General features: G+C 38.4%; 7 protein-coding genes and 3 pseudogenes across 10 annotated transcripts; 8 read left to right on the top strand and 2 right to left on the bottom strand.

Annotated features, from left to right (window-relative positions):
- Nucleotides 1-14,719: 14,719 nt before the first annotated feature.
- LOC126588953 (ADP,ATP carrier protein 1, mitochondrial-like) lies at nucleotides 14,720-18,099 on the top strand. 2 transcript variants are annotated; one of them, XM_050254117.1, is made up of 4 exons: nucleotides 14,720-14,838; nucleotides 15,849-16,353; nucleotides 16,469-16,840; nucleotides 16,950-18,099. In XM_050254117.1, exons 2-4 carry the CDS (start codon nucleotides 15,871-15,873, stop codon nucleotides 17,244-17,246), a joined length of 1,152 nt encoding a protein of 383 aa, XP_050110074.1. In that variant the 5' UTR covers nucleotides 14,720-14,838; nucleotides 15,849-15,870; the 3' UTR covers nucleotides 17,247-18,099. The 2 variants fall into 2 exon arrangements, with proteins under 2 accessions (XP_050110074.1, XP_050110075.1); XM_050254118.1 differs by lacking the exon at nucleotides 14,720-14,838 and adding an exon at nucleotides 14,893-15,018.
- Nucleotides 18,100-19,900: 1,801 nt separating this feature from the next.
- LOC126588954 (E3 ubiquitin-protein ligase BIG BROTHER-like) lies at nucleotides 19,901-25,358 on the top strand. Its single transcript, XM_050254119.1, has 9 exons — nucleotides 19,901-20,207; nucleotides 21,042-21,096; nucleotides 21,192-21,361; nucleotides 21,647-21,890; nucleotides 22,452-22,486; nucleotides 22,807-22,851; nucleotides 23,716-23,843; nucleotides 24,743-24,851; nucleotides 24,955-25,358. The coding sequence occupies exons 3-9, from the start codon at nucleotides 21,221-21,223 to the stop codon at nucleotides 25,009-25,011; spliced, it is 759 nt and encodes a 252-aa protein (XP_050110076.1). The 5' UTR covers nucleotides 19,901-20,207; nucleotides 21,042-21,096; nucleotides 21,192-21,220; the 3' UTR covers nucleotides 25,012-25,358.
- A 20,338-nt stretch (nucleotides 25,359-45,696) lies between these two features.
- LOC126590333 (protein ENDOSPERM DEFECTIVE 1-like) lies at nucleotides 45,697-47,488 on the top strand (annotated as a pseudogene).
- A 4,128-nt stretch (nucleotides 47,489-51,616) lies between these two features.
- On the top strand, nucleotides 51,617-54,383 carry LOC126590332 (uncharacterized). Its single transcript, XM_050255813.1, has 6 exons — nucleotides 51,617-53,261; nucleotides 53,334-53,690; nucleotides 53,764-53,873; nucleotides 53,946-54,038; nucleotides 54,109-54,252; nucleotides 54,324-54,383. Exons 1-6 carry the CDS (start codon nucleotides 51,617-51,619, stop codon nucleotides 54,345-54,347), a joined length of 2,373 nt encoding a protein of 790 aa, XP_050111770.1. The 3' UTR covers nucleotides 54,348-54,383.
- Nucleotides 54,384-54,451: 68 nt separating this feature from the next.
- LOC126588955 (uncharacterized) lies at nucleotides 54,452-56,321 on the top strand. The gene is made up of 3 exons (XM_050254120.1): nucleotides 54,452-54,479; nucleotides 54,558-54,668; nucleotides 54,749-56,321. The coding sequence occupies exon 3, from the start codon at nucleotides 54,883-54,885 to the stop codon at nucleotides 55,588-55,590; it is 708 nt and encodes a 235-aa protein (XP_050110077.1). The 5' UTR covers nucleotides 54,452-54,479; nucleotides 54,558-54,668; nucleotides 54,749-54,882; the 3' UTR covers nucleotides 55,591-56,321.
- Nucleotides 56,322-60,434: 4,113 nt separating this feature from the next.
- On the bottom strand, nucleotides 60,435-72,059 carry LOC126588952 (xanthine dehydrogenase 1-like). 3 transcript variants are annotated; one of them, XM_050254114.1, is made up of 14 exons: nucleotides 71,696-72,058; nucleotides 70,634-70,733; nucleotides 70,428-70,536; nucleotides 67,640-69,142; nucleotides 67,124-67,366; nucleotides 66,643-66,957; nucleotides 65,256-65,495; nucleotides 64,478-64,762; nucleotides 64,147-64,368; nucleotides 63,697-63,858; nucleotides 62,908-63,042; nucleotides 62,175-62,411; nucleotides 61,319-61,492; nucleotides 60,435-60,877 (listed from the first exon to the last, which is right to left on the bottom strand). In XM_050254114.1, the coding sequence occupies exons 1-14, from the start codon at nucleotides 71,832-71,834 to the stop codon at nucleotides 60,635-60,637; spliced, it is 4,107 nt and encodes a 1,368-aa protein (XP_050110071.1). In that variant the 5' UTR covers nucleotides 71,835-72,058; the 3' UTR covers nucleotides 60,435-60,634. The 3 variants fall into 3 exon arrangements, with proteins under 3 accessions (XP_050110071.1, XP_050110072.1, XP_050110073.1); XM_050254115.1 differs by lacking the exon at nucleotides 62,908-63,042 and having other exon boundaries at nucleotides 71,696-72,059; XM_050254116.1 differs by lacking the exons at nucleotides 70,428-70,536; nucleotides 70,634-70,733; nucleotides 71,696-72,058 and adding an exon at nucleotides 69,699-69,803.
- A 20,717-nt stretch (nucleotides 72,060-92,776) lies between these two features.
- On the top strand, nucleotides 92,777-97,079 carry LOC126590331 (receptor-like protein 7; annotated as a pseudogene).
- A 7,203-nt stretch (nucleotides 97,080-104,282) lies between these two features.
- On the top strand, nucleotides 104,283-105,626 carry LOC126590330 (receptor-like protein 34; annotated as a pseudogene).
- A 3,225-nt stretch (nucleotides 105,627-108,851) lies between these two features.
- On the top strand, nucleotides 108,852-111,045 carry LOC126588314 (uncharacterized). Its single transcript, XM_050253386.1, has 5 exons — nucleotides 108,852-108,975; nucleotides 109,167-109,276; nucleotides 109,382-109,442; nucleotides 109,562-109,600; nucleotides 110,945-111,045. The coding sequence occupies exons 2-5, from the start codon at nucleotides 109,169-109,171 to the stop codon at nucleotides 111,043-111,045; spliced, it is 309 nt and encodes a 102-aa protein (XP_050109343.1). The 5' UTR covers nucleotides 108,852-108,975; nucleotides 109,167-109,168.
- A 5,351-nt stretch (nucleotides 111,046-116,396) lies between these two features.
- On the bottom strand, nucleotides 116,397-130,062 carry LOC126590779 (1-acyl-sn-glycerol-3-phosphate acyltransferase 3-like). Its single transcript, XM_050256287.1, has 11 exons — nucleotides 129,847-130,062; nucleotides 128,701-128,823; nucleotides 128,369-128,408; nucleotides 128,205-128,278; nucleotides 127,666-127,725; nucleotides 127,245-127,322; nucleotides 127,003-127,161; nucleotides 126,688-126,813; nucleotides 117,294-117,386; nucleotides 116,980-117,066; nucleotides 116,397-116,787 (listed from the first exon to the last, which is right to left on the bottom strand). The coding sequence occupies exons 1-11, from the start codon at nucleotides 129,925-129,927 to the stop codon at nucleotides 116,587-116,589; spliced, it is 1,122 nt and encodes a 373-aa protein (XP_050112244.1). The 5' UTR covers nucleotides 129,928-130,062; the 3' UTR covers nucleotides 116,397-116,586.
- Nucleotides 130,063-144,179: the final 14,117 nt, after the last annotated feature.

Here is a 144,179-nt window from a genome sequence, read left to right as displayed (position 1 = left end):
ATTGTAGTCACCTTAAGCTACCAATTAGCTATTTAAGGTTTCATTATTTCGGGTCAAATGGTACTTTTCCATTTCCTTGAGTATATATCGTATATACACTCAATGTAGTCATAAGGATTTTCATTCTTATTTCTTTCGAATTAAGAGGTGTAACTCTATGACATAGTCATAAAGTTCAAACCATTCAACTGAAACGGTTTATAAATCATTCTCGACTACCTTGGAGCTTGTGGTATAGGAACTAGGTTGTTATATTTGTTGATCACTATCTTGTTTCTTAAAGAACCATTCTTTGAGTTCTATCCCTCGTTCATTTGCTCTATCTTGGGCAAATCCTAGTGTAGGATTACAATGAACTACCCAACAAACAACATTTGTTAGTTGGTTTATAGAAGTGATATCCAAATGTTAATTTAAGGATACCCACAAGATAATTCTCAAACAAATATTGCTTATTAGCACACAACCCCAAATCTTAACATGATTAAGATTTGTCTTTCTTTCCAACTACATCTTATGGAGTCATGAAAATTTTGGAAGATCTTCTAATTGACAATCATATTGTCTTAGAAGCATATATCCTATATATGGGTAATTGATAACATCCAACGAACTAAATCTTATTCAAGTTCGTTCTTCTCCTAATGGAGAAATCCATTATCTTTTTATGCTTCTTTCCTTGATATTTTTCAAGGAAACTGTTCTAAAGTGTTATCTTTCCTTGGATCAAATCTAAGGACGCAAATACTTTAGACGTCTTACTCATCAACTTACATTTCTTGAATTCTTTGAAACCTTTTGCAAAGTATTCAGACTTGTGTTTATTCAAAATAAACTATAGTCCAACCGAGAGTGATCTTCGGTGAATGTCATACAACATGAGTAGTATTATGTTGTGGACAAGTGCCACTAACATCTAAGTGAATTAACCTCAACAACTTTGTGATTCTTTCTTCTTTCCAAAAGAATAAAGATTCGAACATTTAGCCTCTATACAATTTTAATAAGAAGGTATTGGATCTGGATCTAACGATCCAAAGCATCCATCTATGACCAACTCGTATTTTATGTTTTTGAGGTATCACAACTCAGTTGGGATTAGTCACTACCTTGCAACCTTTTGGGTTTTAAGCATCGTTATATTCTAAACAGTTAACACTACCATATCATCTCTACTATAGAGACAATCAATTAGATTACTATAATCCAATCATTGACTAATAAAGAACAATGTTTTGTCAAACAAAACATTCATCCATCTCTACTATAGTGACGGAATTAAGTTCCTTAAAATTGGAATGTAAAGACAATCTTTGGTTTTTCCAATTTCTTTGGTAGTTCATATGAGGAAGTAAGTACTATCTGCTTTCGCAGAGATCTTTATTTTATTCACGTTCCGAATGTGAAGCACCTTTTTCTTCTCTCATATATCTTCTACTTCTTATTAGTCACACTTTTACAACGATTGTAAAACATAGTTACTACTACGGAATCAAGCATTCAAGTAGAAGAACCAACTGTTTTGAACTATTCAAGAACAATTTACAACACCTTCGAAAGGTGTGTTCTTGACACTTGCAAGACTTTTCTTGCAAATACCCCTTCCAATGTCCATCCTTTCATAAAGAAAGTTTGTTCCCTTGGAGTTATTTCGCTTTCTTCATTTGACTTCTCCTTTGACTACAATAGTCATGGTCCCTAAACTCCCACTATCTCTCTTGAAACTTATTTCAATTGTGTTATACACATCAAACATTTTGGAGAGTATGTGTTTATTGTTCACTACATAGTTTACAATAAACTTAGTGAACCATTAGGATAGGGACATAAAGGTGAAGTCCTAGCCTAGTTTCCATCTCGTTAAGTGGTTTATCACTTCAACACTCAATGATTCAAAATCATCATAAGTCCATGTTGATGGACTATTTATGTCAAACAACCATTATGTTCTAAACATAATAACAAACTTTCAAGAGTTGTTCAAGGCAACTCTCATTTTTTCATACAACAATTTGTAAGTGAAGAATCATGGCACATAAAGTGTCCATGCCTTTGTGCTTACTTCTAAAGTTCCTTGTTCATGTAACAAAGAAACAAGCACTAATGTTTGCATTCAACTAAGAGTTGTTCAAAGCAACTCTTATTTCTTCATACAACAAATTGTAATTGAAGAATTATGACATTAAAAGTGTTGTCCTCTTTATGATAGACTTTTTCTAATATATTCTTCTAATGATACATTATCAATAGGAAGATTGTGAGGATGGGACTACTTAGGTACATTTACAAGCCATTAAAGATAATCTATGGTTTTGTAGTACTAAGTCCATAAACTAAAGCTTTCAGCTTTTATTTGTCAAGTGTTGGATAGCGTTTGCAAATATATTGATAAATAAATACATAACGAATATAAATCGATTGATTTTAAGCCATTTGATCCGGGTCTTTAAATCAAATAGCACCACCCACTATTTTTGGAAAATTCCATATCCCTCATTGGAATTCGAGAGTTTTGGAGGAAACTCTTAGTACGGTATGGGAGACTCACTACTACCAAGCCCACCTCACAATGATATGATGTTGGCTAGCATTAATAATAATGAGAGAGTACGCTTACTCATTTGCGTCTCTTGCAAGTACCCATCTTATTTGGCCTCTAGAGAATGTAACCTCACAATGATATGATATTGGCTCCATTGCACTTAGTTAAGTCATTCCCACCATGCAAGTTTGGGTAGGGGTTCAAGAACAACCTCACAATGATATGATATTGATCATTCTCGTTGCCTACCTTTCACAACATCAAGTATGCATATAGACTCCTACTGAGTGTAAGCACGCACTTTGTACTCCCCCATGATAGGGTGAAGCCAGTGTACGAGTCACAAACGATCGGAGCCTACCACGGTGGAAGGCCACGAAAGAGTGTTCAAAGCACTCTTACGCTTCTCAACTTAATAATGGTTTGGTTGAGGGTTTTTAGGTCTCATCACATATAAATATTCATTTTAATCTTTATTAAAACAATTTTGATCCTATTACAACTATTGGTCCATTTGATTGAATTTAGTTGTATATAATACTCCCACTATGCTTATAAAATGGTTTTTAAAGCAAGAGTATATGATACTACTAACATAAACTTTGCTTTCATTTGATGTACTATATAGTTGCCTTAGGGCCTTAGGATGACTATGAACCTTTGTTTAGATTCAACACAAGCCTAGTGTTGAATCTCGGTCTAGGGATGGTGATTGATTTTAGTTACGCGTTTAATCACATTAAGGCGTGTTGTCTTAGGGGCGTTGGACCCTCTACTCAATTTTCATGCATATCAAATAATACAAGAAAGGAGTACTTCAAAGTAAAGATGAGTTTATGCTCTTTACAACATTTGAATAAAACAAATTACTTTAAAGTAAAGAAGAGCTTATGCTCTTTTACAACATTTGATCAAATCAAATTACAACCAAAATCTAATCTACACATTCCCATGGTTCAAACAAATTTGAAACGGCCTTTCACATAGCTCAATTATCGTAGGCTTAGGTTCATAATCACCTTTTAATTAATTAACACTTTAACTAATTAAATTGAATGCAACATTTTCATTTGGTTTTTGTATCCATAAAATTGATTTAAATGGAGCTAAATGAAATGACAATCCAATTCTCATTTAAAGAGACAAAACCATTTTGTTCTCATCCTAATTTGGGCCAAAATGCAATAACCTCAACTTTTTGGGCTATGTTGCAAAACTTAAACTTTTGAGCTCATTTTGTAAAAACACAAAAGTCCACTACTTCATGTAATCACAACTAGAACCCAAAAATTTCAACAAATTGAAAAACATCATTAAAGGAACAAAACAATTTGTCCTTTAATGATTTTGGGCCTTTACGTAAATACGTAAACTTTTGGGCCAAAGTTGCAAATACACAAAAGTATCAAAACTTTATGTAATTGCATAAAAGCCCCAAAAGCACCCCACTTGTAGGGTAGCCGGTTTTAGATAGAGTGAGGAATGCAAAATTTTGAAATTTTTCAACAAAGTCATAAAGCCATGCAAGTGGTGTGTGTGACATAAATTCATGCAAGTGGTGTGTGTGTAAGAGAAGTACTTCTTACACACCCATCACCATTTCTATCACCTTTCAAAATTTCAATCACATTAAAACATTTGATAAAGCACAAAACAAAGACTTTATGAAATAAATCAAAACTTTGAATCAAAACACCAAACCTTTTGTTCTTGGCTAAAATGTCAAGAACAATGAAGAACATTCATGAAAAACCCATAAAAGCTTCATGAACATTTTTCATCCAAAGACATCCAAAAAACACTCAAACTTAAGGGAAATAACATATAACCAAACTAGGGTACATAGGGGTTCCAAAAGTTACTTGAAAACACTTTTAACAAGTCAAACATGAACCCAAAAATCCACCCTTTGGATTTGGCCGAAAATCCTCAAAAACATGGCACCAAATTTTAGCTCCAATATTCATGCTCATATGAACTACATCTACAACATTTGAGATGGCAAATTTTCTAACAAAATTTACATTCAAAGAAGCAAGAATAAAGCTTGTAACATATTACAACATTTAAATCAAAGACTATGAACTACAAAACCCAAAAGGATTCACCAACTACTAGACCTAGGCTCTGATACCACTTGAAGGAAATTTTGTGAAAAACATGTTCATTTGAGCAACATCTATAGCATGCAATTAACAATTAAAAGGCGGAATCATGCTTGCATGCACTCAAAAACAAAACATTAACCATGAAATTCAAAGCCTAGTAGATTGGTGAACCTTGACTCAACTTAAAACAACATTTGTTAGGTGAGAAATTATACCTTTGTAGATTCCTCTTTGCATAAGCAAAGGCTAATCACCCAAAGAAAGGGCATTCATTCCTTGCATCTTAGATCTATTGATTTGGATGGATGAAATGGTTCTCCAAGTTCCCAAAATTAAGAACCTCTAAGTCTCTTCACCAAGGTTAGATTGGAGAAGAAATGAGTGACCTTGGAGTAGTAGGATTGCTAGATAAACCCTCCAAGGAGGCCGGCCACTTTAGAGAGAAAGGAGAGCTTATGTTCTCATCCTTTCCCCAAAAGAAAACCCTAAATGAATTTGAGCTATAAAGTCATATTTATACCTTAATTCATTGGAGTGGCAAACTTGTAAATAAGTCCAAAACTCACTCCATCTCTAAATGGCCGGCCTTAGGGTATTATTGGGCTAATTGGGCCTTTGTGAATCATCATTCATTAAGTTGTCATACAACTTAAGTCAATGGGCTTGACGTTCGAAGCCCATTGGGCCTTAAGGTCCAAAACTATCCCGAGGTCTTTAACGAACTTATTCGTTTGATTAATTAACATATTAATTAATCCTTGCCATAAATAATTAAACCATTTAATTATTCTTACTCATCTCCATTGTTTCTTCAATCTCCACCTTACACAGTGTACGATCCATTAGGTTCCTTTTAGCGAGACAGTGGGCGATTAAAACCATTTCAAATCGATTGTGAATTGAAACTTACTTTCAATTCTCCCTTTAGTAATTATACACGTTTAGGGTTTCCACAAACCATGAGTGACACCTAGCAGCATATCATGGTTACCCAAGCTAATCAGAAGAGGTGGAGAACCTATTCAGTTTAGGATTACAAATGCAATACGGTATTTCTCTAATACAATACTCTTGACCACATTGTTTGGTTTGATAGTTTATTCATGTCTACTATCCAATGTGATTCGTGTGCTTATATGATTACCTTGAATGTGATTTGGAACGACTTCCTAAATCTCATTCATACTCTAGCCATAGATTCTTAATCATATCGTAGAGTATTCTCCCCCAAACGGTTTAAAGATTAGAGATCCCTTGTTGCGCATTCACTTGCCTTCATGGCTAAATGGCTTAACCCCGACGATGCCGTGGACACCCTCCTGATGGAGTGACTTTGACATAATCAAAGATCAAGGACTTAACCACAAGACAACTATGATGCCTCAGGTCAAAGGACTACTTTGCATTATCCCAACCATGAGTTCTCATGTGACATGAGTATGAGAACTCATCGTTGATCGTGTTCAGTTGACTTATTCATTATTGAGCACCTACATGTTTGTCTTGATGTCACACACACCAATGACTCGAGACTAGTCACTCTCCCTGAGAGAAGACACAGAACGTACTGATCTTAACGGACTGTCAATGCCCAATTGGCAATCCTATGATCAGGAACGTTTAGGATGTGTCTACGAAAGAATGGTCTCATGAATCTAACTTCTTTAGATCGCATTCTCCCAATCACATATTCCTTGGACTTATCGTTTAAGTGTATAACATTTATATGAGACGGCTCAAACAATAATCTTTGCCCTTGATATTAAACTAGATTAGTTTAACATGTGAAATGTCCGTAAAGTATCATCATATGATTGGTTTTAGGGCACATTTCCAACAATATTGAGTTTCCTTACACAACTAATATGGTTGGCCAACAAGTTAAGGTGTAAGATTCAATCGATCAACTTCCAAACGGGTAGCATTAGTGGAAGGTCTTCTTAGCGGTCGAATGGGCCAACTTCTGGCATGGCTCAACAAATGCCATGGATGCAGACTCAATCAAGGCTCCAAACCTCCTAGGTAGATGAGATTTCCATGACGTCAACCATGCAAACCGACGGGCCATCATTGGAACTCCAACTATCTACCACCGAGGCCACTCCTACTGTTAAGTTGGCTGAACAACCCCCAGCCACATGCCCAACAATATGCCACAAAATATCTCTGTTTTTTACTTTCTCTAGAGAAACTTTCTCATCCATAATTCTATGACTTATTTCTTTTGTCTTAATGGACCCACCCCCAATTAACCTTTACAAAAGTCTTCCCCTAACCCAATCCTGTTGACCACTAGCAATCACTTATAAAATATCCTTCCCCACCATATCACCTCTTTCATTAACTTCCCTCATCCTCCAACCTAAAAGGTGGAAACAAACCTTCTGTGTCAACAACTTACTTCTCCAATGGGGCACTTGCAACCATCACAAACATTTTAGGCATGCCAAAAAAGAGTTTTTCCACCCAAGTTAACTCATCCACTATTTCTCAAATTGCCCCAAACAACATTATGTCTTCTCCATCTCGAGTACTTCCAGTAACAACTTCTACCCCAAACCTACAATATAGTACGGAAGAGATTCTTCTTGCTTCCCCCTGCAAAAATCATTCTAAAAAAGGCATTTGGACTTTACTAACCCCAACATCATTGCAAAAAAAAGCCTAAGCTCCCTCTGCCTTGGCAAAGTTGGTCATGTTAGAGTCTAATGAGACAGCTACAGCAATGGTAAATCCCTCGAAAATGAAGCTTCTAGTTGGGGTAGAGGTTCAGGCCGCAAACTATACATCAGCGTTGTATCGGTCTCTCGCCTATAGCAGAAACTTGGGATACTCAGTAGAAGAATAAGGTGGAGGACTTGGGGAGTCTACTTCCCTCCAGAGTGATGGTAGCTAGCTCGATGCAGCCACAAGGCCTAAACGATCTACCTTGCTTGGAATTGTCAAGGGATTAGGCAATACTTGGCAGTTGATGCTCTAAGCAAGTAAGACTAAATAAACCCTCAGTTGTGTTTTTATCTAGAGCAAATTGTATCAATGGTCCCTCAACTTTAATCAAATTGGAGCAATGGTCCCTCAACTAAAAATCCATTACAATTGGTCCCTCAACTCATCAAAAAAATGTGTAGCTATGGTCTTTTTCGCCAACTTCGTCAGAGTTTTGTCAAAATGAATTATGTTGGAATGATCATTGTTATAATTGGGGTCCCTCAACTCATCAAAGCGTGTAACTATGATCATTTTCGTCAACTTCGTCAGAATTTGGTCAAACTGAGTTATGTTAGAATGACCATTGCTACAACTGGGTTAAGGTTGATGGACCATTTATCCAGTTGTATTAAAGTTGAGGGACTAAGGGTAATGGAATTTTGGTTGAGGGACCATAGCTGCATGTTTTGATAAGTTGAGAGACCATGGTAATAGATTTTTAGTTGATGAACCATTGCTACAATTTACTCTTTTATCTTAAACTAAGTGTACAGATGCAGGTATTGCTCGTACTGCCTATTCCTTGGGTTTCAACAACATCTGCTTTGTGCCAGCTTTGGGAAGATTTGATTTAGGAAACTTACTGTTTATCTTTTTTTTTCTTTTTTTCTTTTTTTATTTATTTTTTTTTTTTTTTTTGCGGGGGGTTGGCCTTTAATCTGCATGGGAGATTTTAATGAACTTTTGTGACCACATGAAAAATCCGGCGGTAAGGAGTGGGAGCTGAATCAACATCGTTATCTTAGGGAGTTCATTCAAGCAAAGACCCTAGTAGATATCGGCTTTTCGGGTCCAAAGTTCACTTGGGAATGAGACTGGGATGATTTGGGCAGAATCGAAGAGCGGCTGGACAGAGTGCTCGCAAATGACTCATGGTTGGAGAATTGACCTTCAGCGGCCCTCACCCACCACCCTTTTGTTGGGTTTAATCATCGCCCTATTATTCTACATTTTTCTCCTACTTTATGTATTGGCCCTAAGCCTTTCTGTTTGGAACTATCATGGATCATGATCCCGAATTCCCATATGTTGTAAAAGAAGCTTAGAATGATAATATTGATGGAACTTTCTTTTCGTCTTGGTTATTAAATATTAACAGTTGTAAGGACAAAATTGTGGCTTGGAGCAAAAAATTGTCTAACAATCGGCCTACAATAAATAAACTTCTCAATTAGCTCAAGTTAAATAAGCTCCAGGTTATTCCGTCTATGAGATTGGAACTGGCCCGTACCACCATAAAGATGTTGGTCGAGGCTTGGAGAAGGGAAGAATTATACTGGCTTCAAAATTCATGAATTTCCTGGCTAAGGGATGAGGACATAAGTACTTCTTTCTTTCATAAAACTATAATTCAAATATGGCAACGAAATAGGATTATGAGCCTTAAGTCTAGGGAGAACTCGTGGATTGCAGGTGATATTGAGATCCGTGGTCATATTGACTATTTCAAGAATATGTTCAAGTCCGAGTGCCCTCATCATCTTGAGGGTGCTTTGGTGGGTCTTTATCTGGTGGTCTTAGATGCCGTCAATAGTGAAATGTTGCAACCTTTCACTTTGGAAGATATTAAAGTGGTTGTCCATGAGTTAGGGGACTAAAAGCAGCTGGTCATGACGGTTTCCATTGCATGTTCTATTAGCGTTGTTGGGATTCTATCAACAGTATTTTGGCAAGTGTGGTTTTTGAATTCTCTGATTAAGGTAGCCTTACCCCTATTTTGAATTCTACTAATCTGGTGTTAATCCTAAAGGTTCCCAATTCAGAACAAATCTCCCAATTTCGTTCGATTAGTTTGTACAATTTCTCTTATAAAGTTCCATCCAAGCTCCTAGCAAATAGATGTAAAAATCCACCTTCATGGACTTATTTCTCATCATTAACGTGTTTTTGTTCTGGGTTTCTAAATTCAAGATAACATCTTTGTGGCACATGAAGTCTTCCACTACCTCAAAAATAAGAAAACTAAGTATGGGTTTGAGTTGGGCATGAAAGTTGATATGAATAAAGCCTATGATTAGGCAGAGTGGGAATTTCTTGAAGCCGTGCTCTCTCACCTGGGCTTTTCTGATCGTTAGATCTCCTTAGTTATGATTTGTGTCAAGTCGGTGTTGTTCTCCATTTCCTTTAATGGGAAATTTGGTGATTCTTTCAACCCATCCTGACAGTTATTGTAAAGTTTCGGGACATGCCATCAACCAACAAAAGTTTTCAATTGTCTACTCAACAAATGCCCTTCCTCACATCATTGACGAGGCTTGCAATATCTTTAATATACCTTTCTCGTTGAATCCTGGAAAATACCTCGGTTTTCTAACTATCTAGGGTTGGTCAAAGAAGGAAGTGCTGGGGTTTGTCAAGGATAGGTTTGTTCAGAAAGTTCAAAGTTGGAAGCATGCCTCTCTTTCTCTCTCTTTGCTGATGAGGATGCCCATAATGCTTCCAAGGGTTCACATGCTTCGTGGGCTTTGAGCAGCTTGCTTCATGGTAGGGATTTAATTGTTTATGGAGCCTGCTGACAAGTTGGTAATGGGAAAGTGGTAAATATATGGCAAGATAAGTGGCTTGCTTCCCTTAGGGATGGGCTGCTTCATCCTACTCAACCGATTTTTCCCATTACCCTGTCTTTGGCTCGGGAGCTTATCAACATCAATTGTGGAGCTTGGAATCTCGATCCTGTTAGATCCCTCATTTAGGTTGAGGAAAGAGTGCATCCCTTTGGGGGATCTATCTTCTTGTGATCGCCTTATTTGGCATTGGACGGAGATTGGGGAGCACTCAGTCAAATCAGGCTATGCCTTGAGACATTCTATCCAAAAGGATCCTCTTTCCTCTCAAGGTAAGGCTCATCAATCACACTATACTCACCCTAATTTTTGGAAGACCATTTAGGGCCTCAATGTCTTGCTAAAGATCAAGTTTTTCTTATGGAGAATTGCAAACAATTACCTTCCAACAATGTCGGGGCTCTTTCAACGCCGAGCTTAAGATAGTCCAATGTCTCATTTCTGCTTGGATTTCTCTGAAACTCTGGTCATTATATCTGTTTCTGCCTTTGGATCGCAGCGGTTTGGTTTGTGCCCCATTTCAGCTATAAAATTGATGTTCAAGCTATCTCCTCATTCGACCGTTGGTTCCTGGCCTTGTCTACTTTCTTTAATAGTGTTACTACGGATCGTGACCGCTTCTACTCCTTGGTTACTTTCATATGTTAGGAAATTTGGAAGACAAGACGTCATGCCAGCTTTAACGGCTATTTCCCGTCTCCTGCTTTTACTGTTCATATGGCACTTTTAACGATGAAGGATTTTTAGTCTGCTATCCATTTTTTGGTGCCCTCGGATCTTCCAGGTTTATCTTCGCCCTTTTCTGCCTGGATTCCTCATTTTAGTCCCATGCTAAAATTTAATCGTGATACCTCCAGGTCGAAAAAGTCAGGCTCTATCGGTTTTGGTTCGTGAACTGTGATGCCTCTGGCTCTTTAGTGGTTGGTAGTGGTTATGGGTCATCTTCATCTGCGCTTCAGGTAGAAGCCAAGGTCGTGGTTCTAGTTGTGCAAACTACCATCCAAGATAACATGACGAATGTCATCTTCGAAACTGATTCAGCCTCTATGGTGAATAGTATTAATGGTGATAAACGGAAGGCCAATTGGTCTATTTTTCCTTTCCTCCGTCAAATCTGGAACCTTCGTCACCGCTTTACTTCTTTAAGTGGTACTGGATTCCTCATCAAGCAAACTCGGCAACTGATTGGGTTGTCTCGCATTGCAAAATAGGGATGTGTCCGGAAGGCTAGGTTCCTAGACCCCTATCCGCTCTAGTTTATATCGTTTCCATTAACGGCCTACCATGCCTCCACTAACGTTTTCTGGGGGTTTCGGTCCTTTGGGTGGTGACTTGAGCTTCGCTATTAGTCTTCTATAACCAACCTGAGGTTCTCTTTCCCTTTTTTTTGGGGGGGGGGGGGGTTATCTTACTGTTGGGGTTCTCAAGCTTTTTTTGGGACCCTTTCCTTATTGTAGCTACTGCTTCTTAATAGAATGATTTCTGTTCAGAAAAAGAAAAAAAAATGACAAAGGAGGATTGTACTTCCTTGACATACAATAAATGATATCCCAACACACCATGAAGCCCCCAAGCTTTTTGGATTCACCATTTCGTGGATGTTTGAAACCTATGCAACATAATTGGCATTCTCATGAGTCATGATTGTACTTGCCAAATAAGAAGGAAATTTCGTACTCATTCTTGAATCAATAATCCATCAAGAGACGTAAATATGAATTTACACTAATGAAAAAGATGTAAATTTGCGAACTATTTTTTTTTTTAACTGGTAGGATTCATCTCCTAAAAGATGTAAATTTAAATTCTTATTTGCATTTTACATTTTCTTAAAACTTGTCTAATGAAGAATGTTTCGACCAACAAAAAATATAAAATGCTCATTTCAAAGCGTGAAAATACAACCAAGATATTTCCTATTTCGTAAAAACATTGTAGTTGTTGAATCAAATCTTGGAGAAACACCTCAGCTTGATAGGTTGTGTTTCGGAACAATAAAAATAAGCCTCGTGGTTTCTACTTTTTTTAATTAGAAATTAAAAACAGGAGCATCTCCAAATAAGATGTCAAAATCCTAGGTGGAATGTCATTGTGCATATTTAACATAAAAAAGCTTTCCAACCGAAGTGTTATTTGCTGACTGGATTTAAAGACTTTGTGATTAGGAGTCAAATTTGATATCAATGTCAAATTTATTTTTAATTAATCTTAATGGTGGATCCTTTATGCCACTAACATTTAAAGCTTTATTTTAATAAAAAAAGAACATTTGACAATTCAGTTGGAGAAGTACAAAATTTAACATAAGAATGTTGCCACATGAGCCACCAATTATAATTTAACTGTTATAATTTGATATTTCCCTTAGGGATGTTCTTAACACCAAAAAAACCTTTCCTTTAAACTTTACCATTGCCTTTCTTAATTCGTTCTCATTGGTCGTAATTTTTTATTTCTGATTTTTTTTTTTTTTTTTTTTTTTTGTTTGTTTGTTGTTGTTGTTGTTGTCGTCAAAAGATCAAGAGAAAGCTCAAGATTGTAATCTTTCAATTCGTCCCTTGTCGTTTGAAAGAGTAAAACTTTGCCCTGCTTAGATTTCGAAGGAATCGTCCACGTTGCCTGAGATGTGCGGTGGCTGCCTCCTCCTCCCACGAAAAATTTTCAATTTCCGATTGAACTGATTCTAGGTTTCTTATTTTTAGCTTATACTTTGTTGGTGTTTAAGATAGTAACATCTTGGGAATGAAATTAAAGGTCTTGTTAACCGATTGGATTTAGGAAGTAATTTGTTCAAACAAAGAACCATGAATCAAATTTGTTTCTTATAATTGATAGTAGCATAATTGAATTTCAGTAAACAGAATAATTTTGCACAGATTTACAAATTTACAGAGATGAGGGAGAGAGAGAAAGTTTAACGCCATTGTTGGGATGAAGTTAAAGTTCTTAGCTTATTATTTAATCATAAAATAGAAAGCCATGGCTTATTTTAATATTTTAATAGGAAAACTAATGAAAAAAAGTTTTAAACCTTTACATTTTAATCAAAAACCATACACTAAATTTTATTTAATGATAAGGACAAAAAATAAAAATAAATAAAAAACTTTAAAAATCCAAGTGCGTTGAGCGCATGTCCTTCCCCCCCCCCCCCCCCAAAAAAAAAAAAGAAAAAAACTCTGTAACTCCAACTCGCCCTCCTTTGTAAACCCCATCCTAATCCCCTCTCCCACAATACCTATAGTCTATCCCTCCTTCACTAATACCACTAATTCCGCTACAAGATCACCTCCATCCTCCACTCCCTTTGCTCTTTACTCCTCGCCATCGTCAATTTTCGATCCCCCAACCTTTACAGAAAGCTTCGCCTACAACCCATCCACCCAACACTTCATCGTTAGCTCCATCCACAAACGCATCATCCTCTCTGTCTCTGTGCCTCCTTCCACGACAAAGCCTAGCAAACCTATACCCTAATTGCCTAACCTTCAAATCAAACCCAGTTTCCTCAGTGCCTCATTTTCTAGAAAGCCATAGCTTGATGGAACAAGGTTGCATAAGGGAAGGTTTGCCAATAATAGAAGGGAACAATATCAAATCAAATCAAGTCCATTAACTGCCTTTTTTCAATACAAAGTGAATTGTTTGAGAAAATTGCAAGTTCTGATTGGTACGGAAGGTTCTAGATGGTTGTTAACTCTGACTGTATTTTTATAAACAGTGTATTAAATTTCATAAAAAGTGTAGTAAGTTTCATAAACAGTGTCGTAAGTTTAATAAACAGTGTAGAAAGTTTCATAAACAGTTTGTGCACTTGTCAGAATTTTTTTTAATATTAAAATTATGTCTTTTTCATTAAAATTTAAGTTCTTTTGTCATTTTTATTAAAATTTAAGGGTTTTTCATTAAATTTTAAGTCTTTTTAATTAAATAAAGTTATAGCATGATTTTTTTTATTAAAATAAACTTTGCCCAAGCCCTTTTCACTAAAGTTCCCTATTTTAATTGGTTTAAAACACCATGTCTTGCTGAAGTGTGTGCTCCTGATACATTGAAATTTTCTCCAAACCTTGCTTGAACCAACCAAACCAAATACGAAGAATCATTTTAATCACATACCAGTTTGGATGGAAAAATAATAATTTCATGCCAAATGCAGAACTTTGCCCAATTCCGCTCACCAATCTTCCCAAAAAGACTAAGTTCTCCCGTATCAACGGCTATGATTACCTTCCAAATCACTGGGCCATTGGTGAAATATTATAAAAACAACGTAAGAGGGGAGTATTCATTTCGGTTTCAAACCCTCGTGAGTGGCATTGACCTTCCCACCATATCTCTCCTCCTTAACCTCTCCTCCTTTCACATTCCGCTTCCCAAGCCCAAAGGGTAACCCCCTCTCTCTCTCTCTGACTTGATCGATCACATCTCTCTTATTTTTTACATTTTATGTGGTGTTTGGACCTTGTATTTTGCGCTTAAGTTTCGGATTTCACATATGTAATTTATTGTATTTCTATTTTTGTTATAAACCATCAAAAGGGTGTTCAGATCTCTCTTTTTCTTTTGGGTCACTTGGATCTATCACTCTTCCCCCTTCCTCTCTCTGCATCGCATGTATCAACTGCTGTAAAAGGTATATATATTTGTTGAATGTATCTTGGGAACTTGTTTAGGGTTAGAGTCACGATTTTACACTTCCATTTCGTCTGTTCGCGCTCCTTTCATGTTTTCATGCATTCTCATTATGTTCACCCAATTACTGAAGCACAAAAAATAGCTGGATCAGGAGTGCCAACCTATAAAAAATAGTAGTGTAAATATTTTGCACCCTTTTTTATTCACGTTGTTGTTGGTATATGATTTGTCAATTGCTTTCGTTGGTTTTGAATTTTTTTTCTTTATAATGTAAATGCTTTCAAATAATTATTTTTTGGTTTTAACCTAGATGTGTTTGATACATTGTTTACTCCTATCATTTTATGTGAAGTTTGGGATTTGATTATTTTTTTCCCTTTTTTTCTTAATGATATAGTTTTCCTTTCACTTGCTTCTACTAATTCCTTTTATCTTATAATCAATCTTGTCATCGTGTTTGGAAATTCAGATTCAGTCAGTGTTATCAATGATTGTTTTGTTGGGAAATTGACTAAAATGATCATACAACTCCGGGTTATCGATCTGATCAATATCAAATGAACAGTGATCATTTCAACAATTGAGAATCTAAGATTTGTAAAATGATTATTTATTTATTTTGGAGTTGAAATGGTTGTAAAACTTTTAAGCAACGAATTCCCAATATGATCATGTTAATTTCAAGCTGGAAATGTTGAGTTTACGTTGTTTTTATAACTTTTGATACAACAGATTGATTGTGATAGCTGAGAGTTAACAATGTTCCTTTTATTTTTATATGATTAACATTGTTCATCAGTTGAAAATTGTTTCGGTCTTGTATATTTTTCAGAAAATTTTAATTTAGGGTTCATTGTTGTTGCGGATCTGTTAATCCTTTTAGAGTTTCAGTTATGATTTGTTCGATCTTTTGTAAATTTTTTTTTTTGTGGAAACATTGTAATCTATATTTTGCATGATATTTTCCCTTGTCCTCCTTTCTGACTACAAGATTGAATGAGTTTGCAGGTGTTTCATTCATTTCTAAGTAATGGCTGATAGGCGCCAGCACCCAACTATCACGGAAAAGTTTTCGGGTCAGCTTCATCTGAGTTCCAGCCACTATGGGGCCATCCAGCGGCCTTCCGTCAATCAAAGCCGTTTTTCATATGGAAGTTATTCAAATGCAGCATTGCAATATCCCATGAACCAAGCATGTCGAGCTAATGATCCGTTGGTGGCTTCAGGTGCCTTGCCTGTGTTTGTCCAAGCCCCAAAGGAGAAAGGATTTTCGGGCTTTGCTATTGATTTTCTAATGGGTGGCGTTTCTGCTGCTGTGTCCAAGACTGCTGCTGCTCCAATTGAGCGTGTAAAGCTCTTGATTCAAAATCAGGATGAGATGATCAAAGCCGGTAGGCTCTCTGAACCCTACAAGGGAATTGGAGATTGTTTTAGCCGAACAATGAAAGATGAGGGGATGGTATCATTGTGGCGAGGAAACACGGCAAATGTCATCCGTTACTTCCCAACTCAGGTCTGTCTTTCGACATATTCCGAGTTCTATAACTACGTCATCTTTTTCTCGCTCTCAGTCTCTTGTATCTTTGAGTCTTACTGCAGTGTACTTACATTGGTTTGTCTTTGTTCAGGCCTTAAACTTTGCATTTAAAGATTACTTCAAGAGGTTGTTCAATTTCAGAAAGGACAAGGATGGCTACTGGAAATGGTTTGCAGGTAACTTGGCATCCGGTGGTGCTGCTGGTGCCTCTTCTTTATTCTTTGTCTACTCTTTGGATTATGCTCGTACCCGTCTTGCAAACGATTCCAAGGCCGCAAAGAAGGGAGGAGAGAGGCAATTCAATGGCCTGGTTGATGTCTACAAAAAGACTCTCAAGTCAGATGGTGTTGCCGGCCTTTACCGCGGCTTCAACATATCTTGTGTTGGAATCATTGTGTACCGTGGTCTGTACTTTGGAATGTATGATTCTTTGAAGCCTGTGATCCTCACTGGAAAGTTGCAGGTAAGTGGATTGCTTGTGTACCAAGTCATATTTCCACTGTCCATATACACAAACTTATGGGGATTATCTCACATTTTTTTCGTTTTTTTTTTTTTTTGGGAAATTTCAGGATAGTTTCTTTGCTAGCTTTGGTCTTGGTTGGGTTATAACCAACGGCGCCGGACTTGCATCTTACCCAATTGACACTGTCCGTAGAAGGATGATGATGACATCCGGTGAAGCCGTCAAGTACAAGAGCTCGCTTGACGCTTTCTCTCAAATCCTTAAGAATGAGGGTGCGAAGTCTCTCTTCAAGGGTGCCGGTGCCAACATTCTTCGTGCAGTTGCTGGTGCCGGGGTGCTTGCAGGTTACGACAAGCTTCAGGAGATCGTGTTGGGAAAGAAGTATGGTTCTGGTGGAGCTTAAGTTCATATGAACCTACAACTCCACCCCCATATAGCTACAGATATTGATTTGGAACTAATGGGATTCTCACTCAATAACCTAGTTTAGAGGATTTCGTCTCCTAAACACTATTTAATCATATTCCGGGAGTTTTGTTCGTATTATCCTGGCTGTAAGAGTTGTTGCAAGCTTCTACTGGTAAATGTTTAAGCTCTATTTTGGCGATATTAGGGTTAATAAAGGAAAGAAGCAAATATTTGGAAAGCCAATCCAGAGATTTCATTATGTTTGGAACAAAAGACGGTACGCCATATATTATTATACAAATAGAGAAATTATTATTTTTTTTTCAAATATCCCTCTACATGTGTAATGATATATGAAATGTGGCGTATATGCTTGTATTCCGGGCACACTGATAAATCTCTCCGCAGCCCAATTGGGACACAAGTGGAAGAGCCAACTTTTGCTTTGGTTGCCAAACGTAGGCAGACAAAAAGAATAAAGAATATATGTGATTACTTGTCCTTGACTTGTCTTGCACGCCAGGTTTGATTCTGTCCCTCTATCACTCATTCATGTCACATGCCTGCCAGCCCCCAGCCTTTGTCTCTCATGGCAGACCAAAAGCTGAAAACGATTAATTGGACAGAGAGACCACAACTACAGTGGAACAGTAATCCTTTCTCTCCCATTTGGTTGAAGCAACACAAATCCTGCGATCTAGCTACAGTACTTACAACTACTTAATATTATTATGTGGCGATTTAATTTATTGGGTCAAGCGCATGTATCAAAAGATCTTGTTTTTGACCATAATGCCTTGATGTTCAACCCCTTATTCCACCCAATAAATACATATGTTCGACCCTTATTCTATTATTCTAACACGAATATATTATGTTTGACCCTTTCCTCGACGTAGTATTTGAGTTTGTAAGATGCCCAAAGGATTATACTAGAGTTTGAAAAACTTGAACCAAAATGGTATATGGGTGGTGAAATTGAAGTAATTTCATACATATTTCAACCAAAAAATGAAAAAAAAAAAAGGTTGAAAATTGCATCGCAGCCGCAGCCGAGAAAAGTCAAGTACAAGTTCCTTTGTGGCAACAAACAATCATCACAAACTTTTGCATGCTCCATTTATAGTATAGTTTATTTGTTGAATCAGGTGTCAAAAGGGTACCAACCACCCCACCAATAATAACATCAAAACTTGTAGTGGGCCCCCACACTCCTTTCACATCATCCAGGAGTTTTTACTCACAAGAAAGCCAGAAGAATCTTCGCTGCTGGATCTCTTCGTGAGAATTTTGAAGATCTTTCAATCACATTTGTTTATTATATATTGTGCAATTATAAATCATCAAAGATGAATTTGATGTTCGATTATGTTCGATTATCGTCAAAGACGAATTTAAACCACATTATTATTAACTCATCGTCAGATTAAACTCACATTAATATAAATAAATCGTTCCTACTAAAAATAAATTTTTTTGAATCAAGCTACACAAATAGTTAATCAAGACAAACTCACACCGAACTCGTAATTTGTAAAAGTCGACTTAGGAATACAACAAGTTGAGTCATAACGAACCTCGACTGAGACCAACTTCCTTTCGGGGGGTTGGGAGTCAGATGGTTTTGGTGATCTATCTTCAACCAAATTAAAGGTCCCATTTTTGTAATGGCAAATTTGGCAAGCCAACCACTCATTGCAATCCCAACCAGAATCTTGGATTTGGATCATTTGGTTCGACTTCTGTGGAGCCCATGCTTCAAACTTCACCGAGTTCGGTGATCAAATGTTTCGCCTCTCGTTTTTTAATTCTTATTTATTTACTTCAAGTACAACGCATTCACATCACATAATAAGAAACTAAGAATAGAGTTAATTTGTAAATTTGTATTCATGTGATTTGAAGGTGGCATTTTTAGACATGATACAATAAATCGATTCGGAAAATACAACGGGTTCATGTCAATAATAATCACGTCGATCCATTTGCTATAAATTAAACAGTTCGTGTTTTGGATAAATCCACCTAGCTTGAAATTACATGCTTTATCACGTTTATGTAATTGTGTAAGTTGTTAATGCATATGCGAACCATATATAAAATGATAAGTTTAGCCTAGGGCTGTAAATTAGTATGAAAGAGCTCGAACTTATAATGGATTTGGCTCGTTAAAGAAACAAGGAAAGCTTAGTTTGACTCGATTAAAAAACAAGTCAAGCTTCTCATGAGTAGTTTGTATTTTTTTTCATGAGATAAATTCAACTAGAGTGTAGACTTAAAATTGCTTGGAAAGAAGGACCATGTGTGAGATTTTTTATTTTTTTTTATTTTCATTTTATTGATAGAGATGGGAGAGAAAAAAGAGTTGGAGTATTGATTGTTAAACTTTGATCATATTATCTCAAACGGAGGAATACAATTAAAATTCAAATTATTATCGAGAGAGAAAATGCAAACCCAAATTTATAAAAACCACTAATCCAAATTATTAGCGGGAGAGAAAATTCGAACCCAAATTCATAATATAAACTAGTCCACTCGAGTAAATGTGAAACGTCTACCGATTAATTTTAAAAGAAAATAATTACAAAGAAAACGAAGGAAAAAGGGCGGATAATTTCCATGGGTGGGTGGGGCCGGAGCCGAGCAGTGGATAAAGAGTAAAAGCAACGGTTAGAGCAGCAGCAGAGAGAGACGATTGTGTTGGCATATGCCGCGCGACAGCAGATCCCAATCTCCTCTCGTCAAACGGACATCGCGTGTCACTGAAACCACTGCATAAAGCCACGGCAGTCACTCGGGATTCTCTCTCCTCCTCGCCCTTACTAAATACAGCACCATCGTCCTCCCTGAACCTAGAGAGAGAGAGGGGCACAGAGCAAAGCAGGAAAGCCATTTTCTTCAAGCAGAAGCAGAAGCTGGAGACCAAGCGCTTCTGAGGAGAAAAGCCAGCAATGTCGGTTATTTGATCCCTTGAGAATCTCAATCTCTTTCAGTGTTTTTATTCATTTCGTTTTGGTTAGCTTGCTCTGATCCGTTGATGCATTCTAATCTCATTTTCCGTCGCGTTTTCTCGGATTTTCTCTGCTGTCCGGCGTTTGGTTTTTTCTTGATTTGGTGATTAGGTAGATTTGGCGGGATTCCTTTTGCGTTTGGTTGCCGAGAAAGTTGATAGGAAAAGTAGAGGAAATGCTATGATATTATTATTTCTAATTTTTGGTGTTTGGATCAAATTATTAGTGATTTCGTATCTAAATTTGTTACTGTTTCGGAATAATGAATTTCTTTCTAGCTAATCTGTAAATTAAAACAGTCTGGTTGGAATCGGCAGTTTACATTTAGTTGTGGTCATAATGCTGCCTGGGTTTCGAAAGCGATTCGTTTCCTTTTAATCCATTTGTTTTGTTTCTGTCTGAACGAAAAACTTTCCATTAGAGAGTTACCAGAAGGAAAATTTCGGCGCAAATGACCGCGGAAGCTTCCCAATTAAGTACAAGTAAACGGTTATCTCTATTCATTTTTAGTAATAAATTTCTGGTAATTAATCGAGTTTAATCCTTCCCAGAGATAGATGAAATGGAGATTAATAATTTCACAAATCTGCTTAGATCTACCAATGCCGGTTGAAATATGAAGATACCGGAAACTATATGGATTTGGAACAGCTTCGATTTCATTGTTTCAACCATCTTGCATTCTTAAACTCTGGATTTATGTTCTCTGGCTGTTGATTTGTAACTCTTGATTTTTCATCTGGGATGAGTTTTTGATTGTTCGTTTTGATTTGCAGGTATTTCTGTAAGTGTGAAACTGATATTGGGTGCTAGAATTTGTCGAAAGATCAGGTTTACATCTCTCCTGATTCGTTTTATTTATGAACCTTATGGTCTATTCATCATTGTAAAATATTCATTTCTTGTATTCTCTTTGTGCCCTTTAGATTGCTCGTCTGTCTTGCGGTTTTTAAAAATGAGTTGGGACCCGAACATGGAAGTTCATTACACCTACACCAGCTGTCCTTATAGCTCAGCGGGTAGCTTTATGGAGTATTTTGAGGGTCTTACCTATGAACATGTGAACTTTATTTTTTCAGGCGATTCGCATGCTCAGGTACTTTACCTTAAATATCTGCACAAATGTGTTCTTTTTCAACCACCAACTTGGTGATTTGTTTAGTTAGTCATTATGTTTCCAAATTTTAGATCTGTAGGATTGCTGACTTCATTGAAAAGGAGTTTATATGGGTTCCCATGATAGGATTGCTTTAAGACATAAGTAGCGAGTTGTTGTTTGATGTTCCACCATTATTAATCCGAATTTTGAACCTTGGAATGTTTATCTGTATTTCATCTATTTCAATTTCTTTCAATTTCAATTTCCTTCTCACATGTGTAGGAGAGTGCTTACCCAACAATGAATACAAATTATTACAAGTTTGGGTTATCGGAACCTGGGAATACTTCATCCTATGATCTTGGGTTTAGTCATGCTTATGAGATCAATGATCCTGACCCAAGAAGTGGTGAACAAAGAAGGCATTTGCAGAGCGCTTCAACAATGACTAATGAACAGAATGTGGCAGTGAACTCAGAATGGGAAGGAAATGCAAATACTTCTACAGGCGACAACCCCATAGAATGTAAGTTCTTAGTGCTGCTTTTCTTCTGTCTTTTCTTGGGGTGGGCAAGGAGGCTGCAGTTCTTCATGATTATGCTCTGCAGTTTTCTCTTTTCTGGTCCTATGTGAGAGGCCCTGAAGACTGGTAAAATAATTCGCATTCTCTAATGTTATTATTTTTTCCTAAGTTGTGGATTAGAACATTACAGGGCCTGGAGGGCCTGGTGACATAGAGAATAAGTAATCTTAGTGAAGACTTATAGAGTTGGATGAAATACATTATACCTCTAGGGAAGAAGAAGATAAGAATTAGGTGTTTTATTGTTATAAAGTTTGTCATTTTTCATATTGTTGCCTAAAGGTAGCAGTCCGGTAGCACCCCCGTGACTGTTTATTATAAACTTATGTTTAAGGACTGCATATTATAAACATGTTTCTGATTGAAGTTGATGGTGTGGCTGCTATTTGCTCCTCCATTTCTATACTCTTTGCTTCCAATGTATTTAGTCTGTTCTGAATCACTTCTTTACACTTGACACTTGAATATTTCCTATCAATCTAAGTATCATCATTTACATTTCAGGCCCACGGAGACATCAAAATTCCCATGATCATCAGGTATTTAGTTTCTTCATATTCTGGGTCTTTCTCTAAATGTATGTATACATATAACTATGAATGCATTCATATATGCATATGTGCAACACATGTGCACACGGGCACCTATATTGGGGCTGAGTAAATTGGCTTAACATGAATGGAAGTATATGAGTATACCATCACAGCCTTGGCAGGCTTATTCCTGGTTCCAGTGATTTCAAAAACCACAGATTACTGGGAAATTTTTACTCTACATCATTATCATATTCAAACTTTTATGTGAAACAAAATGAGCTCAATAGATTACTAAGTTGGAGCATTTTCTGTGAAATATGCAGGTTATTTGGCAAGACAACATTGATCCTGACAGCATGAGTTACGAGGTTAGAGCTAACTGCACTTTGTCCTCCTGAGAATTTGGATAATACAATTATATTATAATTTCAAGTAATATGTCTTATCTGTTGATTTTCTGTTTAACATTTATCTGGATTATGTATTGTTAAGATTTTATAGTAACAAATGGATACACTAGCCATGTTTTATACTGGAATAAATTCCATCTGTGCCTTGGAAATTTAAATTGTGTTTTTCTGTACGTTTTCTTGATGTACATGTTTACTTCATTGTTTGGAGGAGTGCTTGTGTGCTAAACAATCATTGCATGACTCCTTCTGTAATTTCTGTTCTTAATGAGGAGATTCTTGCAAATTTCTTAGTCTCTGATTCTTTGCTTTTCTATCTCTCAACTGCACAAATTTCTGTGTGGCACTGCGCATATTGTAGAATTCGAATTTTGTTGTCATTGATTTAAGTGCGTTGTTGTAATTATAGGACGATTGGCCTCATATTATTTGGTAAGTGTTGCCCTTCTACTCTGGTGGAATTTACTTTTAAAGCACTCACGTGTATAGACTGATTTTGAATTCAATTCTTTTAAGTTGGATTGCTCAATTATTTGAGCCCACTGGAATAGAAGTTTGTTGAGCATATCATATTCCTGGTTAAGTGTCATCAGCTTTAACTTGTGGATGTGATGTTGGATCTGGCAGAATTGTCTTCATGGTGGGGACCTTACTGTATAATCGTTAGTGAGTGAATCTCTAAAGCAGAACAGGGTTCTTGAGTTGTGAGGGTAGTTTTATAGTTGTATGCCTGTAATGTCTTGTGTTGTATGGGAACATCTGCTACTTACTAAAAATCTTTTATTTGGAATACATGTTACTGACAATGTTCTTTATGTTCAGGAATTACTTGAGTTAGGTGAGGCAGTTGGAACTCAAAGTCGAGGTCTCTCCCAAGATCAGATCTCCTTGCTTCCAATCTCAAAGTACAAATGCAGCTTTTTCTCGAGAAAGAAATCACGAGACGAGAGGTATAGATTGCCTTTATTTATTGTTCTTTTGAAAAACTGTGATTACTCTCTCTCTAAAGAAATCACGAGACGAGAGGTATAGATTGCCCTTATTTATTGTTCTTTTGAAAAAATGTGGTTACTCTCTCTCTCTCTCTCTCTCTCTCTCTAAATTCCGGTTTAATGGAATCTCTCTTGGTTAAATATAGAAATGGGAAGTTTAACATCTACTAATTTTTGCAAGAACAACTTTTTCCCTTGCTGAAATCTCAAGAATAGAAAAGGAACTTGTTTTTGCTGTTTTCATTAGTATGGTGGTCTGTAGAGAAGATATAGAACGCTGATTTCTTGGGGAGTGAAGGTAGGTATCATAGGTTGTATGATTAATATGAGTCTCGAATGGTTCTTTCTGCACAAGGCTATAAAATGTTGGGATCATTTTTACGTTAGGATATTGAATTAAAGTGGACATGACTTTAGATTTTTCATATATTGGCGCTGTGGAGCGTAAAAGTAAGGACTTGATCTTCAGCTGCATACTTCAGTGACCTACTTGGGTCTTAAGAAACTTGTGGTTTTCTTCAGAAAATATACAGAGAAGCAATATTGGATAAGAATCATAGGATTGAATCTGGTAAAGTTAATGGTTTCAAATCGGTGAATATGCATACTGGTGAGTATACTTTTCAATTTAATTCCCATTCCCTATTAAAAGTGCTCGGGATCTTTCTGTGCTTACTGCCGACAGGCCTTTCATCCCATATGCACTTTAGTTGCACCGGAAAATAATTTAATTTGGTGTGGACTTGTAGCTCCTCTGAAACAACAGTTTTATATTGTAATATCCATATCTCCTATAAGCAGCTTTCTGTGTATACTTTTTGCAGTCATATTAACTTGTAGTCCCTTGTTGCACGTAGATGTGTGATTTGCCAGATGGAATATAAACGAGGGGACCGGCGGATTGCTCTACCGTGCAAACACCTCTATCATGCTGGTTGTGGGACCAGATGGCTTAGCATCAACAAGGCAAGCAATTTTTTCTTTCTTAAGATGAATATATTGGTTTTTAGAATCTATTGGATTTGTTTTAGCAGTGACTCAAGTTAGCTGACACTATTTCTATTATCAGGCTTGCCCAATCTGTTACACCAAGGTGTTTGGTGACGCGTCAAAGTGCGCAAAATAGGCCTGATGAGCTTAAAGAACGGAGCCTTGAGAGTTTTTCTTCAAATTTGGATAACAGAGGTGCATGTTTGCTTCATTTTCCCACCTTGTTTGTAGAAGCATTGTGTTAGCTTTTCTAATAAATGAAAATATTACGAAGCGAAGAATTCTGATAATTAGATCGTGTCGTGGCTTTTCGAGGAGTTTCATCCTTTTGTTATATATATAGTTTTACAGAACTCTCGTAAACTCCAGGATCGGCTCATAACATGTGGTGATTTCCTAATGTTAGACGATTGCAGTGGAGCACAAAAATGGTCTTGTAAATATGGAAGGTAGTTGCAGTACGTATAGTTTCCCTTCCTCTTATTTCTGCATGCTGCACTTTTCCTTTGTATTGTGTTGGGTAGTAACAATCTTTGAGTTTTGCTCCATAGAATTGAATGTTATGAAAGGTATTATTCCTATTCTCACATTAAAACCCACCTCGGAGTCGCAGGCACTCGTATTGTGCTTGTTTTACAACACGTTATCAACACGAAATATGTAGAAATTTTGGACAAGAGTATATAAATGTATAAACGAGTGGCTTAGAGAAAAACCGTGCTCAGATAAGACCACATGAGAAACTGCAGTGAAGGAAAAAGAGCCATACACGCCCACGTAAAAGCTCAAGCAACAAGGAATGAGAGTGTACAAGGAATTTCTACCTTTCGTAAAGAGGGCGATGTGCTTTAAGATATGATTTAGGAATCGTCGTTCAAAGTGTTTGAATATGATTAAGAGTTTCGATCATATTCATGAGAATCATATGTACTTGAGAATTCACATTAAGGGATCAACACGGATTTAGTGCACTAGTAATGCGATTAAGCATAACGAATTAGTGAGAGATTGTATTGCATTGCTGTTCCAACTAAATATGTTCTCTACCATTCTTCCTAGCTTAGATAACAACGATATACTACAAGGAGTCACTCTTAGTTTGTGGGAGCCGTGAAAATTAACCATAACAAGTTCTCATAGAATGGAGAATTTGAAATGATTTTAAATTTATCATCGATTAGTCAGAGTTCTAATTGCTTAAAACCTAACTAAATTAGAACCTACTGGATCACAGGCTCATAAGCTTAAGTTTGAAAAAATCAACGTAGATGGCAAGTTAATTAATTTGGGTTGATTAGATCCTTAGCTTAGTTAAAGATGTTAATTAACACTAATTAAGTTATTCAAAAAATTACAAGAGCATATGATAAATGGGCCTTAAAGTTAGTTTTGAGTTTCTAGGCTCATTGGGCTTTTGGTGTAAGGTGTGCATGATAACTTATAACAAAAGGCCCAAATAGGCCCATGACAAGGAAAAATTGCACATTAGACCATCTCCAAAGGATGTGTCAAATCCTAAGTGGAATGCCATAAAATCAAATTGAAGGTAGAAAGAAACTTCAACTGATATGTCAATCCTACATGGATTGACATATGAGCCTTTCGCTTTTCACAATACCACATCAAATTACAATTTTACCCATGCATTTAAAGGACATTTAATGAAAAATCATTTTTGGGCTAAATTTCCTGACGGATTTTACTAGTGTTTAAATCTGAATTATTTTACCATAAATGCTATCTTTTGAATCTCTTATCACCATATAGACTATTTATCTGATTTGGCCATTTAAAATTAATAAAGAAAGAAAAGGTGGGTGGGGAATGGGGATTGGTGAAGGAAGGGAAGTGGAGATGAGAATGAATGGAATGGGAAGATGCGAAGGAGCTTTCTGTGTTTAAGTATAAACAGACACTTATTTACACAAAATATAACAGATTTACTTAAATCCGCCTAGGTGCCCGACTAGTTGCCTAGGCGCTAGGCCCCAGCTTGCTGCCCTACTAGCGTCTAACGTCTTTTAGAACCTTGATTTTGCCTATACATTTAACAGACATTTAATTAAAAAATTACTTTTGGACTAAATTTGTAAACGGATTATACAACAAGGGTTTGAATTCAAAATTTTTTTTATCACAGAATCTATCTTCCGATTACCTTATAACAACATGAAACATTAGTTCAATTTGACCATATTAATCTAAATTGATCGTTTTTGGAAGCTCATTTTCTGATGTTCAAAGTACAACAAAACATTAATAAAAGGGAACTTTAACGAAAAGCACCCGGTACTGTTCACTTTAACGAAAAACCACATTTTTACATTAAAAAGTCAATCATGGTACTATTCACTTTACCCTTTATTTTGTCCTTATCATTAAAACTCAAAGTTTTCAAGCCATTTTCATTAGTTTTCTTTTAATAAAAATCAGAGAAGTGGTCTTTTAGTAAATCTCCTTCAATATACTTATATAGTCAATTTATTAAGTTTCTTTGTTGCCCGTGGCACTTTTAGCAGTCAGATTATTTTACTAATACTGGATTAAGGAAATATTACTGAAAATTAGTAATGTGGAATAATGCTGTCCCGACCATACGATTACAAACAACAAGAAAAAGGCACCGACAGGTTTTAAGTCTCAGACTTTCGACCCTTCGTCGCGTTGATCACCACCTTACACTACAAGTTGATAATATGGATTGCATATTTTTTTTTTAATAAAAGATATTATCTATATTAAGAGGGATAAAGTTAAGCTTAATCTTACAATAGGCTATCAATAATGTGGTTCAAATTTGCATTTGGCGAAAATCGAACCTAAAACCTTGCACTTACAAATGAAGAGGAATACTACCATACAAATAAAGAGGAATACTACTTGACCGTACTACTAAGTAGCATATGGATTGCATCTTATCTTGTTGAATATAATTCGAACTTAAAAAAAGTGCATTTATATTTAAAAATTGTATTTATCAACTTTTAAGTGCGTCATTTAGTATTACAGTTTAAACATATTTTTCTTCTTTTGTAAATGAAAAAATGTCAGATATGACTTAGGTTGAGGACAAATTAGAATTAAAATATTATGGTTAGTTGACTTAGCACATCTCCACTCTTTGATTAGTATAAATGGAATGAGGATCCTCTTCGGATCCTCTCTGTAAGGATCCTGAATATCCTCAAATCGTGTCCGTTCATCGTACATTGTATAGTAAAAAATCATTTTAAATATTTTTATTTTAAATTAAATATGAATAATACCTGATGAAAGCTGACCTACGATTTGAGAATTTCCACAATCCACATAAAGATGGTTTGTATTGAAGGGACAAAATGAAACCTTGTATTTGTGCAATTGCGTTACAGCTCATTTACCTGCTTAGAATCATATAAAATTTTGCCGTTTGCACGTTCTTCATCTAACGGTATTCGCAGCCAAAATATCTTTACTTTTTGTCAAATCATTTTGGCCTATTGTTTATTAAATTGAGGGTATATTTGTCATTTTGGTCCTTATTTAACATAATTTTGCACAGAAAGACTAAAATGATTGATAGTAGACAATCTCAGTGACTACTTCTATTGATTTCAAATTTCAAGAAGCAAAGTGATGTGTTATGCAAATCTTATGAACCATTTTGGCTAAAAAACTGAAATAAAACACATGCGATATTCAATTTTAACCATCCTAAAAGAAGGTAATCGAGCAGCACACTCCGTGATGTCTCTTATTTTTAAGGATGGTGGCACTTATTCTTGGCATTGCATTGGTCCTTGTTTTAGAGAGGATATAAGTGTCTCAATTTGTATTTAATAAAATATGATGCCTTTTGGGAAAACAAAAATTTATTTTATTTTCCATCGTGTACTCAGCTAGCTTTCCAACCTGAAACGCGGATTCTCTTTAGTCCCATTCTTTTACTTACTAATTTTGCCTTAGAGTTGCTGTCTAATATGTTAGATATTTAAAGAGATGGGTCATTGGTCTACTTATAACCTCATTAATATTGTTTTAACTTAATCACTTAATTGTCAGGTGTTGATTTTTATCACAAAAGGTTCCGATGTTAATAAAAATGAAACTATACACTTTATATATTGAACTTTTCTCATTTATCCGATGTGAGACTTATATTCAACATAAATTCATTGACTATGATAGGATTTGGTATCACTTGTAAAATATAGTGGACTAGGGTTTTGTGAGATCATTGGATTGCAGTGAGGTAATGGATTATTTGTTGATGAGCTGCAGAAAATGTGTATGGATAATGGATTTAAGGTCAATAGTAAATGAGGAATAATTTAGAAAGGAGCCCCCATGTAATTTGGTATATTATGCGCCTATATTACAAAATAAACACTTGGCTATAATGATAAATGGGAAAGGTTTACTTCTCATGGTGAATTATGGCGTTCGGTTAGAAAAAAAGTGTAGGAGTTTTGCAACATGTGAGTTAACCAAACTAGGGGTGGGTAAACGAGTACAGGAACCGCGGGTCGGGGCGGGTATAGGCCGGTTCCTAATTTTTAAAAAGAGAAACGGGCCAGGCTGGGCCGAGGCTTTAGAATTTTAGGGGTGGGCCGGGTCTAGAAGAATAAAAAAAGGGGTACCGGGGACCCATTTGGGTAACATCCCAATTTAAAAACATTACTGTCTCACTCTCCGAGGCTTCCTGTGAGTTCTCACTCTCGAGAACTGAGAACATTGTCAGACACCCACCCCCACTCTTCGCACCTGCTTGTACTTATCAACTACAAAAGTCCTACAAGTTCATAATTGCATCAACATATTAAAAAAATAAAAAATTGATCTCTCTCTCTCTCTTTAAGTTCACCTACTGGCTACTGGGTGTGCCAGAGCTAGGGATTCTCAATCTCGATGTTTTTTCTCCCTCTCGGAGAATACACACACACACACACACACACACACACACACCCAATCTCTCTATCCTTCTCCCTCATTCCTCTCCTTGTTTCTTTTTCCCCATCTCTGCAATTCTATTTTTGGTTTGGATTTGTAGGTGTCGGAAGATCTTGCAATTCACGGATAAGAGGTTCCAGCATGTGCATGATTTTACCATCGATGTTGAGTTCGGAGCTCGAATGGTCACCATCGATGGTCGTCCCTTCTTATTTTCTGTTCGGCTACTAAGAAAATAGAATTTTCGTGGTGAATCAATTGGGTTTATGGTTTTGTGCCAGATTTGGAAACGGCGCAGCAAGCAGATGTGGGTCTTGATGTCAGAGTCCAAGTCGAAGATCTGGAGGATGGCGAGTCTCGGAGGCGATCAAAACCGAAAAAAAAAAGACCCGTGGATCCGTCCCGACCCGGCCCGTAACGGGCCGGGTTAGGTCCAGTTCCAGTAATCAGATTTGCAATATCCGGCCCGATCCGGCCCTTTTTCTTTTTAAGTGGGTCTGGTCCAGTCCTTCCAAATTTGGGCCCGGCCCGGCTCGTGCCCACCCCTAAACCAAACCATTGGTTTTGGTATATGTTAGGCAGCAAGATTAAAAATCATTTACACGTGTGTAGTCTATTTTCAGTAAAAAACAATATGTGGTATTCTTACTTTCTTCATGCACACGCGACTTACACGTTTTAAATGTACTTATATGCATAAATTGACAAAAGGAAAGTTAAATATTTGAAGTAAATGAATAATCTTATATCATGCTAGAAGAAACCCCTCAAAACCAATCAAAGCAGCTGAATTCACATAATAAAATCAGCCTCTATTAAATTTACATTAAGAATAGAAAAAATAATATTTAATAAACGATTGATTAAATCACATAGGCTAAGCTCACCCCCTCCTCCTTATTGTAGATAATATCGTTTGTTAAAAAAAAAAAAAATCATTTCACAACTAATTTAATCACATTATTATGCGAGTGTGAAATACCATTTTTATAACTGGCATTACACGCCGCTTAAGATGTTTTGAACGTATTCAAAAATAAAGAAAATAATATTTAATAAACAACTGATTGAATCACATTATTGCTAGCCTATTGTGAGGTACTAATTATAAAAAAATAAAAAAAATAAAAATTGTACAAAAAAATTAATTATTAAAAAAACACTATCAAAATAACGAAAATATCCTTGCCACATTTGATGCATTATTTTGGACTACTTTTGAAGTTTTTTGTTTGAGGGGCATTTTTGTCCACTTATTTTTTGGTGAAGCTTGTGAACCCAAAAATCACTATTCAAAATCCATTCCGACTTTATATATAAGATTTTTTTTTACGGTATACACATCTATATTTAAGTTCAATAAAACATCATTTACTGAATTGTTTTAAACTTTTAAACTTGGAATTGAAACACAATTGAATAAACAAATTAAGATTGTGAGATCAAATCATGGAAGATAATATTTTAGTAAATACATTGAAATTGGACGACAAAAGGATCCATTTGCATTGTTTTTACAACAAGAAGGCATTGTTGGATAATACACTACCCCTGCAACTTGCAGAATTTAGTTTTGTTTTGAAGGAAGAAATCATTGGTTATGCACTTGTCTGTGCCCTACCAATGTTGTTGAGAAGTACCATTCTTGTAGTCAATCTATAAAACAATTTTGCTCCACCTAAACACATTTGGAAGAGCAAAAGTCTGACTTGGAAGGGCCATGTTGGCCAAACCCCTAGTTAATTTTGGTTTACTTAGTGAACGATTTCTTATGCTCCCAGATTCAATTTTGGTGCTTGTTTTAGTTTTGGATAACGTTATGGATTTTGTTCTTAAATATGAGTTAATTTAATCATATTTCTTGTATGCATGTGACCGAATTCTATTAAACACATGATTAGGTGTAAATATGGTGAAGTTAGTTGTTTGGATGAATGTGCTACTACACACACTAACTTCATACCTAAATAACAATGAATTTAGGTGTATCCAACCTGATTAAGGACCTTGGCACCGCTCCTTAATGTATGAATGGTATTGAATTACCATTAAACAGGTGTTATATTTTCCATGTTTTGGAAGAACGTCGTTGATTTAAAAGATATTTGAGAGAATAATGATCATGACTGAAACCACTGAAGAAAATAGAGTAAAATATCTTTGCACCAACTCCTATGAATATAGTCTGAAGCGTATTTAGGAGCCAATGCCCCCCTTGGCCGGATGATTCGAGCAATTTACTTGCTTTGGCACAATCGTTTAGGATTGTGGGTTTTGCGGCTTAAAATGAGGATGATGCAGAAGCTAGGTTTGTGTTACTGATTTCTTTTAGTGTCTTATTTGGGCTTGGATTTGACTTCATGATTGGATTCATTTCTTGGTGGAGAGATTTTGTTAATTACCTATTTGATTAGGATTTGGATTTACTTCCAATTAGGATTTGGATTCTTTTATTGTAACCTCAGTCCTATGCACTGTAAACAGGACCTTAGGGTTAATTTCTTTGTGTGCCAACACCATTAGTTTAGAGAGTTTACTCTCCTTTGCTTTTGGATGGAGGTCACCGTTTGGAGTCAGAGCTTGTGGCAAATTCATGGTTCATTCGTTTGGCAATTTGGTAAATGTAACAACCCGTCCTGATAATTTTTTACGGATTTTAGTGTGAAGGGGCATTTTGGTAATTGTTCCTTGTTTGGGCCAGATATTTTTTATTTGGGTTACTATTTGGGCCTTAAATGGTGTGCCATGTGGGGCCCCCTTTTGATTTTATTCCTCTGCCCACTTCCCATTTCCTTTCTCTTTTCTCCCTCCCATGCATAACTCTCGAACCTCTCTCTTCACTTTCTCACTCCCTCGGAGCTCTCTTTCCTTCGTCTCTCTCTGTCACTTCCCTTCTCTCACTCACCTTTTCTAGGAACCACATGCCACCACCACCATCACACGTTGTTGCTCCAGTGAGCATGACTGCACCACCGTATGACCTTACATCGTGAAATCCAAGCCCCGGGAACATGACATATGTCTTTCTCTCTCTCTCTAGCCGTTCCCTGTGCAAAAGTAACCAGGGGAAAACTTCCCAGATTTTTTAGCTGATTCGAAGCTTTTACAGGTGTTTTCCGGCCACATTTGTGAGCTAAAAGGGTATTAATCAAATCTCCATCCTCTTAATTTAATTTTGACACCTAAATGGTGAAGTCTAGCTGTGAATGAAGCTCGATCGGAGCTCTGGAGAACAAGCCAGCTCCGGCTTTCTCCTTCGTGGAATCCGGTAAATTGTGACTGAAAACCGGCCCAACTCAGTTGTTGGGCCAATGATCTGCAACCTAAAACCTACCCAACCTAGTTGTTGGGCCTGATCCAATAACCTTTGGCCTATTAACCTAATCCAAGCCCATTGAACCTTTTGGGCCCAGTGATCAGCCCAAACCCATTAAACCTAGCCCAAAAAACCTTAGGCCAGCCCAGAACTAAACCCAAGCCCAACTGAAAACTAGGCCTGGGTTCAGTTGCCATGCCCAACCTTGGGGCCCAAATCCTAGGCCCAGACTCGGATCCGGCCCAAACCCAATTGGATCACAGAAACCTAGCCAGCACGTGGACGTCTGTCCTAGCCGATGGGTGGAGCACACGTGCTTCCATTGGAGGTACTGTGCTGTTCCGTCGTCCACGACGGCGTCAGCGACTTTTCCAGTGAACTTTTTAGAGATCCAAAATGGCGCGTGGCCGTTGGGGCCGCCACCTTACAACAGTGCGTAGGGGTACCCGAGGTCCCTCTTTATGTTTTTCGATGTCCTGAACCCGTTTATGACTTCTGTTTTTTGAAATTCAATCATTTTGGTAGAGTTTTATTAATTGGACCCTTTATGTGCTTAGGTGCAAATATTCGTGGTGTTACGTCTTCGCTAGTTTACATGGCTCTTCGTCGGCGGAGTATTTGTGAGTGGACCCCTTCTAAAATGCATGATTTTACTATTAGAAATGCATACATGAAAAACATGATTTAATGGTTACCTTTTATGAAACGTTTATGAGTAAACACTTTATGAGATATCATGCTTTACTAAGAATATTTTGGAATACCATACTTTATCAATTTTCATGTTCTTTGTAGTATATATGATGAATGACTATATACTACGAAAATGTTATGAGACATGGTGTTTAAGCTACTGAGCTCTGATGAGATATATATATATAATGTTTGGAAATATTATGTTCAATGATTTTTGTGCTTATCTAGTGGTCACTGTTCTGCCTACGGGCGATGATACTTATATTGGCTTTGGCCGGGCTTAGGTTGGTGGCTTCGACCGGAGATACTTATATTGGCTTCGGTAGGGCTTAGGTTGGTGGCTTCGGTCGTAAGATATTGATATACGATACCACTATTAAGCACATTATATGATATATGTTTTATGAAAGGTTTTATGGCATGCTAGGGTTTCGGAAAACCTATTACATATTATACTACTGAATTTTCATAAACTTTGGGGGTTAGTACGTTGATGAATAACTATTTCAGTATTACTTATATATCCACTTGGTCCACTCATGTTTTGTTTTGAGCCCCCTTAGGACTTAGATTCGAGGCATACAATCTCGGCATCAAGGCATTCCCGTATCAGCATATTCGAGTCCTCTTGGTGTAGGACCCATCCCTTTGTTCATTCAATTTTATATTATTCTTTTTAGTGTTCTAGATTAGATTGACCCTCTTTCGTCCACTTTTGGACTTCATGGTAGGTATAAAACTTGTTCCTCTTGTTGAACTCTATCTTCTTGTAAATTTTGGTAGAATTTGTAGTTAGACAAAAAAGTGGGTTTCTGGTCGCTGAAAATCACCACGTGCTGCGGCAAGTGTGGCGGCGCGTGGGGGATAATTTGTTTACATGGATTTTGGACAGCGGGACATCCTTGATGTCCTAAGCCTATATCCAAAGTCCGTTTGTTGAAATTTGATGCAATGATTCGAATATTCAAAATTTTCAGATAATTGTACCATTGTAAGATTTTTCGGAATTAACGACCATTCAACCGTTGGATCGTCACCAAACTTTGAGATGTTATAGTACATAATATTTGAGGATCTTAGGAACTTACAGATTGAGAATCCGACGTAGGGATCTTCCGGAATTGGATTTGCAAGTTATTAAATTAAAACGTCAACCCCCACTCGAATGTTGTGATTGGCGGAGATCCGATCGTTGGATCAAAATGAAATTTTAGTATGTTGTTCTAGAAGTATAATGTGACCTATGAATGGCTTGATCCCTTAGTAGGGTACGTATGCAGTCTAACGAGAAGGCTAGATGCAACCATAATAAAATACTTGAGATTAATCTTTTAGTGAAATTTGCTAAGAAAATGAATTTGGGGCCTATCTTAGTAATTAGCTTCCGAACTAGAAGTTTCGGGTCGTTACATCTAATCTTTTTCGCCTAAGCAATAGATAGACACAATGACACAAAACAGATTTAGATGTTTAACGTTTGTCAACCTTAAAGGATGGTATATACTCTTTAAGTTATTGATTTCCCGAAACAACGAATTAGACACGGGTGTCTACACTAACTCTTTTTATTCTTGAAGTATGTTTAGCATGGTATCCACTAAGTTGCACACCGAGAAAGCATAATACAATGAAAGTTGACAAGCACACGGATCCTAGAATATGGTATCTATTCCGGTTATTCATGATAATTAATTCCAAGAACCGTAACTAGTTCTCTTGTTACTCAGCGTAGGTACAAGACTCAATCATCCAAATTTACGTATGTAACAAACTCAATTACAAGCTATTCTATGGTGATCAATCATAAAACAACTTAATCAGTTTGAAATTAAAATAGGAATTAACCATTAAAGCATCAACAAATTGTCTTGTAACAAAAGTTTATAAAATACTCAAGGAAACATGATTAGGACTTCAACCAAGTCCAAACTAAAGTACTTAGTTACTCATAATGAAGTTTGCTAGCAAAAACATTAACAAGAAATAAAAAGAGGAAGAAAGAACTCTCTGATGATGGGATGATACGACTGCCACTTTTCCTTCTTATTTCTCCATTGCCATTTGCTACCTCTTTCCTTTTATATTTTTTTCTTGTCCTTCTTCTCTTGTTGCCGTCCTGTTGCCCTGCTTCTCATTTGATTAGGGATATACATCCCTTTTATTGTAACTGACAAGGCTAATAACTTTCTTTTTTCATTCTATTAGTCTTCTTATTTATTTTCTTCCAGTCTATTTGGCTTCTTCTAACAAGATAAAATTCCTAATAAATAGGAATTTTAACTTTCCTTTAATTTGCCACATTGATACACATTTGTAGAAAACCTTTTTAGTTTAATCCACGAATTGGACTGATCTACAGAGGCTGGATTGACAACATGGAATTGCAAAACCTTTTTAGTCTCAATACTTTCTTTTTAGCTCATTTTCCACGCTTTACTTGTGACAACTACAAAACATAAATAGAATGTAAAACCTATATAAACGAGTACAAAAATGAGTACAACAAAGGTGTAAAGAAGGAGAATTATTATGTATATAATAGCGAATTTACGAGCATAACAGTTTGTAAGTTAGAGAGCTATTTGGGAAAGTCTCATCCTATTTGTTCGATTTCGCTATTCGTTTGGTTTAGGGTTTGTAATTTGTGGGATTCAGGTTGTCAGAGTTAAACACTCTTTTGTAATCTCCATTTGTTTAGTGAAATTCCTTGCCAGGTTCACCCATGGATGTAGGCTTTTACGCTGAACCACGTTAAGGGCTGGTTTGGTATTGATGTGCTTTGAAAAAAAGCTGCTGTGAGAATAAGCGGTTGTGCTGTGAGAATAAGTGGCTGTGAAATAAATCAGCAGAGTGTTTGGTAAACGTTTTTGTAAAAGTGCTTTTGGAAAAAAAAAAGCAGTCTGATAGTGGGTCTTTTCATTAAAGGAGCACTGTAGCTCCGTGTGCTTTGAAAAAAAGCTAGTTTTCCAAAGCTGCAAATAACAGCTTTAGCTTTTTCCTTTGATTTCATCTTATTCTCACAGTAGCTTCCAAAATAAGCCCTTTTTTTTTTAGTTTACTAAACACCTAAAACCCTCACAACTCTTTTTCACGGGTGCTTTTTTTTTTAAGCACATCACTCCCAAACCACCCCTAAATCTTGTGTTCTTATTTTGAGATTGTTTATTTTTTCGCTTTTGTCTACGACATTGACACTTGGTGCGTTTGTTAGAATTCACTTCCGCTTGCGCATAGAAGTACAACAAGTGGTATCAGAGCTTTAAGTTTTGGCTTGGGCTTTGCATTCCAGTCATGATCAAGTTTTTGTCGATATTTGAAGAATTCGACAGGAGGAATGACTTGGGAGTTTGTATACCAAATTATTTTGGTTGTCTTTGAGGCAACGTTTGTTCACTCTGCATTGTCAAAAGGTAGATTTTGATGTTCGAGCTTTGCACAATTTTTTTTCATCGTATTTGTTAGTTTTCGTAATGGAATTTGTTGAAGATTTCAAGTTTTGAAGCCCTTTGAATTTTTTTGTCATGGTGGAGATCAATTTCGAAATAATTTGGGTGCACGTTTGCATTTGTAGTTTTGGTATTCTAGTTTGAAGTTTATATTTGATTTGGAAGTTTACTAATTTCTCTCCGAGGTGGAGATTGTTGGGATTTTTGGTTGTTCTATTAGGGTTTGGATTTGACTTCTTGATTGGTTCATTTCTCGGAGGAGAGATTTTGTTAATTACCTATTTGATTAGGATTTAGATTTACTTCCAAATAGGATTTGGATTCTTTCATTGTAACCTAAGCCCCATGCATTATAAGTAGGACCTTAGGGTTAGTTTAGTTTGTGTTCCAACACCATTAGTTTAGAGAGTTTAGTCTCCAACCATATTCTTCTTTCTTCACACCACAACTGAATTTATTTATTTTTTTACTACAATCCTATTAACGGAATTAATGGACTTGCACAAAGGCAGTTACTGTTTAGAGTGAATAGTAAGGGCAATTGTATTACCCTTGCCCTCTAATTGCCATTGCCCTCTACCAACTTGTGGAGATGCTTTTAGTGAAGTTCCTCGTTGTGCTTCAGGCTTTTATGCCGAACCACGTTAAATCTCGTGTTCTTATTTTGGGAGTGTTTGTTTCTTTGCTTTCGCCTATGATGTTGATACTTTGTACTTTTGTATGAATTCGCTTTCATTTGCGCATAAAAGTACAACATAGGACACTTGGGCTGAGATATGATGCCTCGTACTACACGACGCTTCACCTTACCTGCATAAGGATTTTGTGCCTATAAGCACACTTTGCCAAGCCTTCTTGTTGGGGAAATTGGATCTCTATATCATCCATAGCAAAGATACTACATGACCCTATTTTCATAGCGGATTCAAAGGAACAGTTATGGACAAATCCAACAAAAATACGGGCCCTGTAAATACTTATGGGTTTGGTTAATGTATCGACACTCTGGTTACATGTTTGTCCTTACACATTGCTGCTAACCTTTTGACATATTTCACCTTAGGGCTCATCAACCTGATTATCCCATAAAGTCTGCAAGACTATACAATGTCAGAGAGTTTATATCATAAATATTTTGATAAGCATTTCATGTCTTTTGACATTAAATTGAACGTCGAATTCCCCATGTTCGCACCCAAAACGGCCACGTATAAGTGACCATAAAGTGTAATTAAAGTGATCACTTGGACCTTGGTGAATGCACCAAGCTTTCAGTTTCTGCCTAAGTCTATGCAATATTGCAAAAGGTGGAGGTGGGGACAGAGAAGGAGGGGGTGATGGTGATGGGGGTGGTGGTGACTTGTAGTGTGGGAAGGGGAGGTGATGGAGATGGAGGAGGTGGTGACTTGTAAACATAAGGAGGGGGAGGTGACGGAGATGGAAGTGGTGGTGACTTATAGACATAAAGTGGAGGTGGGGACAGAGAAAGAGGAGGTGGTGACTTGTAGACATAAGGAGAGGGAGGTGATGGAGGTGGTGGAGGTGGTGGAGGTGGTGACTTGTATATATAAGGAGGATGAGGAGATGGTGAGGGTGGTGGTGGTGATTTATAAATGTAAGGAAGAGGAAGGGATGGAGAAGGAGGTGGTGGTGACTTGTAGATATAAAGATGGGGATGTGAGGGAGATGGTGGTGGTGGGGACTTGTAAACATAGAGAGGTGGGGGTGATGGAGGAAGAGGCGGTGGTGACTTGTAGACATAAGAAGGGGGAGGTGAGGGAGGTGGTGGTGGTGGAGATTTTGTAAATATAGGGAAGTGGAGATGATCGTTATGGAGGAGGTGGTGATTTGTAGTAGTAAGATAGTGTGTCTTGAGGATAATGTGGCAGTGCGGATGACTTGTAGAAATAGGGTGGTAGGTATGAAGATGCAGGTACTGGTGGAGATGAAGAAACAAAAGGCTTGTCATAACTAGCTGCTACATTGGTGGCTATCAAGCATATAGCTAAGGCATAAGCCAGGCTTGGCCAATGATATGCCATTTTTGAGCAAAACCCTAAACCCTTTTGGGACTTGTATCTCTTCGACTTCAAGACCAAAGGGTTGTTTGTGAGTGACAACCAGTGTACAAAATATCGATATTATCGGCGATATTTCGCTGATAATATCGTTTTTTTAAAAGAGCGATATTTTTACACTTATCCATTTAATTATCGTTAATGTATCGCGATATTATCAATAATATCGCGATATATTAAATCTCTCTCTCGCCTTTCTCTCTTCTCTGCATCCCCAGAACCCCTTCCCATCTCTCCCCCTTCCCCTTCCCTGCAACCCCCCACCCCTTCCCCACCCACGCCAACATCTCCCTCTCTCTCAGCTCACTCCCTCTTTCTCCCCCTCTCTCTCGCACAGAGTCTCCCTCTCACCCCGATCTACACTCACGCACCCATTGACACACCCACACCCATCGATGACGGTACCAAAATCATTACTGGCGTCAACCCTCTCTCCCTTCGTCTCTGTGAAGCTCCGGGGCACCCAACCTAGGTCCAGCGAGCCATGGGTGTGCAAGCCTAAGTCTCGGGTGGACCGTACCCGTCTAGGCGATTGCAAATCCCAAACGCGCAGCAACTCTGAATCTGCAATTTTCGATCTTTGCGAGCTTCTGCAGCTTTGCCGTCTGTGAGCAAATGAAGGAAGAGAAAGTACGCGTATAGAGAGAGAGAGAGAGAGAGAGAGAGAGAGAGAGAGAGGGTATTTGACATTTCAGTGTGGCGGTGCGACTGTGCGAGCTGCATTTTCTGTTTCACTTTGTGGTTCTGATTCTTCTAAAAGAGATAAGGAAGATGAGAACCGAACTTATTTAATGGGAAATTGGGAAGGTGTTTTACTTTATTTGGGATGTGAGAGGTGGAGTGCATGCTCACCTTGGGTTCAATGGATTTTAATTTCACAACAACCCACTACGTGGGCTTTTCTCTTTCAAAAGTTATATATATATAGATATATTAATGTTTTATTTAAATGCCATATGAGTTATTTAATCTATACTCAATCTAACGCAATGATCATAATAAGAATAATTTAGTCTATCATCCAAGAATACTTCTCATTATGATTATATGCTTACCATTTTCTAAATATTGAACTTGTTGGATAGATGTACTTTGTGTATTAGATTTGTATTTTATAATTCTTTTATTATCTATACAAGTATATTTTTTTAGTGTAAATAAGCATTTATTTAGAAGATATATAATAAATTTATATAAATCCGTCTAGGCTGCCTAGGCGCTAGGCCTTTACCCGCAGCCCGCCACCCGACAAGCGCCTAACGTTTTTTAGAACCTTGGTTTGTGATTACATATTTAGTCTATAATATTTATATGATCGTTAAGATGTCTGCAAGGCTTGAAAGCTAATATTTATTATCTAGGATAAATTCTATATTTAAAAAAACACCAAGGGGATTCGAACCCCTCCCATTTTACTAAGCCACTCATAGGAACTATATGTGGTACTAAATCATCCATTTTACCATGAAGATAGTGAAAATTTTGAACCTCATAGGAACTCTATGTGGTACTAAGTCACTCATGTATCTTACTATGCAATGTATAAAGTGTAAAATATTGTACTAATTCATTATATATAAATGATTATGGTGTGTTTAAACTTCTTTAATTAATTACTACATATTTCCTACACTCATAATGTTTGCCAGCTCACTATATAATCAACTTAAATTAGTTAAATCCATCATGCAATGCATTTCCTTCCAATTTTTTGTGATAAACTAATAGATAATTGATTAAATAAACATCATACAAAATTTTAATAAAAATTTTTAAGTTTTTCTTATAATTTCTGTGGTTTTTATTCGATTTTTATCGATATCGATAATATCTCGATATTTCCATCAAAATTTCCGTGTTTTTGGACTACCGATATTTCCGATATCATCGATATTTTATACCTTGATGACAACGGAAAGATTCACAGCTTATATAGTGAATCAGTGATCCCTTCAATCACAAAAGCATTTGTTTAATGTTAAATGAAGTTTCCAACCTGTAGGGTAGCAAATCACTGGAGACAAATTAAATCGCGCAAATCATTTCATGTCTTTGTTCAAATATTAAACAATTGGGTAATGGGTTCCCATTACGCATTAGGCTTTCACAATAAGGGTCTTCATGCAAATGTACTTGAAAATAGTCTTAGAATAATCATGCAGAACAGCCTATTGTGAAGAAAAATAATTGGGCACATATTATTAAAAAACGATTACAACTTCTTCTTTTTTTTTTATTTTTATTTTTTTTTGAACAAACAATATTATTTACACTAAGGGAAGGAGATGAGCTAAGCCTCATAATGAGATAACAATAATGTGGTTCATATTCGTCTTTGGCGAGAATTGAACTTAAGACCTCTCACTTACATGTGAAGATAAATACTACTAGACTGTAGTACTAGGTCGCAGGATTATAACTATTTGACATTGAAATTCTTGTGTAATATTTCTGAATTTGTAAGAGGAAGTAAGAGGAAGCAGTTGAGATTCGGTTTTCTTAATTAACAAATTTTCCTAAAACTTGGAATGTATCAACAACCGTGGTTGGTGTTAAATTCATATAAATCAATTTCATCAACAACCGTGGTTGATACCCCCATATCTTCTAGTAATTCATTGTCGTTTCATTGCCCAAAACTACCAAATGCCTTGCATATATTTTATAACCATAAAGTTTTTTTATGTCAATTTTGTAAAAGTACAGCTAGCAGAAATATGATGATAGCAAAGCATGAAATAAACTCACAAGACCAGTTCAAGGTTCCCCAAAAATTACCTCCCCAAGCATTCAAATAAATTTTAAATTTGGCGTTTACATGTTTGTTTAATTATAGCACAAGATCATATAATACTAGTATTTTATAACTGATTAGGTTTGAAATTGAAGGCATTGTGCGTCGCACAAAATTAAATTTTTTGACACTGCGATGATTTGAACTATTTTAATCTATTAAAGGAAGAATTTGAACTTGAGTATAAAGTAACGGATAGTACGAACATATATTCTAGAAAAGGCCTAGTTAAAGTAGTTGTCACATCTCGGCCCGAGTCCACCACATCCCGGGCCCGCTTCACGACGGTAGCACGATATTGTCCGCTTTGGGCTTACCATTCCCTCACGGTTTTGTTTTTGGGAAGTCACGAGCAACTTCCTAGTGGGTCACCCATCTTGGGAGTGCTCTGGGCTCCTTCTCGCTTAACTTCGGAGTTCCTACAAAACCCGAAGCCAGTGAGCTCCTAAAAGGCCTCGTGCTAGGTAGGGATGAGAATATACATTTAAGGATCACTCCCCTGGGCGATGTGGGATGTTACAATCCACCCCCCTTAGGGGCCCGACGTCCTCGTCGGCACACTTTCGGCCAGGGATTGGCTCTGATACCATTTGTCACATCTCGGCCTGGGTCCACCACATCCCGAGCCCGCTTCACCACGGTAGCACGATATTGTCCGCTTTGGGCTTACCATTCCCTCACGGTTTTGTTTTTGGGAACTCACGAGCAACTTCCCAGTGGGTCATCCATCCTGGGAGTGCTCTGGCCTGTCTGTAGCACCATTTAACGTATATATGCAACAATTACTAATTCATATATTTCATATATATGTATGCATGACATTTTAAAACATACTTTCATTTAAATTCAATTTTTGGGAAAAATCAATAGTATATAGGTAAATATAGAAAATACTGCCCACTCACTGGTAAGTCGAAGGGTCCTAACCCCCGTGACGCCCTTGAACGTGCTCGTCCTCGGGATAGGTCTCACCTATATGTGAAACAACTATAAAAACGTTATTTAAAGCACATAACCAATAATATGTAATAACTTCTCATATGATGCTCAAATTGGGTATATGAATATACCATAATGACCTACTTGACATCACGGACGTCGAGGTATTTTTAGAAAAAAATTTCGATGCTGCATGCACCCCTACGCGCTGGGAGGGGCACAGACCCACATGAACAGTACTCCAAACTAGGGGTCCGGGTTTCAGGAGTTTTCGAAGGTTCTACGTTCCAAAAATTATACCAATGAACTCACAAGCTTGCAAGGATAAAAGAACTCACCTTTTTGGTGTCGATCTGTGAAGATTTGAGGGTTTTTGGGTCTTGTCCGTACGAGTTTGAGAGGGAGAGAGGAAGAGTGAAACTGAGAGTGAGGAAGGGTACGAGAGAGTGAGAGAGAGAAATGACAGTTTGTGTGAGGGTGTACATGTCTCGTGTGTGTGATCCATCCAAACCAAACCACAACCCAACTTTCTTTAAGTCTCTAGATCACTTTAGGTCCAAACTTAATAAAATCACCCAAAAAACCAACTTAATTAAGTCACACACACACAACCCCACTTGACGACCAAGGGTAATTTTGTAACTTCACGTCCTCGGAAATGAAATTCCAGAACGGGCTGTGACTACATCCCACATCACCCAGGGGAGTGATCCTTAAATGTATATTCTCATCCCTACCTAGCACGAGGCCTTTTGGGAGCTCACTGGCTTCGGGTTCCGTAAGAACTCTGAAGTTAAGCGAGAAGAAGGTCAGAACACTCCCAGGATGGGTGACTTACTGGGAAGTTGCTCGTGAGTTCCCAAAAACAAAACCGTGAGGGAATGGTAAGCCCAAAGCGGACAATATCGTGCTACCGTGGTGAAGCAGGCCCGTGATGTGGTGGACCCAGGCCGGGATGTGACAGTAGTCATCTATTATATATAAAGAGAGAAGAAAAGGTGAATAGTGCTTTGGTGTCACCAAGCTTCAACAAAATAGTTGGACAAAAATGCCCCCAAAACAAAAAACTTCAAAGGCATCCTAAAATAATGCATCAAATAAGGTAAGGGCATTTTCATAATTTTAATAATATTGTTTTAATAATTAATTTTTTTTTGTGGTTTTTTAATTAGTAATTTACAATGGGCTAGCAATAATGTGATTCAATTTCTCTATTTTTAAACACGTTCAAAATATCTTAAGAGACGTGTAATGGCGGTTATAAAAAAGACCATTCGCACGCGGATAATAATGTGATTAACTTAGTTGTCAAATGATTTTTTTTAACAAACGATATTATTGTGATTAAATAAGTTGTCAAATGATTTTTTTTTTTTAACAAACGATATTTTCTACACTAAGGGACAGGGGGATGAGCTTAGCCTCACAATGGATTAGTAATAATGTGATTCAATCAATTGTTTATTAAATATTATTTTCTCTATTTTTAAACACGTTCAAAACATATTAAGAGGCATATAATGCTGGTTATAAAAAAGGGTCTTTCGCACGCAGATAATAATGTAATTAAATTAATTGTCAAATGACTGTCTTTTTTTTTTCTTCAAACAAACGATATTATATACACTAAGGGATAGGGGTGAGCTTAGTCTCACAATAGGCTAGCAATAATGTGATTCATTCAATTGTTTATTAAATATTATTTTCTCTATTCTTAATGTAAATTCTATAGAAACTGATTTTATTATGTGAACTCAACTACTTTAATTGGTTTATGAGAGGTTTCTTCTAGCATGATCTAAAATTATTCATTTACTTCAAATATTTGACTTTCCTTTTGTAAATTTACGCATATAAATACTGTTTATACCATATTTAGGGCCTCGTATTTAGATCTCGTACAAATACTCGGGGGACTTAAATGTAATTATGTGATAAAGGAAGGGGCAAATATGTAATAAGTGAGGAGTCCTTATTCTATAAAAAGACCCCTCACCCTCACAATTAGGGGATGCCATTTAGAAGGCCAGTTCCTAAGGCTCCTCTTCCCTTTCAAAGCTCTCACTCTCAGAGCTCTCTCTCCCTCAAATAAATACATATTCAGTGTGGACGTAGCCCAAACCTTGGGGTGAACCACGATACATCTTGTGTCATTTACATTTCTTGCAGATTCACGGTCGGATTTACGTTGTTCCAAGACCTCCGGTTTTGTGCATCAACATTTGGCGCCATCTATGGGAATCGACACGAAAAGTTGTGTCGGTTCTCTTTCATTTTTTCACTTCCACCGTGAATCCGTAGAAACCCAAGAACCAGAAAACCTTCGCAGACTCTGCAGTGTTAAGAAACCATCCAAAAACCCATTTTCCATCTCTCTCTCTCAACAACACGGCTACCACCGCGTATTTTCATGTCTCGAAGAGTGGGACATAGAGAGACAGAGAGACAGAGATCTGAAGTGGGGGACTGAGTCAGGGATCGAGTCGGGTCACATCCTCTCGGTACCGAGTTGAACTTTCAAAGCTAATCATTAAATCAAATTCCTACCCCCCAAATCTAACCTCTCGCCCCCGGGTTTCAAATTCAGCGATTTGGGTTTTTGATCTCCTGTCCAGATCAAAAAATGGGTGCCTTGTCGACCATGCTCAAACACCCCGATGACATTTACCTGCTTTTGAAGCTCAAAATTGCATCGAGGAAAATCGAAAAGCAGATCCTGGCAGAGCCCCATTGGGCTTTTTGCTACACCATGCTCCAGAAGGAATCTGACGACGAACCTGTAGCTCACTCCTTTGAGATCGATAAACCCAAAACTAGGAGTGTTGAAAGCATCGGAGGAGGGGAAATCAAAGAGGAAGACTCGGTGGACAAGCCCGACGACCCCATGGACGAAGACGCCGCCAGCCCCGTTGTCATCTTCTGTATCAGGCTCAAGCAGCCCAGGTCTAATGTGCAACCTGAGATTCTCACTTGGACTTAGAGCCCTTGCATTGCTCCGACGAGAACAGGCCCACAGGCCCCTCCATTCACACTCAGAATCAGATCTGGAAAACCCTTCTCCCATCGGACTAGATGCTTAATTATAGAAAACAACGTCCTGCCAAGCCTTTGAAAGAGAACGGAGAAGGAGGAGGCAGAACCCAACAGCAACAGCAGAGCCAGCATCTTCCAAAAACCACACCCTCAAGATCTGGCACACCAGTGGCGATTGCTAATCTATATAAGATGTCGAGGTTCAGACTCATTCAGCAGCGGTCTACCAATGTAACTGCCACAGCTGCTGCTAAGCTCTTGCAGTCTAACGGGATGTCTTTACCTATTGAGGCCACTTGTCCGGATGTCAGTAATCATAGTCAAGCGCCAAACAGCACAACACGATGTCTTTCGGATATTCGTTCTTCCATGCCTGAGGCCGATTTGTTGCCAACCGTTTCTAGCAGGCAGCTCGTTGAGAAAAGTAGCAGCAGGGACAAAGGCAGTGAGAAATTGGCATTGGCTATCTCCAAGCCATATACAAACGGAGGGAAGACGAGTGGTCTATGTCTTCACCCAGTCTCACCATGTGCTAGTGTAAAGCCGGGCCCAGATATGAAGAAAGGAAAGAAAATTTCTAGCCATCTGGAAGATGTACATTCCTTAAGAGTGCTCCACGACCGCTATCTACAGTGGAGATACGCCAATGCAAGAGCAGAGGCTTCCATGCAAGCTCAGCAGAGAGAGACCCTGAGAACACTTTATTCTCTTGCGGTAAAGATTGCTGAACTATATGATTTTGCGAAGAGGAAACAGATAGAACTTGGCATTTTGCAAAGAACAAAGACTTTATCAACAATTCTTGAAGCTCAACCTGCCTTCAAGGTGTGGTCAAGAACATAGTGGAGTCCAAATCTTTCATGATTCTATTGAAACCAATACAAATCACATGGGGGACAAAACAAAAGGAAAAGAGAAAGAAAAGGGAAAGTAAAAGCAAAAGCAAGGGAGTGTGTCTGGAGGTGGAGAGATTAAAGAAAGGAACAGAAAAGAAAAAAAGATCATGTCGTTGGGAGTTGGGAGAATATTTCAGAAAGCAGAAAAGAGGAAAGCAAAAGGGATGCACATGGGGACACTGCAAAAGCAAGGAATAAACATCCCACCAGAATGATGTAATTTATTTTCTTTATCTTTCGGAAACATCTGTATGAACCCCATCAGATGATAATATGTATAAACCCCCATCAGAGGGTAAAAAAAAAAAAAAAAAAAAAAGGGCAAAGCTCAAAACAAATAGGCTGGCATGTTGTGGAGGGCGAAAACCCATAAGCCCGAAATAGCACCAATCAGGTCATCAAAAGTACGCCCAGTACACCACAATTATTCGGCAACCCGCCGCTATTATCACCAACCAGGTGATCAAAAGTACGCCCAGTACTCCACAATTATTCGGCAACTTGCCGCTATTATCGCCAACCAGGTGATCAAATGTACAACCCGTACTCTAATATTATTTGGCAACTAGCCATTCATACCACCAACCAGGGGATGAAATGTACAACCTGTACTCTCCTTCATGCCACTAACCAGGTGATCAAAAGTACGCACAGTACTCCAAATTATACATGAGCATTACTCATGTCATTCATACATAAACATTCATGAGCATCACTCATGACAATCATACATAAACATTCATGACCATCATTCATGTCAACATTCATGAGCATCACTCATGTTAACATTCGTGAGCCTCACTTATGACAACATCCATGAGCATCACTCATGGCAATCAACATAAACATTCATGAGCATCACTCATGGCAATCAGCTTCAAAAGCTTCATTTACAGAGCTCTAGCTTTAAAAGCTTTATTTACAAAAGCTCCAGCTTCGAAAGCTTCATTTACAGAGCTCTAGCTCCAAAGCTTCACTTGCAAAGCTTCACCTACAAAGCTCCAATGCAGGGTATACAAATACCGCCTCCGAACAACCGCCACTTCGGCCTATACATGGATTCAATTTAAAGTCTCCAGCCAACATACTCTATTGACCGAAGACTTAGGGGACTACATTATGTACCATATATTGGGCCTCAACTGGGTCTCATGAAAAATACTTGGGGGACTTAGCCCATTATCTATGTACTGAGGAGCGAGCCCCTATTTTATAAAAGGGACTCCCTCACCTTCATTAGAGAGCATCGCCGCCAGCTGAGCAACCGCCTCTCCACGAGCATCACTCCTAACCCGTCATTTATGTATTGAAGAGCGAGCCCTTATTCTACAAAAGGGACTCCCTCACCATCATTAGAGAGCATCAACTCTAGCCCATCATTCATGTATTGAGGAGCAAGCCCTTATTCTATAAAAGGGACTCCCTCACCATCAAGCGCCACAAGCTGAGCCAACCAAGGCAACATAAGCCACAAGCCTCGCAGCCCCGCAGCGTGTGCTACTTCTAGTTGAGCATTATTTCAGATTGAGCACCGCCTCATATTGAGCATCAGTTCAAGACAACATCTAGTTACTTCGGCCCACACATGGACTGAATTTCAAGTTTCCAGCCAAAAGACTCTCTTGACTGAAGACTTGGGGGACTACTGTTTATACCATATTTAGAGCCTCATATTTAGATCTCGTACAAATACCCAGGGGACTTAAATGTAATTATGTGATAAAGGAAGGGGCAAATATGTAATAAGTGAGGAGTCCTTATTCTATAAAAGGACCCCTCACCCTCACAATTAGGGGAGACTCATTCTCACCCTTAGAGGCCAATTCCTAGGCCCTCTCACCCCCTCTCAAAGCTCTCACTCTCAAAGCTCTCTCCCCCTCAGATAAATACATAATCAGTGTGGACGTAGCCCAAACCTTGGGGTGAACCACGATACATCTTGTGTTATTTACATTTCTTGCAGATTCACGGTCGGATTTACGTTGTTCCAAGGCCTCTGATTTTGTGCACCAACAAATACATTTAAAACATGTAGGTCGTGCATAGCACATCGTGATTTAAAAAATGTTTTCTGCACGTGCGTGAGGCTAGTCAATATGCCCTATAACCTACATTAGGCTTTTCCAAATTGTCCTTTGAAATGTCACGTGTGTGCATGAAGACTAGTTACTTATTAGTCAATATGCCCGTCATTACTTATTAGTCAATATGCCCTATAACCTACATTAGGCTTTTGCAAATTGTCCCTTAAAATGTTTTCGCATATCAATATTCCAACCGAATTACTATTTGATATTAACAATTTTATATTTAGGAATTCTGACTTTTGCAATTCCACATGCATGTATGTACTGAAAAGATGAAGTCAATCCGAGTATAATTTTTTTCTCTCCCTGCCCTCCAATTAAATATCTGAAAAGAAGTTAGTTTGCTCCAAAAATATCTTGTATGTGATAGTTAATTATCTCTATTATTTTATAACAAACGATATCAGCAGATAAGAGAATCGAGCTCAAAACTGGTCAATAAATTCTATTTAACTTATTGATTGTTTCACATGGCGAGCCTTCTAAGGCTTCTTCTGAGGCAGGGGCAATCTTGTTAAGGACAAGAGGGGGCACGCACACCCTACCACCCCCTTTCCTCCTGTTCAAGTGTTTGGGTGGGAGAAAAGTCGTCTGAGGGTCTATTTAAATCGCAATAGGCTTCTGTTGCTCTATATATCGAATCAAACTATGACGAATAATAATCAACTTGTTCGCGTCAGGAATTTCCGTCGGGGATGTTTCCTGGCCGACGAGCACACAGCTCCCTTGGAGGTTGGCGCCGGTTGAGGGCTGTTGTCGGGCTTCTGCTTCACTGTCGGGCGTTGTCAGGCAAGTCTCGTCGGGCAAGTCTTGTCGGGCAAGACTCTTCGGGCAAGGCTCGTCGGACAAGGCTGAAAGAGAAGAACAGTGTTAACTTTGAGAGGTGCCTTTGTGGGGCCTTAGGTGTAGGCCTTGAGGCTCACAATCAAGGTTAACATTTAGGTGCTCAGGCGTGCCATTGTCATCTTTAGCATGGCAGATGTAAAATGGATGTCGCATTTTAGTTGTATATATGTATGTATCCAAGAAATCGTGTTAGTTATAACAGGTGCCTTTGTGGGGCCTTAGGTGTAGGCCTTGAGGCTTCCCGTCAATAACTAAACCAGTGTTTGAACACATCACATTTGTTCTCGTGATTGCCGGAGTTTTCTAACTATTATACTTCTGATTACCTGAGTCCAAGAAGTAGAATGAACCTAAATAGGTGCCTTTGTGGGGCCTTAGGTGTAGGCCTTGAGGCTTCCCATCAGAGTTCATTCTTATACTTAGACTCTTTAGATCGCAGAACGGAATGAATCCAAATGGATGCCTTTGTGGGGCCTTAGGTGTAGGCCTTGAAGCTTTCCATCAGAATCCATTCCATGCTCAAGCATTCTATGGTAATCATAATATAATAGAAATAAAACTAGAGGGTAGGTCGATTACTTGCGCCCCAAGTAACTTTGGACTTCTCGTTTATCAAGGACTGTCGTGGATGGGTTAAGTCCACATAAGGTTCTTTTTTATGCCTTGAGGCCAAGGACTTTTAACTGATCAGATTTACATGCCCGAGGGCTTAGGACTTGGATCTGGTTTGAACACTGACGATATATTCAAATCGGATTCAAGTACTGAGAAAGCCTTTTAATAGTCATATTGCTAGAAATAACTTGCATATAACTGGAAGTATACAACATATTGAAAAGATAAAAACAAGACAAAGAAGGTCGGGCAAGGTTAAACCTTATCAGGTAAGGTTGCTCGTCTTGTAGGTTCCTATCTTTGTAGTTTTGTCAAAGGTCTGAAAGCTTAGAGGGATAGAGAGAGAGAGAGATTACAAAAGATGAATCGATACTACAGCAAGGTTGAACAAGGTAGCAGAGCTATTACAAAGGTTTGAAGGAAGGGTTATCCCGCGAGGGATGAAGGCTTGTCCTGAGAGGGATGAAGGCTGACTACAGCTTTGTTTTGAAGGCAAATCTGGCTTTGAGCAGAGTTTGTGCTTACATTTATTTGTTTGATTGAGTGTCTTTATTCCTGGTTTTTCTTTCTTCTTATATAGACAACTCGGCTTGGTCTTCTGTAGCAGCAGCCTTGCCCGAATGTGGTGTGAGGGTGATGACTCATCAGCTATTTTACATGTAATGCCACCGTAAAGTGCTTTATGGGCTGTGTAGCTGATCAGTCCACACCACTTGGCCTTTGGGTAGGTAAGCAAGTGGTCTTCATGAGCTGCACCAAGTCAGAAAAGGCCATTTTCTGCCTTGTGGGCTTTGACTGGGTTCTGGCTATCTTTCCCTTTGGGCCTCCTTTCGGGCCATCTCCTTCCTTGAGCCCAAAGTTCAAGTTTTGATCAAAACAGTGCCCCCTTCAATTAATATGTAGCCTGGAATTCCAGGCGCCAATATTGATTGAAAAAGGCTCTTTATAAAACCCACGAACCCCTTGCGGTTGAACTCCTCAATCCCCTGTATTCACAGCAAGAAATCCTTCTCTAAGGTTTGGCCCTCGCCATCTTCCTTGGTATTCCCTTCTCGAACTTCCTCAAATGACTACGAAATCTAGCCAAACTCAACCCTTTTACGAATCTGGTGAAGGAATCGCCACTCTGCGTCGTCTACTCAATGGGTTGCATCGCCCTTGGGCAGGTCTGCATTCCGAGCTTTTCTTTGAGGTGCATGGGGTACAATCATTGGGTCCCGCCTGGATTTCTCGGGTCCCTTCAGTGGTGGAAAGCAACATGCCTAGAGATAACTGGTTTTCCCCAAATCCCTACTCGGCTAGGTCGGGCATCTCTTCCTCCAAATGGTCATCATATCGTCGAGGCTTTCCTCTGATGAACGATCATGCCTGGGCTCAATGGATTGATGATTTAGAGCCTACTTTTAAGAGGAAATGGATGAGTAATGGTATTTATGAGTTAATCATGCTTTCGAAGACCTCTATTATTCCCAAGCCCGAACTGCTTGTTTCTGCCCTCCTTTTCTGGAATTCGGGCACGAATACTTTTGACTTCCGTCTGGGCCCCATGTCTCCCACCATTCTTAACATGGCTCAGGTTTTCGGCTTAAGGCCCTCGGGCAGGGTAGTGGACGTTACTCAAGACTGGGTTCCGTCCTCTACCACTGGAAGCTCAAGTTTATCTGCTGCCTTCCTCTCTTTGAACTATAACTCTGCAACTTTCAAGAGTTATGAGACCTCCTTCAAAGGATTCATCCCCTTCGTAAAGGAGAATTTTGGGGTGGGCTCACCTCAGGTTGATAAAGATCAGGAGCACATGTATTTCCTCTTATACTGGCTCAACAAGCACATCTTTCCCAACAAATCTAAAGGGGTGAGGGTTGAATGGATCCCCTTAGTAGAAGCTCTTCACAACTTTGATGACGTAGCTACAGGTCCATTCCTCCTTTCCCATCTTTATCATTTTCTTTTCGAAATAACTCAAGACGAGCCATTTGAGACTAACTTGAATGGACCTATATGGATGATACAAACTTGGCTTCAATGGTACTTTCCGGAATTTCGGGCTGCTAATCTGGAGTTCCCGGAGGGTGTGGCCTCTGCCCGAATCCTGGCTGAAGCTGCCCCTATAGATCATTCCACCTTTGCCTGCTTCTATTTCTTCAGAGTTTGTAGGACTCGATCAGATTTAGAATGGGGTGCGTCGGTCTTGAGAAGATATCCTTGGTTTTCTGACCAAGTCTTTCAAGATGCCCCTGGCAAAGATGCTACCCCCTTTTGCAGGGAGAAATTTATTAGTTGCATTCAACCGAGAGACTTGGCCTGGGGAGTTCGGGGCAATAGATATGACCGAGGCTTGGAAGTGTACCATCTTAACTTTTGCAGCAGGCAGTTAGGATTTAGACAGGCCATTCCTGTCCCGTTCTTCGACTCTGTCCATTGTGGCACTTCATTCCGGATACCAACTCCATCTGAAGTGACATTCCGAGCTGCCCGACGCAGTCTTGACGTAATGAGTCAAGCGGCCCGAAAGTCCATAATTCTCAATTTTGAGTGCATCTCGCTCTTCTCTTCTTGGTGGGAAGACAAATGGACTAAGAAGTATGGAGGAGATTTGAAAGAGACTCACGATCGCCTTTTCAACCAACTTTCACTTAAGTCATACCCTGGCTCGGGCGAACTTGAAAATTGGAAGGAGATGATCCAAGAGAAGAATCGGTCACTTCTGATAGGTACTTCTCTTTCAATCTGATTTTGCTTCCTTTCTGGAGTCCTTCTATCCTTACTTTTGCTGAATTTTGTAGCTCTAGTGGATGTTGAATCGGAAGTCATTGAATCCGAGGATGACTCTGCTGATGCTGCAATTCTTCATGGGGCTGCCGCAGAGGCTGGAAGACAAGAAGCTGGGGAGGGTGCAGATGTTTCAGAATCCTTTGGGGATTCAGGAGCTGAAGAAACACCCGAGGCACTTATTAAAGCACCTAAGCGAAAGAAAGCGGCTGTGATTAAGACTTCAGATCCTGATCCAGTACCTCTACCCAAAACCACACGACCAACTCTTACTAGAAAAAGTAAGAGAGCAAGAACTACCGATCCTCCTAAGTCATCAGCCCCATCTGCTCCAGTTCCTGAGGCAGGCAGAAAGAAGCAACAATCCTCAAGTGAGTTTCTGTTTTTCTTCATCAAACTGTTACCTTTCTCCTTTATCTAATTGTCTCCTTTACCGGCGAACAGGACCCCAAGCATCTAAAAGACCAATCCTTGCTTCTAAGGAGGAACCACTGAGAGCTGCAATGCTCAAAAAGGCCGAAGAACTGCAAAATACTGCCCTCAGAGAACTTGAGGTATGATTTATATATTTTTCTTTAGGCCTCTTCTTGCTCTCATATAACTCCAAATCTGATTATTTGACTTAGGCCGCAAGAAAGGAAAAGCTCTCTCCGCCCGAAGCCTCTCCACAATTTGCCCGAGAGACAAGCCTACCTCCCTCCCAGGTCGACCCTTCAGAGGTGCTTTTTCTTCTCTTCTAATTCTTGGATAACCTTCCAACTTCTGGACCTAATGTCTGAATATTTTTAGGCTGGAGCATCTGCTTCCTTGCCTTGTCATGGCCCTCCTCTGAGGTCTATGACTTCTTCTACTGCTCTGGACGCAACCCCTTCTTCTCAATTCGATCCATCCACAGGAGTTATGTTGCACTTCGTGGATGAGGACATTAACTTGGTGAGTCACATATTCCATATTGAACTTCTGTACATTGCTTCCCAACTAACTTTTACTCACGTTCTCTACAGCCTTCTCCGGTATATGAGCCATAACCTACAATAATGGTTTCAGATAATGAACCCATAGTCCCTGATATCCCTGTAGCTTCAGAGGTAGCAATTTCGCGGGTATTTGCTTGCCCGACAGTTGATAAACCTCTTTCTCCTCTTCAAGACCAAACTCAGGTATGGGAGTATTTTCTTCTTGTTCTTTCTCTTATGCTCTATTTACTGACAAATACTGTTATCTCTGGGTACCTCTAGGGCACTGGTACAGGTTCAGGTGCAGCTCATCATTCTACTGCTGGTGGTGAGGAATCTTCCCGCCAACCAGGAATTAGTCCTCTTCCTAGTGAAACCCCAGGGCTAAATCAGGTACATTTCATCTCTCCAAATCCTCATTTGCCTCAAACTGTATTCAAATTGTCTTGACCTGGTCTTTTGGCTTTCTGCAGCAAGCTCCAAGAGAAACTTCCCCCCCCATCTGGTCCGCAAATCAAAGCGCTCTCATCCTCACTCATCTTCTGGAGGTACTGCGTTTCCCCCTTCTGGAATTGAGCAGATCGGGCAGGCAGAAATTGCCCCCTCAATGGGCATTCCTTCATTAGAGGAAGCTGTAGTGCAGAATCCTCCTCCTTTCGCATCTCCAAACCCTGCTAAGTTGCCCAGACTTTTCGAAGCACTTGGACGGCTTGAGACACGGTTGAAATCTTCAAAACAATCTTCAGCTACCCCCATTTCTTCAGAGCAACAGCGAGTCCTTCAGGAATGGGCAAAGAAGGATTTCACCGCTTCATTCAGCCTCAAGGCTCTTTGTGATTTTGAGAAGATCATAACTGAGTCTTTCAAAGCTGGTCGGCTATCAAAACCTCAACATGATTCTTTTCTATCTTTCTTTGAGAACCTGAGAGCCCTTAGGGAACAATACCAGAGAGCGGACATACAGGCTAATCGGGCAAAATGCTTCATGGAGAAAGAATCAAGCACCTCTGCCCAAGTTGATCGGTTGATGGAAGAAAGCTTGCAGACAAAAGAAAGGGTCAGAGTTGTTACTTCTAAAATCCAAAAGCTGGAGGAACAATTGGTTGCTCTTAAAGCAGAACAAGCAACTCTTCTAGATACCCTTGAAAACCAAATTGAGGGAGTGGAGAAGTCAAACTCGGAGTTAGAGCGTGCCCGGTCTCAACTTGTAAATAACCATACTGTTTTGGCCGAACCCAGTAGGATTTTTGCCATTATGCAAACATATCATTCTCGAATAATCACCCTATGTGAAGATGTAAATTTTTTAGAATAGGATGATTTGTAACTCTTTTCTTACTGGAATGAACATGTGATTTGCTTCTTGCTCTGCTCTTTGGTACTGTTTTGAATTGACTTTGGGCAACTCTTTGCCCCCCTCATTTACTTTCTTCTTCTTCCCCTGATAACACCAATCTTAGGACCTGATCTTGGTCCCTTGATCCCCTTCATGGCACTTTATTCATGCAGAGGTGTTGGGACAACCTGGGCCCTTTTCTTTCCCTGCAGTACCAAATGGTGACCCTGGCTCTTGTGGCTCTTGTAAAATGAGGTTGATCATATTGATAGGAGCCTCAGGGAAAGGGTTAGTATCTACCATCATACTGGCTTGGGGCGAGTCAAGTAACAGCTTCCCCTTCACTATAAGATCTTGTATCCAATCTCTAAACTGGACACAATTAACTATGGAATGGTTGAAGGTATAGTGCACCTTACAATACTTTTTCCCCCTGAGTTCTTCCGGCTTCGGCATTTTTTTGGCATTGTCGGGCAAGATTACTCTTGCCCGTACCAGTTCTTCATAGATCTCAGGGGCCTTGGATAGATCGAATGAATAATTCTGGTACTTGGGTGGTTTTATGGGGACAAAACCACCATCGTTCATTACAACCTTCTGATCCTTGACAGGTTGGACTAGCCCCTTTACCGTCAATGGCTTGAAAGGTGTGGTCATCTCAGCGGCACACACGTCCATGTCTTCTTCATCACGGCCACCCTCATGCTCTGGCCTGGTTTCTCCCACTTCTACACGATGAATTGTAGCCTTATTTTTGTAGAAATGAGGAACTTTGGAAGTGTGCTTCACTTGTTGCTCTTCTTGCAATAGCCTCTCATACTTCGTGGCAGCAATTACCAATTCTTGCAGCTCATTAAACTGTGCATCATAAAATCTTTTCCTCAAAGGTAATTTCAAAGCCCTTTGAGCAATCGATATGAGCTGCGCTTGGTTGACGGGAAATTGGCATCTCATCCTTGTTCTCCTGAACCTCATCATGAAGTCCTCAGTAGATTCATGATCGTATTGTTTGACTTCAACAAGGTTATTGATAGTCAATTCTGGCTCTATTCTGTAGAATTGTTCATGGAAAACCATCTCCATTTGCCCCTAGTTGGCGATAGAGTTAGGGGGCAATAGAGAGTACCACTGAGATGCTAACCCTGCCAATGAATTCCCAAACAACCTCAATTTGTAATTTGGATTGTCCTCATATGCCACACAATGATTGGAGAATTTGAAAATGTGGTCCCTGGAGGACACGCTGCTGTCTTCACCTGTGAATGTTGGGAATGCGGGCATCTTGAAGTTGAGAGGGAATGGATTTAGCTCGTCAATATATTCAGGATAAGGTTTTTGGTAAGTGATCCTGAACACTGGGCGAGCTCGCGGTTGAGCATTTTGAGCAACCGTCCTTCTTAACTCAGCTAATTTCTCCTTCAGCTGCTGAGTAGCTAGAATATCATTATGCCCGAGGAGAGCAGATTCGATTTTTGGGCTCCAGTTGTTGCCCGCACTTGCTTCCCTCCTTGGTTCGGGCTTCCTCCAACTAGTTCCTCCACCTTTATTCACCAACGGGGGTGGCCTATAAGGTGGGGGTTTATTTGAAGTAGTGGAGCCCTCCTTTCCGCTAGTCTCTCCCATCACAGCTGGCATTCCGTACCTCGTTCTCTCTTGCTCGCTTGGCTTCCTATTATTGAATGATAATAATGGGAAGCTGGGAAGCTCCTTCTCCAGAACTGGCTCCATCACCGGTTGACTCCCTTCAAGAACTACCTTTTTCTTTCCCCTATCTTTTTCTTCTTCTAATAGTGGGAATAAGGGAATGATTGGTTCATTTCTCATAACAACTTGGCTCATCCCACTTCCCTGAGCCCCTTTTGGAGTAGAGAACTCCAAATCAAGTCTTCTCTGTAGATTCCCTATTAGTGTACAGAGCCTACTCACTTCTCCCTTGGTTTCCAAGGAGATTCTCTCCATACTTTTTAGCACTTGGATCATCGTAGCCTGTAGTTCTTCATTAGTTCCATTTCCTTCCGATCTCTCAGATGCGGTTGGGCTTTCTAGGACCACCTGTCCTGATGGGGAGGAAGGGTTTTCTGATTGATCTGCCATTTGTAGAAGACCTTCCTTCGGATCCTTTTTGCCAAGTTGATGGCTTTTCTTTTTGGACATGCAAGATTAAGAAGTTTATAGTCCCACTGGGCGTGCCAAAACTATGTTCGCGTCAGGAATTTCCGTTGGGGATGTTTCCTCGCCGACGAGCACACAGCTCCCCTAGAGGTTGGCGCCGGTTGAGGGCTGCTGTCGGGCTTCTGCTTCACTGTCGGGCGTTGTCGGGCAAGTCTCGTCGGGCAAGTCTTGTCGGGCAAGACTCTTCGGGCAAGGCTCGTCGGGCAAGGCTGAAAGAGAAGAACAGTGTTAACTTTGAGAGGTGCCTTTGTGGGGCCTTAGGTGTAGGCCTTGAGGCTCACAATCAAGGTTAACATTTAGGTGCTCAGGCATGCCACTGCCATCTTTAGCATGGCAGATGTAAAATGGATGTCGCGTTTTAGTTGTATATATGTATGTATCCAAGAAACCGTGTTAGTTATAACAGGTGCCTTTGTGGGGCCTTAGGTGTAGGCCTTGAGGCTTCCCGTCAATAACTAAACCAGTGTTTGAACACATCACATTTGTTCTTGTGATTGCCGGAGTTTTCTAACTATTATACTTCTGATTACCCGAGTCCAAGAAGTAGAATGAACCCAAATAGGTGCCTTTGTGGGGCCTTAGGTGTAGGCCTTGAGGCTTCCCATCAGAGTTCATTCTTATACTTAGACTCTTTAGATCGCAGAACGGAATGAATCCAAATGAATGCCTTTGTGGGGCCTTAGGTGTAGGCCTTGATGCTTTCCATCAGAATCCATTCCATGCTCAAGCATTCTATGGTAATCATAATATAATAGAAATAAAACTAGAGGGTAGGTCGATTACTTGCGCCCCAAGTAACTTCGGACTTCTCGTTTATCAAGGACTGTCGTGGATGGGTTAAGTCCACATAAGGTTCTTTTTTATGCCTTGAGGCCAAGGACTTTTAACTGATCAGATTTACATGCCCGAGGGCTTAGGACTTGGATCTGGTTTGAACACTGACGATATATTCAAATCGGATTCAAGTACTGAGAAAACCTTTTAATAGTCATATTGCTAGAAATAACTTGCATATAACTGGAAGTATACAACATATTGAAAAGATAAAAACAAGACAAAGAAGGTCGGGCAAGGTTAAACCTTATCAGGTAAGGTTGCTCGTCTTGTAGGTTCCTATCTTTGTAGTTTTGTCAAAGGTCTGAAAGCTTAGAGGGATAGAGAGAGAGAGATTACACAAGATGAATCGATACTACAGCAAGGTTGAACAAGGTAGCAGAGCTATTACAAAGGTTTGAAGGGAGGATTATCCCGCGAGGGATGAAGGCTGACTACAACTTTGTTTTGAAGGCAAATCTGGCTTTGAGCAGAGTTTGTGCTTGCATTTGTTTGTTTGATTGAGTGTCTTTATTCCTGGTTTTTCTTTCTTCTTATATAGACAACTCGGCTTGGTCTTCTGTAGCAGCAGCCTTGCCCGAATGTTGTGTGAGGGTGATGACTCATCAGCTATTTTACATGTAATGCCACCGTAAAGTGCTTTATGGGCTGTGTAGCTGATCAGTCCACACCACTTGGCCTTTGGGTAGGTAAGCAAGTGGTCTTCATGAGCTGCACCAAGTCAGAAAAGACCCTTTTCTGCCTTGTGGGCTTTGACTGGGTTCTGGCTATCTTTCCCTTTGGGCCTCCTTTCGGGCCAGCTCCTTCCTTGAGCCCAAAGTTCAAGTTTTGATCCAAACACAACTAACTATCACCATCAACATTATCAGTCACTCCTCATTCAAAACCATCAAAAGGTAGATATAACACAAAAACCTTTCATTGCAGAGTTCGTTCGGGCAGCTCACGAAGAAGAAGCAGATGAAATAGGGGAAACATCTATGTTTTAAGAGAAACGGCACCATATTTGAAAATGTTTATACTGGTTTTTTCGTAAAGTATTAAAAGTATTGTTAACCCTCTCTCCCTTCATACATCTAATAAAAGGCCTTATACGTATATGATTTATCACTTTGTTTACTATAACAATATTGACCTAAAAACAATTAAATAGCACAAGGGGTGGGAGACGTACGGTAAGCACACAATGGGGTATGAGTTGACCAAGTGCTCAACAAAATAGCTCACTTAAAAAAATCGAATTTTTTGGCACTTACGTTGTGCATGGAATTCCACACGACCTGGATCTGCTAATGCTTAGTTATGTGTCCAGCGAACTAACTTTCTAGCTTAGCCCCTGCTGACAAAGGGTACCAATGTTCTACATCTTTTAGTACACCACTGCAGTTATATTCTCTAAACTTTTTAACTTTTTACATTTACTATTTTGAATTCAAGTTTATGGGTTAATTAAAATGGTTTTACACTTGCATCATAACAACTGCTATATGCAAAATTTGGACCACAAGAACTTTGTCCTAGGTAGAAGTACAGAAAATCAACAAAATAAAAGTGGGTCCCAAGTAATGAACCAAGATGAGCTAGTTTTTGTTTTTGTTGGGAAGAAGATAAGGTAGCTGTCTATAATATCACATTGTTCGTTTATATATTAATAAATAAAACATGTAAGTCCAATGCCTACATGTTCATTGGAAAATGTCATGCATGATAAATGATATGAGTAGATTAGAAAGGAAGCTGCTATAGCACAAACAAAACGGTTAACTGTAATTTCAGTAAGCTAATCAAAGGAGAATCAACGGGCATAAACAACGGAATGAGTGCAGAAGTGGAAATCATTACCCATTTGAATATCGTCTCCTTAAAAATTCTGTATGAGTATACATCTCATGTAAACCAAAAATAATTACAATTTACATGCATCTTTTGTAATTGGCTAAATACAGGAGACTGAACAGTCTAGCACAAGTCCGATACCAGTCGTATAGACGAAATACAGGAAAGCAGAAATTAGCAATCAAACGCTAAGCTTGGCGCGGAAATCTGTGCTTACAAATGGTTCAATAATTTCGTCTAAGCAGCCCATCCGTATCCGTTCAGGTGTCGCGGGATTATCAAGTGGAAACCACTCATTAGATCCTACTTCTGCTCTTGCAGCTATTATGGCGTCTTTGATGGCGAAGAAGACGGCTGATGCCAAGAAAAATGGTGGCTCACCAACAGCTTTAGATGAGTGGATGGCCTTCACATTTGGATGACCCTGTCAATTAGTAAAGGAAACAACAAACAAGTCAGCAGAGAGAATCATTAACGTAAGCTGGGTGGCCAAATAAATTCGATCTCAATAAATACAACTGTTAAGCAAAGGATTAAAGCTTTTTCCAAACAGAAGCTAACTATCCTATCCAATTAACTGACTCAAAAGGAAACCTTTCCTCTACCCAACTAACCATTTTCATATTTTTCTGTCACTCACTGCATCCCAAAAACACAAAGCACACGAGTTACCACCCAATGGAAGCCTCAAGTAGTTCAAAGGACATTCACCAACCACAAAACCCAAGCTACTTGCTAATGATAGACAAATTAACCCAAGGAGATTCATTGACATCTGGAACCGCACCCGTAATACTCGTAGACAAATTACCTTCCAGAGTAACCTTTAATTGGATAACATGTTCTTCTAAAGTAATCAGCATACCTTCAGAAGTGAAATGCTGAATTTGAAGGGGACATCATTAATGGAAGGAATCTTGTAACTTCCCGGCCCAGATGTGTAGAGGCAACCGGGTGAGATCCATTTATGAGCAGGATCGCCCCACTTTAGTTCTTCTAGAGCTACCCATCCCAAACCTTGTACAAATGCTCCTTCAATCTGCATAAGAAACATAATATTTATTGCGGTCGAATTGAAATAAATCACCAAGTTTCAACCACCCCCTCCCCCATTTCGTAAACAAGACTGAAAAAACAGCAAGTTGGAAGTCTGAAACTAGAATGGGATCCAGGAGTTTGTTAGCGTCTGCGTTAATTTAGATGACTGAAGTAACAGGAGATCACAAATACACTGAATAGTTTACCACATAAAATGGAAACGTTCACTTTCTAGGCAAGTGCTTATATTGTATGAAACGTAGGCCAGAGATCAGACTGATTATTTCCTCATCTCTTGCCAGATAAATGGTTATGTTGTCATACTGTGAATCTGGACTACACATTCTGACAAGAATCAATCTCTCTTTCACTCTAACGTATTCGTATTTATGTGTCTATGTATATCTATATTTATGCAACGTTTAGCATCAGTTCTAGCCCAATTTATTCCTATTGAAACAAAGCATACCCCACTACGGGATTACTAAACATAACTTAAGAATACCAGATGCAGTTCTGTTTATGAAATATTGCCCGTTGCAAGTTTGCCACATAGAGATCCCTACAAAATGTGCTTCAGTAAGCATTGTTTGAGATACTGCTAAACTTTCCATATCTTGAGGATCTTTACTGATAAATTAAATAATGATACTAAAAAAGAAAAATGGAGAAAGAAAAAACACCTGCCCAACATCAATTGCGGGGTTGAGAGAGTAACCAAGATCCAAGAATACGTTAGCCGCTCTGGTGTGAAAATCTCCAGTCAATGTATCAATTTCAACCTCAGCAAAAGCAGCCCCATATGTGAAGTAGTTGAATGGGTTCCCTTTACCAGTTGTCCAATCAAAGTCAATTTCCGGTGTAATGTAAAACCCATGAGCAGAAAGATCTATCCGTTCCACATAGCATGCACTTGCCAGCTGACAATAATTATGACAATAATTATGAAACATAAGTTTCGTACCATTAGAAATTCTCAGTGCAAAATGCTCACATAAGAGTCCATGTATGGTTTAGGGTTCAGGATTCAGGGGAGGAAAATATTTGCAGAAGTTTTGATAAAATATTATAGATCACCCTAAGGTATTAGCAATTAATAACCCATGCAACAAAAACTTTATCTTGGAACATTTAAATCTTACTGACCGTCATTTTCAGTTTATTTTTTTATATATAATTGATGGCCTAACAATTTTATTGATTTACTTCTAATCATGCACAATGTTTTTCTCCTCTTTTTTGCGCTGGGATTATAATTAACTTCTTTGTTTTGGAACGCTCCTGGTGAGTAAATGCCAAAGCATCCTAAATGCTACAGTCATTTGCTCCTCAAGAGAACGAAGGAAATATACTTGTATGAAAGACACGATTACCAAATTATGGAACAGTATTTAGAAACTATGACCGAAAGAGTACCTCGGCAAAAGAGCTGAAATTTTGCTGTGAAGCAATAGGCTTCATACGTGCCTTAATTTTCTCACATGCATCTAGAACTGCAGCTCCATACATGTCAGAACTCGCAGAAGCTGCTGTTGGTGATGCATTAGGAACCTAATTTATTAATCCAACAAAATACGAGCATGGGGATCATCAGCTTTGTAGGGCATATAGAAAAAATAAAACAGCAGAAACCGAAGGGAATCTAAACCAGTTATTCACACCTATTAATTTGTTAAAATATTTATTTCAAAAGCTATCCAATCTTAAGTGCTACAGAGAATTACAGGCTCTAATTCGTACACACATTCTCGTAAATTTTACTATTATCAAACACATTTCAACATCAACTGCAGAAACAGCACTCTAGCAACTTCCTTGATATAATAATGCAATAAACTTGTGGAGAACGTGGAATCCTACGTAGGGAGTTATGAGCCTTACTACATATTAATCTATAAAGTCCTGACACTCTCCATCTGTTGCAATTGGTTGAATTGGATGGTCTAATTCTAACAAAGCTTACGAATCCCCTTAGGACAATCACAGGTATCCTAAAGAACCATAAAACAGCAGAAACGGGAACAGCCCCTTGCCCTTTAGGCAGCAATAAGAGATCCAAAGTGTGCACAAGGTTTCCATCCCATATGACATATATAATAAATTGATACATCTATTACATTATCTTTAGCTTGATGAATAAACGAGGTGCAAAATCTAACCGCCAAACCAAAGTTCCCCATAAGGAAATGGAACACTGTCAATTACCTTGTCAGTACTTGTCTCCGAAATAAAGACAGAACTGAGAGGGATATTGAAGGCGGAAGCAGCGACCTGAGCAACTTTTGTATGTAAACCTTGCCCCATCTCTACACCTCCATGTGTGACTAAAACAGTTCCGTCTGTGTAGACATGAACAAGAGCACCTGCCTAAGAGTCATTTAAGAACGCCTAATCAGGATTCTAATAGCATGATTGCACAGCATATAGAGATGAAAATCAATTATAGACAAAAGATTGGATAGGGTGTTGGGTTTTTGCCCATGTGTCCCGGGTTCGAAACTCCTCCCTTCCCTTAATTATTGTAATATTTTCAAACCCTCCCCACTCCCCTTATAAAATTGTTCTAAAAAAAAAAGGTAGTAAAAAATCCTTTTGTCCAACCTCTATTTTTCTAACAGTTTTATAGCGAAAAAAACATGGTTTATGAAAACTTACCTGGTTCATAAGCTTTAACGTAAAGGCTATGCCAAATTTTGTTGGAACCATGGCAATACCACGCTTCCGCCACCGATTTTGAATATTAAATTGGTCAACTTCATAGCGAGCCTTTGAAAATTCACAAGATGACTTCAGTTGATTCCAGAGCGGACCCAATGTGCAGTGTTTAAGTTGTTGACCATAATGCAATATTGATCCTTCACCTTGAAAATTAATTTCCTGAAACAAATTTATATAACAAGCTCAGATTAAGAGGAATGTGGTGCTTATGAACTGAAGGTGCAAGTGCAACATAAGGAATACAACATAATAAAATTTCTTAACGTACTTTTATCTCTTCTGGGCTTTTTTTGAGTTCTGCAGCAACCCTCTGAATCCAATTTTCCGCAATAATCATACCTTGAGGACCACCAAATCCTCGAAAAGCAGTGTTACTTGGAATGTTAGTGAAGCAAACCCTTCCTACAATCCTCACATTTGGAATCTCATAGACGTTATCTGAGTGAAACATAGCACGTTCAAGTACGGGAAGAGACAAATCTAGCGAATTTCCAGCATTATTGTAGATTTCAAGATCCAGTGCCAACACCTTGCCCTCATTTGTAAATCCAACCTGTGTAAAAGCATAATGAAATCAATACTTTTCTTTCATTCCATCACATGTGATGTAACTTCAACAAGGAAAAAAATGAAATCCAACTAAACAATAATAGCATAATTGACCTAAACCCTAAACCTAAACCTTCTCCCTCTTCTTCTCCATTTTTTTCCCTTGAATTAAAGGAGTCTTTCATATTTCTCTTCGCCTAATCGAAGTTAAATCAGGTAATAGAATTTTGTACATGGTAAATGAACCATAGAAGGGGCCAAATTGTTACTGCTTGATACTAAAGTCCCACTGTGTATTTTGTGGCATGAATAGTCTTTTCTTAATTTCTTTTATATAGCAGTACTTGTCCGTTGTCACTTATTTGACAAAAGAAAAAGGAACCAACGATTTGAACAAACGAAAAAGAGGTACTGCTAACATCAGATTGTAAAACCTATGAGCAGGACATAAATGTGGTGATCCAACAGAAAATACAATTACAGTAACAGAAGTAAACCTTGTACTTTCCGAGAAAGCTATGGCGTTGTCCAGTTATCATCATATCTGTATCACGGTCTAATGTAATTTTAACTGGACGATTTAACAGATATGCTGGAACAGCGGCTGCAGCAGCAATAAAAGCTGACCTAGTCTCCTTGCCGCCAAAACCACCACCAATGCGCTTAGTTTTACAAACGACTTTCGACATTGGAAGACCAAGAACATGAGAAATGTATTTCTGGTGCTTCTGAGGGGCCTGCAGATTGATGATTTCATTTTACATTGCATTAAAAAAATTAAGTACTAAAATAAAGTCATAGACATTCAATTGACACTGGTCCCTAACAAACTTTTTCCAATCATCACATAAATACTTGTAATACATACAACCAGTACTTAGGAACAATAGTAATTGAAGAAAGGGGGGAGGGAGAGAGAGGTAATGTGTCTATGCACCAATATTAAAAGAAGCGACTAGAAAGCTAAGTATGGAGAATTAAAACGCTACCAAAGAAACTGGGAAAATAGAAAGGTCCAGCAAATCTTTCAAGAGTTTTGGGAGGTAGTTAAGGTGGCTAAGTGTAAGGTTATTCCACCAGGGTATTCAACTTAAAAACTGAATCACACTAGCATTGGTCTTAGACCCGAAGAACATGATACAATCTGGCTAATTAGTCTATGCAATGTGGCAACTCAAATCATCTCCAAGGTATCATCCAAAAGGTTGAATGGGATCAGCGGTACTATAACTTCAATGCACATGTCTGCTAGTTTAGAAAATAAATATGGTTGTATCAAGAAGAGGTCAATTTCCACTAGTCAACTATGTTCTTGAGCACCTCCTCATGAAGAAAGGGACGCTCTAGCTGCTTGGCTAGAGATGGGAAGGGTGGATCGATTTGGGAAAGAATTGGGCTTGCAGGTTAACTTTGGAACCCAAAAGTGGCTGCATCAACGATATCAAGGATAGAGTGGAAGATTTGCGAAGATATAGGCAAGGTGATGGCACCATAGGCCAACCAGCAGGCGTGAGGGTAAGGTGACAGCAGATAGGGCACTGGGTTTTAGGGAGCTATTCTGCTGTAATTCTGAATTAATAGCCCAGCCGGGAGCATCACATACTTACCCAAGTGGGGCAAGGATGTCAAACATGTGGCTAATGTAATTGACCCATTCACTTGACGCTTTGTAGTATTCAATGGAAGATGAGAAATGTTGAGCTATGCTTTGTCAATATGAGGATCAAGCGCTTTTAAAAGCGCCTTTGAGTAAAACAGGATGTCCTCTTTTTCATAAGAAATAAAACTTTATCAAAAGAGGAAAAAGGTACAACTCAAGACTCCCACTTCCGTCATATCTAAATTGGTTGAAGAAGCAATTCTTTCAGGGGGTTTCTAAAATACCTGAGTGGATGAGATCATATGAACTTCATTGCCACCATCCACTGTCCATACCACACTGCTATTTGGCTCCAAATAGAAGTGTTCCTGTCCACCGACTCGAACTTCCCCCTCTATTACATGGTCACATTGACTTGATCGAAAGCAAATATCCACATCCCCTTTCCTAAAACACCTCTCCGTATTAGGATGGAAACTTTTGGCATTGATGGCATCCTGTATTGATAAGATGGTTGGTAGCTCTTCATACTCAACATGAACCTTCCTCACTGCTAGTTTTGCATTCTCATGTGTATCAGCAACAACCACTCCTATAACCTGCATAAAATGTTGAATAACACCAAGGATAAATTCCTAAAGGAGGATAGCAGGGTAGCATAACACCAAATGTACCACGCAAGGAAAAATCCTACATAGCCTTGGATTCATGCAGAGGAGAGAGAGAGAGAGAGAGAGAGAGAGAGAGAGATTTTAACCATCATACCTGACCTACACAAGTGACAAATTCTGAAGCAAATAGTTCCTCGTCTTCAACAACTGGCCCAATGTTATTATCAGCTGGAACGTTCTTTGCTAAATATATGCCTGCAAACCCAGGTGATAACTTTACTCCAGAATCATCGATTGAACGTATACGAGCGTGAGGCTTTCTGCTGAGTATTAAAGCAGCGTGTAAACAATTAGGAGGCAATGGTGTGTCATCGGCATATTCCGCCTCTCCTGTAACCTGGTAGAAATTATCGTATCAATACCAACACCCTACTGCTACTCTCTACGAGAAAAATTTCATGTACCGTCCACAAATTTACACCGATTTCCAAATAAAAAGGACCTTCATGCCATTTAATTTCACATTAGCAATACATAAAATAATTGCACCGTCCAACTCTCAAATGTTAATTACAAACTTTGGTAGTATAGGCCCAAAACAATACAAATTTGAATAATTGGTATATCAAAAAAAATAAAAAACAGTTTGCCAGTATATCCAAGAATATACCTGAAGTCTTGCTGATAAATGAACCTCGGGAGACCCAACAGCTGTCCCACGTTTTATGACTTCATAATCTTGAGATCCTATAACAGGTGGCCGGTGAAATGATTGTACAGCAGAAAGATGAGATAATGGTACACTCTCTTTAATGCATTGCTTCCCTTCCATTTGATGAGAAACCCAAAGAAAAAATTTGAAGAAAAAGCTAACACTCAATGATCTACGAAACTCCACCATTCCACCAGGAGCATCATCCTTGAGCAATACATCTTCTTGCAGGACTTTCAAGGCACCCTGCAACATCTCCTGGTTCCAACTCTTCCCAATGAGAAAAAATTTCGTTCTTTTTGCAGAAAGAGAGAGTGGAGCAACTCCACCATAAGCAATGGATGCATCAGACACAACCCAGCCACCTCTGTCCTCAAGATGAACACGAATCCCAGCATTCACAATTGCAATATCATCGTCCCTTCTGTGAGCTTGCTTATACTCTTTCACATACTCGAAGGACCTAGTCCAAGGTAAAAATACAGAGAGTAAAATTTCACCACTGGCCAGATCCACCTTTCGGTAACCCAAGAAAAAGTTTTCTGCCAGTGTCGTTCTAATATTCCCTTTGCAATCAATAATCTGAAATTTTGCTCTAGAGGCCATCCAAAGAGGGTTCAAGTCTGATATTGGACTGGCTGTACAGATATTTCCACCCACAGATGCAACATTTCTTATTTGCACCCCAGCAAACCATTTTAATTGTTCAACGAAGGCCTTACAAGCAGAAGTTTCATGAGCTGCGCGTTCTGTTATGACCGTTCTTAGAACTTTAAGTAGTTCAGAAAGTCTTACTGCTGAACCTATCTCTATGCCATCATCCTTCACAGTCAATTTACTTAGTTCAGGTACATTCGTGACGAAAATCAAAACCTTATATTGAATATTTTTCAACCTCATTTCAATTCCCACCTCAGTATTGCCTACCAATAATTTTGCATCAGGGTATTTTTCCTTCAATCCTAGCACTTGTTTAAGCCTCAACGGTCGGAACCACTTTAATCCACCAAAACCAGTCAAACTCAAATAAGTCGATTTTCTCAACAATAGCTCAGGAGGAAAAATAAACTCCTTGTCTGTGTATGTGCTTCCATCAATTTCACTGTACGAGACAGGTGCATACCTCTCACCATGAGTACCACTTTCATGAGTGGTGCATGAACTTTCACTTTTCAATCCACACGAACAGGGCTTTCCAGTCGAAGGGCACACAAACTCACCTCCTTCGGAGCTTAGTGAAGATGTATTAATGTATGGTGTATCATTTGTTTTGGCAAAGACACGAAAAGCATCAACAATTGGCCTGTAACCTGTGCATCTACACAAATTTCCTGCAAGACATTCTTCAATCTGCTCCTCATTAGGTGGTTTCTGACTTGACCTTAACAAGGCATAGATGGACATAATAAAACCGGGGGTGCAAAATCCACATTGTGAACCATGAGATCGTGCCAATGATTCCTAAATAACATGAAAGAAAATAGGCATAGGTTAGAATCTCAATTAGGCAGGTTACGTACTTTAATGGAGGTTCCATTCTCCAGACTCCTCCGCCCAGGATCCTCGAAATGCAATTCAGTATAACACAGTTGTCGGGTAAAACATATCATGTTTCCACGATTGAGATATCATCTCTTTCGCCCGAGAAAGAGTGACTAAATCAGAAAAAAATCTGGAGCATGAAATGGCCAATCAACTTATCGATCTAGTGGTATATATTAGTATACAGGATGAATTCCTATCTTATGCAACAAAATTGCAGCTAGGAATTCTTAAAGCACATTTTGATACTGCTTACGCTGAGTGTTTGTATTTTTTCTGTTCTACTTCTATCAAAGTTTCAAAACTGTATGGGACTCCAACTTTACAACTTTTGTGAGACTGTACACGATCGTGAGTGCGACCTAAGTGATTTTTAAGCCTACAAACACCTTCCATGAATTGTTGATTACAGAATATGCTAAGTGATGTAAGCCTACAAATGCCCTCACCCAATTGGGGATTACAAAATATGTACCTTAAGTTTCCTTTTTCTCCCTCCAATTTCTTTTGCATGCTTCCAACTTCCTATTCATGGCTGATTACTGAAATAATCCCCAGCAAGAGTACTTCGGAGTCGTTCACCAAAACAAAGTCCACCATGCAGGGGAATGGATGAAGAAATAAATGGCAGAACTTAGTTCACCAAAACAAAGTCCACCATGCAGGGGAATGGAAGAAGAAATAAATGGCAGAACTTACAAATGCAGGCCAACAGGGGAATGTATCCTTACAGCAACTCGGTTGCGGGATGCACCTTCGAGCTACTGAGCATCCCATCTATGGGGGTTGAGTGTTAAGGGCTGGGCGTTTATTAGGTTTTAGAGTGACCTGGAGGGATCTAGACTTAGCAGCAGCTAGGAATTTGATTTTCTACAAAATAATAAAGAATCGAAATCAAAACCCCAGCTCAAATGTTGTTGTTTGACCTTGGTGAAACAAATCATGTGCCCACGAGGCTTAATCCTCTTCGCAATTTAACTAAACAGAGGAATGCCTCAGGTGTTCCTCAAGGGTCCCCTTGATTTCACATTGCAGATCCATGGTACACAGTAAGAGATAGCCTCTCTCTACTTAAACAACTCATGCCTCATGTATGAAACAAGAGATCCTACCGGCTAAACTAGGTAATGTATGCAGTATCATTCCGATTAACTTAAAAGTAATAACGGATACAGGGAGCAAAAAGAAAGGAAGCATATATTACTTGAATTGGGTGCAAGCCCTGCTTGTGGCTCCCTAGTCCTTCCACAGTAATTACATGCATCCCTTCTACAGAATACAAAGGAGCCAAGCATGCGTTGACAGCATAGTGGCTGCAAAATGATTTTACAAAAGAAAATAAACAAAATATTTTCAGTTTGATCCGAATGTATGTGAGCGAATGTATATTTAAGAGAAAGGGAGACTCACAAACTTTTCTTCAGTTCTTTGTCGTAACGCGAAACCATAACAGTGCAAGCACCACAACCACCTTCACCACAGCCAAGCTTTGTCCCCGTCAAACCTATATCTGTATTGCCGAAAAGGCCATCGAACCTAATTAGGTGTTTTTTGACATAAAGAACCAAAGTGGACAACAAAATCTGAAAGAAATCAGCAATTAAGAATGTAAAAGATGCAGCGCAAAAAATATTGACCATTATGACATTTATTAACAGCAATCAGCTCTGGAGTTCAAGAATACTCTTCTTTCTTGTATAAAAGAAACTACAACACAAGGGACAAGGCAATCCCTAAACCACGGCCGAGTTCCAAACTAAAGAACGACAAAGCAGAAGACACCAAATGAAAACAAAACAAAACAAAAGAACAAACTAATACGCAACCTTAAAACATGATTAAATGAAGTCCATAAGAATGTCCAGAAACAAAGTATGTACTACATATGGTCTGCATGCATCATCCCGCCTGGCGGCCTAAAAATTTCCTATTACTCTCCATCCAAACAACCCAAAATATCTCCAAGATAGTCCATCTTCAATGCATCATTCCCCCTTCCTCCCTTGGATAAAACTTAGGCCTCTCACAAAAGTAATGCATTAAAAGATTCCGGGGTTGCCCAAACTCAGGATCAACAAAGCATTAAGCAATCTAAATATTCGGCATCCATTGACCTTCCAAACTGCGCGAGAGGGGCGAAAACAGAACTGGACTAGTCTACCAGAAGAACCATCCATTGATTTCCACGAATACTCATCCATCAGTGAACTCTCCAATTCCAAAGTGATTGAAGTTTCTTAAGAAAAACCAAAATCTCAACACAAAGGACCAAAGACAACCAAAGACAACCAAAGGCACAAACACACAAACACAACTAGGAATACAAGAACCATGGCATCTTGTAACAACAATAACAGATTACAAGACCAAACTAATCTGAGCTTTTTTTCCTGGCAATCAAACAAACAAAACCGGGAAAACCAAGTTGCAATTACAATTAAAAAGATAAAAAGAAATGATCAAGAATCATACCTCTGAGATACTCGAGAAGGGTCAAATGGGCCAACCCGTCAGGCAAAACTCTACGAACTCCATTGACATACAGTATGGCCTCTTTTGAGTCCTCCCCCGATTGTTCCAGGTCCTCCTCTTCCTTCTTCAACGATCCCATAATTTTGTATTCTATGTTTTTTCAATTCCTCAGAACCCAATTAACTTCAATCTATGTAGTTTCTTTGTATGTGAGAGACAGAGACAGAGAGAGAACTGGGGGAGAAAAAGATGAGATGAAACAGTAGAGACAGAGGAATTACAGTTCCGTGTTCGGATTCTTATAGAAAAATATATTATAAGCACGCAAGCAGTATGCCGGTGTGTGCTTCAATTTCTGCAATTTTTCTTTTTTATCAAATCATAATTTTATTAGATTAATGTTAAATTAGTTATTTATGAAGTTGAAATTCAAGCGAACTTAACACTTTTTCACTACTATAATTCATAACCACTTATTTCTGCAATTTTCTTCTAACTCCCCCTTTTCTTTTTCTTTTTTATTGGGATAAAAATAGAATAACATTTAGTCAAAAAGCACGATTTTGACAAAAAAACAAAAGAAAAGAAAAATGATTAATGCACAAGTACACACGACAATAAGTAACTCAATCTTCAAAGAAAAGTACAAAAAAACAGAAGTACTCAAACACGATCTATCATGTTTCTAAAAAAAATATTTTTTTAAAGTATAGTAATTAGTGCTTATTTAATTTATTTAATAAAATTTTCAAATAACAAGTATATTCTTACATATTTTACAAAATTACAATCATTGTCCCAACATTATTCTATTTGACAATTATTATATCTCATTAAATACCATATCATTTTTAATCATTTAATATATTCACAGCAATTTATATAAAAGTTTATCAAACATTTAAACACTATTACCAAACTCTCAACAACTTTATTTCACAGCACAGCAAAATTATTTTTAAAAAAAAAAAAAAAGCATAGCAGTACCCAACTAGGTCGTACTCAATTTGGATTTCAGATAATTTTAGCAGATTTTTTAAGTGACAAATTTCAAAAGATTTTAATAGATTTTACAATTTTATATGAATTTTGGCAGATTTATATAGATTTCTATGAATTTGTATAAACTTCTCTCATGAATTTCTTAGGATTTAATTGACTTCTAAACTATAAAATAAATTTCTTTCCAAATACACAATTTGAAAGGAACATATCAACATATATATATAAGAAAATACAAATTCAAATATATTTGTCGCGCAAAAATGGCAAGATAGGGAAAAAAAATTTGCGCGACAAAAATATTCGTTGCGTAAGAATACCTTGCGCGACAAACACTTGTGGTCGTTGTGCAAGAAAAAATTGGAAAAAAATTTTGCCGCCAAATGTTTGCGCGACAAAAATTTCCACATATTCATCGCCCAAAGTGTCACTAAAACGGTTAGATACACTTCAACCGCTCCCATTTAGTGCGCATTTATAATGCATTTTGCGTGACGAAACACACATTTTACATGACGAAGTGGTTCGTCACGCAAAGTGTTATAGGTTCTGTATAAACACAATTTCAGAACCCTAGTTTTCAAAGGTTTTGTTTCAAAGGTAATGGCCGATTCGGGAGAAGGCTCGTGCGAAAGGAAAGGTGTATTGCGAATAGAGAGGTATTGTCGTAAGCAAGTGCCTTACTTTGAAGACAAAAGTAGGGCTGACGCATATGCTGAACTTATGTTTGATGTTGGGGGTTTGGTGCAGAGCCAATGTTCTGCCAAGTTTGAGTCTTGGAAAATGGTGTTTGAAGAGTTGAAGAAGTCCATGGTGGGGGAGTTGCCGGTAAGTTTGTATTAAGGAATGTATAATTATTTTTGTTAAAAAGTAGTATTTTTTAAATTACTAATTTATTGTTATTGGCATTAATATAAGTTCATTGGGATGTTGATGCAACCGATGAGAAGCAGCGGAAGTATCTGGATGACCTTTTCAAGATGCATTTCCGGCAGTGGAAATTCAATGTGCTACGGGATGCGAAGCATGGGGGAGTTCCTGATGCCCTGGAGGAGAAGGATTGAAGTTTATTTATTTATTTTTTTCATCAAATAAGATTTATTTGGACGTTATATTTGACTTTAGTTAATAAATTGATGCTATATGAATGACTATTAATATTTACATTAGTTATAATATGTATTTGGGATAATAAATTTGTTTTATTAATTATTTTGGTAATGTTTAATTAGGTTTGAGTTTTTTATTTAGATTAAAATAAAATTTTACATTAGTTAAAAAGAAAACAAAAAAACGAAAAAAAAAGAAGAATTTTTTTTAAAAAAAAATATGCATGTTGTTATACCAAAATTGTCACAGCCCGTCCCGATATTCTATTTATCGAGGCTATGAAATGATGAAAGTACCCTTGACGGTTACTAAGGTATGTGTGTGGTATGTTTTGAATAATGCATATTTTCTTAAGTTTTGGAAAATTTAAGTTGGATTAAAGGATGTGTGTATATTTGTGTGGTTAGGGAATTAAAGAGTGAATTGTTTTAGATGGACCACCCACACACAAAACAATCACTCTCTTCTTCCTCCCGTGTCTCACTATTCCGTACCCTCTCTCACTCTTGGTTTCTCTATCTTCCTCTCAAAACCGTACGGACACATTCACCCACGATTATCCAAGCACGGATCGAAGGTTCCAAGGGCACCATTGTACTCGTGAGGACCCTACGAACTCATCCATACCCATTTTAGGTAAGAAATCTTACGATTTTGATGCGAGAATTACTTGACACACAAATTAAACCCTCTTTTTGACAATTGTAGTATAGATGTAAGTAGGGTATCGTTCTAAACCGGGGATTAGGAGGGCTTGCTAAAACCTCTAAACTGACTAAAAAAACAAAAAGAAACAAAGTTAAAAATGTAAACAAAAGATTTTAAAACAAGAAAGTAAAAGGGGGATTTGAGTTTGGTGAAGTTGAAAGTAAAAACGAATAAACTAAAAACTTAAATAGATTTTAAACAATTTTGGGTTGAATGGATAATGGAAGGCTAGCTAAGGGTTTCATCTCCACACATGTTATACTTGCATACAAAACGATTTCCAATTGCATTTCAATAAACCATGAATTCTCAACGCCCCAAGTTAATTAGGTCCGCTTAAATTAACCTTCAGATTTTCCTAACGTTATTGAATTGGATGATTGCATACGACAACCCAAAACATTCCCCACAAGTCCCCTACATGATTGCATAATAGAGATACAAGCAAGAATCATTAAATTCTATGAAAACCATAAGCATTAACGAAGCACTTGTTACTATGATTGCATGAAACTTATGCCAAGAATTTACTTAACGCGATTGAGATCATCAACCTTTACTACTTGTGAATATAATTCCATAACGATTAGGTGAAATTTCCTTATATCCTAGCATTCAATTTATGCATGATAATTAAGCGTGCACTCTCAACCAACACACACAAATCAATGTAATTCACATAGATAAGTAAATTGAATTCACAACTTATGAAACGCAATTAGAAGTAATCAAATCATAACGCAAGCATAAACATGTATTTCGAATCCCCCCCTAGCCAAGGGGGGTTTAGTTCCTCATTATTACAAAACAAAGATAAACAAATTTAAACATTGAAAAACAAAGGGAAGAAAGCACCTAAACGTTCCAACGATCCATGTTGGATAGCAAGTGCGTCCAAGGACTTTTCTCCTACTCCTTGCCGCAACAACAAGGTTGGAATGATGTTGAAGGGTTGGTTATTTGGAGGAATGGATGGGAAGGGGTTTAGATATGTAGGAGAGGCAAGGAAAGGCTTGGAGAATGGTTAATTTCTGGATGAATTCAATGAGGTTGCTGCATGGTATTTATAGGGAGATGATGGACTTGTTTAAGCACAAATTTCTGGTGGAATGGGTAGGTGAGTCACGGCAAGAGTGGGAATTGTTGTTGGGGTAGGTTTTGAGTCATCCACTCACATGTCATGGTTAGCTAAGCATTGCATCATCCACTCACATGTGAGTGGTTAGCTAAGCATTGCATCATCCACTCACATGTCATGGTGATTTAAGCATTGCATCATTACTCAAATTTCTGGTGGAGGTGGAAGTAAAAGTCACGGCATTGATGTGTTTTGAGTGAAGTTTTGGCCAATCCTTTTAGAAATTTATCCCTTCTTGCAACTTGTATTTGTTTCACCAGATTTTTAGCATGTTCTTAGCCTCTTTTGTCTTCAAATTCGTCCATCCATCTTGCTCATATCATATGTAATCCATTCCAAGCTCAAAACTGCTCCAAAATGCACCAAAATGCACTTTCTTGCTACCTTAGCCCTTTGGACCTACAAACACACGAAAATGGCTTAAAGTACTAAAATAACTAAGAACTAATAACGTAAATGCAAGAAAACTAGTTAACTAAGTCGCATACATATGCGTCTATCAGATTTCACGTTGAAAACTCGAGGTCCGATTTGGGTACTATTCATGAACTTTGTAATGGTTGATTTTTAGGACAATCAAGTTCATAGTGAGCTTTAGGAGGTTCTCACGAAGCTCGGGGACGTTCGTTTGAAGGTTTTGGACGTCGGGATCACAAGGTTCGAAGGTGGCCGGTTTTAGGTGAAATTTCCCGACGTGATTTCGAAGGATTTGGAAGTTTTTAAAGGTATAGCCTTCTTCCTCTCGTAATTTGTGAAGTTTTGGTGAAAATTTCATGGAAAATGGTTGAGAATCGAGCGAGAAATAGGCGATTACAAGTCTGCCCAGTTTCCGGCGCCGACGAGTTTTTCCGGCGACTGGAGGTAGGGGATGATGCGCGTGGGGGGCGCGTGGACCCGTGCCTATCCTGGCGCGTGAGGGCGCGTGGCAAGTCCAAAAATTATTTTAAAAATACCTCGACGTTTGTGACGTCGAGTAGGTCACTGTGGTATATTCATATATCCAAATTGAGCATCGTATGAGAAGTTATTTCGAATTGTCGGTTATGTGCTTTAATTAACGTTTTTATAGTTGTTTCGCATATAGGTGATACTTATCCCGAGGACGAGCGCATTCAAGGACGTCACGGGGGTTACGACCTTTCGACTTATCAGTGAGTGGGCAGTTATTTTCTGTTATTACCTATATACTACTGAATTTCCCAGAAATCGAATTTAAATGAAAGTATGTTTTTAAAATGCCATGCATGCATATTATGAATTATATGAATTAGTAATTGATGCATATAAATGTTAAATGGTGTTGTGGATGTTGGAAATGTGCCCTAAAACCAATCATATGATGATACTTTACGGACATTTCACATGTTAAACTAATCTAGTTTAACTATAAAGGGCAAAGATTATTGTTTGAGCCGTCTCATATAAATGTTATATGCTTAAACGATAAAGTCCAAGGAATATGTGATTGGGAGAATACGATCTAAAGAAGTTAGATTCATGAGACCATTCTTTCGTAGACACATCCTAAATGTTCCTGATCATAGGATTGCCAATTGGGCATTGACAGTCCGTTAAGATCAGTACGTACTGTGTCTTCTCTCAGGGAGAGTGACTAGTCTCGAGTCATTGGTATGTGTGACATCAAGTCAAGTACGTAGGTGCTCAATAGAGAATGAGTTCACTGAACACGATCAACGAAGAGTTCTCATATTCATGTCACATGAGAACTCATGGTTGGGATAATGCAAAGTAGTCCTTTGACCTGAGGCATCACAGTTGTCTTGTGGTTAAGTCCTTGATCTTTGATTATGTCAAAGTCACCCCATCGGGGTGTCCACGGCATCATTGGGGTTAAGCCACTTAGTCATGGAGACAAGTGAATGCGCAACAAGGGATCTCTAACCTTCAAACCGTTTGGGGGAGAATACTCTATGATATGATTTAGAACCTCTGGCCAGAGTATGAATGAGATTTAGGAAAGCGTTCCAAATCACATTCAAGGTAATCATATAAGCACACGAATCACATTGGATAGTAGACATGAATAAATAAACTATCAAACCAAACAATGTGGTCAAGAGTATTGTATTAGAGAAAGACCGTATTGCATTTGTAATCCTAAACTGAATAGGTTCTCCACCTCTTCTGATTAGCTTGGGTAACCATGATATGCTGCTAGGTGTCACTCATGGTTTGTGGAAGCCCTAAACGTGTGTAATCACTAAAGGGAGAATTGAAAGTAAGTTTCAATTCACAATCGATGTAAAATGGTTTTAATCGCCCACTGCCTCGCTAAAAGGAACCTAATGGATCGTACACCGTGTAAGGTGGAGATTGAAGAAACAATGGAGATGAGTAAGAATAATTAAATGGTTTAATTATTTATGGCAAGGATTAATTAATATGTTAATTAATCAAACGAATAAGTTCGTTAAAGACCTCGGGATAGTTTTGGACCTTAAGGCCCAATGGGCTTCGAACGTGAAGCCCATTGACTTAAGTTGTATGACAACTTAATGAATAATGATTCACAAAGGCCTAAAAGGCCCAATGAAACCCCAAGGCCGGCCATGATGCTTTTGGAGTGGGTTTTGGACTTATTTACAAGTTTGCCACTCCAATGAATTAAGGTATAAATATGACTTTATAGCCAAAATTCATTTAGGGTGTTTTGTTTTGGAGAAAATTGGAGAGAACATGTCTCTCCATTTCTCTCTAAAGAGGCCGGCCCCTTGGAGGGTGTATCTAGCCATACTACTACTCCAAGGTCACTTATTTTCTTCTCCAATCTCTCCTTGGTGTGGAGACTTAGAGGTTCTCAATTTTGGGAACTTGGAGAACCATATTCTTCCATCCAAATCCATGGATCTAAGAAGCAAGGAATGAAGGCCCTCTCTTTGGGTGATTAGCCTTTGCTTATGCAAAGAGGAATCTACAAAGGTATATATTTCTCAACTCACTTTGATTTGAGTTGAGTCTTGGTTCACCAATCTACTAGGCTTTGAATTTCATGGGTAATGTTTTGTTTTTGAATGCTTGCAAGCATGATTCCGCCTTTTAATTGTTAAATGCATGCTATAGATGTTATTCAAATGAACATGTTTTCACAAAATCATCCTTCAGTGGACGGACATGTGGGTATTAGGTGAGTTATATTGTTCATATGATTTATTGATGACATGAATTGTGTTAAGAGCTCATAACCTGCACCCTTGGTGTTAGTGCTTATATTATTCACCCTGCATCGCACGCTCACCTTGGATCCAAGTAGATGCATGTCGTACAGACCATGAGAGGGTTCCGACATGTCGTACAGACCATAGAGTGGTTCCGATTGTAGGTGATTTTAGATTATTATACAGTTGTTGATGTGAGAAGCACTAGAGCGTATTCTTACACCTTTCTTATCGTACAGACTACTTCAGGTAGTTCGGATTCATGTGTAGAGTAGCGCCGTACAGGTCACTGCGGTGACTCCAGTTGGATTGGACATTGAGCTTAGAACTAACCGTACAGGACCAACTGTAGGGTCTCCGGTTGATTCATTATTTCACCTGTTATATTGATGCATCCTTATTCTGTTATTGACATTTTCGCATGGCATACTTACTGATTTTTGATAAAGAATTATGATTTGAGATATATATATATATATATATATGAAGATTATATACATATTATGTTATTTTCTGGGAAAGTGTACATGTTTTACAACGAGGGGTTATAAATGTTATTATTTGAAACGTTTTCGAAAAGCTTTGTTTTACTGACCCACTCAACTTTGTTTTACGCTCTTCTAGGTTCTAGTTAATAGCGTTGGTGGCCCACGAGGAATCCCATGGCATTCTGACAGACTACTCATGTAGGACTTGCCTTCGGGTGTTGTAATTTAGCAATGTTCCTACTTGATTGCACCTAGTACCTATGCTCTGAATATATGTGTTTCACACTTAAACTTACTCTAGCAAGCTAGTTGGATATTATTGCTGGTATTTGGTTTTTATTTCTTCGTATTTCTCTTATCTATTGCTTCCGCGTCGCACCTTTGGTTATGTCACGCTCGCGTGACGGCCAACATGCCTTGATTCTAGGATCGGGGTGTGTCAGTTTGGTATCAGAGCCTAGGTTGCAGTCCTGTATAAATTGTTAATGCTCTAATGATCTGTTGCTGTCTTCTATCAGAACTATGCCGCCTCGTAGGGTATCACGTCGTGCTTCTGAGCCTAATTTCCCTAATATAACTCAATTAGGAGAAGCGATGGCCCATGCCTTTCAGAATGCAATCCGTCCTCCTCCTCCTCAGAGAACACCTCTGGAGACTATGTATAATCTGAAATTGAACCGTTTCATGGGTAATGAGGGTCTTGAAGGGGCAGAAAAGTGGTTAGACCATATTGAGAAGACTTTTCAGGTGATGCAGAGTTAAAGGAATCTTCCTACTAATAGATGGGTTGAGACCACTACTTGGTTTTTGGGGCGAGAGCCAGCAGCTTGGTGGGTAAATCAGACTCAGTTTATGTCACCTGAGATGGCAGCTGATTGGGAAGTATTCAAAGAGAATTTTAAGAAAAGATTTGTCCATCCGGAGTACATTGATCGTAAGAAGCAGGAGTTCACTCAATTGAAGCAAAAGAATATGCCGGCGCATGAGTATTACAGGAAGTTTACAGACTTATCTCATTATGATCCTGATACAGCTGGTAATCAGGCAGAAATGCTTCGCCGTTTTAAGCTGGGAACTAAGAGGAAATGGCGGACTTTTGCTAGTGCGCTTCCTTGCACCATTTATCATGAGTTTTTTGAGATTTTGGTTCGGATGAAGGATTCCGACAACCTTCCTAGTAATAGTGAGGATGATCAAGATAAGAATGATAATCAGAAGAAAGATGATAGGGGTAAAGGTATCTCCACTCAGGGACCCCGTAAGACACATAATTTCAAGAAAAGTGGAGCGAGCTCGAGTTCTTCCAGTGGAGGATTTAGTGTCACAGGCCCGAGGAGAGGTGGAAGATTTGCTAGTGGACCCAGGTTTCAGAGACAGAGAGACTTTGGTGGTGCTGGTGGTTTTGGTGCTCCGTTGTGCCGCCGTTGTAATTTTAGACATCATGGAGAGTGTAGGAGAAGTGGTGGTGCTTGCCACACTTGTGGACATATGGGACATAGGGCTGCTCAGTGTCCCCAGAGTCAGCAGAGATCTCAGCAGTCTGCTATGCCACCTCCAGCGCCGATTCAGCAGAACTTTGGATCAGACAGTTATGGTCAGATGGGTCGTGGTGGTGCTTACCACTATCAGGGTGATGCTACTCCCTATGCTTCTGGACAATATCAGTATTCCCAGGATCTTTATTCTCAGACTGGGTATTCCCAAGACCCTGGAGGTTATACTTCATATTCTTCCATGCTAGCTAGCGGATCTCAGTGACATCATGGAGGTCATCCCTGACACGGAGAGGTGGCTGCTAGCAGTGCAGGACCATCTAGGCAGTCTAATCAGCTAGGACAGGGATGTACTTCTCAGGGGCGAGGTAACCAAAGCAACAGAGGTCGTGGTGGACGACAGCAAGCTCAGGGACGTGTTAATCACATCTCATTGCAAGATGCTCAGAATCATCCATATTTGATTATGGGTACGTTAAATATTCTTGGTCACTTTGCTAGAGTTTTGATTGATTGTGGTGCTACACATTCTGTGATTTCTCATACGTTTGCTCAAATGACACAACCTCACCCTACACCTCTAGGATTTGATTTAGAGTTTGCTATGCCTAGAGGGGACAAATGTTATATTGATAGTGTTTATCCAGGGTGTCCGGTGATGGTAGATGGTGTAGTTATGCCAGCTAATCTTATCCCGTTAGATATCGTGGATTTTGATGTGATTTTAGGGGCGGATTGGTTGCATTATAATCATGCCCATATAGATTGTTATGGGAAATCAGTTACTTTTCATCGTCCTGGACTGCCAGAGGTTACTTTTGTGGGTGAAAGATGTGGGGTGAGACATGGTGTTATTTCAGCCATGAGAGCAAAGAAGTTGTTGTCGAAAGGTTGTCAAGGATACTTAGCACATGTGGTGTTAAATGATGTTGTTCGTAGCAGTGTGGAGGAAGTTAGAGTAGTCAGGCACTATCCTGATGTATTCCCAGATGATTTGCCTGGATTGCCGCCAGATAGAGATGTGGAGTTTTCTATTGATTTGCTTCTAGGTACGGATCCTATATCTTTGACTCTATATAGAATGGCTCCAGCTGAATTGAGAGAATTGAAAATTTAGTTACATGAATTAACTGATAAAGGTTTCATTCAACCTAGTACTTCACCTTGGGGAGCTCCAGTGTTGTTTGTAAGAAAGAAAGATGGAACTTTGAGATTATGTATTGATTACAGGCAATTGAATCAGGTGACAATTAAAAACCGTTATCCATTGCCTCGTATCGATGATTTGTTTGATCAGCTCAAAGGTGCGTGTGTGTTCTCTAAGATTGATTTGAGATCTGGCTATTATCAGTTGAAGATTAAAGATGAAGATGTACCTAAAACGGCTTTCAGGACCCATTATGGACAATATGAGTTTTTGGTAATGCCATTTGGATTGATTAATGCACCTGCAGCTTTCATGAGGCTAATGAATGAAGTATTCCAGCAATATCTTGATAGGTTTGTCATTGTTTTTATCGATGATATTCTGGTATACTCTAAGTCTAAAGCAGATCATATTCGACATCTTAACTTGGTATTAAAGAAATTGAGGGAGCATCAGTTGTACGCCAAGTTCAGTAAATGCCAGTTTTGGTTGAATCAAGTGGCATTTTTGGGGCATGTAGTATCGGCACAAGGAATTCAAGTAGATCCTCAAAAGATAGCAGCAGTGGAGAATTGGGAACAACCACGAATCGTCACAGAAGTACGGAGTTTTCTTGGTCTAGCAGGTTATTATCGGCGGTTTGTTCAAGATTTTTCTATGATTGCTTTGCCACTAACGAAACTAACCAGGAAGGATGTTAAGTTCGAGTGGGACGAGAATTGTGAGCAAAGTTTCCAGCAGCTAAAATATTGCCTCACTCATGCTCCAGTATTGGTACTTCCTTATGATAGCGGTAACTTTGAGATTTACAGTGATGCTTTTTTGAATGGTTTGGGATGTGTTTTAATACAGCATAATAGAGTGATTGCCTATCCTTCTCGACAGTTGAAGATTCATGAAAGGAATTATCCTACTCACAATCTTGAACTGGCAGCCATTGTTTTTGCCTTGAAGATTTGGAGGCATTATCTCTATGGTGAGAAGTGTAAGATCTTCACAGATCATAAGAGTCTTCAGTATCTTTTTACTCAGCATGATCTTAATCTTCGTCAGCAAAGGTGGATGGAGTTGTTAAGTGATTATGACTGCACTATTGAGTATCATCCGGGTAGTGCAAATGTGGTAGCTGATGCACTGAGCAGGAAACCTCAAGGTCGACTCAATGCTTTGTATGCTTGCCGTGTTCCTCTTCTTGCAGAATTTAGTTACTGGAGTAAAGTTGGAGTTAGAAGATCGAAGAGAAGCTTTTCTTGCTAGTTTCCAAGTCAAGCCAGTTTTGGTTGATCGTGTACTTGAAGCTCAGATGGTTGATAAAGAAATTCAAGAAATGATTCAATTGAGAAGTGAAGGGAAAAAAAGAAAGACCTTAGGATTCGAGAATCAGATGGCATGCTTATGCAGGAGAATAGAATGTATGTGCCGAATAATGAGGAATTAAAGAAAGAAATTTTGGATGAAGCACATTGTTTGGCTTATGCGATGCATCCTGGAGGAACTAAGATGTACCATACCATTCGACCATTTTATTATTGGCCGGGTATGAAAAGGGAAATTGCAGAATATTGATAAGCTCATATTTATATATATTTTACATCAAATTCACTTGTCTTTTCTTAGTTAGTTCCTTATATTTTTGAGCTATTTACTTTGTTTTTGTGTTTTGTGGGATTTGTCAAGCAAATAAAAGAAAAATAGCACAAGTAGGATTTTTAGTAACAAATTCGTCAAAACTGCCTGTGCAGATCAGCTGACTTTGGAAGCAAGTTGCGAATAGCTCAGAATGAGTTAGAGAATGAACCTTATATTCTTGGAAAGCTACGGATGTCTATTTTCTGGACCATTTCGCGGATTGTTAATATCATTTTTCTAGAAGAAGTTATGGCCGTTTTAACACTGAAAGGTTTCCAAGACGCTGAGCAGTTTGTAACTGCATTGAAGGCAATAAATCCAATAAAACTAGCAGCCAAAACTGATGCAGCAAAGAACAAGCCAGCTGACACCTATTCAAATATTAGATGAAATGGAATTAAAGATGAGGATTAAGTGGGAGTAATTGGCATAAAGGCTACCTAAAGTGTTACAATTGTTTTACCACATTTCCTCTCACTTATTGTCATCACTAAATGGCTATTAGTGGGTGAGTTAAGGAGAAGAAAATGATGCAGCAAGAATGGGTTTAAAAGCAGCATTGGGGAAGGAAGGAAGAGGGGGGGAGGCCTCGGTCGATTTATTTCGGTTCTATCTTCTCAAACTCATGTCTATCTTTTGTTTTAATTTAAGGATTGTGTGTAACTAAATTTTTAGTAGTTAGGGGCTGTTTTGAAGCCCCGAATATGATTGCAATTTTGTTATGACATTTCGTTGAATTAGTTTTATGAATGGATGAAAATTGGTTCACTACTTGTCTCATTGATGAATTCTTTATTTGTTTTCTATGGATGCATACGTAGTAAGCATATCTAGGATTCTAATGTTATGAATATGTGTGTGCCTGCCCTTGTCGAATGAGGACCTACATATGTTCTAGAGTAGTAATTGTTAATTGCGATTAACATGTGAACCAATTTCTAGGATAAGTAAGACAACGCCAGTACTTACGATGCCTTGTGATGACTCAAACTCTTTTCGTTCTTAATGATTTCTACTTGTTAAATCTATGAACACGCCATTCTAGATCGCATGCTAGGGACTAAGTTAAGTTGAAAACGCCATTATCTTAACATACTACCTAAGAAAGAGTAATAGGTTGAGTTCTAACATTGAGCCAACTTGAGCATCTTCATCCGGAAATAAAAGGAATTTGAATGAAACATAACATGTTTGCATGATTATTTGGTGATGGATAGCAATTCCCCTAACTCGTTTTTCTTAATTTGTGAACTACTTAAAATTTGTTTCTGTCCTGTTTTTGTTCAATTTAATTTAAATAGCAAATCAACTCCAAAAATCCCAAATATTTGTAGAAGTGTAGCTCTGTGTGTCTAGTGTCTTCATATAAAATTTCGTAGAATTTAGATAAGTGTAAGTTGGTCTAATAATTATTTTTTGGTGGCTGGTCAGTAGGGACAGCAACCAGTTTTTGTGACATTTTAAGTAATTAGATAAAACAATCTTCTGCGGGAAAGACCCTTATTTTCATATGCTACAATTGACAAATCTTAGTGTTAATAAGGAAAATCAATAGGACATTTGTGTGCTACTTTGTAGTGTGCTTTTAATCTTATCAAATATGTAAGTAGGTGTATTGTTTGCCAGCAAGTCAAAGCAGAAAGAAAGAAGCCTTTTGGGCGGATGCAACCACTTGCAGTTCCTCAGTGGAAATGGGAAAATATAACTATGGATTTTGTGTATAAGCTTCCTCGTACACGAAATGGATTTGATGGTGTTTGGGTAATTGTAGATCAGCTTACCAAGTCAGCACACTTCATTCCAGTGAGGGAAAAGTATCCCCTGAATAAATTGGCTAAGTTGTTCATCACAAAGATTGTGAAGTATCATGGAGTTCGATTGAATATTATTTCTGATCGAGATCCAAGATTTACTTCTAAGTTTTGGGTAGCTTTTCAAAAAGCTCTTGGTACGAAATTGCTTTACAGCACTGCTTATCATCCTCAAACCGATGGACAATCAGAGAGGACTATTCAGACGTTAGAGGATATGCTGAGATCTTTAGTGTTACAGTTTGGTGATTCTTGGCATGATCACCTAGACTTGATGGAATTTGCCTAGAATAATAGTTTTCATTCGAGCATTGGTATGTCACCATTTGAGGCACTTTATGGTAGAGCTTGTCGTACGCCATTGTGTTGGTCAGAGGTTAGTGAAAGAGTGCTTGAAGGCCCAGGGATTGTAGATGAGACTACTCAAAATGTTCAGGTGATTAAGTATATCCTGAAAGCGGCCCAGGATGGACAAAAGAGTTAGCAGATAGACATGCTACTGATCGAGTATATGATGTGGGTAATTTGGTATTCTTGAAATTGTTACCTTGGAGAGGTGTAGTGCTGTTTGGAAAGAAAGGCAAGCTAAGTCCTAGGTATATAGGACCTTATGAGATCATTGAGAGGATTGGTGAAGTTGCTTACAGATTGGAGTTGCCTCCGGAGTTATCTAAGGTACATAATGTGTTTCATGTCTCGATGCTTCGACATTATGTTTCAGATCCTTCACATGTGATTCCTCCTCAACCTTTGGAGATTAATCTGGATTTGACGTATGATGAGGAACCAGTGACTATCTTGGATTGGAAAGACAAAGTTCTAAGGAATAAGACAGTGAGCTTGGTAAAAGTATTGTGGAGGAACCACTCAGTGGAAAAAGCTACTTGGGAGACGGAAGATCGAATGAAAGAGATGTATCCGAGGTTGTTTTATGAATATTAATGGCTTGTTTGGTTGCATGAATTTCGAGGACGAAATTCTATAAGGGGGGAAGATTGTCACAACCCGTCCTGAGATTCTATTTATCGAGGCTGTGAAATGACGAAAGTGCCCTTGACGGTTACTAAGGTATGTGTGTGGCATGTTTTGAATAATGCATATTTTCCTAAGTTTTGGAAAATTTAAGTTGGATTAAAGGATGTGTGTATATTTGTGTGGTTAGGGAATTAAAGAGTGAATTGTTTTAGATGGACCACCCACACACAAAACAATCACTCTCTTCTTCCTCCCATGTCTCATTATCCCGTACCCTCTCTCACTCTCAGTTTCTCTCTCTCTTCCTCTCGAAACCGTACGGACACATTCACCCACGATCATCCAAGCATGGATCGAATGTTCCAAGGGCACCATTGTACTCGTGAGGACCCTACGAACTCATCCATACCCATTTTATGTAAGAAATCTTATGATTTCACGTTGAAAACTCGAGGTCCGATTTGGGTACTATTCATGAACTTTGTAATGGTTGATTTTTAGGACAATCCAAGTTCATAGTGAGCTTTAGGAGGTTCTCACGAAGCTCAGGGATGTTCGTTTGAAGGTTTTGGACGTCGAGATCACAAGGTTCGAAGGTGGCCGGTTTTAGGTGAAATTTCCCGACGTGATTTCGAAGGATTTGGAAGTTTTTAAAGGTATAGCCTTCTTCCTCTCGTAATTTGTGAAGTTTTAGTGAAAATTTCATGGAAAATGGTTGAGAATTGAGCGAGAAATGGGCGATTACAAGTCTGCCCAGTTTCCGGCACGGGCGAGTTTTTCCGGCGACTAGAGGTAGGGGATGATGCGCGTGGGGGGCGCGTGGACCCGTGCCTATCCTGGCGCATGAGGGCACGTGGCAAGTCCAAAAATTATTTTAAAAATACCTCGACGCCCGTGACGTCGAGTAGGTCACTGTGGTATATTCGTATACCCAAATTGAGCAGCGTATGAGAAGTTATTTCGAATTGTCGGTTATGTGCTTTAATTAACGTTTTTATAGTTGTTTCGCATATAGGTGATACCTATCCCGAGGACGAGCGTATTCAAGGACGTCACGGGGGTTACGACCCTTCGACTTATCAGTGAGTGGGCAGTTATTTTCTGTTATTACCTATATACTACTGAATTTCCCAGAAATCGAATTTAAATGAAAGTATGTTTTTAAAATGCCATGCATGCATAGTATGAATTATATGAATTAGTAATTGATGCATATAAATGTTAAATGGTGCTGTGGACGCACATGTGAATATCAGGTGAGTTATATTGTTCATATGATTTATTGATGTAAATTCATACTAACGCCATGAAATTCGTTGTCTATAAGGATATTGTGTGTGATTAGCGATTGGTGGAGAATGATTTAGAAGGTAACTTCTTCGTTTTATTTAATATATATATATATATATATATATATATATATATAATTATTTACATTATGTTGAAATTATGTTGTTATGTTTATATTATGTTGTGAAATTATATTTATATTATGTTGTTAAATTTGTACGTAACGTACAAATATGTGCTGTGATGTACGAAGTTAATTGTAATTAGCGTACTTCTTTATTTAATTTTTTAGTAAAATCCCCATTCTAGGATTAGTTGGATTTCGCGCATGGGTGCAAAAGCATGACTGCGGTCTAATTGATTCTTGATTTGTCCCATTATTTAGATAGTTTGGGAATGCATAGTTGTGGCGCATGGTTTATGGTTGAAGGATTATGTTTCGGTTGTGGGGATTTCGATGTCATCTCTGTACTTTCTTCGGGTGGCATATAGGTATTTCATATCTACGTTGTCCATCTGAAGAACTGTATCGAGATGTTGCTGAAATTCCTCCATGTTGAAATCTAATCTGATGTAGCCGTAAATTACGTGACATAACTTTGCATTCCCGAATGGGATAGGGCCCTTATCGGAGGCATAAGGTGACAATATCATTTGTATGAAGTTGTTGTGATTGTTGTAATGTTATTGTGGTTGTAGGAATTATGGACAGAACGTGGACACATAACTCGAATAGATGCGTGGACAAATACTTGGATGGAATCGAGGATTTTATTGATTTGGCACAAACACACAACCCGGGTGCAATTAGAATTCGGTGTCCTTATAGGAGGTGTAACAACATGTTTAGGGACACAATTGAAAATGTGCGATTTCATTTAGTAAGGAATGAAATAGTAGAGACCTATAATACTTGGAACCATCATGGGGAACAATTAGACAATGCTTTATCTCCAAACGCCACAAGAGTGGGCAATGTTGAACCTAATATGGATCCTAATGAACAAGTCATGGATATTATAAATTATGCTTTTCCATTTGCATTGACAAACACCAATCAGGAAGGGGAAGATGACGTGCCTACACCAATGGACAATGTAGAGTTCGAACAATATGAAAAACTATTAAAAAATACCAACCAAGCGAGAGCTTTTCAATTCTAACGGCCATTGTGGAATTAATGCACGGAAAAATAAAGTATCATATGTCGAACCAGTATTTCAATTACTTTTTAGGGGTTTTCAAGAGAATGCTTCCAAAGGACAATTATTTGCCGAAAGACCATAGACATGCGCAAAAGGTGTTGAATGGTCTCAAATTAGGTTATGAACAAAATTCATGCTTGCAAAAATAATTGTATTTTATTCTACAAAGAGAATAAAGCATTGGATAAATGCCCTGTATGCAATGAGTCAAGGTTCAAAATGACATCTCAGAATAGAATGACTAAGATCCCACAATGTTATGCGTTATCTGCCTTTGAAACCTAGGTTGCAGCAATTGTATATGTCGACGCATACTGCCACCGACATGAGATGGCATAAGGAAAAACGGGTGGACGACGATGTGATGAGGCATCTTGTAGATGGGGAGGCTTGAAAAGAGTTTGATCGAATGTTCCCAGAGTTTGCTGCTAATCCCCAAAATGTTAGATTGAGACTTGCCACTAACATATTCAATCCGTTCGGGGTTCTAAACCTACACCACAACACTTGGTTGATTTTCGTATATCCATATAATTTGTTGCCTTGGAAATGCATGAAAAAAGAATACATGATGATGACTCTTTTGATAACCGAGGATTCTGGTAAGTCAATCGATGTTTACTTAAGGTCGTTGGTTGATAAGCTAAAGGATTTATGGATAAACGGTGTGCGCACGTACGATAAGTGTACTCGGAATATGTTCACTTTGCGGGCATGAATTATGTGGATTGTGAACGATTTTTTCGCATATGCAATAGTTTCTGGGTGGAGCACTATGGGTTATATGGCATGCCCTGTATGCAAGAATGATGTAACATCTGGTTGGCACGCCGGAAAAGTTCGTTACCTTGGTCATCGAAGATGATTGCCATGGGACCACGAGTGGCGGGAAAAGGATAAACAGTTTGATGGGAAAACAGAGCATCGCCTCAAACCTAGAAAATGGTCCGGTGATCAGATTTTGGAACAGCTTAACCGTTTGGATTTTGCTTCGTTCGGAAAAACAGTAAGTCAGACTAGACCTTTTACACATATGAACTGGACGCACAAGTCTATGTTTTTTGAGCTCCCTTATTGGTCGAAACTAAAATTGAGACACAACCTCGACGTTATGCATGTTGAGAAAAATGTATTTAACACATTGGTGAGCACCATTCTAGATATCGAGGGCAAGACAAAAGACATGATCAAAGCTCGTCTTGATTTGGAAATAATGGGAATACGAAGGGGTTTATGGATGAATAGGGACAGTGATAAAGCCAAAAGGGATCTTGTGTTTTTTTTCATGAAACCGAATGACAAAAAAGGGATTTTAAAGTTTTTATCGTCTGTAAAGTTTCCTGATGGGTATGCTTCTAATATCGCGCATTGCGTGAATGTTGACGGGGGTAAATTTGTTGGACTAAAAAGCCACAACTACCATATGGTTATGAAACGTCTACTTCATGTGGGTATTCAACACCTATTGCCAAAAGATATAGTGAAGGCAATCATGTTGTTGTCCAGATTTTTTTTCACAGCTAACATCAACAACGTTGCGAAAGATAGACATTAATCAGCTGTGCCATGACATTGTCCAAGTCCTATGCAAGTTTGAGATGGTATTTCCTCCAACTTTCTTTACAAGTATAATACACATGATGGTTCATTTGTTGGAAGAGGCATTGTTTGCGGGTCCTGTCAACTATCGCTGGATGAATCTAATAAAAAGGTATATAATCCTCATCATTTGTTTATTCATCATTAACTGACGCTTACTAATTTGTATCGTATCGTTTTATTTTGGCAGGCTTCTCGGAGAGTTGAAAAAAAATGAACGCAACAGGGCGAAGCCCAAATGATCAATTATAGAGGCTTGGGTTCAATATGAGTCGCTTACATTTTGTGGAATGTATTTAAAAGATGTGGAGACGACTTTGAATAGTCCTCAGCGCAATAATGACGAGGGTGTGAGAAAGGAGAAACTTTCTGTTTTTGCTGAAAGCGCACGACCCTTTGGAGATCCTGTACAAGGTGAGTCATTTTCCAAAAATGACATGGAGGTAGCGCATTGGTTCGTACTTAGCAATTGTGACGAGACAATGGCATACCTAGACGAGCATGAGATGATAAAACGAGAACATCAATCACAATTGTATGCCAAGAAACACCGTGAATTGTTTCCACATTGTTGTCTCGAATATGTAAATTATAAGTGTTTTATATTTGACATATATATATTTTAGTATGTAATTTTCTCAAACTAGCAGGTGCATGTTTTTGTATAATGTTAGGTGAATCAATTGAAAGCATCGAATTCCCTCACTTACAGTGAAGATTTATATAACTTGGCATTCGGACCGATTTGTGCTGAATTGTTCATGGGTTGCTATGTTAACTGCTTCAAGTTTTTTGGTTCAAGTTCATATTTGGCGAGAATTAAACATAAGACCTCTCACTCACAAGTGAATAGGAATATCACTAGACTATAACCCTTAATTAATTAGTAGCAAAAATATGGTTTCACACTAATCCCTTGACGATAATGTTTGCGGTGTAGTGAAAGGCGTGTAATTTGGTTTAAGACTTTAAGCTTAAAATCGGGTCCCTGCGTAGGACTAGAAGGGAGATGTAGAGGTCGGGAAAGGAGGTCGTTGGCAGCCGCCGACTCCGGTGAGAGTTCCGACTACTGTTTCAATTATTATTTATTTATTTATTTATTTTTATAATTTTATTCTTTAAAAGGGTAAAATGGAAACTTTGAATTTTGCTAGGTAAGAACAGATAATTATTAAGTGCAAATAGTACCCCAAAAAATTATTATTAAGAGGAGGGCTAGAGTTCGAAACCATTATAATAATTTGGGGGATGAGAGTTTTGAACCCAGGATGCAAGGGTAGAAACCAAACACTCTAAAATATTTGAGCACATGCAAGTGAAAATAGTAAACCCCAAGTCTTATAATGGTAATAATACCTTCAATCTTAGATAATAGGTAAATTAAATATTGTGAGCGATGTAATTACATCACTAAAATGAGTGATTACTCTCTTTAAGTGAGATGTTTTAGGTTCGAATCTTGTGAATTACAAAATTGATACCAAATTAGGTTATTCATTGTGTGGCTTAGTTCACTGAGAAGAAGGGAAAGGAAAAAAACCATCCCAACCGACCATGGCCAAGTGAATCATGACTTCAAGTCTCCACCTACAGAAATAAAAATTACTGGTATGATGAATTACAACTTCTTTTTTTCTTGCCAAATATGTTAATTTTTTTTTCCACCATTTATAGTCACTAGCAAAGTCGTCTAAAAGAAGGAAGGGTTTGAAGATATGTGAGCTGAAGATGGAAACATGATTTCGTACGGTTTGGTTGTACAAACCGGTTCATGTTATAAATATATAAAAGTTAGAGAGATAACTTTTACTAGTGACAGGAACGAAGCAGGGGTAAAATATCTCACTGAAGCTATAGCACAAGAGGATGACAAATAAAAGAGGGAGGAATAGCTACTCAAGTTATTAATCTTTCCTTTCTTCTCAGTATATCACATTGTCCTTTAACAGCAGTCGGAGCACTTTATTTATAGAGCAACTCTGTATTATTACAGTTTGAAATTTACAATACATCTTCTGAAAAACGATTTCTTTCATTTCCAAAGTCCACATCTCAACATTGCTAATGTTGAAAATCCAATCACTGTGGGCATTCACTAACCCACCTGCATTTTCAACAGTTCAAGTCTTTTAATTGTTATTAAAATTGAATGAAACCCACGTCTGCCATCCAGCTAGGGTCCAGTGCTTTTTAGAACTTTGGTTGTGTCTATAAGAGGACTTCAGTTGCTTTCCTTGTTTACAAGAGAAGGAAAAAACATTTATAGTCATTGGAAAAAAAAATAGTCATGGGAGTGGGAACGGGAATAGAATGAGATCTTCATGGTTTAACTTGCTTTCTGTACGTTGTATTGTTTTGCTTTTACTCAGTGTGACTCAAGTCGTTTCATTTGTGCAGACACTTGTACATTTCACTGAGTGCTCTGCATTGTTACAGTTTAAGGATAGCTTTTTGATTGATAGCTCCGCTTCTAAGGATACTTATGCATATCCAAAGGTTGCATCTTGGACGCCAGGAGGAGGACATCAGAAATAGAGTAAATGCTGTTTGTGGGATGGTGTTGAGTGCGATGAAGAGTCTGGCCATGTCATTGGCCTTGAACTTGGCATCAGTTGTCTCTATGGTTTTATCAACTCCACTAGAAGCCTCTTCCGACTTGTTAACTTGCAGAGGCTTGATCTCTCAGATAACCACTTCAATTTGTCTCATATACCATCAAGATTAGGCCGTGACCTTACGAGTCTAACCTATCTAAACCATTCACAGTCCTTATTTTCTGGCCAAATTCCATCTGAAATGTCACACCCCAATCCCGACATACGTCTAGGATTTACACGTGACATCACCAAATACCCGTATCTCAACATACCCCGGCTCCGGGATATGGCAAATCACAACTCAAGAATCGAATCGCATAATAATTTTTCTTATACTTTATGGCTGCATCTAACCTCCTCATTAGGGATCAAGTCATTCGCAGTTCGTCGTTCACTAATTTAGACATTTATTTTAGTGCGTTCTAACAAGAATACATAGCATTCTGTAATCAATTATTAGAACTTGACATGCATGACATTACCAAGTTCAGGCTACAAAACAAACCAACATGCCGTTCAAGATTCTCATTCCATCCATCATATAAATTCTATGTTATCAGCAAGATACTTCCATCCACAACATGTAACATATCAAATAACCAACGAAGCACATTTATTCTCAAGCCACATTGATCAACTAAAGTAATCATAATAATAACAACCATAACCAAGGTCATTTCAAAACCCCGTCAATCAATCAATTCATGAATCAAAGATACCTGATCTTAGCATTTAATTATGTTAATCAATGAATGCAGTAACATATCATTTCACAAATTTAACCAAGGAACTCTATATAATTTCCTACTTGGATTATGAGGAATAACATGGTAAATCTATTTTATATTCACAAGGTATATTGTGGGCAATTCTCATTCACTCGAATCTACGGTTCTAGACTAACCTTATTGGAATGAGTGAGAGCAAGGATTCCAAACCACTCAACAGAATCCAACAACATCGGGTTCTAGACCACTCAACGGAACCAAAATATCAAGTGGTTTCTCATAATCTACCCAGACATGTCATATGTAAAATCAATGCCTAAATCATGAGAATGGTGCACCGGCCAAACAGAACTCGGATAAGTTGCGAAGCTTGGGTGAGTGATAATAATACAAGTATGTGATATTCAATAAAAACAGACCATCGATCACAATCTATAAACATTGAGTATAGAATCATGCTTTGTGAAATCATAATTAAGTCACTGGAAACTCCAAATGAGTCACCCAGACATCCAACGGTTTTTCTAATTCAAATCACAAGATTCTCAAAAACCATCGTTCATATATACATTAAAAACTAGGGCTAGATGGACACAGTTTGGCTGAAGCCTACATAAGTAACCAAACAGGAATTGGCCCCCCAAATCAAATTAACCAAGCAGAGCCACCCCTAAGAAAGTAACCAAGCAGGCAGTGACTCCCCCAATGCGGATTAACCAAGCAGAGTCACTCCTACAACTATTAGGAAGTGATCACCCAATGCGGATTAACCAAGCATTATCACTCCTAAGCATACATGGCCATAAGGATCGCCCAACGCGGATTAACCAAGCACAATCCATATATAGTATGGTCCCCCAATGCGGATTAACCAAGTAGAGTCAAGATAATCTGGTAGGTAGTGACCCCCAACGCGGATTAACCAAGCAGAGTCACACCTACAGAACTATTAGGCAGTGATCACCTAACGCAGATTAACCAAGCATGATCACCCCTCAGTATAAATGATCATAAGGATCGCCCAATGTGGATTAACCAAGCGCGATCCATATATAGTATGGTCCCCCAATGCGGATTAACCAAGCATGACCACTAGTGACCCCCCAATGCGGATTTACCAAGCAGGGTCATAGTCCTCTACTAGCCCTCAATTTACAAAACATTTCAATATGAAATTCGAATCACTTTTCCACAAATATTACTAATCCATGAGTCAAATCACATTTAATAAAAATAGATCGATGGCCAATTATAAAAGAATCACATTTTAACAAAAAACACATTTATAAAACCATATCATATCCACAAAGGATATTAATATCAAGAATCGAGTAATCACCATATCACATATATTAAAGTCACTCACTGAGACAAGTCCGCAAAGTTTTACTGAGTCTTTAATAATACTAATTTTAGTAATTCAAATGGTTCAAGACCTGTTGACCAAAAATCAACGGTGGGGTCCACACCCTAGCAATTTAATCTGGAAGATCCACATATCATAATCTAGATCCGTAACTTCTTAAGGTCCACATTATGCTTAAAGAACAACATACTAAAATCTCACACGAATCGACAGTCGGATCTCCAACAATTGCTAGAATTAGGTGGTGGTTAACAATTAATTTTACTAACTTAGAAATCCAATTCAGGAAGATCCGTACATCGGATTCCCAATCCGTCAGTTCCAGCTATCCTCAAATATTACGTTCTATAACGCACTAAAGTTTGATGGTGATCCAATAGTCGGATCGTTGATTCAAATTTTGATCAAGTGATGTATCATAATGAAACTAAGTTCAAACAATCAAAAAACTTCATACATATATCAATTATGTATTCAGAACATCTAATTGAACTTAGAAAGACATCATTGGCCCACTGGCCACGCGCCGCCCCGACTCGTCGGAAAATTCAACAATTTCAAAAAATTACCAAATTTTACAGGCAAGTATATCTCAGTGAGGGGATCAATTTTTATACATGTGGCCAAGTCCAATTTGGTTAGGAAGTGTCCCAATTTCATCCAAACCCGCCGGAGACCCTAGAAATGGGTGTTCCTCGATTCATCGTCAAAACAAACTTCGACACCTTATCCAATGCTTGGGCCTTGCTCCAGGGGTTGAGGGGAGTCTATTGGTAGTGATGATCGACGGTAATCATTGTTAGAATCACCGTAAAATGAGAAAACTCACCGGAAAATCCTCGGCACTTTGTGGCTTTGACCTAGAAAATGGAAATCTAATACTACTGGGATGTATGACTCATGGACACCAAGATTACCCAAAAAGGAAGTCGGATGAAGAAGATATGGCCGGGTCAAAAATGGTGGTTCGCGGGTGAAAAATGACCCATTTTCGGGTCTCTCCTTTCCCCTCCTTACTCTCCCTCCCATCGATCACTCTTCCCTCCCTTTTCTCTCCTGCAACCTCATTTTCTTCTCTCTCTCACTGCCACTTGGCAGCATCTAGTACTTTTTTTTTCCTTCCTGATTCATTCTCCGTTTCTCTCCCATTTCTAATTGGTCCCTCACTCTCTTATCTCATTGGTCCCTTTCCCACAAGGTGGGAGTTTCAAAATAAATTTAAAATCTATAATTTAGTAACTTCAAATGTCCGTAACTATACCGTTAAAACCCAGACTCACAAACGGTTTCCGCCTATGTGCTCATGGTTTCGAGATCTATTTGAAAACGTTACTTGTGACCTTAAAAGGTCAACGAATCTTAAAGATTAATTACGAAAATTCAAACCCGATAACTATTCGATTTAATTCCCAAAATTTACGAAATTAAAATTAAGTAATAAAAATAACTTAAACGTGAAATACGAACTTAAATTACGAGATATATAATGAATAGTGAAATTCCGGGGGTGGGATTTCATATGAAATTTCGAAGCCATCAAAAACTATCTTCCCTTGATATTTCAGACAATGGTAAATTAACATTGACAAAAGCCAATCTAGGAAGCCTAGTCCAAAACATGACCAACTTAAAACAACTTCATCTTAGTTGGGTAGAAATGTTCTCCACTTTTCCTAAAAACTTTGTCAATGCATCTTCCCTCACATCTCACAAACTTAACAGTTGTGGGTTCTATGGGGAGTTCCCTTTTGGTATTTTTCACCTACCAAACTTAGAGGTTCTTTATGTTTACAAGAACTTTGAGCTAACAGGTTATTTTTCCTAACTTTAATAGGACCAATTCCTTCAAGAAATTGAGCGTTGGGGAAACAAGTTTCTCTGATCCACTGCCTACGGGTTGGTTTGGCATTGCTATGCTTTGAAAAAAAACTACTTCTGTTGTGCTGTAAGAATAAGCTCATTTTTGCTGCTTCACGTTTTCAACGTTTTTTCACCCAAAACTGTGAAAATAAGTTATTTTTAAGTGTTTACCAAACATCTTTTTGAACTTAGCTTTTTTTTATACCTACTTTTTATAAAAGCACCTCAGTACCAAACCAATACTACGTCTATCGGAAGTCTTCGTTCCTTAATTGTATTTGGCATCTATTATTGTAATTTTGATCCCCATGTTCCATCTTCACTTAGAAACCTTACTCAGCTCTTTTACCTTGACATTTCTTCATTTTATGATCCCCTGTATTGGCCTGGAAAATAAATTGTCACAATGACAGACCAATCTTTACCATCTGATTATTCTTGGCCTTGGTTTGGAAAGCTAACTACATTTTATCACTTGGGCCTTGCGTCTACCAACTTAACGGGACAATTCCCATGTTTTCTTGCTAACCTGACGCAACTTACGTAAATACATTTGGGTTCTAATGAACTAATTGGTCTTGGGTTATAAGGAATTTGACTTAATTAACTCATCTGGACCTTTCCTTTAATCGGTTGAGGGGATTAGTTGAACTTGATCAGTTTTCCAACCTAAACAATTTAAAGAAACTTGGATTTGTTGTAAATAATGGATGTCCACTCATCCACTCAACAAGTGGATGTCCAAGAAACTTGCTCAACACTACTCATTTTTTCTATAAAAGCAAACCCCACACAACATCAAGTGGGTGATTCACGGGAGAGATAGGAAGGAAGAGAGGAAGAGAGAAAAGAGAGGAAGAGGAGAGGAGATAATAGAGAGATTTATCTTTGTACTCCTATTATTCCAAATTATAATGAAAGCACCACTGCTGCCCCAAGGACATACTCCAGTCACACTGACTGTAGAGGAACCTTGTAAATTTTGTGTCTTATTTATTTATTCCACTGCACACACCATCGATTTTACAACACGTTATCAGCACGAAAAGTTCTCATGTCAGTGGAAAACACAACACCATAAATCCAGTAAAGCATTATCTACCTCTCACCTCCGTCAGCTAAAATCTCACAGAGTAGAGACGGCAAGCTAGACATGTCAAACAGGGAAGATCATCTTGTCACAAAATTCCATCAACCTTTCTTTTATCACTTTTTCTTTTATCACTCTAACTATTGATGTGCTAATCCTTATCCCTGCTAGACCTACAATCTATTTTCTCTCTCGTGGACAAGAGAGATAGAGAGATCTTACAGACAAACAAAGGTGTAGCAAAACAAGCAAAGGTATGTCCATTTTTCGTTTCTCCCAACTAGCCAGAAGCGCCCTACCGAATTCCGGTGTGAATTGAAATTTACAACGACCTGAAGTCGTCACGAGATAAGAAAACTCGTACCTGACAACTGGTTTCCAGAGATCCAGAAGAATCTCATCAGACTTGGAAACCCAGACCGCGTCGTTTTTTTATGGATCTCGAGGACTCACAGTAATTCTAGCCTTGAGTTTTACACTGCTCGGCCTGGCGCCCATGGCCACCGTCTTTTGATGGCGTTGTAGTCCTCTGAAATAAAGCTTGGTGTTTCAAACCCTATAATTCTTTCTCTGTCTGAATTAAGCTTGAAAATCCCTAGAGCTCACTGTTACCTACAAGAAGTTAAGAGATAAATAAGTAGGATGGTTTCTGCACAGGGTAAAGAAAAGCCAGCGCTATAAAACTCCAGAAGAGCTCTTTTGATGCGTTGGAATTGTGCACATAAAAGAATGAAAAGGGAAATGGGGCCAAAGATTTGGAAAGGTGCGTTGCACCATGTAAAATGAAAGAAAAAGGCAAAGTTTTTTGGAATGGTGTAGAATGTGATTGAATAAGAAAATAATAAAATAAAATAAAAAGTAAAGATTTTTTGATGGTGTTACACCATCTGAAAAGAAAGAAGAAAATATGTATATATTTATTTATGTGAATGGTGTTGGCTTAAAACACTTTCACAAGTTCTATTTATTTAAAGCAATTTATTTACAGTGGGTAGAATTATTACCATTTGCTTTAAAGCTTTGATATTTATGTGCATGGTGTTGGTTTAAAACTCATGTCACAAGTTCTATTTACTTTAAAACAATTTATTTATCATGAACGGTTTTACCGCCTACTGCTTTAAGTTTGATTTGTGTGAATGGTGCTGAATTAAAACCCTCGTCACAAGCTTTATTTACGTAAATGCAATTTATTCATTATGGATGGAATTACTGCCTATTGCTTTAATTTATTTATTATACTTATTTTTGTTATGATAAGGACATACTGGACCTGAAGTTCCTTGATCAGATCACAACCTGCAGTTTCTTGATCCTCAACATATAAAAAAGATGGGACCTGAAGTTCCATCATGCAAAAGGATCGGGCATGAAGTCCCTGGATCCTGAAGATCAGGACATGAAATTCCTTGATGAGTACCGTAAGTTTGAAGTGCCGTAGTGCCTCAACTTAATTGTAATAAAGGACATAAGAGTCTCAGTCTACAAACTATTTAATAAGGACAATAAGTTCCTTATGTCCATACTCAAAATGGTTTAGCAGAACCATTTATTAAGCGGATGAAATTGATTACCCGCGATCTGTTCATGAAAACGAAATTGCCAGTTTTTACATGGAAACATGTCATTTTACATAATTCATTATTAAGTTTGGTTGAGAACAGTTACCAAACATCGATATTTCTCAATACAACTCGTGTTTAGACACCAGCCAAACATTATACATTTACAAGTTTTTGGTTGTGTTATCTATATGCCTATTGCACTGCCACAACGTACTGAAATGAAGCATCATCGCCAATTGGGCATTTGATGTTGAACACTATCTATCATTCAATATTTGGAATCCTTGACTAGGGATATGTTTACCGCGTGATTTGCGGATTATGATTTTGATAAGATAGTTTTCCCGCCGTTAGGGGGAGAAAATAACATTGTTCCAGAAGAACGATGAGAAAATATCATTCCAGAAGAATCATAAGAAAAGATCGTTCCAGAAGAATGAAGAGAATTTGTCTTATTTTGATTCACGAATCAATCAATATGAAAATGAAGTAAGAATAATTGAATGATGCAATGAAAGTGATGAAATCATATATACTTGCTGCAAATGTGCCTACAAGAATTGATGTCCATGTTAGACAACATAATATGGCAGTAAATGATTTATCTGTTGCATGTCTGAAGCGTGGCAGACCCTTAGAATCAAAAGGTTCATTCATTTGAAAGAAGAAGAATATGACACTACTAAACTATTGCATTCCCGAAGCATAACTGTTGCATACCAGAAGCATGACAGTCGCCGCATGGATATACGTCTAAGAAAGGACAATCCACGGACATGGGAATGTTAATGTCTCATGCATGGAGCATGATAGACATATAGGTTCCAATGACTCAACTCCCGGAATTGGAGATTAAAATCCAAGCTCTATAACGCTCTAGAAGAGGTTATGATCCGCATTCTTTAAATTACGACTATCCTAGAAGAGATAGTGTAATGCCCTTGAAGAGGCAATGGATATCCAAAGAAATAAAAAGCTTTTATGCATGCACATGCACATGAGAATATGGGATCACGGATTGATGATAACCAATGGTAATTTTGGTTTTTATAAGTAGCTACTAAATTCATCAATGAGTTGTGTTAATATTGAGTCATGTTCTTTTGTTCGTCGACAAAAGGAAAATTATTGGCCAAAATGGAGAAAGGCAATTCCATTACAATTTTGTAAGAACATGGAAAAATGGACCTATATATATTTGAATAGCTAAAATATGTTGAACCAAGGAGGTTACATATGGGCATTTGTAATACAGTAAAATACACTCACATGATATGACACAAGGTTGTAAACGAGTTCATATGAATGGAGAATTATATACGAAGGTTTGTGAGTCGCTCACTCATATCTCCATAAGTATATCCCTCAAGTATACATGGGAGCAAATTGCTCTGTATAAATTCCAAAGGAAAATGTGTCATAAAGTGAAGAAAATCCATGAAGGATTCAAATTGCTTAAAGTAAGCCCCCGAAGGGTAAAGCATAAATTATGTACTCAATACCAATGGATGGTATAAATTGCCTTAATGAGTAATATCATTATGATATTGTTGCGACATACTAAAATCTCTTGCAAGAGTCAATGACATTAAATTAGAACTCCTGAAGAGTTGATGATATTAAATTGAGACTCCTGGAGAGTAAAGAAAGATTATAAAGTGTTGAGAGAAATATTGTCTCGAGCTGCAGATCGAACAATCTACCAACACGAATCTTATCCATGATGTCGATGATATTAAAAGAACAATATGGATTGAAGATTATGAGTTGAATACTCAAATGATGTAGACACTAAGAAAGATCATTTAACTTCGTGAGGGTAAAGATAAATGGATATTTGGTCCAGAAGTACCACATCTTAGTGAAGTATATGCTTTATTGTATTTGGCACAATACATTAATGAAATAAAGCTTATATATTAATATCTTCAAGAAATTACAGATATGTACATACACATGAGTTAAAACAAACAAACAAGATAGAGCATTCACAAAGGTTGCTCATGTGAAGTCTCAGTGCTCGAAAGTACCCCAGAAGGGGGAGGCACTGGAGATTGATCATGTGGCACCCCAGTACTTGGCAAAACACCAGAAGGGGAAGGCATCAGTTGCCTTCGAAATCTAGCAACGAACCTCTGGTGATCACTTTGAATTCGACTTTCGGATTCCTGCAGCTGGTCGAGCTTTCTTTTCATGCTAGTCGAGTAATTATTTGCAAGCATGTGTAACACTTTGTTCTCGTGTTTGAGCCCTCTGATCTCTTGTTTAAGACTTGCCACCTCAACCATTAATGATTCAACTTGGCGAGTTTGAGCAAGTAGGCGTTGACCCATATTGGAAACAGAGCCAGCACACTGAACACTGAGAGCCAAAGAGTCTTGAATGGCCAACTCGTCAGACCGTTTTGAAAGGATTATGTTATCCTTTGGAGTGAGAAGATTTCTAGCTACCACAGTAGCAGTTATGTTATTCTTCATCACAGAGTCCCCAACCGTAAGAGGACCATTGGAAGATAAGAATGACGAGTGCCATATATTATCCTGACGTTGCTCGTCTGTATCACTTCTAAGACTCAAATCTAAGCAAATGTTAGATGGGCAAGTCATTTTCAGAAATGATGAAGAAAAAAGAGGTCAAATAAAATTTCAGAAATGCAAGAAGGGGGAAATTTCTTAGGAAGCAACTTTCTGAGCATACTCTTGAACACAATTGATGTCTCTATAAAATAAGAGGCAACATAGCCACTTGTTCAAAGATCAAAGCGACATAGCTCTCCAAATTTCAAAAGCCAGATTTTCCTGAATAAAGTTCGTTGGCATTTTTCAGACACAATCTCATCTTTTTCGGATATCACGTGCAACTTTGTCAAAGATCTCTGACAAAGTTGAAAACGCGTAAATCTTACTGTTCTATTTACACCATAGTTGCTGACAAAAGTAAAAGCACAGCACCACCACTTGCTATTGGGAAATCTCTATATATGTCGACCTCTGTTCTCCATAACAAGGCAGACCTGCAATAATGTCCAACTCTTCCTCATCTCCGAGAATGCATCTTCAACAAATCATCTCAAAATGCTCAGTTTTCTTCCTCTCCGAGAATACCTCTTCACACAAGTCACACCAGAGCAAGATTATCTCATATCTTCAGCGACGAGAGCAAGAGTATCTCATATCATGCAATCTCCATGTCCTTTCCTTTGTCCTTGTTCTTACCTGCAAAAACAAGGATAAAGAAAGCAATATGTCGGAACCTCCACTCAAATTCCCAGTAAGGAACCGACTGCCTGGAACCGTTCCTGATTGCTTACCTAGCTCTCGAGTAGTCATCTTCAACTGTTGTTGGAGCTGGGTCTCCAGTCACCAAGAAGTGGTGAACCATCCAAATGTAAGGGTTGCATTCCACTCCTACATCAGAAGGCAAATACTGTAGGAGAAGATGCCACACATGCATGGGGGAAAAGTAGGGAAAATACTACTTAAGCAAGGGAAGCAAGTAAGGAAAGTGAAAATAATACATTGAAGCATGTGGAGACAAGCGCAACAAACACGTGCTGATTCATCCCCGACAAAGCCAAAGATCACTTGCCACGTGAAGCTTCTCATGGTCCAATTTCATTAAAGATCAAGCCTCGAAGTCCTTGAAGAAATCACAAGTCCGATTCAAGATCAAGTGTCCACCACCCTTGAATCAAATTCCGCTCCAGATAAAAGGAGTAAATTCAGATCTTCGATGCAAGTCTAGCAGAAAGTCCTACAACCCAGTTCAAGAGAAAGCCTGTGGAAAGTTAACAACAAGTAAAACACCTCTTTCGACAACTCTTTTCGCTAAGAGATTGAAGTAGAATGATCAACGATCAGCCTAAATGATTTGAAATCAGGGGGAGATACTCATCAGGGGGAGCATCCAAGACAGATCAAGATTTTAACAAGACAATCGAAGACTTGTGGCCATCCAAGGGGGAGTGTTGTAAATAATGGATGTCCACTCATCCACTCAACAAGTGGATATCCAAGAAGCTTGCTTAACACTACTCATTTTTTCTATAAAAGCAAACCCCACACAACATCAAGTGGGTGATTCACGGGAGAGATAGGAAGGAAGAGAGGAAAAGAGAAAAGAGAGGAAGAGGAGAGGAGATAATAGAGAGAGTTATCTTTGTACTCATATTATTCCAAATTATAATGAAAGCACCACTGCTGCCCTGAGGACGTACTCCAGTCACACTGACTGTAGAGGAACCTCATAAATTTTGTGTCTTATTTATTTATTCCACTGCACACACCATCGATTTTACAACAGGATTGAATACAACCAATTTTCTGTGCAAGTTAAACCCAATTTGGATGTTACTCTTCCAAAGTTTCAACTTTTGTGGTTGGATTCATGCAACTTGACAGAGTTTCCGAAGTTTTTAAAAAACCAGGATGAGTTGTACGACTTACAACTTTCTGACAATAATATTCATGGTCAAATACCAAAATGGTTCTGGAATATATCTAGAGAAACTCTATGGAGTCTGGAACTATAATTTAACTTCCTAACAGGTCTCGAGTCATTTGACCAAAATCCACTCATTCTTCCATGGAAAAGTCTCTTGTTTTTTTGAAATGGCGTCCAACTTGTTACAAGGTTCACTACCAATTTCACCCCAGTCAATTGTGTTTTATGATGTTGCAAACAATGATTTTAATGGAGAGATTTCACTACTATTCTGCAACATGAATCTAACACTTCTTAATTTGGCCAACAACAACCTAAGTGGTATGCTTCCACAATGTTTGGGGAACTCCAGTGCTTTGGAAGTACTCGACTTGCCGAACAATTATTTTGGGGGAGATATTCCTCAACTATGTCCAAACAAAATAGTTTGAGAGTGATAGATTTAAGTTTCAATCATTTGCAGGGGAAGCTACCAAGATTTATGGCCCACTACACTTAGTTGAAGTTTTTTAACCTCGGAAACAATTACATCAGAGACATTTTCCCGCCTTGGTTAAGGGAACTGCCAGTGTTGAAGGTTCTCATTTTGGGCCTGCAACTAACCATGAGTTTCCAAACTTGTGCATCATTGATCTATATCACAATGGTTTTTCCGATATGTTGCCCTTTAACTACTTGGAGAACTGGAATTTCATGAAATTTGTTAATGAAACCAACCAAACTTATTTTGAAGTTTCTTCCGCCAGCCCAACTGAATTCATTTATAGCTATCAATACAAGATCACAATTTTTGCAAATGGGGTTGAGTTGAAATATTTGAAGACCCCTTATCTTCTAAGACTCATAGATCTATCAAGTAATAGATTTGAAAGAGAGATTCCAGCAGGCATCATTGGGAAACTAAGAGGCCTTCATTTCCTAAACCTCTCCAACAACACTCTCAGTGGTCTCATCCCCTCATCTGTTGGGAATTTGACAGCTCTTGAATTATTAGAACTCTCTGAAAACCAGCTCTCTAAAAGTATCCCCAGTAATTTGGCGTAACACAATTTCCTTGCGTATTTCAACGTATCCCATAACCATCTAATGGGGCCTATTCCACTTGGCCAACAATTTAATACATTTCAGGAGGATTCATACCAAGGAAACTCCTTTGTCAAAGAAATGTAAGGATAGAGTTCAACACCGCCGCCACCTTCAGTCTTTGAAGAAGATGAAGACCCTGAAATTCCATTTAAGGTTGATTGGTATGTGGTTCTTCCAGGAGTTTTTTGTGGTCTAATTATTGGAATTGTTGTCGGGAACGCTTTTGCAGACAGGAGGCATGAATGGTTTGCGGAGACATTTAGCAAGAGGAGGAGGCAGCCAAGAGCCAAAAGGGAAGGGAGGCAAATGACTTGGTCCTTGTTTAATTCAAGTTCATGTTGTAGCTGTTGTTAGTGTCTACTGTACTATTGTGTGTGGTCTGGTTTATGCTGGTATCTTACAATAAGTGGGTTAGTATAAGTTTGTTTAACTTGCTTGGTTTAGACCTTTTAGATTTGGTTTTAGAGATGTTAGGTTTCATGTACCCTTCTATTTTACTTGTATCATTTGGATATTCGTTTCTAGAGGGGTAGGGTTTATGTCACACCCTCCCCCTCCTTCTTTTTCATATTCTTTTTCTCCTTTTCTTGGATTTTTACAGTCTCATAATTCATTTGTTTTTTTTTTTGGGAAGTCAAAATTAACTTTTTAAAGTTTAAAAAAAAAAAAAAAAAAACAAACTAACATTTTTTTTTGTTCAATACAGATGGCACCTATTTGGTTAAAGATATCCAAATGGTTTATACATCGCTTATGTGACAGAGTTATAGATCGCCCTTCCTACTTCGAAAATCTTTCTTCACTTGTAAAATTAAACAATGTACAAAATGTAAACTTTGACCACCGCCACTCTATTATAGACCTGGCATTCATGTCGTGTTTCTCGTGTTCGTGTCGTTTTCGTGTCATACTCGATAGCTTAACGGGTCGTGTTGTGTAATACCCGTTAAAGTAAACGTGTAATATGACCTGACTTGAAATTAACTCGTTAATATTATCGGGTAATATGACCTGATCCGTTACCGGTTAAAAAGAAAAAAATTTAAAAACAATAAAAATGAAAATGAAAAACATAATTTGACCAAAAAATGTAAAACATAATACTAAATTAGTATATACATACTAAATTTCTGAGTTGACGCCTTCGTGAAAGTTATAAAGTTTTTCATTACGAGTGATTACATTTTTCACACTTCTACAATAATTATTATTAATTTTGCACTCAAATAAAAAACATTGTTCATGAGATTTGGAGGGTTTTAAAAATCTAAACGACCATGTAATCATCGTCTCAGCATTGAGTATGCAATTATGAACGTTTATTATGCTTTCACATCTTTCAGACTTATACATTAATGATTATGAATTTTGTTTATTTTGAACCCCCTTAAAAATACTATTCATGAGAGTTTGTATGGTTTTAAAAATTCACACGATCATATACCCATCCTCAAAGCGTAGAGGATGCGACTACGAGCGTTTGCATATTTTTCGCACATGTAAATTAATTATTATAATTTTTTTAATGTGTTTGGTATTTTTGAATTACTTGATATTTTTATTTTTAATGTGTTTTATGATTTTTAATCTCAATCTTTGCCTATAATATACAATAAAAATAAATAAATAAATAAAACTTCAATTTTAAAATTTATATAGAATAATAATTAATAAACAATATATACATATTCATTATATCTATTGTATTTTATAGTAAGTTTTTTTTTAGTAGTTTAAAAAATTAAATTCATCAAAATAACTTTTTTTTCTTATCGTGTCGAAACAGGTTACTCGTGTCACTCTCGTGTAAGCCTGTTAATGACCCTTTATTAACGGGTTATTATCGTGTGACCCGATAATGACCCGATTAGTTATCGTGTTGACCTGAAACTTGTTATTTTCGTGTCGTTTACGTGTCGTGTTAATGGGTCGTGTAAGAAATTACCAGGTCTACTCCATTACATGAGAGTGAAAACAAATATAATCAAGACTCAGTATAAATCAAATAAACAGTGAGGAGGCATGTAAAAATGTGAGGACAAAGTCCAACATCGGTAAGGGAATTTGAATACAAGAGAGCAAACGTGTCCTTACCAAATTTAGAAATAACCGACATCTCCATCCCCATTGCACAACGAGCGTCCAATGGAAAAAGTTGCTAAGCTTCCTCAAACCCTTTTCCTCGAGTTTAGTTGTGCCATTTGATTATCTTTTATTTATTTATGTAAGAAATTAACTTAGCCCCTCAATAGATGAGATTAAGGAGGAGTTTCTTCTCAACATACTTTGTTACCGATTTATGAAACTTCGTGCATCTGGTCGAAACCGTTTATATTAGAAATCACACTATAAAGATCTCATATTTTATTTATTTTTTTTGTAGATATGTCCTTTATAGTGTGATTTATAATATGCACAGTTTCAATTATATGCACAAAGTTCATACATCAATAACAAATCATCTTAAGGAAGTACCCCTTCTCATTCTTAAGGAGCCAAGATTGCCTCTTTTATGTGATTCCAATGCCATACATAAATAGTGGTGGAGCTAGAAATCGGTCCCAAGAGGGGTCGTTTAGCTATATGAAAGAAAGTAGAAAAATATAGCAATATAATTAGTTGGAAATTGGCATGAAAAATTGTAATCAAACAAATGTGATGGAGCTTTAGGATTCATATGAAAAAATTGGCGTTGAGACAATTATATAAGTACATAACTTCTTTACGAATTTTGATAAAAAAAAAAAACAGAATTTTTGGTTAAAAAAATAAAAATGTTTTTTGCTTCAATAAGCTTCGAACTCAGCACTCCTCCACTATTGTCAAATACTAATCACCAATACACCAATAATTCCAAGATGGGCCTGCTCCTATCCTGGCCTCCATTTCCATGTGGCTCCACCATTGAACATAAACATGAATACCGAAAGAAAAAAATTGAAATTTTAGAGGGCAAAAAACATGAGGATAATAAAGTTCCAGAAAACCAAATTCGATGAACAAATTCCCAATACGTCAGTCTTCGAGTTTGCCCAATTCGATTCCGAAGGAACCCACCTTTCCAATTCCTGTACTCAACAGAACGATCCCTATATCCAAAGGGCAGGACCTTTATTTTGTTAATGTTGCAAGTGAAGAAGTTGAGGTTTCATTATAAAATCAATTGGCAATATAGGGAGTAGCCTAAAGTCATTGCAAGGTTTCTCCTCTTACTTGAGATACCAATACCAATGTTGTAAAGTCACTTGAATTCCATCACTCCATCACATTCATCATGTCCTGCTACAAACGATATGACATGATTCAAAGCATTCATTCGACCAAAGAGTGAATAGTAAATAACTACAAGTTTGTATGATGATGTTGTTTATTATCGTTGTTGACCAAAGACTTGATACTAATAAATTAGATGTTGGAAGGCATAGTTTTTCTATTAAGGCCTGTTTGTTTGACAGGATTAGGGAGGATTGGATTGGACTAGACTGTAGTCCCTTGTTTGGTCTGCACCAAGATTAGGTTTAATGACCTTAGGTCGGACTCGCTCGGATTATACACCTCCTTACGAGTTCCTAACGAGGATCCCCAATTTCGGGCAGACTCGTAAGCCCTAAGAGAAAGCCGCGAGAGAGTCACTCGTCCAAGAACCTATGTCGCTCGTCCTGCTTGTCCTCATCTCTGCGTCTTCCCTCATCGTCGTCCTTGCCCTGCTCCCTCATCGCCGTCCTCCTCACCATCATCTGCATTTGCTCGCCCTCATCTGCTCCGAGTTGTCTGGTAAACTTCAAATCTTCGATTTATTTCGTCGATTTGTTTTGCAGCTCATGATATTCATTTGATTTTGTTGTTTTAGGTTTGAGAAATTTTCAATGATAGACCTCTGCACTTGAACAAATTTTAACTTGATTATGCTGCTTTGTTGTCCATACCTTGTGTGGAGGTTCTTAGACTTCTGAGTCTTCCGACAGGGATGGAAAGAAAGGTGACCTTAGATGATTTCAAAGTTGGATCTGTTCCGACTTTAATATACATCCCGGACTTCATTACGGATAATGAACAAACCATGCTTCTAAATAAGGTAGAAATCCCTCTTCCTTACATATTCCCTTCATCTTTTACAATGCTTTATTGATTTTTTTTTAACCTGAAATTCTTTGTATGATGGCTTCATCCTGCTTTATAGATTTATGAAGGCCCAGTATCAAAGTGGAAATCATTAAAGAATAGGAGGTTACAAAAGTGGGGTATGTGTTCTGTCTAGGTAATAGGTATATGCATACTGATTTTCCATGTAATGCCTTTGAATTTGACTTACATTATGCATATACAAATAATGGAGTTAGTTTTTTCTTTTGACTGACAGGTAGTATTGTCCATGAAAAGGGTCTTCTGCCACAGGATTGAAAGTTAGAATATATGTCTTCACAAATTGATATTGACATTGATATCTTTATGTTTATTATCGTTACCCATTTTGGTTTTGTGCGATATTGACATTGATATCTTTATGTTTATTATCTTTATCCTGTTTGGTTTTGTGCGGACAAATTTATTGTCATTCGTGTTTTGTACTTGGTTAATAGTTTGTATCTTATCTAAAAAAAAACTAGTAGTAGAAACATGAATAAGCAGATGGTATAACTTGGAACTTCCTTGTTAATATCAAGAAAGAAAAAAACAAAACCAGTGCAACATGAATAAGCAGATAGTATAATGTGGATGGAAATTGAGGAAATAATTGTAAATAAGATGGTTTTCTTCAAGAGACTTTGTGCTACATGTGAGGAACATGGCTTAAGGTGGAGGGTCTAGAGTGGTAACCGATTAATGAAGACGTAATTAGGTGTCTTGAAAGGTCTTTTGAGGAGGAATAAGTTTGGAGGCAGTGTTTGATTGTGCTAAAGAAGTCTCACAGTTTGTATGGTTCTCTTATGGAAAGATTTAATGATTCTTGGGAAGTAAACTAATCAAGCCATAGTAGCGAAAACCATAGGACACATCCTGGTTTATTGATTGGCCTTTGGAATTAGCTTTTGACCTCATTTTGTAGATTCTGAATGGTGGTTGTTACCAACTCCCACCAAAGGAAAATATACTAATCAAACTGCTCATGCTCAAGAGCATGCTTATCATATGTAGTATTCATTTTCGGCAAAGGTATTCTTGGAGTTTAGGGATAGTTTTTTTGAGGCTATATCTTATGATTGGAGTCGTGGTGTTTTTAATTTTTGTTTTCTGTCTTATATTGTAATGTCTAGCTTTGTTTTGCAACTACTTCTTGAGTAATATAGACGTTATAGATAGTGTACAATTTTCCCCTATATTATATTGATACTATTTCTTTTTGAAAGTAAATTTCTTTTCGAAAAAAGTATAAAGTGCACTAATATCACATGGACTATTTGGTGTGTGAGATTTTGCCACCCCCAAAGAAAATAGATTTACAATTGAACAAGTCATGAAGTTATTACCTCCACATGGAAAATAAAAAAAAAAACTATTGACTTTACAAGCCATAAATCATCTTTAAATATGTACAACTTTCCTGATATGTGAAGACTTGTTTAATTATTACCTTGATATGTGAAAATAATTGTGGTGGCACTCCTTGTAGTAAGTGCAAAGCTACTGATGATAAAGCAATCTTTAGGCAGTTCTAAAATTCTATGTGATTGAGCAATTGTTAATAGTATTTTCATTGTTTGTTAATTCCTTTGCTCAAAACAATAAAATCTCTTTCTTGCAGTGCCATCATGGCTAACCAAGATTACATGCAAGATATATGAAGAATCAGGGCTGTTCCCGTTGCCAATTAATCATATCCTTGCAATGCTATACTATAGTTAACTAGCATTTTGTAAAATATCCTGGATGAAAGTTTGACTTATCACAAGTATCTTCTTATATACTTGTGAATGATGTTTTAAGAGTCAATCAATGACAAAGATTGGCTTATCACAAGTATTTTCTTATGTACTTGCATTTGTTGAAGTTGCATGTATTGGGCACTCTTCTTTTTCTTCTTTGGGGTGATAGAGTTTAAACCAAGCTACATTAGTGGATTAAAAGAGCTTAGAGAAGGGATGTGGATTAAAAGAGCTTAGGGTTTGTGTACACGGATCCCATAAGCTAGTGAGGGCTTAGTTGCAAAAGCCTTTATATAGAATAGAGTTGAGAAATTCCATAGTTCAAGTTCCCAAACACTCACTTTGCTGCCTGAATGTGCCTTAAGGGGTGGGGAGTCTCATCCACTTGAAATGTAATGTTGGTCATTGTATGATAAACTGAAGAATTCTGAAAATTTATAAATATCTGATCACCAATTTGCCATCTTAAACTCAACTATAATATGTCTCAATTCTATTAGCAGGTACTAAAAACAAAACAATTGTCCTGTTTTTTTTAAGATTCATTATATACATGGCAAAAATATGCTCCAATTAACCCAGATCATGAGATTTGTAGCATTACTCTATTACACAATGGCAAAAATTTTAGGGCGTTGGGCACATGTATTAGAGCTATTAAAATAGAATAATAATGTAGTCCTAGTCTAGGCAAACACAAATCTGATGAACAGTATTGTTTTCATTATCTTGCTTCTTAGTCCGACACTGCACCAAACGCTTCGCTAAGTTAGTCCAGCTTAGTCCCTGCAGCTAGTCCAGTTCAAGACAGTCCGGTGCAACAAACGACCCCTTAAAGACTTGTCGAGACTCAAGTCATCGAACATAAATAAATTAGAAGGTAAAAACAGTTCCTATCCCTGTCATAGTTACGTTAACCAAGGTGACAAAATTTAACCATCTCTTCTGTCCCTTAGGGTGCGTTTGGTACGCAGATGGGACGGGACGGGACGGGACGGAACGAAGGTGTAATTTTTGAAAAAGACATGGGGTATATTTGTCTTAAAATGGTAAAACATTGTGTTCCACATACGTGGAACAAACCCGTTCCAGGGGGGGAGGTGGAACGCAAAAACACCCAAAATCTGTCCCGTGGAACAGCCCGTTCCACCCATTTTTAGCGCACCAAACGCGGGACGGAACGCTTCGTCCCGTTCCGTCCCGTCCCGTCCCGCGTACCAAACGCACCCTTAGCGAATTGCAAATGCTTTTTTGCCCTGTACTGAATCACGCGCATACATTTTCGGGTCGGTAAGCACTATATTGTGGATAATGCCACAACTCATGCAAAGCATAAATATATAAAAAAATATGAGTCGATCGATGAGTGAGTGGTGAATTGATATGTTGATCAATTGAAGACTCGGAAGTCATGAATTCTTTTTCAAGATTCTTCTTCTTTACCTTGCGGCCAGGAAACGTTTGTTTTGGCTCAGAGTAAGATGTTTGGATGTAATAGCTCTAGCTAGCCTAGCTACTATAGGGAAGCCTTGCGTATTTATTAGGCAAACTCATTTGAAGTAAAGCGATTAAGGACAAGGGTATTAAAAATTCGGCAAATTTAGTTTCTAACATTTGATCCGAACACTAACTTTTGAAAATTGTCATAAGAGTCAAAAAAATATCATTTTACACTCCTTTTTCTTTATTTTTCACTAAGGCCTTATTGTCTAGGATTGAATTAGAACATGTTAACTCTTGAAGGTAGAATATAAATTACTCATTAAGAAAACTTATCCATTTCAATCATTCCGCTAAAATATGGGAGAATTAGTGCCACGCCATGATCTTGAGAATCCTCTACAAACATGCTAACATTTGGAACACCAAAACATGAAGGGAAAATCAATAAACAAGGAACCACAAAGTCCACATTAGATAATCAGCGGATAGATAGTTTCTAATAAATACAAGTTCACTATTGAAAACTGAAACCAATTAAATTTCCTTTATTCAATCCTTCAAAAGAAATTTGAAAATTGAAAACTAAAAATTCTAAGAGAAATGATGTCAACGCTTCAGTTTTCTAACTGTACACACATGTATTTAATATTGGTCGTTGTTTTTGTTTCATTTGTTCATGCACTGGTTATATAATAATGATGTGTGTGTAGTAGGAGAGACAAGTGTGTGGTTATTATTTCCCAAAAGGTTGGGGAATAAGTTGGTATCGAATTCGTCATTCATGAAATTCGAACATAAAATCACTTATTTACAATTAAACAGGAATATCACTAAATCGCAGTATTAAATGACTTTATTTCTCAAAATTAAAAACTAAAAATTTAGGTTATCTAAAAATTTAAGTTGTCAAACGAACTCTTATTTTTTCGGATTATGCTGTATGTTTCTGTTTTTATTGTTTTATGTCCTGATTAAATATGCTTTGGATCTCACATAATTAAAGGTGGAGAAATCGACGTCCCTTTTTTGTAGACGGTATATACAATGTTGTTTCTTTCAATGAGCTAGGGGAGCCACGGAACACAAAAGAATAAAAAAAAATAGTGATTCTAAACATACAAGAAGTTAAGACGGTGGAGAAATGGGCCGTGATCGTGAACATAATAATTTGCTCAGACCATCACTCTTCAAGACTTGAAGTCAAGTCAACAAATGGTGCGTTTGTTGTACAAGACTGTCTTGGACTAGATTAGTTTTAAGGATTAAGATGGACTGGTTTATACTAGACTAAACTGGACTGACTTAGTGAAGCGTTTGGTGCAGTATCGGACTAAGAAGCATGATTATAATATTATAATATTTAATTTATATTTATTTATATTTTATTTTTAATTTACTATATAAATTAATATTTTTTATTGCTTTATATTTTTCCCTATTTTTCTAGAACTGTCTCCCCTTTTCTCTTCATTCTTTTTTCTCTCCGCCTCTCCCTCCCCATTCCCATTTTCTCCCATTTTTGTCCCTCCTTTTTTTTATTGCAAATCTTCTGCCTCTTCACTTCACCTTCTTCGCCTCCTGCCTCTACACTTCACCTCTCCCTCCTGCCTCTTCACTTCCTCTCACAAAATCACTTGCAAATCTTAAAATCAAAACAAAAGGCAAGAAAGAGATTGAAGGTGGTGGGCTACATGTGTGATTGGCTCAAAGGTGGAGGCTAAGGGTTGGATCTAGTTTGGGTTTTCTGGGTGTATGTGTGATTGAAACAACCATGATCATCCCACTGCATTTTTTTTTTAATTTTGGATTTCCTGGGTTTTTTAAGTTCGAATTTTGGGATTTTCTGGGTTATCTGGGTTCGAATTTTGGGAGTTGATTCTGGTTTTGAATAAGGAACCGCTGCAAATTTTTTGCATTGGAAGGAACGAAGTAGGGAAGGGTGAAGCGAGCAGATTTGGCTTAGCAGTCCGGCCAATTTCGGGGGCCTCACTAAGACCCTTCAATGAAGCTTTTAGTCCGACTTAGTCTAGGCGAGTCTCATTAAACATAGTCCTGGCGTGAAACAAACATGGGACTAAGTCAAGGTGTAATCCAGTCTAGTCCAAGGAATTTTAGTGAAACCAAACAAACGGCCCCAAGAATGGTAAACAACTATCCTTAGTAGTGCCGTGATTAAAAAAAAAATCTCTTCTATGCGCGTAAGTAGTGCGGAGAGACTAGTTTATAATTATATATTTTCAAAATGGTGAAACATTTAAGTTGCCCTTCTAGAATTTCAAAAATTACAATTGCACCAAAAAGAATTAAAGTAATTCACCACATTTTAATTTTAAAATGAATTTGAAATTCAAAATTTAGGGAAAAAGAAATAACAAAAACAAAAAACTCCCACGTTAGTGGGTGATTTCTTGGTTTGCTTCATTTCTTTTTTGAATAATTTTTAATAAAATTATAAATTAGTTATTTGAATAATAAATTAAAAGGCTAATTGGCAAAGGGAGGCTAGTATTTTCAGGAACTGTGCATCGCTCTTCTCCGTCCTACTTTTCTCCATGTACTTTACTTATTCATAAAAAATAAAAGCTAAAAACTATAAACAAAATGGATGAATCGGTATTACGATCAGATGATATTCCTCTTCACTTGAAAGTGAGAGGTCTTAGGTTTGAATCTTGTAGATGACGAATTCGATACCAAATCGGATTATCCATTGTGTGGCTTAACCGAAATCCCATTCCCCCTAGTGTACAAATATCGATATACTAAAAAAAATTAAAAAATGGATGAATCGGTTAGAGTGTAAGCTTACAATTTTTGTGAATATGACGAAATAATTATTGAGTTTCGCATGATCTTTTATCTGTGAAGTCAAGAAAATGTTGTAATCCATTTGAACCATCTCTTCAATATATAGGTGATACTTGCCTGTATTGTGAATTATACATTTATTTGACAGATGATTTAGATGTGGTATACGAAATACGATTTCTACAGCATTTTTTCTTTTTAGAATTAAAATGTAGTCCCTCTAGTCTCACTCACATAATGGTGCCAATTAAAAACTACGACCATCACTTATGTGGGTCCAGTTTATTAACCCTTGTATATATGTATATGGAAGACTTTGGATGCAGTCTCTAATTGTCAATATTCTTTGATTGAAACCTTGTTTGTATTCAGTTTTTTACCGAAATCCCTAACATTAATGTAATAATGTTATATTAATATGTAGGTAATTATATATTTTTTAAATTAAAGTTTGAAAATTGTAGTTGTTTATATTAATGAGATTTTAAATAAAACCTATAATTTATGGGAAAACATTAAAAGACAATTATACTCTCCAATATGTTATACATGGGTATTCATTAAAATTAATCAAAAAATTATTGTAACAAAACATGTACCACCACACCAACAAAATAGTCATTAGGCTTAATAACATAGTAAATTTCTTTGATTAAACTTGATATGAAACATTTTCAAATCAATGTAAAAGAATGTACTCATATCAACTTATAAAATGGATTAGAAAAAAAATTGAATAGATTTTAGACAAAAAAAAAATATTGGGCACAAACCACAAGCTGGTGACCTAGTGGTAAATAACGGATTGCAAGGCCTTCTTCAAATTAAAAACTGGAAGTCTTGGGTTCGAAACTCGCTGTTGGTGTGGAAGTCAAACTTGTGGCTAGGGGGAGGCTGAAATGCCTCTATGTGTCTTCCCGACCCCTAGAATGGGTGGATAACCATGGTTTGCCACCAGTTGTCTTTAAAAAAAAAATGGGCACAAACTTATTCCAATTTTTTTATTTTGGAAATGTTTTGAATTGAAAATTAATTAAGAGTTTAATAAAGGTCTAAGTATAATTAAAACCCTAAATCAATTAATATCATTTAAAAAAATTATGTAACTTTCATGTAAATTCATTAATAAAATACATTAATGCTAGGAACTTTCGATCAAAATCTGAAAACTAATAAGGCCTTAGTTAATGAACCTTAGTAACTAGGGACCGGTTACTAATTTTTCATATATGTATAATATCCTTGAAGATCATTTCTGAATGAGTCGGTGTCATGCTGGGTCTTTTGGGGGTACTGTTAGAGGTGTATAACGCTCCGACTCGGATGACAGGATGAGAATTTGCATGATAATTCCAATAAGAACCAAGAATGTTGCTGAAAATGCAATGCCTTGCCATGAGGTTAGGAGGGCAGACCATTGCACAAATTTGTAAATTCCACAGGCGAGGAGGATTGACCAGAATACGACGACCTATATAGTTGTAACAAAAGAAATATATGGAAGTGGGGTGAGAAAGAGGAAGTAATCGTGATTTAGGCTAGTTGGTCAAGGCAATGTCTCACATCCACCCCCTTGCACACTGAGTTTGAAACCTCCTCCTCCATAGATTGAAATAAAGTAATAAAGAGAAAAATGGTAATTTAGTCAGTTGAAGAATCTTACAATTAAGGACTTGATAGGTCTGCCAATGTTTTGAAGTTGCTGGTCACTGAATGAGCCTTTGGCAAAGTACTTCTCTAATAAGGCATCCTGGTAGTTGGAAAATTGAAAAGGAAGAAAAGAGCATCAAATATATAGTCACGAGGCAGGGCATTGTGGCTCAAGTAGTTAAGATCATTCATTCACCCTGCACTTGAGGTTCTTTGTTCAGTTCCCCTTTCACCAAATATTGCTTGTATGAGAAGTTTTCAAGCATAAGAAAATTCCAGATAAGAAGAGAAAAGAAAAGAAAGGTTGTATCAATGACTATACTATACCTTGGTAACAAACACATCTTTACACCACTGTCCAATTCCATCAGCAGTTTCTGGCAACTCCCGCATTGAGTGTCTCCTGATTTGTAATTTTACCTGCAACAATCAGAACTCTTTATAGTTAGTAACATTATTTTCGAACCTTTTCCCACAACTGTTGGCCTTAGCTCTACATGCAAATGGATAGAGTTTTTTTAACATAAGCGTAAACACCATAAGCAATGTTAGAATCTGTAAAATTTAGTGGTATATTTGTAGCAATTCAACATAGAGAGGAAGAAGATTTAGAGAGAGAGAATGAAGAAATAGAGAGAGAGAGTGCTCAAAATCTCAGAGTGAGCTAGAATGCTCTTCTGCATGTGTTCATTTCATCACACCAGCAATTACATGACCGTTAGAAAGGAAGAGACTTTAGGGGAGCCTATGAGCTCATCCAACCATTCATTACAAGACCCTATGAGATCTTGCCACTTGTTCACATTTGAACCTAATACAATTTGATCTAATCTCACCCCTTGATCACTAACTACTTTATTTATTCAAACTAACAACTTGCTACAAATAAAGAAATGACAGTTTAGACCTTAATCAATCAACACTTCCTTCTAAGGTCTTAACTGAAATTACTCCAAGCTTGTCCCTCAAGGCACATAATCTATCTTTAGCCAAAGCCTTGGTGCTCACTCTTGTAGAATTGTAGATCAATTATTTCTTCTTGAATTGCATCCCTGATGAAATGAAACTTCCGTTTGATGTGTTTAGACCTCTGGTGAAACACAAGATTCTTTGACATGGCAATTATAGATGTGATGTCACACATCAAAAGAGTTGGTTCAATCTATTCTTCACCAAAGTCATGCAACACAAATCTCAGCCATATGGCTTGAGTAGTAGCTTAAGAAGCACTCATATACTCAGCTTCTACAGTTGATAGTGCAACACTTTGTTGCTTCATAGAGGCCCAAGAGAATGCACCACTACCAAAGCTAAAAGCATAGCCTGATGTGGATTTCATGTCATCTTCATCCCTACTCCAATCATGTCACAGAAACCTATGAGCAAGGCTGCATTTCCCTTATTATACTTGATTCCATAATCCACAGTTCCTTGCACATATCTTAGGATTCTCTTAGCAGTGCCAAGATGCTTGGTGGAAGGGCAGTGCATGTATCTCGCAAGTACATAAGTTAAGTGCATGATGTTAGGCCTTGTTCCAGTCAAATATAAAAGATTGCCAACAATGCTTCTATACAATTCTTCATTTGCAAGTCCACTCCCATCATCCTTTCTTAACTTATCAGTGAGAGGTAAAGGAATGGAGACATATTTATAGTTTTTCAATCCAAATTTGTCCAGGAGGCTCAATGCATACTTCTTTTGGTGAATGAAGATGCTCCATTCTTGTTGAATTACTCCAATTCCAAGGAAATGATGTAACAAACCTAAATCTATCATCTCATACTTGCTCATCATATCACATTTGAAATCTTCAATCATCTGTGAACAAATTCCAGTGTAAACAATGTCATCCACACATATGGAGACAATCAGTGTTCCCTGTCCTTCCTTATGCTTCACATATAGGGTAGCCTCACTTAGACTCTTTTCAAATCCACATTGCAGCAAATAAGTGTCAATGTTGTTGTACCAAGCTCTGGGAGCTTGTTTTAGACCATACAAGGCCTTCTTCAACTTATACACCTTGTGTTCTTCCCCCTTTACAACATACCCATCCGGTTGGTCTATGTACATTTCTTTTTCAAGGATCCCATTCAGAAAAGCAGACTTCAGATCTACCTGAAACAATCTCCACCCTTTCTGTGTTGCCAAAGCAATAAGAGTCTTTATAGTGTCCAATCTGGCCCCTGGTGCAAAAGTCTCATTTAAATCGATTCCAGGCTTTTGAGTGTACCTTTTGGCAACTAATCTTGCCTTGTGTTTCTGTATAGTGCCATCCAGATTTAGCTTGGTCTTAAAAATTTACTTTACTCCAACAATGGGTTTATCACTTAGTCTGTCAACCAATTCACAGGTACCATTCTTCTCAATCATAGTGATCTTATCCTCCATTGCTTTCTTCCAAGCTTCATCTTAAGAAGCTTCCTTGTAGTTTTCAAGGTCAATGACACTAAGCTTGCACTGAGCAAACGCTTCATTCAAATTTCTCCATTTCCTTGGTGTGTTGTCATAAGTATCTATGAGTTTGATCTCACTTTCCAAATTCACTGTTGGAAGTATGCCCACAAAGCCACTCATTTGATGTAATAGCTTTTGGAATACTTATTGCATTAAACTTTTATATGTTTAATGAAGGGCAAAGCTTATTGTTAATCACTATTTATTGTATCTTGTGTTTAAGCAATAAGGGAATCCAAGGAATGTATTTGATCTAAGAGATAAGTGATTTAAGTAAGTTAGATTAACGAGACCTTTCTCTTATGTTCATTTCTAAAACGTTCCTAGCCATAGGATTGCCAATTGGGCATTGACAATCCGCTAAGGTTAGTATGTGTTATGTCGACTCAAGTGCGAGTATGACAAGTCTCAAGTCATTTAGTGTTGGACACTAAGACAAACACATAGGTGCTCGAAAGAGTAATCGAGTACACTGAACAACGATCAAAAGAGAGTTCAAGCATACATGTCATGTAAGAACTCGAAAGTTGCAATATGCAAAGTAGTCCTTTGACCTGAGGCATCATAGATGTCTAATGGTTAGGTCCTTGATCTTTGATCATGTTAAATGGCATTCCATTGGAGTGTCCACGACATTGTTGGGATCAAGCTATGTAGTCATGTAGGCATATGAATGCACAACAAGGGATCTCTAACCTTCCATGGTGGAAGGAGAATATTCTAAGATATGATTCGAGAGTCTTTGGCCAAAGCATATGAATATGACTTAGGAAGTTTGTTCCAAATCATATTCAACAGAATCATATGGAGAAGTATCACATTGGATAGTAGACATGAAACAAACTATCACTCAAACAATGTGATTAAGAGTATTGTATTAGAGAAGGACCGTATTGCATTGTAGTTGTAACTGGATAGGTTCTCCAACCACTTCTACTTAGCTTGGGTAACCATGATATGCTGCTAGGTGTCACTCATGATTTGTGGAAGCCTTGAAGATTAGCAAACACTAATCAAAGGGAGAATTGAAATGTTGTTTCAATTCACAATCGATCGTTAAGAGTAACAATCGCCCACTGCCTCGCTAATTGGAACCTAAAGGATCGTACACCGAGTAAGGGTGAAAGTGAAGAAATATAAATGAGATGGATAAGCACTTAAATGGTTTAATTGAGAATGGTCAAGATTAATTAATTAGTTAATTAATTTTACGAAAGGTTCGTATTGGGCTTTTAAGTTGGTTTTGGACTTCGGGGCTCAAAAGCGTTTTAGTCCACAAGGCCCATTATGTTTAAGTTGTATGACAACTAAAACAAAATGGGCAATTAGCCCAATAACAATGGTAAGGCCGGCCATAAGGGTGAGGGTTGCAAACTTGGATTAATTACAAGTTTGCCACTCACTTGAAATGAAGTATAAAATCAACTTTATAGCTTTATTTCTCATTAGGGGTTTTCTTGGTGAAATGAGGTGAAACACTTTCTCTCATTTTCTCTAAAGAGGCCGGCCACTTAGAGGGGATTTAGCTAGCAATCTTTTCTTCTCTAAGTCATCCATTTCATCTTCACACTTCATCCTTGGTGTGAAGACTTAGAGACATCAAGTTTTTGATGTTTTTGGAGAACAAATCCTCAAATCCTCAAAGAAGCAAAGGAGCACTAAAAGGAAGAAAATCACAAGGAAGATCCAAGGAGCAAGGAGGTGACTTGAAGGCCCTCCACTTGGGTGAATCCCTTGTGTAATCAAGGATGAGCTTCAAGGGTAAAGAAACTCTAAATCTTTCCTTCTCTTTAATGTTGTTAAAGAGTTTATTGGTTCACCATATACTAGGCTTTGAAAGTCATGGGTTTTATGAATTGTTTTTGAATGCATGCCTACTTTAATGTGTTAATAGTTTGCACATGTATTCAAATGTTCTTACTTGTTCTTAGCTAGGACAAAAATTTTCCTTCATTCACATCATTAGAAACATCATTGTGTACACCAGGAACACACTCATCACCTTAGTTTGGAAAGTTTGACTAAGAAGAACCAATGTTAGATTCCTCACATACACCATTTTCAATCTTAGTTATGCTTATACCCTCATTAGCTTCTAAGTAGGGCAGTAGGATATGCACTGTCTCCATATTCTCCCAATTAAGCACTACATCTTCATAAAAATGGCACTTTTGGAAACAATGATCTTGTTGCTTTTCAGATCATACCCCCTATAGCCCTTCTATCTTGTCCTATATCCAATAAACACACCTTTCTGTCTAGTTTCATCCATTTTTTACCTTAAATGGGTTGGCACATGAGTGTAGCATACATAACCAAAGATTCTCAAGTGCTTTACTCCTGGTTTTCTACCATAAAATTCTTCAAAGGGAGTCTTGTTCTCCAATGCCTTTGTAGGACACCTATTAAGTAAGTAAACAGCAGTGTGAACTGCTTCATCCTAAAACTTGAGTGGTAACTTTTTTTCATAGAGCATGGTTCTTGCCATCTCTATAATCGTACAATTCTTCATCTCAGCAATGCCATTTTGCTCGGGAGAATAAGCAATAGTGAGCTGCTTTTCAATGCCAACATCTTCACAAAACTTTTCAAATTCCAGAGATGTATACTCTCATCCTCTATCACATCTGAGTTTCTTCAACTTGTAGCCAGTTTGTAATTCATCCATCGCCTTGAACATTTTAAACATTCTGAATACCTCATACTTCACTTCAAGAAATACACCCTGCACAGTCTTGAATTATCATCGATGAAGGTAAGGAAGTATCTGCTACAACCAAGAGTCTCACTCATAGGTCCACACACATCTGTGTGTACAAGTTCTAGTGGAAATGTTGCCCTCCATCTCTGTTCCTTGTTGAAGGCCTATTTGTGAGCCTTTCTAGTGGCACATCCTTCACATACCTGATTGTATTCCTTCAGATAGGGCAAACCATACACCATGCACCTTTCTTGCAGCTTTCTCAAACTATCATAGTTCAAATGCCCAAATCTTCTATGCCATTTCCATGTATTGCCTTCAATAGTTGCTTTATTTGCTACAATGTGATCCACATATTCAAACATTAGTGGGAAGCATCTATTTCCCTTCATTTTCATTATGGCAACATGGTCTTGTAGTTCCTTGTCACCAAATATGCCAGCCATGAAATCACCAAATACCAGCCAATAGCTATGCTCTACCATTTGGCCTACATTGAGAAGATTCTCATCTAAACCAAGTACAATCATGACTTCTGGTATGAACCTTGTTCTTCTCTTAGTCTCCACTACCAAAATGCCTTTGCCAATTGAATCAACCAAGTCTCATGTGCCCATTTTCACCTTGCACCTTATAATTGTTGGAAATGTGCCCTAAAACCAATCATATGATGATACTTTACGGACATTTCACATGTTAAACTAATCTAGTTTAATATCAAGGGTATAGATTATTGTTTTAAGCCGTCTCATATAAATGTTATATGCTTAAACAATGAGTCCAAGGAATATGTAATTAGGAGAATGTAATTTAAAGAAGTTAGATTCATGAGACCATTCTCTTTCGTATACATATCCTAAACGTTCCTGATCATAGGATTGCCGATTGGGCATTGGCAGTCCGTTAAGATCAGTATGTGCTATGTCTTCTCTTAGTGAGAGTGATTGGTCTCGAGTCATTGGTGTGACTGACACCAAGACAAGTACGTAGGTGCTCAATAAGGAATGAGTACACTGAACACGATCAACGAAGAGTTCTCATACTCATGTCACATGAGAACTCATGGTTAGGATAATGCAAAGTAGTCCTTTGACCTGAGGCATCATAGTTGTCTTGTAGTTAGGTCCTTGATCTTTGATTATGTCAAAGTCACTCCATTCGCGGGTGTCCACGGCATAGTTGGGGTTAAGCCACTTAGCCATGGAGGCAAGTGAATGTGCAACAAGGGATCTCTAACCTTCAAACCGTTTGAGGGAGAATACTCTATGATATGATTAAGAATCTCTGGCCAGAGTATGAATGAGATTTAGGAAGTCGTTCCAAATTACATTCAAAGTAATCATATAAGTAAATAAACCACATTGGATAGTAGACATGAATAAACTATCAAACCAAACAATGTGGTCAAGAGTATTGTATTATAGAAAGATCGTATTGCATTGTAATCCTAAACCGAATAGGTTCTCCACCTCTTCTGATTAGCTTGGGTAACCATGACATACTGCTAGGTGTCACTCATGGTTTGTGGAAGCCCTAAACGTGTATAATCACTAAAGGGAGAATTGAAAGTAAGTTTCAATTCACAATCCATTTGAAAGAGTTCTAATCGCCCACTGCCTCGCTAAAAGGAACCTAATGGATCGTACACCGTGTAAGGTAGAGATTGAAGAAACAACTGAGATGAGTAAGGATAATTAAATGGTTTAATTATTTATTTATGGCAAGGATTAATTAACATGTTAATTAATCAAACGAATAAAGTTCGTTAAAAGACCACGGGTTAGTTTTGGGCTTCAAGGCCCAATGGGCTTCGAACGTCAAGCCCATTGACTTAAGTTGTATGACAACTTAATGACAAATAATTCACAAAGGCCTAAAAAGCCCAATGAAACCCTATGGCCGGCCATATTGATAAAGGAGTGGGTTTTAGACTTAATTACAAGTTTGCCACTCCAATGAATGTAGGTATAAATATGACTTTATAGCCAAAATTCATTTAGGGTTTCTTTTGGAGAAAAGATGAGAACACAAACTCTCTTTTCTCTCTAAAGAGGCCAGCCACCCCAGAGGAAAATAGCTAGTAATCTTACTTCCTCTAGGTCACTCATTTCTTCCTAAAATCTTACCTTGGTGTGGAGACTTAGAGGTTCTCAATTTTGAGAACTTGGAGAAACCTATTCTTCCATCCAAATCCATGGATCTAAGAAGCAAGGAATGAAGGCCCTATCTCTTGGGTGATTATCCTTTGCTTATGCAAAGAGGAATCAACAAAGGTATAATTTCTCAACTCACTTTGTTTTGAGTTGAGTCTTGGTTCACCTAACTACTAGGCTTTGAATTTAATGGGTAATGTTTTGTTTTGAGTGCATGCAAGCATGATTCCGCCTTTAATTTGTTAATTGCATGCTATAGATGTTGCTCAAATGAACATGTTTTTGACAAAATTTCCTTCAATAATCTTGTCAATGTTGATAATTAAGGATTCGGTACTAGTTATGTGGTTACTGCAACCATTGTCCAAATACCAAACACCACTATTTCCTTGCACAGAGGCCTTATGGCAAGCATAGAACATCATTGCGTTGTCCTGAACATGGTTCAAATAGTTGGCATCATGTGTTTTCTTGGGCTGATTACAATCTTTTCACTACATGTCCAAATCTGTAGCAGTTATGACATTTAGTTTTTCCCTTAAACCAACACTCTCCATAGTGAGCCTTATCACATATTTTGCATTTTTGTTTAACACCCTCAGAGATCTCACCCAGTCTCTCAGTCTGGTGAGTTTTGTTTTCCCATTTCTTAGGCTTAGACTTTCAGTTTTTCTTTCCCTTACTGTGATTTCCCTGAGCCAATAACCTATTTTGTGGTTTTGACCCAAGACTTGTGCTAGAGAATGCATGCCCTGGGCTTGCAACATCATCTTCATGTCCACTCAACCTAAGTTCATAGCTCTTAAGAAATCCAACTACCTCATGTATAGTCATAGTATTCAAATCAGAAGTTCTTTCAATCACAACATAGATTGATCATATTTACTAGACAAACTAATCAAAACCTTTTGAACCTCTATTTGATGAGTGAGGATCTCACCATAAGATTTCATTTGATAAATTAGTTCAAACAGTCTAGTAAGATAGGCGGATAGAGATTCATTTTCCTTCATCCTCATATATTCAAATTCACGATGTAAACTTTGAAGTTTGACAAACCTTGCCTGTTCATCGCCACGAAATTCCTCTTGGAGTAGATCCCAGGGTCTCTTGATTCACAATCCGAGGGAAGATATCCTTAGAAACTGCACTCTGAATAATTCTAGTGCTTTAGCATCTTTCATGAATTGATCCTCCATGTGGGCGATAAACGCATCGTCGTCTCCTTCATCATTGTTTGATGAGGATGAGTCTTCTTCGCCTTTCTCCTTCTTTGTTTCCCCTTTTTCTTTCTTCTTCTTTGACTCTGGAGCAACAATTCTTTTGTCGACCAGTTTCCAAATCCCATACGATTTGAAAATGTTGACCATTCTTACTTTCTAGAATTTGAACTCTGTTCCATCAAAGATGGGAGCTCGCAAATCACTGCTTCCAGACCCAGCCATTGTAGCTTGAATCGGAATGAAATCAAGAGTTTTCTTGTTGGATTCTCTCGCACAATTTCACAGAAATCGACGCCCAGTTCGAGATCGAACCTAGGCTTTCGATACCATGTTAGAATCTGTAAAATTTAATGGTATATTTGCAGCAATTCAACACAGAGAGGAAGAAGATTTAGAGAGAGAGAATGAAGAGATAGAGATAGAGTGCTCAAGATCTCAGAGAGAGCTAGCATGCTCTGCTGCGTGTGTTCATTTCATCACACCAGCAATTACATGACTGTTAGAGAGGGAGAGAATCTAGGAAAGCCTATGAGCTAATCCAACCATTCATTACAAGACCCTATGAGATCTTGCCACTTGCTCACATTTGAGCCTAACACAATTTGATCTAATGTCAGCCCTTGATCACTAACAACTTAATTTATTCAAACTAACAGCTTGCTACAAACAAGGAAATGACAGTTTAGACCTTAATCAACCAACAGGCAAGACCATGCAGAAGCATACATCGGCATGTTCAGGCCATCTAGCACGAAATGTCGTCATGTCTGCACTGTTTAGTTTTTGCATATCCATGAGTACTTTGTATCTTCCTTAATTTCTTTTCCAAGTTTTGCTGCATCCTTAGTGTTTATTGTGGTTATATACTAATAACCATTTCACGTCATGTATGCATAAAGTTGATATAATTTCAATTCATTCGTCCAATCACATGTTGTGGTTACAGCTAACAAGTACGTCCTAAATGACCCGATTCAACTAATTTGGTCGTATATTGAAGGAGTAGTTTGAAAAGAATCTTAAAACAGATAAAATGACATCGGAAGGTAGACCGAGTACCGAAAGTGTGATGTTCTCCACACGAGATTAATGTTGCAGTAGCAACAAATGGTTAATAACATCTAATCACAAGTTCATAGCAAGTAATTTTATTAGCATATGCAGAAAGAGTTATGTTGCCCTACCACAGAAGATTGCCGTCTTAATATTTTCAACAATGTAGGTGGTGGCTGATTGTTGGGGACGGCCACCGTACAGTCATAAATTGCCGGAACAAATGAGCGCATGTTACTTACTAATGAAACAAACCCCTGCAAGTACGAAAATTAAAATTCAGAAAAAGACAAAGATAATGAAGCTAAAAACGTACATCTCAACAGTTCTGCATGGCAAGGCGTCATCTTAGCATTATTGCTCTTTGATTTATTTTAACGCCCCGTTAAAAGTATCTAGAAAATAGCAGTTCTGCCAAACTTCACTTTTAAATACATTATAATTACCTTCGTCCGTGGAAGCAAGACGTTCCTAGGAATTGGCAACCCTCTGGAAGCTGCAAACTCTTGAGCTACCATTAGCTTTGCCTGTGTAAATCGCGTTCCTTCTACAAAGAGAGCCAACCAAAATGGGACGGGGAAGTCCTCTAGTCTTCGGAAACATGACTGTAATGAAGAACCCGTGAGTTATACCATGACAAAGAAGAAGACTGTGTCAAATATATGCATATAAGCAAATTTAAATGTACCTTCAACGTGTTTTCATCTTTCGTCCATTGCCTTTCCAAGAAGACATATTCAGAAAACCACATTGACCAACCTATGAACTGTGTGCATGTACCATATTATCAACCCTCACCGAAAGATTATCATTTTACAAAATTACATTAATGAGTAAAAGAAAGGGAATTGCAACAAGTTGATAGCAATTGGATTGAGGAGAGTGACAAGAATTCAACTAAATAACCGAATTCGTTATTCTATTAAAAAAAAAAAAGTTTATAAATCATAGTTTGCAATGAAAATAACTTAATCTGGCCTAATTGATACTTCAACACGTATTCTGGTTTTCTTAAATCCCAATTACAGAAAGCATAACTAAATACATACAACATAAATCCATCACTAGCTTCATAGGAACAGAAAGATACATGCTGAGTAAAAACTCACTGGGATGAACATTATCTCTTTCTTCATGATGGCTAGAGTGCTACCAAGGCAACCTGAGCGCTGTTTACAACATATTAATACCGATAAATGAACTAGAAATGAAAAGACGCAAGAGGTTAATAAATTTCTAACTCTGCCAACTTAATTTACTTGAAATCCATTTTCATGACAATGGTGAGGTCTGAGGTGTTTTGAATAAAGGAAAAAGAACAAAAAACACACAGGAGACAGCGTGAATAGATGGTTTTGTGGAAAAGTATTTTGAGGTTAACAGATGAAATGCAACAAGGAGAGGCGGGAAGATCGCAGACCCTATGATGGTACCTTGCTTTTTATGAAGCCAGAAAATTATCTGCTTTAAAAATACTGTCAACAGTTGAATTACATTATTACTAGTCCATTGTGAGGTTTCGCCTACTCCTCTCTCCCTTAAGTAGATAATATTGTTTGTTAAAAAAAAAAAAAATTCTGTCAACAGTTAGCAGCTTGTTTAACATCATACAAGTGACTGCTAGAGATATATTTGGAAGGATAAGCACCTGAGCTACAAGCCATCCGACAAGCCAATCAATGTCACTTTTGTGATTGGAAATGAGAAGTGCGCGTTCTTTACCTGGAAATTCCTCAAACAAGGCAACAGTCAGTCGACGTGAGAGATTTGTAAATCAAAATGCCATCAAAATATTAATAATTGTCACCTCACCCATTAATTGAAAAGTTTCTGAATCTACATACAATTCAACCTGTAGCAGAAGTTCCAACTGTAGTTAGACCTTGATTAAAATCTAAAACCCAAGTACACTCATTGAACACGGGAATGCTTAATGCTCGCAGGGTCAATAGGGTAACATAGAAATGATCATGTTTCCTCTGCAAATTCAACCCCACAATTTATAAGCATAGTAAAAAAATTTCCAAAGATGTGTATGCATTGATTTCGACAAGGTTACAATTACTAAAAGATACATCCGTTATATGGTTGGGAAAATGAGACGTAAAGGCATGAACATAAACAACTAGAAGAAAGAAGCACACCTTGATGCCTGCCCACCAATCAATGAGCCATATGAGTTCCAACCACAGCAATTCTGCTACTACTTTGTTGATCTTTCTATACATACTCTTTGATACAGGACGAACAAGGATGGAAAACACCATCTGAAAGCGCATATTGAATAATCAATGGAAAACACCGTTATTTAGTTTAGTGAGGTAAAAACCATGTTGTAAGTCACTGGATAAATGGGACGATCTATAGAGCATGTAAGTCAACGACGAGTTTTATTTATTTTTTATTTTTTTTGACAAACGATAGCTGTAGTGGGTTAAATTGTTATTACTTATTAGTTGTAAAAGGGAGGGGAATCGGTGACAATCGAACCCGCACCAAAATGCATAGGCTTGATTGCTTTCCGTCACTGCAGTAAAGTGTCATCTGCAGTCAATAACACGTTTGTAACTAACCACTGGATTTTTACCCAGCAACTTAGAACAGTACGCTTCTGTAAAATTATGTAAAGCTACATATTTGAACATTCTTGTATGCGTCTATGTGTGCGTGTACGTGTGGCATGGAAGTGGAGGACCTTATGCAGCAAGGATGCCATATGTTGAGCCAAAAGTCGTTCTTTTCTGATGGTGATGAATAGATAGAAGGTCTAAGCATTATGGAAATTTTTCAAATTTAAATATAAATAAGAGTGTTCAGATAATTCATCTTTACAACTTTTTTCTAGTAAAAACATATTTAACAGCTCGTATATTTGTGCCAATATGTTCCAAACTTGTACAATTGTGTTTCAAACTTACTATTGCGATCAAATTACTCGAAGAGATGGAGGCATTAATTATAGCAAATTGATTAATGAATGCAAATTATAGTCGGTTCTTGAGATCCCAGCAGTAACATCAGTATTACTATTCACCCATTTATCAAAATTATGTGACGGGTTGAAAACCTCGAATTTCTTTGTTACGTGATGAAATAAAGCCATTGAATAACCACAAATTCTCATTTCACATCATGCGTTGTGGCATATGTTAGGTTTCAAAAATCCCAACGTTCTCCTTAACATGCAATTGGGTCATTCAATATCCATGCAACAATAAGAAAGGATGGCAAATTTTATTTTCCTTGTGAAGCAAGTTTTAGTTATTTAATTAATGTCATCAGATACGTACCTGCATGAGATTAACAATGAGGCCCGAGAGAACCAAGAGAACTCCGATGGGGACAATGGCAACTATAGCTGGGATGGCCATGGATTGTGAGGCGCCGCCACGGCAGCAGCAGCTTCTAATGCTGTTTGGCTTTGAGTTTGGAGACGAGACACAGATTCAATGGGAGGCAGAGAGGACACCGTTTTGGGGTCACAACGAAACGAGAACACAGCGTGAGAGTCTGAAAAGCGAACAGGAAGCCGCTTCAAACGCTCCATATGTCGTGCTATTACAAAGGGAACTCATCATTGCATGACGTGCATGCGTTTTGACATTTTCTAATGGTCACTTTTCTTTTTCCAAACAAAAAGAAAAATATAATCACCTTTTTAATGGGAGATTGTGTAGACATGTAAATTCGTTGCATGCAAATGATGCATCACAAAGCCCCATGTGGTATATGACTCATCACAAATGGACAAGTCATCAATGACATGTGACACAAATCAAGGAAAGGAAGCTCAAAAGCATTCCTAAAATGCAGAAAGGGGGAAGAAATCTTCTTAAAATCGGCAAGGGGCCCAACTTGGTCCCAAAACCGGAATGAAAGCTAAAACATCTTCACAAAACAAGCAAGAATTGAAGATTGCTCGCAAATAGGCAAGAAAGCCCCATTGATTTCGGCCAAGCAAGGGAAAGTAGCTGAAATAAGACACAAAACATGCCTAAATTCTCCCATGGATGAATCAAGACACAAATCAAAGCCAAATCCATCCAAGTGCAAGCTTTGAGAAGTCTATAAATACAAAGTCCTTAGACAAGCATAAACGTCGATAATTTCTACATTGAAGGGCCGAAATTTTCACAAAAGGAGAACCTCTGGCAAATCTTTGAAGACTAATATGCTGCCAAAGCTCTCTTCGAACAACGTACAACCAAAGCCGAAGCATTCCCTTGAAGAATCAACAAACACTCGTGCCAATTTCTTCAAGACTTTGTTGCAAGCTTAAAACTTGTAACGACGTTCGATTTAAGATTAAGTCGCCAAGACCCTTGAATCAACAAAATCCCACATCAACATCACCTTTGCCGCAAGTCATACACAAACCTAGAGGTGAAGACTATCCACACATTGTTTCAAGCTCAAAACTTGAAGCAATCATTCAATCGTTCGTCCAAGATCAAGTCATCGCGACCCTTGGATCAACAACCTACACATCTACATCAAATTTGAAGATTGAATCAGAGGAAAATTGTAAACAGAGATTGTAACCCTACAAATTCATCAATACAAATCTACTTCGTACACATGTTCTCGTTTCATTCGTTACAGAATTTTTGGGTTTACAAATTTCGCACGCCTAGTGGGAACTTTCTGCTTCTCATCTCTATCTTCAAATCCACAAGAAACACACATGGCATCAAGAAAGGATCAAGTTATTCCCGCAACTAATGCGAAGAACAAGAACATCCTTGCCGCAAGTGGTGGCACTTTAGGCGTCACAACCCAAAGCAAGGTAAGAGCTCTCTCTGCCAGGCCTTCCACCCCTACATCAACTCTGTCAGAGGAGCAAGAGCACCCAAGACACAAGCCCGTGATCACGCTGGCCTCACTAAGGGCGCTAAGGGAAGAAAGACTGAGGATGTACTCCGAGTCGGTGACTTCCGATGTCGACTTAAGCAGCAGCTTGTATCCCGTAGCCATGCAAGTCATGACTACTGGTACGACTTCAATCAAAGAGCAACTGGCACAAATGAGCAAAGCAATCGCAAGGCTGACAAAGATCATGGAGGGAAATGACTTGCAGATTACTATACTCGTCAACTGTTTGAAGGCGCAGCACGACGAGAAAGCTGACCCAAAGGTTGATCCACCAAAGAAGGAAATTAACGAAAATGAGGAGCCTCTGATGGACATAACTGAGAAGAAGCTAGAGGTGGACCAAGCTACGATGCTTATGGGATCTCTCTTTATCCAACAGCTGCAAGAGATAATCACAAGCACGATCAAGGTGCAATATGAAGGAAGCTCGCATAATTTCGTGCTATACTCAAAGCCATACTCTAAAAAGATTGACGCCTTAAGGATGCCAAGGGGTTATCAGCCGACCAAATTCATGCAATTTGATGGAAAGGGCAATCCTAAGCAACATATTGCCATTTCATTGAAACCTGCAACAATGATGGGACGGAGGGAGACTACCTTTTCAAACAATTAGTATGCTCGCTAAAAGGTAACGCCTTTGACTGATACATCAACCTTGACCCCGAGTCCATTAACAATTGGGATCAGCTTGAAAGGGAATTCCTCAATCGCTTCTACAGCACCCGACGCACCGTAAGCATGTTGGAGCTAACAAGTACGAAGCAGTGGAAGGATGAACATGTCGTTAACTACATCAATAGATGGCGTTCATTAAGTCTGGATTGCAAAGATCAGCTTTCTAAGACCTCCGTCATTGAGATGTGCGTTTAAGGCATGCATTAGGTGATATATTACACCATCCAAGGCATAAAACCAAGAACTTTTGAAGAATTGGCAACTCGATCCCATGACATGGAGTTAAGTATTGCCAATCATGAGAAGAAAGAGCCGATCATTGACTTGAAAAAGGATAAAGTGTTCACTCTAAAGGTAGACAAGACTGGGAAAAAGCCTGCCAAGGAAACTTTTGTCGTCTATACTACCCTCGTCAAGACCTCATCTGCGCTCGTCAAGATCTCATCCAAAAGCAAAGCAAAACAAATGAGATGAAAAGTAAGCCTTCTCGTACCCAAGATAGGTACAAAAATACCTTGAGGGAATTGGAGCAAAAGACGTACCCTTTTCTTGAATCTAACGTGGCTGCAATGCTAGATGACTTGCTAGAAAAGAATGTAATTGAGTTACCTGAATGCAAACGCCCAGAAGAGATGAATCGCATTAACAATCCTAGATACTACAAGTATCATCATATCGTGAGTCATCCTGTTGGCAAGTGCTTCATCCTCAAAGAGCTCATCGTGAAGCTAGCACAACAAGGGCAAATTGAGCTTGACATTGAAGACACGGTCGCAACACATACTACTACGATTACGTTTGGATCTTTCGATCTCGTGCCTTCTGCACAACCATCGTTGGGGACAAGTGACCAAAATGCACCTACCGACGATGAAGAAGGGTGGACACTGGTGACCTATAAAAAGACAAGGAAGTCAAGACCATAAGATACACGGCCAAAGGTGGAACAAAGAAGAAAGCACCGTTGCCGCAATAATAGGAAGCCCAAAAAGAACGTAAGAGCTACTAAGCCAACATACGTAGGGGAACCTATGGAGCAAGAGCCGCACATTCCCATCTCCTTGCACGAGTACTTCCCAAATGACTTCTTCTAACAATGCACTACCGCTGCCTATCACATGGTTGAAGTGGAGATAGAAGAGCCCTCAAAAGGCAATGCTATCACCATTGAGGAAGAGAAGACCCCCATGCCCAAAGAAAGCCTATCGACACACTTTAGCATCGGGGAAACACTACTATTGCCCAAGGAGATGCGAAAATCACTAGTAGCAGTCTTGGCGAGTCCCGACGACCACAAAGTGCAAGAAAGCAAGGAAGAAGGCTTGAAACTTTGGCCACATGTTGCTGTTGAGATCAAAGTTTACTGTCATCTCTTCGTTTCTGGGTACGTAAGGGAGCACAAAGTCAACCGCATGCTTGTGGATGGTGGATTAGCCATAAACATCATGCCAAAGTCAACAATGACCACAATCTACATCAAGGTGGATGAACTATCCCGAAGCCACCTCCTAATCCAAGGTTTTAACCAAGAAGGACAAAGAATGATGGGCATGATCCGGGTGGAGATGACCATTGACGAACTCAAATCAAGCATGATATTCTATGTGATTGATGCAAAAACTTCTTATAACTTGCTCTTAGGAAGGCCTTGGATCCACGAGAATGGAATGGTGCCATCCACCTTTCCTTAATGCTTAAAGTTCTACCGAGAAGAAATAAAGGTGATATAAAGCGACACCAAGCCATTCACCAAAGTCGAATCGCACTTCGCGGATGCCAATTTTACGTGGATGAACACATGGTGCCCGAAGCTCTTCCAAAAGAAATCAAATCCATAGGCAAAGCTGCACCTAAGAAACACGAGTGACAAGCCATGCCTAAGAAATAAGAAGGGGAAGCCATGCCATCTTCAAGCAAAAATGGCGATGAGCCTGCTAAGCCCACAACAATCAAAGGGAGTGTGACGCCCTTAAAAGAACCAAATACACCTGTCTTCTGATACATCCCAATGTTGAAAAGAAAGAATGGGCAATCCCCATTCGAAGTTAGAACAAGCAAAATCGACACATAGCTGCACAAGAACGAAGTAAAGCTGCTCAAGACAAATGCAATTTTACCTCTGACACAGCTAGGCAACGCTAAAGTTTTAAAACCACCATAAGGTTTCGTAAAACCCCTGCCAAAGGGGGCAGAACCAAGCTCTCTTCCAACCAATAGGACTGAAGAAGGTTTCGAACCCAAACACCTACAAACTCATGTCAAAGGCTGGGTACTATTTCACCTCATCTTCAGATTTTGGACAAAAGAAGGCAAACACCGTCAACGACAAAGAATGTGACCTCACAGAGACTCAAAAGAAGTTAAAGGAGCATGGTTACGGAGTTGACAACAACAAAGCTAGACTTGGTTTCACACCTAATACACCTATGAAGATTTCAAGCAAAGCGAAAAACGTTAGCGCTCAACACATCGACGTGAGCATTGAACAAAATCAAGATGCGCCTAAACCCGCCCCTCGAACGTCAGTCTTTAATAGACTGAATCGTTCAAAACCTAGAATTTCGGCACTTGATCACATTGGTGGTCAAGACCGAACGTCAGTCTTTGAAAGGTTGTCAAAACCTAAGAAACAAAGCAACACGACTAGCTCTCATCCACGACAATGAGCCTTAGAAAGACTTGAAAAAACCAAGAAGCCTTCTAGGAAAAGGAAGACAATGCCTTCTAGGAAGAAAAGCTTGACGGTTTAACAGAAAAAGACGACATTCGAGGCTTAATTTCTTCAAGGATAAAGCGCCAAACAACCTTGGAAGTCAACATAAAAGAACAACTAAAGGTAAAGAGGTACACCATCGTACATACTAGCCAATCTTCACGCCAACAAGCCTAAGGGGATGGCACTGAAGATAATGTCAAAGATGTCTTCCACATCACAATCCAAGAAGACAAAGAGGACAAAACCCCCCAGGAAAATGTCACTGCTGCACCACCACAACTCAAGGATAGGGGGCAAGCCACGGTTGATGATCTTAAGGAGCTCAACTTAGGCATAAACAAGGATCTGAAACCTATCTTCGTAAGTGCACTGCTAAGTGTGGACAAGATCAAGGAGTACTACCAATTACTAATGGAGTACAAAGACATCTTTGCTTGGACCTACAAAGAAATGCCCGGCCTTGACCCTACCATCGATGTGCATCGTCTTGCAATCAAGCCTGGAATGCGACTGATAAAGCAAACTCAAAGACATTATCGATCAGAGCTTATCCCATAAATTGAGGCTGAGATTGATAAGCTAATCGAATCAAGCTTCATTTGAGAGGTGCAATACCCTAAATGGATCTCCAACATCATCATTGTCATTAAGAAATCTGGATAAATATGTGTTTGCGTAGTTTTTCGCGACCTCAATGATGTTTGCCCGAATGATGACTTTCCCTTGCCAATCATCAAAATCATGGTGGATGCGACCACGGGCCATGAGGCGCTATCATTTATGGATGGCTCATCTGGGTACAATCAAATCCTTATGGCTCCCGAATACGAAAAACTAACAACCTTCCTCACTCCAAAAGGTATCTACTACTACAAGGCAATGCCCTTTGGCTTGAAGAATGATGGGGCTACATATCAATGTGCAATGCAAAAAATCTTCAACGATATGTTATACTAAAACGTAGACAACGTTGTTGTCAAGACCAAGAAAATATCCGATCACTTAAAGGATTTACAAATGGTGTTCAACAAACTACGACGCTACAACCTCAAGATGAACCCATTGAATTGTGCATTTGGCATCACCTTTGGGAAGTTCCTCGGCTTCATTGTCAAGCATCATGGCATTGAAGTGGACCAATCCAAGATTAAGGCCATTCAAAGCATGCCTAAGCCAAGGAATCTACACGAGCTGAAAAGCCTACAATGACGACTAGCCTTCATTAGCCGCTTCATCTCTAACCTTGCTGGACGCTGTCAACCCTTCAGTCGACTCATGAAGAATGACATTTCATTCATATGGGATGACGTCTGTCGCAATACCTTCAAAAGCATAAAAAGGTACCTGGCAAGCCCATATGTCTTAGGAGCACCCGTGCCTAGAAAGTCACTTATCCTATATATTACCACATAAGAGGGTTCCATTGGAGCACTTTTGGCATAAGAAAATGAAAACCAAAAGGAAAGACTACTACCTAAGTAGAACTCTAACTGGTGTCGAGCTCAACTACTCGCCAATTTAGAAGATGTGCATTGCTCTAGTCTTCGCCGTCCAAAAGCTAAGACACTACATGCATGCTTACACCATCCACTTGGTTGCTAAAGTTGATCCAATCAAGTACGTTATGTCCAAACCCGTTCTGACAGGACGACTAGCTAAATGGGCTTTGCTTCTCAATCAATATGAGATCATCCACGTCCAGCTAAAGTCGTCAAGGGACAAGCCCTAACAGATTTCCTTACAGACCATCCAATCCCAACCGATTGGAAAATCTCAGACGACTTGCCTAACGATGAGGTGTTCTACATCGACATCTTTCTGACATGGACAATGTTCTTCAACTGATCCGTACAAATGGACTAACGGGGGGGGGGGTAAGAGTAGTACTCATATTGCCACAAAGACAAGTATTACCTTATTTCTTCCGACTAAGCGAGCTATGCTCCAACAACGTCGCTAAGTATCAATCACTGATCATTGGACTCCAAATGGTGATCGACATGGAAATCATAACGCTAGAAGTGATGACTCCATGCTCATAATTAATCAACTCTTATCTGAATATGAAGTGAGGAAAGATGATCTCGTCTCATACTTTCAGTTAGCAATTCAACTGCTACAAAAGTTCAAGGTCGTGACACTAGAACATGTGCCAAGAAAAGAAAATCAAATGATGGATGCTATCGCTAACCTAGCTTCAAGTATGGCATTAGGAGAAGATAAGTTATGAACGTACCAATTTGCCAAAGATGGGCGATCCCACTCGTCACTGAAATGCTACTGGATGATACAAACGTCATCTCAGTACTTCCAGTCGACATTGAATAATGGAGACAGCCACTAATCAACTACTTGGAGCATGGAAAGCTTCCAGACGATCCTAAACACCGCTTTGAAATATGTCGGCGAGCACCTTGCTTCCTGTCACGCCCCGAACCCGAGGTCGGTAGTAAAATAAGACCCCGCGCCCAAAACGCAAGTAAAAGTAAAAATAAATAAAAAGAAATTGACACGGGTTGAAAAATGAACTCTTCTTATTAAAATAACTCAAAAACCTTACGGGGTGTACAAAAGTTATAAATTAAAATCCTTAAACTTCTTCTTAATCACAACCTCAGCTCGTCCAACACCTGTCTTGCCAAATAACACTTGTTTTGCCAAATAACTCATCTGTAAAATAATAGGTGAGGGGTGAGCAACAACCATTGTCGCTCAGTGAGTAGAATATATAATATGCCAGTCAAGCTTGTCATTTTAATCACACTATAAAATAGGATAATAATATCAAAGCTTTAGCCACATAATTCCATATCACATCATCCCTTTACGTGTTCATTACATCCTTCATATGTAACTCACCACGTGACCCCTAATGGCCATCTGCCCTAATGTCCCCATGTGCAGTTTACATTTATCCCTCGGATTAAGGCAACACCAAAGTTCTCATGCTCCATGAACATCTCAAACAATTCACTGATAAGATATATAATAACTCTGAAAGTACTTCACAAAATCCAACATGCTTGACTTGAAATAGAGAGATACTTAAAAATAGCTCAAAATCCATGATATCTCATGGTTTTCATTTATCAGAAAATAAGAATATTTTAAACACATTACATAAACCACTCACCTCGATAATCCAAGCTTTGGCAAGACAACCTAACTAACAATCTCCACACAACAAACCCTAAACCCTATTTCTTTCTCTCTTTACCCTCAGTCCCTTTCTCTACATTGAACCTTCGCTGCATGCTCTGCATGTTTCCTTGATATGCAAAAATAATGGAGCATGGCCTCCTATTTATATTAGAAATGAGGAGGTCAAGCTAACTTCTTATTGGTTGGCTTAGCGGCTATAGATATAACAATTCAATTTACCTTCTCTTACAAGCTGCTGCGTGGTAATCTATATAGGCAGTAGACTTAGACAAGTGGCTAGCCAATAACAGGTAGAAATTAAAGATAAGACACGTCCAACTAAGTAACTTCACATAGTCACTGTGTAGAGTGCTCACTAAGCAAATATACAAGGAGATAGCTATAAACTGTGGTGTGCCACGTTCGAATATAGCTTCCAACAGTAAGCAATCTAGCTAGACTAATGAAAAGAACACCTTTTGTCCTCATTCTAACATTAAGGTTCCCCCTCCTGCTTGCATGATTTGTAAATGACGGCTCATACTAATAAAAACATGAATTACAAGACACTTGTCCTATAAATGCAAACTAATGACACCTCCACCTTAATCCTTCCAACTCAAAACCTAGTCATGGTAATGGTAAGGTGTGAATATGCATAGCTACATGAATCACACGTGATGCGCTATGTAAAAACTTATCTAAGCTTTATTCTAACTATATAAAAAATAATAATAACAACCACAAATACAACTAAAAATATGGGACCTTACACTTCCTCTACTACAAATGAACACTCTACCGACGCTCTTTTAAAGAAGTACTTCTGAGATGCCTAGGTGAGGAAGAAGCTAATTAAGCCATAAAAAAAAAACATACTCAAGCGTATGCGGGGCGCATCAGTCTGGACCAAAGCTACATTTCCAGCTCAAAAGAATGGGTTATTACTAGCCAAGCATGGTGAATGATTACCTAGAGTACGCCAAAAGGTGTCAAGCCTGCCAATTCCATGCCCACTTCATACATCAACCGCTTGAACCATTACACCCTATAGTTGCTTAATGGTTGTTTGATGCATGGGGATTGGACATCGTAAGACTAATCACACCAAAGTCATCTGCAGGAGAATCTTACATTCTAGCCGCAACGGATTACTTTTCCAAGTGGGTTGAAGCCGTACCCCTAAGGGAAGTCAATGGAAACTGTGGTCCGTTTAATTAAAGAGCATATCATTCATCGATAGAGTGTGCATCTAACAACGGAAAATGGTTCTCCAATCGACTCATGGACGAGCTCTGCAAGAAATACAAGTTCAACCAGCACAAGTCTTCCATGTATCATGCTCCGGCCAACAATTTTGTGGAAGCATTTAACAAAACGTTGTGCAACCTCTTGAAGAAGGTGATCGGCTAAACAAAGAAAGACCGGCACGAAAGAATAAGTGAAGCACTTTGGGCATATAGGATGACACATAGGACTCCTACCCAAGCTACGCCTTATTCTCTCGTATATGGCATGCAAGTTGTTTTGCCGCTCAAAAGTCAAATCCCCTCACTAAGGATGGCTATACAAGAAGGCTAGATTGAAAAGGAAAATGCAAATCTACGACTTCAAGAGTTAGAAGCACTCGACAAAAGAAGGTTCGAAGCTTAACAATACTTAGAATGCTACCAAGCACGGCTATCCAAGGTATTCAACAAAAAGGTTCGCCCAAGGTATTTCCAAATTGGAGATCTTGTCTTGGCATTACGAAGACCCATCATCACAACTCATAAAACAAAAGGCAAGTTCACATCAATGTGGGATGGACTTTACGCAATATAAGAAGTTTACACCAATAGCACATACTTAATCATGGCGGAAGACGGCTTAAAGATCGACCCTATTAATGGTAGATTCTTGAAGCATTATTACCCCTAAACCAAACTCAGTGCTCTTCGCTTGCATGAGCCTAAACTACACATGGCACAAAGCTCCTTGCTCGCATGAGCCTAAACTGCACACGGCACAATGCTCTTTGTTCGCACGAGCTTAAAAGGCGACACTCAACAATGCTCCTTGTTTGCATGAGCTTAAAAGACGATTGTCACATCCCAGATCAATTCCGCCGTAGCACAATATTATCCGCTTTGGGCCTCGGCCACACCCTCACGATTTTGTTTCTGAGAACTCACATGAGAACTTCCCAGTCTTGGCTCCACCTTAGCATGATATTGTCTACTTGGGGCCCTGGCCACACCCTCACGGTTTTATTTCTGGGAACTCACACGAGAACTTCCCAACGGGTCACCCATCCTAGGACCACTATCGCCCAAACTCATTTAACTTCAGAGTTCCGATGGAACTCAAAGCCAGTGAGCTCCCAAAAGGCTGGGAACTCACACGAGAACTTCCTAGTCTCGACTCCACCGTAGCATGATATTGTTCGTTTTGGGCCCTGGCCACACCCTCACGATTTTATTTTTAGGAACTCACACGAGAACTTCCTAACGGGTCACCCATCCTAAGTCACTATCGCCCAAACTCACTTAACTTCAGAGTTCCGATGGAACTCGAAGCCAGTGAGCTCCCAAAAGGCCTCGTGCTATAGGAATGTGAGCATGTACATATAAGACAAGTCACCCCTTCTCCATTGGTCGATGTGGGATGTTACAATCCACCCTTCTTAGGGGCCTGACGTCTTCGTCGGCACACTCGCACCACACGACATAGTGGCTATGATACCATTCTGACACATCCAGTCTTGACTCCGCCGTAGCACGATATTGTCTGCTTTGGGCCCCGGCCACGCCATCACGATTTTGTTTTTAGGAACTCACATAAGAACTTCCCAGAGGGTCACCCATCCTAGGACTGTTCTCGCTTGAACTCGCTTAACTTCGGAGTTCTTATGGAATCCGAAGCCAGTGAGCTCCGAAAAGCCCTCGTGCTATAGAAAGGTGAGCATGTACATATAAGGCATATCACCCCCTCTCCGTTGGTCGATGTGGGATGTTACAATGACACCCAATGCTCCTTGTTCGCATGAGCTTAAAAGGCGACACCCAACGCTCTTGGCTCGTAATAGCATAAACTATGTACAGCAAAATAACCATTAAAACCATCAGAAAACAATCCATCATTTCCCTTGAACTATGTCATGACTTGATCCCTCCTCAACCGTATGCAACGTGAAACTTCAAAACGTCAAGTACAGTCACATTACCAACAAAAAAAACAAGCCACTTTGAAGACTCTGGGGGCGGATAAAGTTGACATCATCTTTAGGGAAAACAAACTTACAAAGCCAACAAGCTAAGAAAGCGACTAAGTAAGAATCTTCCACGTGCTCTGACGCTATGCCAAGATCCTTAAATGCTTTCAACTCGGCAGGGGCACGATGCCTAGCTAAACCAATGGCACCTGAAGGGTCTGAGTCTCCATTTGGCTTAGTAGTCTTGTTGTGGCCACTTTTCTTCGAAGGCTTTTTGTACTTCATGGCATCCCAATACCAAAATCATATCCATGAAGAAATATTCACGCATGACTTACCCTGAGCCTCTTGGGAAAACTTGTGACATGCCCAAAACAAATAGCGGTAACTTGCAGGCAATCCTCGGCTATTACGATGAGAAAATTCCTTCACGCTAGGAACAACCTCATCATAAAACTTACCCTGGACCGCAAGCCTCTATCTTGTGGAGATCCCAAAATGAAATCGACATCTCCCCTTGTGTCGTGTGAACTGTGTTGGTTATTGAACACCAATGCTTGAAAAATGCATGAATGATGGAAGGATGGCGATCATAACTAAACAAATATGCGTATACAGCGTGACAAAGACCCACGTTAGTAAGCACATCTTTGGATCGGCTCAAAACATCTTCAAGCCACTCCTAATAAAACTCAACAAAGATGGTTTCTCCAATAGTCGACAAGGTGTTATTCCAAGTCATAGCTCCGCTACGGAAGCAATCACCAAGAAGCTCAAACGAAGCCTGTTGATGGACAAAATTGGAGGTCTTGGAACAACGTAAATCAGACCATGAATCTGCAAGAAAGTAAATAACACAAGATGTATCGTGGTTCACTCCAATGTTTGGGCTACGTCCACACTAATATTGTATTTCTCTAAGAGGATTGTGAGGGAGAGAGAAAACCTCTGTAATGAGAGTGAGGCTTTGAGAGGGTGAGAGTCAGGCCTAAGAATTGGCCTCTCTTAATGGGGAGAGTGAGGGGTCCTTTTATAGAATAAGGGCTCCTCACTTATTACATATTTGCCCCTCTATTTATTACATAATGACATTTGAGTCCCCCGAGTATTTATACGAGATCTAAATATGGAGGCCCTAAGTATGGTATAAACAGTAGTCCCCCAAGTCTTCAGTCAAGAGAGTCTTTTGGCTGAAGACTTGAAATTCAGTCCATGTGTGGGCCAAATTAACTAGATGTCGTCTAGAACTGATACTTGATATGAGGCGGTGCCCAATCTGAAATGATGCTCAACCAGAAGTAGCACATGTTGCGAGGTTGCTCTGCTTGTGGCTTATGTTGCCTTGGTTGGCTCGGCTTGTGGCATTTGAAGGTGAGGGAGTCCCTTTTATAGAATAAGGGCTTGCTCCTCAATACAAAAATGATGGGCTAGAGTTGGTGTTCGCGGTGAAGGGGTTGCTCAGCAAGCGGTGATGCTCTCTAATGATGGTGAGGAGTCCTTTTTATAGAATAAGGGCTCGCTCCTCAATACATAAGTGATGGGTTAGGAGTGATGCTCGCGGCGAGGCGGTTGCTCAGCAGACGGCGATGCTCTCTAATGATGGTGAGGGAGTCCCTTTTATAAAATAAGGGCTCGCTTCTCAATACATGAATAATGGGTGCTCTCTAATGAACATGAGGGAGTCCCTTTTATAGAATAAGGGCTGCTCCTCAATACATAAATAATGGGCTAAGTCCCTTAAGTATTTTTCATGAGGCCCAATATATGGTACATAATGTAGTCCCCTAAGTCTTTGGTCAATGGAGTCTATTGGCTGGAGACTTCAAATTGAATCCATGTATGGGTCGAAGTGGCGTTTGTTCGGAGGCGGTATTTGTATACCATGCACTGAAGCTTTGTAAGTGAAGCTTTGCAAGTGAAGCTTTGAAGCTAGAGCTCTGTAAATAAAGCTTTTGAAGCTAGAGCTCTGTAAATAAAGCTTTTGAAGCTAGATTGACATGAGTGGTGCTCATGAATGTTTATGTTGATTGACATGAGTGATGCTCATGGATGTTGACATGAGTGATGCTCATGAATGTTGATATGAATGACGGTCATGAATGTTTATGTATGATTGTCATGAGTGATGCTTATGAATGTTTATGTGTGAATGACATGAGTTATGCTCATGTATAATTTTGGAGTACTGGACGTACTTTTGATCACCTAGTGGGTGATGATAGCGGCAGGCTGCTGAATAATTTTGGAGTACTGGGCGTACTTTTGATCACTTGGTTGGTGATAATAGCGGCAGGCTGCCGAATAATTTTGGAGTACTGGGCGTACTTTTGATCACCTGGTTGGTGAGAATAACGGCAGATTGCTGAATAATTTTGGAGTATTGGGCATACTTTTGATCACCTAGTTGGTGATAATAGAGAGCCTGGCTCTTTTGGGCACATGGGCCTTCCCCCTCCCCACAACATTCCAGCCCATTATTTTGGGCTTTTTTCTTTTTTTTTATTACCCTCTGATTGGGTTATACAGATGTCTCCGAAAGATAAGGAAAATAAATTACATCATTCAAAAATAAGAAAAGTAAATCACATCATTCTGGTAAGGTGTTTATTCCTTGCTTTTGCAGTGTCCCCATGTGCTCTCGCAGAGGAAAGCCTCCCTATTGCTTTCTGCTTTTTCTCGGTTTTTTTCGCTTTGCTTTCACTTTTGTTTCTGCTTTTCTTTATCTCCCCGCTCATTCTCTGTCCACCCATGTGGCTTTGCAAGGTTATCTTTTGCTTTTCTTGATCTCTCCGCTCCTTCTCTGTCCACCCATATTACTTTGCAAGGTCATATTTTGCTTTTCTTGATCTCTCCCATGTCTCCACAGTGTGGCAGCTGAAAGTTTGTCCCTCATCTGTCGCCCTTTCTTGCTCTGTGTTTAGGGGTTTAGATTCATTACTAGATTCTCGCTGAAGCTAGTAGAGTCTTCCTTTGTCCTTCTCTCGACGGTGGCTGATCAAAAAGTAGTCCACTCATCCACTACA

This window comes from Malus sylvestris, chromosome 11 (assembly GCF_916048215.2).
Source record: "Malus sylvestris chromosome 11, drMalSylv7.2, whole genome shotgun sequence".
NCBI lineage: Eukaryota > Viridiplantae > Streptophyta > Magnoliopsida > Rosales > Rosaceae > Malus > Malus sylvestris.
Note: the sequence above shows the minus strand (reverse complement) of the source record. Positions and strands in the feature narration are given on the sequence as shown.

What these genes read in the sequence shown, in the direction of transcription:
- LOC126588953 (XM_050254117.1), top strand. Translation starts at nt 15,871, where the DNA reads ATGGCTGATAGGCGCCAGCACCCAACTATCACGGAAAAGTTTTCGGGT. An exon ending in TCCGTTACTTCCCAACTCAG is followed by an intron (nt 16,354 to 16,468) that starts GTCTGTCTTTCG and finishes GTCTTTGTTCAG; the next exon opens with GCCTTAAACTTTGCATTTAA. An exon ending in TCCTCACTGGAAAGTTGCAG is followed by an intron (nt 16,841 to 16,949) that starts GTAAGTGGATTG and finishes GGGAAATTTCAG; the next exon opens with GATAGTTTCTTTGCTAGCTT.
- LOC126588954 (XM_050254119.1), top strand. Translation starts at nt 21,221, where the DNA reads ATGAGTTGGGACCCGAACATGGAAGTTCATTACACCTACACCAGCTGT. An exon ending in CAGGCGATTCGCATGCTCAG is followed by an intron (nt 21,362 to 21,646) that starts GTACTTTACCTT and finishes TCACATGTGTAG; the next exon opens with GAGAGTGCTTACCCAACAAT. An exon ending in AAGAAATCACGAGACGAGAG is followed by an intron (nt 23,844 to 24,742) that starts GTATAGATTGCC and finishes TGTTGCACGTAG; the next exon opens with ATGTGTGATTTGCCAGATGG.
- LOC126590332 (XM_050255813.1), top strand. Translation starts at nt 51,617, where the DNA reads ATGACTACGAAATCTAGCCAAACTCAACCCTTTTACGAATCTGGTGAA. An exon ending in GAATCGGTCACTTCTGATAG is followed by an intron (nt 53,262 to 53,333) that starts GTACTTCTCTTT and finishes TGAATTTTGTAG; the next exon opens with CTCTAGTGGATGTTGAATCG. An exon ending in TGGATGAGGACATTAACTTG is followed by an intron (nt 54,253 to 54,323) that starts GTGAGTCACATA and finishes CGTTCTCTACAG; the next exon opens with CCTTCTCCGGTATATGAGCC.
- LOC126588955 (XM_050254120.1), top strand. Translation starts at nt 54,883, where the DNA reads ATGGGCATTCCTTCATTAGAGGAAGCTGTAGTGCAGAATCCTCCTCCT.
- LOC126588952 (XM_050254114.1), bottom strand. Translation starts at nt 71,834, where the DNA reads ATGGGATCGTTGAAGAAGGAAGAGGAGGACCTGGAACAATCGGGGGAG. An exon ending in ATTTCAGCTCTTTTGCCGAG is followed by an intron (nt 62,412 to 62,907) that starts GTACTCTTTCGG and finishes AATTATTGTCAG; the next exon opens with CTGGCAAGTGCATGCTATGT. An exon ending in CCGCAATTGATGTTGGGCAG is followed by an intron (nt 61,493 to 62,174) that starts GTGTTTTTTCTT and finishes TTTCTTATGCAG; the next exon opens with ATTGAAGGAGCATTTGTACA.
- LOC126588314 (XM_050253386.1), top strand. Translation starts at nt 109,169, where the DNA reads ATGGAAAGAAAGGTGACCTTAGATGATTTCAAAGTTGGATCTGTTCCG. An exon ending in TAGGAGGTTACAAAAGTGGG is followed by an intron (nt 109,443 to 109,561) that starts GTATGTGTTCTG and finishes TTTGACTGACAG; the next exon opens with GTAGTATTGTCCATGAAAAG. An exon ending in GGGTCTTCTGCCACAGGATT is followed by an intron (nt 109,601 to 110,944) that starts GAAAGTTAGAAT and finishes TCTTTCTTGCAG; the next exon opens with TGCCATCATGGCTAACCAAG.
- LOC126590779 (XM_050256287.1), bottom strand. Translation starts at nt 129,927, where the DNA reads ATGGCCATCCCAGCTATAGTTGCCATTGTCCCCATCGGAGTTCTCTTG. An exon ending in AAGAGATAATGTTCATCCCA is followed by an intron (nt 127,323 to 127,665) that starts GTGAGTTTTTAC and finishes ACATGCACACAG; the next exon opens with TTCATAGGTTGGTCAATGTG. An exon ending in AAGATGAAAACACGTTGAAG is followed by an intron (nt 127,162 to 127,244) that starts GTACATTTAAAT and finishes TCTTCATTACAG; the next exon opens with TCATGTTTCCGAAGACTAGA.